This window comes from Euprymna scolopes, chromosome 5 (genome assembly GCF_053919585.1).
Source record: "Euprymna scolopes isolate OS-2025 chromosome 5, ASM5391958v1, whole genome shotgun sequence".
In the NCBI taxonomy this organism is placed as follows: Eukaryota; Metazoa; Mollusca; class Cephalopoda; order Sepiida; family Sepiolidae; genus Euprymna; species Euprymna scolopes.
Window position 1 is genome coordinate 146,709,888 of NC_136486.1, and position 121,132 is coordinate 146,831,019.

A 121,132-nucleotide genomic window follows, 5' to 3' on the forward strand; every position below is an offset into this window, starting at 1 on the left:
TATACGCCCCCATTAAGATATTTGAGGATAATCAAAGTGCTATAGCACTTTCCAAGGACCCTGTACACTGACAAAGGTGTAAGCACATAGATATAAAATACCATTTTATCAAGGACGCCCTAAATAACAACAGTATAGAGATAATTTATTGTCCCACAACAGATATGCTAGCTGATATTATGACAAAACCTCCAACTTAAGCAAAACGAGAAAAATTTAAAGGACTTTTATTCAAACTTTAAATTTGTGTATCGATATGATGCTCTTACACATTTTCTTTTTAAATACATAGAAGCAACACAATAATATTCTAAGAGCAAGAGGGGGTGTTCACAATCTGATAACTTGTGTTGGAAGTTCGATAACTCTTGTCTTTTTAATATCTCTGTTTGTAAATATCCCATAATCCTTTGCTTGTATTCAATAAAATATTCTTCTCTCGATTGTTCACACGTATTGTAAATTTTCCTCCCTAGAATTTCTGCTTATTTTAAATCTCTTCCACTCACAACACTTAGCGCTACCCATATCTCTAATCTGATCCTCTTCTTAAATGTGCTCTCTCCTTTTTATAGTCTTCTTATTTCTTATCGTGACGTCATTTAGCTCATGACTTGGTATTTGCATATAGCCTTCCATGCTATGTTACATACTTTCATGACATAAACTGTGAATATTTCCTATTTTAATAAGAAATTTTTCTTTCCCTTTTTAACTCACATTCATTCCAAACAAGGCATATCGCCACTTGGATGTAAGGGGCTACTATTTGGGACCATGCCTACGAAAGATTAACAAGCTGTTGGTTTACATTACATTTAAACTTCTACATATCAGTACAGCCAGGAAAGCAGATAGCAGGAAGGGAGTTCCAAAGTCTAGCTGCTTGAGGAAAGATATTATTAGAATAGAAAGCTTTCTGGCATTTAGGAACTTCAGCAGTGAAGGGATGTGATGTTATTGCTAAGAGGGAGAGGCTAGTGGTAGATGCGCTAGCCCAGATGTGGCAACAATACTCCATGCATGGGCGATTGGTGGCTTTGTAGAGGTACAGGATACTCTCAGGTGTGAGTAGTCTTAAGAAATGTAACTTTTTTTTTTTAATTCACCCCTTAAAATAAAAATTACATTAGGACCAGGGCTCTCATTGAGGATTAGAGAAATAATAGACATCATTGAAAAAGATATTATTGAACAATAGCTTATGAATGTCCACGTACAAATACATGTTTTTATTCAGAGTTAAAGATCAAAAATAGGTCAATGTCAAAAGATGTTAGCACTTATTTTTATGCATCAAAGAATGTTTGTATTCTTATGTCAGCACTGAAAAAAAAAAACATCATTAAAAACAATATTGTTGAACAATAGCTTATGAATCTTTCAAACATTCGATATCAATGTGTATAAAAATAATTTATCTTTGAAAAAAAGTAATGGATGTGTGGCGTGATCCCTGGACTTGGTAGTGGCCATCTTGGATGGCGATTGCATCTTTTGGTATAGCCAAAAACCACACCGATATTTAGCATGAAATAAAAGTTATGTTTTAGTGAAAGAAAAAGGATCGCGTTGACACACCGGTTCTTGTCAGATGACCAAAGTTAAGCAACGCTGAGCCTGGTTAGTATCAGATGGGTGACCATTTAGGAATTCTAGGCGCTGTATGTGCTCTCCGCTTATCTCGGCATTTCACTTGCCGCTGGTATTTAACAATGTCGTCTCAGGAGAGGTATGGTTGGAGATTGAGCACCTCCTGCCACAGAAATTTCATGTGCAAGGAATCCTTCGTGGATACCCATAGTTTGTCCAAGACTGAAGGAGGAGCCTGCTTTTATGTATATATATATATATATATATATATATATATATATATATATATATATATATATATATATATATATATATATATATATATATATATATATTGTAACACATGCGACAAAAGGCGGGGATTTAAGCAACAACTAAACATAGGGGTATGACAGAATTTTCGGGAAAGCAAGATCCCAGTATTTTATCGCACATACAGACAAAAATAAATGCATGAGACACGGGAACCGAACACGACAACACGCGAGAAGGAATGAAGCAAAAACACCAGCGATAATATTTTCGAATTTAAATGTTATTATACAACAATGAACTAACTATGGTAGGGGAGGAATAATGCAATTACGTGAAAAAAAAAAAAAAAACAACAAATTATGAAGACGGGGATGGGTATTTTGTCTACTATTTGAAAATGCCAACGAGGAATATATCAAAACAAAAAGTGTATCCTTAGTGCAAACAAATGATGGCAAAATTAATTCAATGTCTTAATATACGAGAGAGGGAAATTTACTGAGTTTATTCCCCCTTTTTTTTTTTAAAAATCTTTTCTTTCTTTTCGTTCCAAGCGATTGGTCAAATGTCTTTAATATCCGTCCCTCCGGAATAAAACGCAGGTGTGTAAAATTCGCCGTTTATCGCCATCAAGGTCGCATCCTTTCGCCGTTGGTATGGAGTTTCTCCCAGGCGTTATCTCCTTTTGTTGTTGGTATGGAATTTCTCCCAGGCATTACTTCATTTCTTTTGCTGTTGGTGGAGTTTCTCCCAGGCGCTATCTCCTTTCGCTGTTGACGGGGGAGGGGTGTATACCTCCTGTCTCGACGGCATCGGGCATATCGCTGCCACGCTGCCTCTATCGCTGGGGTGGGACTTTCGCACATCCGTCTGGCAATAGCGGAGACAGCTTTTTGTTTTTTTTTTTGCCAAAAAGGCCTTTTCTCTTTTTTTTCTTTTCCTTTCTTTCTTTCTTTCTTTCTTTCTCTCTCTCTCTCTCTCTCTCTCTCTCTCTCTCTCTCTCTCTCTCTCTCTCCCTCTTCTCAGTATCTTTCTCACCCCCTTTCTTTCCTTCATTCTTCGTTGCCTAGCAACCTGCACGGGTCGATGGGCTTCTGGTCAATTGACCCGGTCATCTCGCTTGCTTGCGTATCAAAAGGTTTTTCTCACCTCTCTCTCCTTCTTTCCTATACTTACTCTCTCTCTCTCTCTCTCTCTCTCTCTCTCTCTCTCTCTCTCTCTCTCTCTTTAGGTTAAGCCTCTCCCTCTTTTTTCCTATACTCTCTTGAAACTATGTTCATTTCTCGTTGGCCCGAAATTAAATATTTCGATTTTTAATTAAATACGTAATCCAAGTCATGGATTACGTCACAATATATATATATATATATATATATATATATATATATATATATATATATATATATATATATATATATATATATATATATATATATATATATATATTAATGTCTTTAACCCATGCAATAAAGACAATAAGCAATAAATTTTGAATTTTATTTGAAACTTGATCCTTTTAAATGAAATCTAAACATATAAACTAGAATTTTTATTTGCTCTATCTAGTATATTGAGCAATTTTATTTGACTGGGATTGTCTTATATGAATATTTTCTTCTAGTATTCTATAAGACTAGGAACCATTAGATTCACCAAACTGTTAATCTAATTCATTTCAATAGTTCAAAGTGTATATATATATATATATATATATATATATATATATATATATATATATATATATATATATATATATATATATATATATATACACACACACACGAAACTTGCTTTAAACATCTCAAAACCGGTAAGCATGGCAATATCCAAGTACAACCCAGCTCCAACATGCAAGCTACAACGTCGCAATGTGCGAGTTAAACAAGTTGATAAATTCAAATATGGGGGATACTGAATCACATCTGATGGAAGGTGCACCCCTGAAATACAAAGTCGCATAGCTGCAACCTAAGTCACCTTCAAGATATTATCATCAATCATGACCAACAGAAACATTAAAATAGACACTAAATTCAGAATTCTCCATCTATTATACGGTTGTAAGTGCTGGACAATCACCAACATCACAAGGAAAAGACTAGAGGCAACTGAAACTTGGTTCCTGAGGAGAATTTTGAAGGTATCATGGACAGAAAAGAAAACAAATCAAGAGGTATTAGAAATAGCAAACATGGAAATGTCTCCAATAAGAACAGCACGAAAAAGACAAATGAGATTCATGGGCCATGTCTACAGAAAAGCGGAATAGAAGAGATTAGCTTGACAGGAAAGATCATGGGTAGAAGAAGCAGAGGACGACAACAAGAAACAGAAGTTGACAGTCTGAATACCTGGGAAACATAAAAAATGATGAGTAACAATGAATTCATGAAAACCGGGATGCATATTTTGAATATCATCATCAAATGGTGTTCTGCCTGGTACAAGCGTTGACGGCTCTCTCTCTCTCTCTCTCTCTCTCTCTCTCTCTCTCTCTCTCTGTATATATATATATATATATATATATATATATATATATATATATAGAGAGAGAGAGAGAGAGAGAGAGAGAGAGAGAGAGAGAGCCGTCAACGCTTGTACCAGGCAGAACACCATTTGATGATGATATTCAAAATATGCATTCATAATAAAAATGTGAATGAAATGAAACTTTAAGAGAAAAGAAGAGTCGCCAGATATCAAGTGTTTTGTAAAAATACATTTGAGAAAAACGAAAATTTATCGCAAAAAATACATTTTTATGAAAGATAAGAAAATGAAAGGTGCTTTCAGTCATTTATACAAGCACGTGTTTAGTGAAGAACATTGAGTTAGTAGTCACAAATACAAATGCTCATAGTATGAATATATTTGTATGTAAACAATGTGAGTATTTGGCAGCATGACACTGTGTGTGTGCGTTGGTTTACCTCATTTTTGTTAGTACGCATATAGCTATGAGTAGCAATTCATTTCCATTGTATAGGAAAGTGTGTACAATATGAAAAAAGCTTATATGTGAATGTAACAAAGTAAGGGTGTGGGTGGGTTGATGCCCCCTCCCGTTAGGAAGAAAGGCAAAACCACTTGGTATCAAGTTGTTTATTTAAGAAACCTGAGAACTCTGTGTGTTAAAGGTTAACAAAAACTGTATTTACTAACTGTTTATTTGAGTTTGATAAGATCTTTGAAGCGAGCCATTGTGTTATTTTTGTAAATGATAATTTAGATTATGGACTGAGAATTGAATTTCTAAACAAAAAAAGAAATAATATCAGTGTGATGTTCAGAGGGCGATATAATTGTTTATATATATATCAACAAGTCAGATGGACAAAAGAGAGAATGCGCAGGCATTTCTTGGAGAAGAGATGCTCAGAGAGGAACACAGTCAAAGCAGAGTTGGTTCTTGACATGACACATTTCTTCAGATACCCAGAGACCGACACTCCACAAGGTTACAAGCTGATGCCTTCGACCATATTCTTAGCATAATAACACATCGCTTCCTTCAGGACTCTGAAAGAATTATAAGAACTGTACTGTTTTTTTTTGTTAATATATATTTGGTGCAGAATCGTTTTATCCTGTTTTTTTTTTCTTTTACTACATAAAAAAATCCATGGCTCTCTTTCGACGACGTTCGTCGTTAAGAGGGCACACAACAAATTGGTCCAGGATATATAACTAGACAATCGACCGATAATTCGGTCACTTCCCCATACCAGTAACTTTAGACGGCCAAGAATTATCACCGACAGTGGAAGGGTTCCGAGGTCGACGATCATCCTCAACCGACTGGTGAAAGAGTGGGGGGTGACATGAATAATTCAGTCCCTTTTGTCTCCTTGGACCGAATGCAAGAGGGGATGTTGAGTAGACGTTCTAGAGTCTTGTTCAAGATGCGTTCAGCTTGAGAATTCTGGAAAAAATGATTTTGTTGACCAAGTCTTCAGATTTTTTAAACTGGCACTGGCTTATTACTTTCACATGTACGTGTTACTTTTTGGGGTTTGGAACAATTTTCATTGGTTGAAAATATTTTGAGTTCACATGAAAACTTCCTAGCTTTGGAGAGTGCTGAAGAAAGTGAATTCCAATGAAACGGAAAAGAAAGAGGGTAATCAATCATAGCCATTTGCTTTTTAGCATTCATAGGAATCACTTCACGATTCAGTATCCACAGATATATCGGAAGCAGCAGGCCTCAACATGGTAGGTTTGTGGCAACGTGTAGTGTTAGAGCGATGCTATTGAGAACTTCGATTCCTGACAGGACCACTCAACGCAAATTGGTCTGACATCCTGCAGTATTAGGGTTACAACTCAAATAAGGAGGCTAGGGTTAAATCTAAAGGCATCCTCATTAGGATGTGGCGGTATCTGTTCGTTTTTACCAATGTGTCTGTAGACAATTTACAGCAAGCAAGGACTTTCAGTTGTCTATTGCAATGCTGACTGAGGATAAGAATCTGCTTTAATACATATGAAACATTCATTTAATGCCTCAGATGACGATCTTCCTCAACAACTAGGATCAACTGCTTGTACTTATTGACCTTGGTGTTGGGATAACCAGAAATTCTTCAAGAACGTGAAGTTCTCCAAATCTACAAGGAAAGATACCAATCAAAAGCAGATTATATCAATATCTTCAGTTCAACTCAGCATTCGCGTCCAACTTGTTCAACAACAACAAAAACAGCAGCAGCGAATTCTGTTTTTAACTCTCGATTAGATAAAAAGTTAAATCAGCAGTTTCTTTCAAGCAATCATAAGCACATACAGTGATGATCATATTTATTGGCACGGTAAAATGAAAGTTAAATTTTGTCTAATAAATTCTAAAAAAGGGATTAAATTAAAGAAAATAACAAAGTATATTATGTATTTTTAACTGGCCTTTCCGATGCAGCAATCGGATTTTAGAAAAAATAAATAACAAAGGAACAACAAACATAATTGCAAAAAACCCTTGTTCAAAATTATTGGCACGGCTTTGTTTTTCTTTTAGTATCAGTATAATATCAATCAATTTCCGGTTTACGTGCTTTCTGAACTTTTTTATAGCCATATTATGCTTGTTTAACGCTAATTCAGTGAATAATTTTTTTCAGATAATTTTTAGATAGCGATTTATTTAAACTATTATAAGTGACTAAATTATAATTTTCAATCGCCATGGTTAAAACTAAGGAACACAGCGAAGACGTCAGGAAGCTTGTTGTAGCATGCCATACCAATGGGGAGGGCTATGATAAGATTTCAAAGAAGCTAAACCTTCCCAAATCCACTGTTAGAGCCATAATAAACAAGTTCAAATCGCAAGGCCACGTTATGAGTTTAGAGGGTAGAGGGAGAAAAAGGATTCTTTCCCCAAGAGATGAACGGAAAATTGTTCGACAAGTAAAACAAAACCCAAGGATCTCTGTTGGGGAGATTGTTGATGAACAGAGCACCTCTGGAGTGAATGTATCTCGACATACAGTTGGTAGAGTTTTGAAGAGAGCTGGTTTAAAAGCATGTCGTCCGAGAAAGACTCCCTTATTGAAGCCTATGCACCTGAAAGCAAGGCTAGTCTTTGCAAAACGTCATATTGATAAAGATGTTGCATTCTGGAAACGTGTTCTATGGACTGACGAAACGAAAATAGAGTTATTTGGCCATAATAAAGTGTCTTATATTTACAGAAAATCTGGCGAAGCTTTCCTGCCTAAGAACACCATACCCACAGTGAAGCACGGTGGAGGCAGTTTGATGTTTTGGGGATCCTTTGCTGCCTCTGGACCAGGGCGACTTGTTAAGGTCACAGGTAGCATAAAAAAAGGAAGATTATGTTAAAATATTGGACGAAAACCTGAAAGACTCTGCTAAAGAGCTCTCACTTGGTCGTCGTTGGTGGTTCATGCAAGATAATGACCCAAAGCATTCGGCTAAACTGACTAAGAAATGGCTTGAGGACAATCATATTAATGTTTTGGAGTGGCCATCACAAAGCCCAGACCTTAATCCAATTGAAAATTTATGGAGAACATTAAAATTGAGGGTAATGCAAAGGAAGCCTAAGAATCTTATTCAATTGGAGGATTATTGTCAGGAAGAGTGGGCTAAAATTACTACTGAAGAGTGCAACAACTTGGTTGTAAACTATGAAAAGCGACTGAGGAAGGTAATCAAGGCCAAAGGCTATACAATTGATTATTAAATAAATCGTGCCAATAATTTTGAACAAGGGTTTTTTGCAATTATGTTTGTTGTTCCTTTGTTATTTATTTTTTCTAAAATCCGATTGCTGCATCGGAAAGGCCAGTTAAAAATACATAATATACTTTGTTATTTTCTTTAATTTAATCCCTTTTTTAGAATTTATTAGACAAAATTTAACTTTTATTTTACCGTGCCAATAAATATGATCATCACTGTATATTACCGCTGAAAATGTGCACATAATATAAAAACCCAAACACAGCATTTTTGTTTTCTCTTTCCTGTTTTTTCTTCCAAACCTGATTTATGTAAGCAATGTCAGAGACTACATTGGCTAAAACGTTGTGAGAATAACACTGAAGATGAGAACAGTAGTTCAAATCATACAAATAATAGAGACTGGATATACGTCTTCCATTTTAGATCTGGAGTGAAAATCAGTCCTAAGAACTTATTCAAACAAGAGAAGAAGAGAACCTTGATTTTGACTGAGGCAAAACAGGGATCTGAGCATTGATTGTGAAAGGAAATCAGCTTTGTTTTAGAGGTGTTAAAAATAACAAGTTTTTTTTTTTGTTTTCTACTGCACCACATGTTCCAGGTCTAAAGAGAAGGAATCAATGAGATATTGATCACCAGTGATTTTCGAGATATTGATCACCAGTGATTTTTAAGATACAGTCATAGACCATTGTATTGTCTGGGTAGATATTAACGAATGATTTCAGTATATAATTTGAAAATGAAATTGAAATTACAACACTAACCCTAATGTGGGTTTAACGAGCTTCATCTGGAGGAGGAAGTATAAAATTCACAAACGGTCACCAGTCACATAAGGGAAGATGACAACATTAGGTTTTTGCTAGGATTGTACTGATTAATCGGTAATCAGCTGATTTGCTAATTAATCGGATGATTAATTACTTTTCTCTTTCCTATTAATTTAAACCATTTCATCACTGCCAAGCGGCTCATCAGATAGCTTTGACACATAAACATAGTAACTGCTAATTTAACTTAACATTTGTTAAGTGTCTAGCTACTATTATGGCTTTTTGCCTTTATTAACTAAAATTACAAAATACAAAGTACAATTTCCAATTTTTAAATGAATATAATTAAACAATTAGATAAGAAAAAAGAAATTACAAACCAACTACAAAGTAGAAATTGTAGTTCATTAAGTAAATAATTATAAGCTGAAGTTCTGCACCTACTGCTGCTCTACTTCCTCTTCTATTCTTGCTGCCTCTGCTCTCAGTGTTTCCTCAGCATTTAAAGTTGAATACTTTTAGGTTGTGATATAGAAACATTAGAGTTTTTCCATTCTCAGGACACAGCCTGTTCCTCGTAGATTCATGCACATTACCACCTGTACTAAAGAGCCTTTCACTCTCCACAGGTAAAGGTGTTGTGCTTAAGTATTTTGAAGCCAATTTACTCAGCAGTAATAAGGCCTCCTGTGTCTTCTTCCGCCACTGAACTGGATCATCACCTCTTGCAAATAGTGGTAAAGCTACATAATGATCAAGTTCTTTTGTGCATAAGGGATTTATTTCTTTTGAGTTTAGATTGTGATTCTGTTGTAATTGCAGTCTCCAGGTCTTACTCAGCTTCTACCTACTCTAAATTTTGATTTGTTACTGTAGACTTTAATTCATCAAACAGGCTTGAATGAAATACTGTTTCACTTTCACTTTGATCTTCTTGACCCGCAACAGAGCTTATAGAAGCGTATCCTGCTTATTCTGCTTCATTATCACCAATAGAAAAATGTAGAATCCAATTCTTAATAATGTTTCCCATGTCATTCTTTTGAAATTTAAATTTGAATCTTGGATCTAGAAAAGTAGACACAAGTTTTTATCATTTAGATAGAATGAAAATCTTGTTTCCTTTGATTCATTGAATTGTTCAACAGTGGTAAGGATTTCACTAAAGTCAGAAATATCATAATTAGATTCGACAACTTTTGAAAGAAATAACCTCAAAATTAAAATTGTAGATATTATCATCAATATGATTGAAGTTCTGTGAATTCTTTGATGATTTCTTCAAATGTTCTCAATATTTGAACAAATCCCCATTATTAAATTGTTAAGGTAGGAATCTTATTATCATCAGTATACATCGCAAGAGCTTTTCATTGTTCTAAATTTCTTTTTAACATATAATATGTTGAATTCCACTGTGTGGTCACATCTTGAATGAGTTTATGTTTTTTCCAAATCAAGCTGATCCTGTATTTCAGTTAATTTGCTAATCACTAATGGAGAATGATTAAAGTGAGAGACTATATTTCTGTTAGTTATAATGATTGTTTTAACAGCCTGTTGGGAAAATAATGTCATTTATTGAGAGTTGCAATGTATGTATGAAGCATGATAGTGATTCTAAACCACATTCCTTGACACCAGCAACCACATATTTGTTCCTGAATCCCGTAATACTAAGAAAACTTTGTTGAAGATTTTATACTCACTAAGAACATTGTGAAATTCTTCACTTATTCTTGCATCTGTGTATGCACCAGAGAATGGAACAACTCCAAGCACACCTCCGCTATTTTCAAAGTCATTTGAAAGCCAATGATCTGTCAAACTCAGAAAGGGAGCATTATCTGTTGTAGCTGTTCAGATGTCTGTAGTCAAAGGAATGCTGTTAATTTCATCAAGAGATGATTTAATTTTTGTTTTTACTTTTGTAAATATATGAAAAATTGTTTTGCAGTGAAGTAGTTTTTTGATGGAATGCTGTAATTTGAACAAAGTTTTGCAATAAGCTTATTTATAATAAATCCAATGACGGATGTTACAAAATATAGTTGAAGATCAACAGCAATCATTTCTCTTATCAGATAATGGATCTCTTGTGACCTGTGGTCATTAATATTCCAAACTTTTTTTGGGCCAATATTGATCTTATAGCAGTTTGGTATTTCGCTGGAGACTCATAGTTGCTACCGCTTGTTCCTGGAATGTCTGTCCCTGAACATTCATTGTGCTTCTTTTTTGTATCTGCAACTTTAGCTTCTCTTGGATGAACCTTTCTAAGATGGTTTAACATAATAGTCGTTGTAAAAGTTTTTGCTGATTTACCACTTTTGGATGTGATAGTTTGACAGGCAGCTGTATTCTTATTCTTCGGATTGGCATCAAAATACTTCCAGTAGAAACTGGTTGTCATAATGATTGAAAGTTGTTGTCAATATTTAGTTAAGTTTTTACGTATTTAAATTATTTACATCTGATATCTAATTAGTAATTTATCTCCATAAAACATGCATAAAAATAAAAATATATAAGTAATGGTAACACGAGTCCAAAATGAGGAACAAGAGTATGACTGGTAAAGAATATATTACTTTTGGTTCACACGTGGTCGCAATTTACTGTACAATTCCTCAACGTAGAAATTGAAAGATGGAGTAATAATAATAGGTACCTATAGTAGTCTTATAATTTAAAACTCTTGCGTATTTCTGGCATTCAAAACTAATAAAAAACTGAAAATAGGATCAAATTAAGCAAACAATGATCTTTATTTTCGTATAAAAATTGCAGTAAATATATGAAATAAAATATGTAATTCATTTTCAAAATTTATGTATCATTTAATTTAATGATTTAACCATTGATAATAATCACAGCAAACATGATATTAAATTAAAGTTAATTCAATATCCTATCAAGTGTTGCTAAGAAATTATGGTAAATTTTTACAAGCTGCCCCAGCGTCGTTTAACCCTAAAAAATGAAGAACTACTTTTTTTTTGTCTACTACGTTTAAAAGGTTTATGAATAATATGAAAAGAGAAATTAAAAAAAAATAAATAAATAGCATTTTAGAGTCGGGGATAAAAATTTACCTTTTAATTAAATATATCGTTATTTTATGTTTCAAATGTAATCCTTCCCCTCCCCCAAAATTGTCATGTTTGCCGTACTTTCACACCCTCCCCACGCTCGCCAAACTTGAAATAATGCTACGGTGACATCTCTCGTTGAACGCTAAGTGACCAAGAAGTGGGTGATCACTTTATGTTAAGTTTATATGGGAAAATGATCCCCCCACTCTAAAATGTTATTTATTCTTTTTTTTTTTTCCAAATTTCTCAAAACGTATTAGGTAAAAAAAAAAAGTAGATCTTTTTTTTTTGGGGGGGGGGGGTTAAACGACGCTGAAGCAGCTCGTAAAAATTGACCGAAAGTATACTTAGCTTTATTCGTCTAAATGCGCAAAGCAAAAGAAACTGTCCATATCTATAGGGTTGAACAGCCACAGAAATAAAACAGGATCAATTTATCATACAAAATACAAAATGACGTTTTCGTACCCAAACCAAAAACTCCTAGCTTTCTTTCTTTTTTTTTTTTTTTTGTCTCTCTCTCTTTTTCAACAAGATGTGAACAGACGCAGGTGTATTCTTCTTACTTCCTTGAAGTAGGAGCACTAAATGTAACAATGGTGACCCCGACCAACGAGAAACAAAATCTTCTGATTTTTTTTCTCAACCCAGACAAGAAAACAAGGAAACGAATTTTGGTGCCACAATAGCGAAAACATAATGAACTGAAATATCCCGCCAAAATTATACATGTGTGTGATAAATTTCGACGTGGTTTACCTGTTTTCAACTAAATTCCATGGTAAGTCTTCTAAAAAAATTTTTTTCCTATATCAAAATATATTTCTACAAGAAGTAACTTATCAAGCACAAAAATATAAAAAAAAAAACAGAATATAAACAAAAAAGAAAAAAAAAGAACATTGAATTTACCTAACTAAAAACACAAAAATTTCTGTTTCTACATGAGGTTGTTTGCTCTGCTACTGAGAAGGCTAACATGCTTGCTAGACGGTTTGCCTCCAACTCCACACTGGACTCTGCTAACCACCCTCTCCCTGACTTTCCTTTGCAGACAGACGCCACACTAGACGATCTGAAAATCACCCCTGCTCGGGTGCATGCTATCATAAGAAAGCTTGACATAGCAAAAGCATGTGGACATGATCTTATCCCGGCTGTGCTATTAAAAAAGTGCGCCGTCGAAATAGCTCCAGTTCTCTCCAAACTTTATAACAAATGCCTTAATGAATCCTGCTGTCCTGCCTGCTGGAAAACTGCTTCTGTAGTGCCAGTTCTCAAGAATTCTGGTGAAAGAACTGACCCAGTAAATTATCGCCCATTAGCCTCCTCCCACTTTTCGACAAAATATTTGAGACCATAATTAACCAAGGTCTAGTCCATCACCTTACAGATGTTAAACTTCTGACTGACCAACAATATGGATTTAGGCAAGCCCGTTCCACAGCAGACATCCTAACTGTAATCTCTGAATGTATATACCAGTCACTGGACAAAGCGGTGGAGGGTAGAGCGGTAACTTTAGATATATCTAAGGCTTTTTACAGTGTATGGCATGAGGGTCTTCTCAAGAAAATCAGACCATACGGTATCACTGGAAGAATACACAACATAATTAGATCCTTCTTAGATAAGAGAAAAATCCAGGTTGTCCTTTACGGTCGTATATCTAAACAATATGATATAAATGCGGGAGTGCCTCAGGGGCCTATCCTTGGACCTCTGTTATTCCTAATATTCATAAATGATCTCCCTGACAAAATTGTCTGTGAGATGGGTATGTATGCTTAAAATACACCACACTCTATAACAGACACGACAGGAAAACAAATGAACACATATCTAAAGAAATGGCAGAAACACTAGAGGAAGACCTCCGATCCGTAGTGGAATGGGGACAAAAATGAATGGTCACATTCAATGCTGCCAAGACTAAACTTGTTTCCTTCAATAACCACAAGAAACCTTCCCTACCGCCAATAGCAAAGGCCAATGACTCTTTATCTGAAAGTACTTCTTTTAAACTCCTCGACCTAACATTCACAGGAAACATGAGTTGGAACAATTACATTAAGAACATTGTCAGGACCGCTGTGAAAAAGGTAGGTTCTCTCTACCGTGCTAGAAAGCTATTAATGCCTGAAAGTATCCTATACCTCTATAAGGCCACCATTCGCCCATGTATGGAGTATTGTTGTCATATTTGGGCTGGTGCATGTCACTAGTCTCTTGCTCCTAGATAAGGTTCAAAAGAGAGTCGCCAATCTGATAGGTTCTGAGCTGTCAGTTAAACTTCAGCCTCTGTCACATCGACGAAATGTTGCATCCCTCTGCCTGTTCTACAAGTATTTTAACGGTGAATGCTCTGACAAACTGCAAGCACTTGTGCCCCCCTCGACGTAAATATCCCCGACAAACCCGACAAGCAGCTAAATTCCACCCCTTCACAGTAGAGATCTCTAGATGTAAGAGAGCCTTCTACTCCAGTAGTTTCTTCCCCAGAACAGCTAGACTTTGGAATTCCCTTCCGGGTCCCTGCTCCCCAACTGTACTGATATGCAGAAGTTCAAGTATAATGTGAATCGATATCTTGCTGCCCAACTTCCTACACAGTATCCCTGATGCTTATGTCCCTGATAGTAGCCCCCTACAACAAAGTGGCAATGTTCCTTGTTTGGGGTGAAAATGTAAAAAAAATAAAAAAAAGCAGCTATCATGGCCCAAAAGGAAACCATGGATTTCAGCCCTATCAATAATTCTCTTGGGAATTCAAAGTATGCCCAACTGTTCCAATTTTTGCCCTTTTTATGCCGTTATAGGTGCACAAATATTGTTACCACAATTAATGATTAATACAGAACAGATTACACAAAATTTAACAAGAGAGCTCCATAAAGCTTTGCCAAAATTTGATCAGACAGACTTTTTCAAACAGAGCAAGATCAGAAAAAAAAAAAAAAAAAACATGTGATAGATCAACTTTAAACTTGTTAAAAGTTTGGATTAGAATTGATCGTGTGTGAAAACCGCTAGAAGCACCCCATTCAGGTCCTTATACAGTGCTCGGACGAACACCAAAATATTTCTTAGTAGAAACTAATGAAAACACGCATACACAATTTTCAATAGATCGTTTAAAACCTTACACTAAAAACAAACAAAAACATACACAAAATACAACTACCAATGCAAATAACAAGCCTGATTATTTAACTCCTGAAAAAGTACATGAACACAAACTGAAAAAGAAGTGTTTTCGACATTTAAGAAAAAAAAAATAAAAAAAAGTCGATTGTCTGCCCTTGTTGATCCTATATTTCCGACAGGTGTCGTTAGTAGCGTATCATAGTTATCCATCTTGTGTTGTAATTAGAGGTAACATTTACCAAAATTTTATTTGCTCAAAGTTGGATTTTATTTAATAATAAAAGGAGTCGAAAAAAACAATAGCCTCCAAAATTTTCGTATGAAAAAAAATGAACAAATCTCTTATTAAAAAAATTCTGGTTTGTGCGAATCATTTTGCCTCACATATATGCCATGAAAAAGTTCTTTCTGATTAATGCTTAAAAATTCTATTATTTTGAAAAAAAAACAAAACAAAAACAAGTTCGTTTGTTTATTTTAAACATTAATCAGAAAGAACTTTTTCTGGGCATTCAACGTAAAGCTGAACGATCCGTAAACTAGGAAATAAATCATTTGTAAACAATCACAGCGTTTACTTGAACAAAGCCAATACAAAAATAAAACAACAATGTTAAAACAATAATAAAAAAAAAAGCAATAGTACTTATGCAGCGAACGTTTTGGAAACCATTTCTTAAGATATGGAGGAGAGAGTTTTTTTTTTTTAAATTTTTTTTTTTTAACTAGTCTGTACTGTCACCTAACAATTAAATAAACAAAACAAGTGATTTGTGCCATAAACAGTGAAGAAGGACAACTGAAATTTTTTTTCTTGACTGGGGAAGGGGTTGAGGGGACTACTTCAAATGGACGAATGTGATTAGTGCCAAGTGAAGAATTCAACAGAAACTCTAACGTTGATAACATGCAGCTCTCTCTTTTATTAAAATTAAATTGATGTTGAACATGCACGTTTACTTAATTACATCGCTATCATAAACAAAGTGAAAAACACTACATAAAATTATTACATTTTCTTGAGGATACTATTTAAGAAGTACATGGTGTAAATAGTTGATATTTTAATAAAGCATATGTATTGATTAGGCATGCAATATTCCAGATCTGTATCTTTTAATAGTTTTTGTAATACGTGATTTCAAAATTAGTATATGTTTATGAGATTTGGTATTTTATTTCTGTCACCAAAATTGAACATATCAGCATTTTTATTGACCTATAAGGAAGTAAGTGGCAGCTGTTTTAAAAAATAGGCATAATGATCATTATATATTGAATGTCATATATTTACTGTCATTTAATTCAGTTGTATTTAATGATACTTTTAAAATTGCCCATCAGTGCAATGTTGCTATTATAAATGATGCAATGTTCACTTTTCGCACTTCAAAAAATGAAGGCCGAAATTGAATTAAAAATAATTGTACTTTTACTTCCTATTGTCTTCTTATACTAAGAGCGACGAATCATATTTTGTGGCATTTTTACTGGTTACTTTTTTTTTTTTTCAGTTGATTTCAAAGTTGTACTTTACACATGTTCGTGTTTCTTGACCCTCAACAGAATGATGTATCCTGCTGATTCTGCTTCATTATCATCAGTGGAAAATAGATGTAGACTCCAATTCTAAATATGTTTTCTATGCCAATCTTTTAAAATTAATATTTGAATCATGGATATTTTTCAAACAAGCCCTCATTGGTAAATTGTTATGGTAGGAATCTTATCAACAGCACATATTGCAAGAGCTTTTTGTCGTTCTTAATTTATTTTCAGCATATATGTTGAATTCCATCATGTGGTCACATCTTGTATGATTTACTGTACAATTCCTCAAAATAATAATGTTAATTCAATAGGAAGAGAAAGGAGGGAGATTTTCCATATGCTTACATCTATTTGCTTCAAATTCAGTGCAGTTGTGAAAGTCCACATGTTAACAGTGCATCATGCCTGTTGTTTAATAATATGATGTAGACGATGCATGTATCTTCAATAAATTTTCACTGGCAAGCCAAAAACTTTTCTTCGTTTACAATTTAATTAATACTAGTATCATTTATGGCAACAAAATTTGATGGTAAATTGGCATTAGAAAACCCATTAATCGGTTGATTAATAGGTAATTAGCTGATTACCAAAGGCCAATAAATCGGTAATCTGCCAATTTTCTAATTGGTAAATCCCTAGCTTTTGTAACTCTTGCAGGAAAGTGTCGACGTCCCCCCTACATACAGCACTTGCCATTCCCAAATTGGTCGCTCATCTGGTATTCCCAAATTGGTCACTCATCTGATACTGATCAAGCTCAACACTGCTTAACTTTGGTGATCTAGCAAGAACTTGTATGTCAACCTAATTATGCCATATATGTATATATTTTGACAGATCATTAATTAAAATTAGGAAGAGTATTGGCCCCAGAATAAATTCTTGAGGCACGCCAGTATTGATTCTATGTGCTTCAGCAACTACTTTTATAAACCTATTTTAGAGAGAGGATTCAATTATTGTGAAGACATTGCTAGATATTCTATAGCTTAAATACTTTTGAAGCCACTCCTTATATCAGACAACTATGAAATATTGTTTTTCATGCAGTTTACCAAAGTTATCAAGAAAACAAATTAGACATACACACAGTTGCTGCATTTCATTCATGGAGAATGAATCTTCCTGCTGATCTGGTTGCTTGGAGACTGGATAAAAGTCTCAGTCAAGAATCTGTTCTTGACAATCAGCTCAACAGGTGCACGGCCAGGAACTGGCCTAGTATCTATCGGTTTTCAGGTTAAGTACCACTTATTGCCTAATGCATCCCTACCAGGGAATGCTGACGGGGCTATCCAGGCATTTTTGTTAGGCCAGAGTGCCCTTTCTTTGGAGGTGCTGGCTTGGACACTCCACCTTCTGACCTTGTATCACATCATGCTGCAGTGGGAAGCAGTTACTGCTACTACTGTTACTGCTCCTCCTACTCCTCATCATCATTATCATCCGTTTAACGTCTGTTTTACATGCTGTTATGCATTGGATTGTTTTTAGAAATCGACTTCCAAACCAACCTATCTCTAACCAGGTCTTTCTCTCAAATTCATCATTTTTCCTTCCTCATATAACTTCCTCATCCTTCCCTTGTTCACTAAACCTGCTGATTCCACTGTTCTGCACCTGCTAATACAAAAACTCTCATCAATTCTTTCAATATAACCATATTTCTGTTCTGCACATATCTCCCCATACTGTCCAGATTTAATCTTCGTTTGAGGTCACCAGATCTAAGCCTGTCTTTAAAATGCATTATGCAGCCATCCTATCATTCTCATGCCATTTCTCTCCAGAATTCACAAATGCTCAAAGGTGAAACCTGATAGATTCGACGAAAAAATCAACGTGCTCAAAACACATCAACATTTACAAATGTCAACATGTCTACAGCCTGCCGTCCAAACTGCTTTGCATAGACCACTAGAATAGATAAAAGTCGTCTAAATACCGTGGGTTGAGATGATCTAGTATTGTTCATAAACTAGGAGGTGTAGGAGGTTAGCTTGTGTGACACACGAAGAAACACATGTAAAAACAGATTTCGTCAAAATATATGAGCCTGTGTATGTGATTAATTTATATCTCATATAGGGATCAAGTGTTAGATCAAAACTAATCAATTCTAACCCTGTTTCATTTTACTTCAGTTGAAGTTTTCAAAAATCAAGGCAGCTCCCTTCCTAAAGGCTAAGACTTGATCTCTATTTGAGATGCATAGATATTTGAATATTCCATTAAATCTCCTTTTTGTCTCAGATGTTGAGTTAAAAAAGAAATTAAGAATATTAGTTTTCCTCTCCACAGTTAACCAGTTAAATATGTTATAGTATATCTTTCTGGTGGTTTCTTGGTCTTGCTGGATTCCAGGACAAGAATTCATCTAGTCTGGTGGAGTATCCAGCTTAGTACTATAGGCAACATCACTTTAAGAAAGTGCATCATTCCTCATATAAGTCACTGTGGGTTAATCATACAGAGATCTTTTTTGCGCCTCGAATACTATGTGATTTTGAATATTTAGTCAAGGTTTACTTGTAGGGAAAACTATCCTTATGCCAGGTTGTCCTGACAAATCTCCATACAGAGAGACCTTAGACACTTGAGGACAGTGTCTAGTAGGCATTCAAGTTCTCTCCTGTAGGTATTCAAGTTAAGAATGGTTGTTTATAGTACACAGATGTTGAAGTCAAGGCCATGTTCATGTGTGTGTGTGTGTGTGTGTGTGTGTGTGTGTGTGTGTGTGTGTGTGTGTGTGTGTATTATATTATATTAAGTACACATGTGTGTACAGTTGTCATATTGAATTCTTGGGTCTTCTTGTTAAAGTTGAACCCAGGGCCAGAGGCCTGGGAAGGTTTTGGTTACATCTCAAGAGAGAAGGTTTTAGTGTTGATCCTAGTAATGTAATGATTTGTTGTCACTTCTGTGTTTTGCATAATACAACCTCTTGTCAGGTACTCAGTTCGCCTGAGAGATGACCTCTGAAATAGACAAACTAGAAAAGAAATTACACCAATCAATGCTGAGTTGAGAAATTAATTACAGATACAAAATTGTAATATTAGCTGTTACTGCTGCTGCTTATAGTACTGCTACTACATTCGATTCAACCAATTTTATTGGCAAAAAATAAAAATAAATAAAAATAAAATAATATTGTGCAAGAAGTCATATATAAAACAATGATAAGATATTGCATCTATCTAATGCCTGAATGTTTATTTAAGGCAACTTTAAACCTAGATACTCTATGGCTGACTGGGATAGCTTCCGTACATTCATATCTGATTTACCTCTGCACTCCATGTTTAAAAAGGAAGTGTCCTCTATAGTATCAGATCTGACCGAATGGTTAATTGTAGGCATAGACCAATTCATACCATCTAAAAAATTCCAACAAAAACCTAACAGCCAGCCATGGTTCTCCCCAGAATGTGCTGCTGCTATCGCGCACAGAAATCACTTTTTCCATAACTACCAACGTAATAGATGCACTGAGACTAAAGCTGCTTTCAGGACTGCCAGCAACCACTGTAAAAGAGTAATAAAAAATGCAAGAGAGCTATATGCCCAGTCTGTTAAATCCAAGGTAGCTGATCAGCGGCTTGGTTCCCACCAGTTTTGGCAAATAACAAATAGGATCTTGAACAGAAGTGTGCGTTCTATCCCAACCATTATCAATGGACCAGAGGTTATCTCGTCAGCATCAGACAAGGCCAAACTATTTGCAAAGAACTTTGCAGCTAATTCTACCCTATGCGACGAAGGCCATCAACTCCCCATATTTCCTCCTATAACACAGAACAAGCTAGGTAACATACAAATATCCGTGCATGAGGTCGCCAAGCTAATAAAAAACCTAGATTCCAGTAAAGCAACTGGCCCTGATGGCATCCCAATTATAGTGTTAAAAAAGCTTCAACCAGAACTTGCTCCCATACTTACGAAACTATTTAAGCGCTGCCTTAAGGAGAAGTGCTTTCCGACCCCCTGGAAGACCTCCTCAGTTTGCCCTGTATTTAAGAATTCAGGTGATAAGTCATCTCCCTCTCAATACAGACCAATAAGTCTTCTCTGTGTTATGAGTAAGTTACTTGAATCAATATTAAATAGAGAAATAGTAAACCACCTCAGCAGGAATAACCTTCTTAGTGACACACAATATGGTTTCCGCTCTGCAAGATCTACCGCAGATGTGCTGACGGTTATATCCCACAGGATTAGTGAATCTCTTGACAAAGGCTTCCTTTCTAGGGCAATTGCTCTCGACATATCAAAGGCCTTTGACAAAGTATGGCATAAGGGTCTACTTCACAAGATTTCCAGCTACGGTATAACTGGAAATGTTTTCTCAATCATTAAATCATTTCTCTCTGATAGGCTCATAAGAGTAGTGGTAGATGGACAAAAATCGGAGGCCTGCAATATAAATGCTGGAGTCCCTCAGGGGTCAATCCTGGGCCCAACTCTCTTCCTGATCTACATCAATGACCTCCCTAAACACATACTTAAATCATTCGTTGACATCTATGCTGATGACACGACCATCTACGGCAACACATCAAAGGCTGTAAATGACGAAGTTCTCTCGGATTCTCTCTCCTCTGATCTCGAGCGCGTGGTTCAGTGGGGGAAGATGTGGCTGGTTACCTTTAATGCATCCAAAACCAAACTCCTATCCTTACATCATCAACGCTCTGATCCCCATCTGGCATCAATTGTGATGGATGGCTCTCGTCTGGGTGAGGCCCCGTGTTTTGACAAGCTTCTGGGTTTGACCTTTACTCCTGATCTGAAATGGAACACGTACATCAAGTCTGTGGCCAAGGTCGCAGGAAAGATGGTGGGATCCTTCTACCGCTCCAGAAGATATCTCACTACTGATGCAATTCTCTATCTATATAAAAGCCAAGTACGGCCAAGGATGGAATACTGTTGCCATATCTGGGCAGGAGCTGCCAAAAACAGCCTATCATGCCTTGACAGAGTACAAAATAGACTTCGTGGTTTAGTGGGGGATGCCCTTTTCTCTACCCTGCAACCCCTCTCCCACAGAAGAGACGTTGCGAGCCTATCCTTGTTTTATCGTTATTTTCATGGCAGGTGCTCGTCTGAACTCCAATCCCTGGTCCCCCCTCGCCAATCTTTCACGAAAAACACCCGTCTAGCTGAATCCACTGTGAAAAATTTCCCCCACTCTATATCTGTGCCTAAATCAAAACGCGGATTTCATGAGCAAAGCTTCTTTCTTAGAACTGCACGCCTGTGGAACTCTGTTCCGTCTGCCTGCTTCCCTCCGGACTACAACTTGGATGTCTTCAAGTCTAATGTTAACAAATTCCTAATGAACCGCCCCCCTAATTAAACACTTCATAAAATCTCCTCACTAACGTGATGTACTTACAATAACCCTTATCCCTGAGTGGCTTCCGGGCCTTGATAAGTGGTGATCACTGTGTAAAAAAAAAAAAAAAAAAAAACCTAGATATGATAGGCATTATCAAGGTCTCCTCTAGCAGACTGTTTCAGGGAGCAGAAAATCGAACAGAGATGCTCATAAGAATACTTCTTACTAAATTATGAATCTATATACTATCAAATATTTATATTTAAATATTATTCTATTTCATTCTTAGACGCCGTTCAAAAAAAGAGTCTCGAATCTAATGGGCTGCTTCTACTGTGATAGAAAATTACTCACACCAGAGAACATCCTATATCCTTACAAAGACACAATTCACTCATGTATGGAGTACTGTTGCACCTACCACTAGTCTCTCACACTTAGAGTCATGAAAAAAGCTCAAATCTAACATGTCCCACATTGTCGGCCAAACTCCAACCCATCGCCACAATGTTGCATCCCTGTGCCTGTTTTACAAGTACTTTAATGGAATCTGCACTGATGAACTCATAACACTTGTGCCCCCTTGATGTATACATCCTCGACTAACTCAGCAAACTGCAAAATCCCACTTCTTCACTGTTGAAGTCCCTCTCTGCCAGAAAGCCTTCTACTCTGATAGTTTCTTGTTTTCTGCTTCCCTGACTGTATTAGGCTGCAGAAGTTTAAATGTAATGTGAGCAGACATCTCGTTGCTCAAATGCTCATAGTCTCCCGTTAGACGTGATCCCAAATAGTAGCTCCTTACATTCTAAGTAACAATATGCCGTGTTTGGGGTGTAAAAAACAAAACAAAAAAAAAAACTACTAAGTCAACAGGCAATAAAATTGGTAAGGCAGTAAAAAAAAAAACAAAAAAAAAAAAACTACTAAAATGCTGACGAGATATTAAAACATGCCGAGTCCCTCCACTCTCTCTCTCTCTCTCTCTCTCTCTCTCTCTCTCTCTAACATTTTATTCTTTCTCTTACTTTATCTGTTCTTTCTTAATTACTTCAACATCAGTTCAGCTTACTCTCAATTACCAACAAATTAATAGTCTTTATATATTTAGCTATATGTTTGTTATCTATGTACGTGATTGTTTCTTGCTAAGTTATAGAAGACATGATAGCCCACGCATGCAATTTCCCAAATTGTAAATGGCTGACAAAGCATGCAAAAGCATTGTGTCCATTTTTTTTTCTTCTTCTGGCAAATATTAATCATAAATAATGCAAAGATGGTCTTAAAGAAAACTTATAAGTGTTTACCGTGGGCAGGTGCACTTGACTGGGTCGTCAAGAGAACAAGGAACTCTCTGCCGTCACAACGGCAAATAAGAGTCAATCTTTATATGGCCATATTTCAGAATGAGAGTGTGAGAGGGAATAAATTAACCGTAGCAATCCATATTTGTCTCCCACCATTTATCCTCTCTTCAGGTTTGCCTCTTCAAAAACAAAAGATGTCACACCTCGTTGCAAAAATAAGTTGGCACAAATAACTCAATTCTACAGATAACAAATTGGATTTTTTTTTTGTCTCTGAATTTTGAAATAAGGAATATTATTTTGTATTATTTAGATTGTCTGGATGACTGTTCTCATCTAGAGTTTTAAATAGCATTTTTATTAATCTGTCACGCTTAAGGTTGAAATAGCATTTTTGTAAATTTGTCATGCTTAAGGTTGAAATAGTATTTTTCTTAATCTGTCATGCTTAAGGTTGAAAAAGCGTTTTTGTAAATCTGCCATGCTTAAGGTTAAAATAGCATTTTTGTAAAGCAGTCATGCTTAAGGTTCAAATAGCATTTTTGTAAAGCAGTCTTGCTTAAGCTTTAAACAGCATTTTTATTAATCTGTCATGCTTAAGTTTGAAATAACATTTTTGCCAATCTGTCATGCTTAAGTTTAAAATAAAATTATTGCTACTCTGTCATGCTTAAGGTCGAAATAACCTTTTTATTAATCTGTCATGCTTAAGGTTGAAATAGCATATTTATTAATCTGCCATGCTTAAGTTTGAAATAGCATTTTGTTAATTAGTCACGCTTAATAGCATTTTTATTAATTTGTCATACTTAAGGTTGAAATAGCATTTTTGTTGATTTGTCATGCTTAAGGTTGAAATAGCATTTTTATTAATCTGTCATTCTTAAGGTCGAAATAGCATTTTTGTTAATCTGTTATGCTTAAGGTTGAAATAGCATTCTTATTAATCTGTCATGCTTAAGGTTGAAATAGCATTTTTGTTAATTAGTCATGCTTAATAGCATTTTTATTAATCTGTCATGTTTAAGATTGAAATAACATTTTTATTAATCTGTCATGATTAAGGTCTCAAATAGTATTTTTGTTAGTCTGTCATGCTTAAGGTTGAAATAGCATTTTAAAAAATCTTTCATGCTTAAGGCTGAACTACCACTTTTGTTTATTTCTCATACTTAATTTAGTAATAATCATTTTATCTGCAAAATGCGCAGATTGAATAAATGCATTAAAAAATAATTCTTCCTCTTTTTTTGCACATAAAATCTTTTGTTCTCTTTGGATTATTCGGATTATTTTTCCCATCTTGTGTGTTATTCTTACAACGTTTTATTTTTCCCATCTTGTGTGTTGTTCTTACAACGTTTTGGCTGATGCAACTAATTGAGATGTATCTTATCGAAATCTAGAACCTTTTCACCAAATTTAGGAATCTCTAAAGACTTTTGTAATGGAAAATTTCTTTTAATCTACAGGGGTAGCATGCTCTCATTCTGAAAGCCATAACCGGGTAGAAGTCTTAAGTAATTTGCTATTGCATTTGAGTCCTCAAGGACCCGTGGCTTAATGGATAAAGTATGAAGTAAAATCCAGTTTTAAGTTCCACTCTTCTGGAGGTTGAAGTTTCCATCTTCAGTGCGAGTGATACTAAAATGCATTTGAAAATTACTTATGATTTCTACCTTGTCATGGCTGACAGAATGAGAGCATGCTACTCCTGTAGATTAATTAAAAGTTTTGTTCAAAATTCTGTAGAGATTCCCAAGTTCAACAGAAAGATTTCTGAATTTTACAAGATACACCTGAAAATGGTTGGAATTTACATCAGCCGACATCTCTTTCTGCGTGCATTGTGACACCTGTGCAGCTACTGCCGTGTACTTTGTAACTCCAACGCAGTTCTTCACCATAGCACAAGCTTTTGAGAGGACACCTGTAAGAGCTCTTCTGCATGCTTGGGTAATCCAGCAATAAATGCACACTGCAGGCACTGATCTGAAATGGCACTAAACAAAACTGCAAGTGTGTGCAGTTCTGCCAAGAAGACATCGATTGTTTTTCCTGGCTGAAGACGGTACGCTGCAAATTGCTTCCATGTGGCGAAGGGGTCTAAAGCAAAAACTGTGTACAATGTTGTCTTCACACAAATTAATGCATTTCTTCTCACTCAATTGCTAATGCACAGAATGTGTGCCACCAGACAAATGCATCGAGATGATGTACTCGACTCAACTTACATATCAGTTCCGCCTACTCAAACCATTCCACTATCAATTGCCCAAAGTCAAACAGGGGTATAATCTTCGAATCAATATCTTATTGTCGCTGTGAGCAGGCAAGTAATCAAGAAAAGAAAAGAACTGGAAGAGAACTCTTAACTTGGAACACGCACCCAACAGCAACGTTGATATGGAATCGAGCAATAATGCTGACACAGACTCAACTGATCTCATCACAAACGATAACACCAATATGATCACAAATGACAATGTTGATACGAACTCAATCAGTAATGCCAATACAAATACAAACGATAATGTTGACACAGACTATGAGTGACCTACACCACCACTAATGAATAACTTGAGAGTCATTCTTATATCGCTTCTGGGTGAGTGAATTCTCATACCCCAAGGGGTGTCCAGCAAGAGCAGGAACCACACTGTTCTTGGGTGCTTCTGCACATATCCGTCACAGCTATCTTAAACTTAAACAAAAATTATCGAAAATGTCATTTCAAAGTTATGTGTGACAGATCAATAAACGTGCACTGCCCAACATACTAATCAATAGAACAGTAATTTAAAAAGACAAACAAAAATATCATTTAAAACTTTAATATGAAAAATTATTGAAAATGCTATTTTAAACATAAGCGTGTCAGATTAACGAAAATTTTATTTCAAACTTGAGCTTGACAGATAACCAAAAATACTGTTTCAAACTTAAATGTGACAGATTATTGAAAATTTTAAAACTAAAGGATGACAGATCATCGAAAATGGTATGTCAACCTCGAGTGAGAAATACCAAGGAAACTCTTATTTCAATATTGAATATACAATATTATTATTACGGGGATCATCAGTTGTTTACCATGAAAAAGTGTTATGGGGATTTTTATTATAGTAGAGATGTTGGTATTCCATTTTAGAACTTTGTGATTTCCTTTGCTTATTCAGTTCAAGTCAGATACATACTTACGAAAGCAAAACAGCCATCTCCCATCTTGATACTCATCTCTCTCTCTCTCTCTCTCTCTCTCTCTCTATATATATATATATATGTATGTACATATATATATATGTATGTACATATATATATATATATGTATGTACATATATATACATGTATATATATATATGTATGTACATATATATACATGTATATATATATATATATATGTATGTACATATATATACATGTATATATATATATATATATTAGAAACATAAATTTCAATACTTCTTCCATGCATGGCTCCACATCATATTGCAGGGTCTGCAAATATCATATTGTCCCTGCATTGCTTTCAGTTGTGTGCCTCTGATCAGAGTGCTCACTGGTAGTATAGCATTGAATTTTTGTCAGTTTCAATACTATTAAGAAAAAAAAATGACTCTTTCTTCTTCCTTAAAAATAACGACCATTATAAGTTAAATATTCTTGAAATAAAAATAGAGTGAATATGTCCCTTCTTTATTTATTTTAAAATTGCAGCAATTTAATTACTTTTAAAACAATACATATTCTCTATCTTCCTACTGTAAAACTATTTGTCAGCTAAATATTCTTCAAATCAATAAAATCTATTAATTTTAAAATTGTGATGTTTTAATCAACATAATTTGATTTGGGAAAAATTCATTTAAAAATAAGTAAAGTCAATATCTTTTTTTTTTCCATTCGCAACATTAGATTAATCACTAATCTTTGCCAATCAGATGATCACATTTTTTAAATGTGTATGAAAGGTGCAAACATGAGATGCATTAGCATATTATCATATAGATTATTTAAAGACACAAATCAGTCTTGTTTTTAAAATGTCAGTAAATTAGATAAAAAAGAAAACGAAAACAATCAGTATCTATGAAATATACATGACAGATCTATTTCTTCTACCTGTACATGCAATCTCTGATTAGTAGTAGTTTGGTTGACTAAAACAGGCATGTCCAAACTCGCATAGAGATACACAAACAATTAAGACATAACTACACATGCACACTTGCAACTCTTCCTTTTAGACCCACTTCAGTGGCATAAAAATATAATCAATTCTCGAAGAATATGTTGTGAAAATAAGATGCTAAAAATATTCTTTGGTTCTTTGCCAAAAAATGGCAGGACAAGAAGGATCCCCAGAAGTCGATATTCTGTTTTTCGATGAAGCCTATCTACCTGATGGGCAAAATTACCTTATATTTCCATGTGTTATATTATGAGCCAGTTGTAGAAAAACGTATGTATTATTTTTCCAAATACGTACAGACGTATACTTTTTAAGAACTTAATAACTCACTCACTTTATATAAACACTGTTTTTATTTTGACATTTCAACTCATACTGTGAAAAGTTACATGCAACTAGAGAAAGAGAGAGAGAGAATGGGGTTGGCAGATTTGTGATGAAATGTGGTCACACACGTGTATGCTTGACTCGTCTCTCACTGTCTTCTTTGTTGTGTGTGTTTATATTGAATGAATTCCATTGTTTCTTTGTCTAGCCATTTACATCATCTCTAAGTCAACATCTAGGATGTCCAGGCTGGTTTTGTGTTTACATTTGCTATTCACAAAATCCACCATTACCTGACGAATAATCTAACATTTATTCTTGTTAAATAAAGTTGATTTTATTATAGTGGAGATGTTGCATTGACTAGCAATTGGTCCACCCATAGACCTTGGAGAATTGTTTTTTTTATGGCATGGTTTCCTAGACAGCTCTTTATCAGGTGCAGGAGCTGGGATCGGGTCCTATAACTCAGAGCTACATTGATGAATGCATTGCTGAAGTCTTCATCTTGTTCACGAGGGTGATTTCCCTGAGACGTGTGTAGGGTAGGAGATCTGGGATGAATCAGATCAGTGCAATGAAATTTAAGGAGATGGGAATAACACACAAAAAAGTTATTCATTGCTTTTCTCCTATAACTGCTGCTAGTAGTCGGTTCTGTTCTATTGCATAGCTGGCTATTGCTGCTGTTTCTTTGTTAAACAAACCAGGAGGTTCTGACTGAACGAAACAAATGTCTTTCAATCGCAGTGTGATGGGATCATTTCTCATTGATCCATTGAACTGTCCTTCAATCCTACTTAGAACAGCAACAGGAGCCAGTGAATGATGTTTGGAAATATCAACTCTCAATTGGCCAAGACCTCAATCAACTGCTTCTTTTAACCAATCAGAAGCATCAAAATATTCACAATGTTACAATTTTGCATGTAATATAAAAACTTTTCTCTCTTCCTTTTTTTTTTTTTTTTTTCCAGAACTCACACATGGAGTGCATCCTTAAAACCAGCCTCGGTCACTGAGCCAAAGAAGACAGTAGGCACACACCACAAGAAACATTAACAAACTCACACATTTGTGCATATACTCTCATACTAATTCAAGAAAGGCAAGTATACATACACTGTCTACTAGTTTACTGAACTTGCACACTGTAACATGCATGTTTACACTGACAAAAAATGAATATGTCTACTCCATTTCTCCTTATAATTTCTTCTTGAATTGTTTAAAAATAGTAGTGAATTAAAGCTCAGATTTATTTTTTCTTTAGTTTTACGTTTCTAAATTTTTGAGATGATGATTGATTATTTGTATTATTTGGATTCTTCGGACTACTGTTCTCATCTTAAGTGTTATTTTCATAACGTTTTGGTCAGTGTAAACTCCAACCTTCTGTCCAATGTAACATTAAACAAAATGACCTGCTTTAGGTGTATCTTATTGAACTCAGAAATCTTTCTATCAAACTCGGGAATATTTCTGTCGAACTTGGGAATCTTTCTATCACACTCAGGAATCTTTCTCTTGAATTCAGGAATCTATATGCAACTTCAAACGGAAATTCATAACTGGGTGGATACGATAAGTAATTCGCAAGTGTATTTTGAATATCACCCATATTGAGGATTGAACCCTGAATTTTACAACTGAATTTTACCAAGTACTTCACCCACTAGACATCCTTGTGCACAATTCTAGTATGAATTTTAGGAGCCTTAACCCTATTTTGTTTCTAGATGGCCAATCTAATTACATATCACTATTTATTACTACATATTACAATCATATATTCATTAAGCTTTTGTTATGAATTTTAGACCACATTTTGTTTCATATTATTTTGGACAGAAGGTTGGAGGTTATTCGATTGAAACGTTGTAAAAATAACAGTCAAGATAAGAACAGTACTCCAAAAAATCTAAACACTACTAATTTATCTTTGGTTGTTCTAACAAATTGTCAGTAAACATTGATATATTTTTGTTAGCTTTTGTCTGGATCTGGTCTGTTGTGATGATTACTGCCATGCCCATCGGTTGTCTTCCGTAGGCAAAAGTGCTGGATGCTGAGGTGTCTGTGTTACCTATATGGGGGAAAAGGTGGGGTGAAGGATAGTGTCTGCTTATTTTAAGTCAATGTTATATACGGCATAATCGTGTTGACACACCGGTTCTCGTTAGATCACCAAAGTTAAGCAACGTTGAGCCTGGTTAGTACCAGATAGATGACCATTACAGAATTCTAGGCATTGTATATGTATCCGCTTATCTCGGTATTTGTTTCCAGTCATCCTGTACAGACACTTCACTTGCCACTGATATTTAACAATGTCCACGCAGGAGAGGTGTGGTTGGAGATTGTACACATCCTTTCACAAACATTTCACGTGCAGGCACCCCTTCATGGGTATCCATAAAGACTGAAGGAGCCTATCGTTATGCCACCTCAGCCCTTTTGAGGGATTTATAAAATAAAAGCAGAAACATACCTTTTTATATTTTTGTCACATCTCTTGACCATATTGGCTCATCTAGAACAAAAGACTCATGACAACAACGCAAGGCTCATTTTCTGGACAATAAGAACATTATTTGTTTCACGGTCAAGTGGTGCTTCCCTGTTCTCTACCTTTCCTTAGAAGGAGGGTGGAAATTTCTCTATTGATTCATCTTCTATACATAGCTGCCCCTCGTTGCTCCACAAATCGATGACTCAAAACTCAAACTCAGCTCTCAACTGACTAAAAAATCACTGTGTGCATTTCTTTTATTTATTGGTGTGTGTGTGGGGACTGTAATTCCTGTTGACCAGCTCACAACCAAAATACACTCACTGACCTGTCTCACAACACAGGTGCATACTCTGTCAACGAAAATCCTGGGTTTGATCTATGTAATCAGTAACCTTTGTTGACTCCTTGGCACAAACAAGTTGTGTTCAACTCAGTACTGCATTAACTGTGCTATTCATGTCATGGACTCCATAACATCCATCCTCCTATCATTTTATCAAAAATGTATCATACATTTTTTCCTTACTTCCTATCCTATGACATCTATGGGAAAGAACCCTAAGTCTTCAAACACTGCTGAGCAAAGAAAAAAGTAGAAAATAACCCATATCATATATATATTTCTTCATTTTATTTCTCCATGTTAAACATTTTCCACTGACCACTCCTGTATAATACATACATCGCATTTTTCATAACATTTCTCTTTATGATGTAGATTACTCCTTCTATGACCGACATCAATTGCTTCCATTTCCAACAACTTTTCAAATAATTAACTTAAGCTCACTTTGTCTCTCAACATTTCTATGATTCCTTTGTCCACCAATTTGTTCTAACTCTTATTCTCTCTCAACACCTCGACAATTTCTTTATCCATTAGTTTTTTACCCTTATTATTCCCCGGGTGTTCTAGACTAGGCTCACCATATTTCATTCATCATCTTCAAATAATATCCCCATCTGTACATCTACATCTAGGGAACAAAACAGAAAAAAACCCTACTTACAGTATCTACGATGGTCAGCTCTGCACTTAGACAAGATATGTTTACTGTACTTATTCGCTTGGATTTCCAAAGCTTCGAAACTTCAGGTCCCAGCATAGATCTGGAAAAATGTCACATGCCCAACTAACCTTACCCCCCTTGTGCCAACCCATCGGTATACCTTGTCAAACACCACTCACAATCAAACACATTTTAATTGAATGTACTGATTTTGTAACAGTAAGAAATCGATTCTACAAAGAAAACAATATTAAAGAGTTATTTGATAAAAACAATCCCCACACCATACTCTCATATCTTAAAAAAATTGGCCTTTATAAAAAAATTTAAAAAGAACCCTTTATCCAACGGTCCTGGATATGACCTAAAACTATATCCGATGGTAAGACCCCAGTTTGCGGGCCTTGGGGAGTGTGGAGCCACCCTTTAATTGCCATTGCTCGCAGGTCCACTCTGACCCGGAGTGGTAGTACCTGTTAGGGTCCCAACTATGGGTTAAATAGAATCTGACTTAAAAAAAAATATACTCCATTAAAAAATCGTTCCTCAAAATCACTAGATTCGGCATTAAATAACCTGAAAAGGGTTGATATGCTGTAAAACAAAAACAACCAACCTTGTGCCAGTGGAACGTGCTTACTAATTTACTAAGTATTGTTTCGAATGACCATGTGTGATTTTTCCTACATCTCAACCAAAGTGTAGAGTACAAAACTAGGGCCAACCCACATGTACACTTATTAAGACTTATAAGGTATCTTGTTATACTATCATGCCCGTTTGGGATCAAATCTTCTAATTAATGAGTTACATGTGCCAGCCCTTTTTCTTCTATTTTATACGCCACTTCACTTCTCATCATCCAAGAGATTCACAACCTAATAGCAATCCTTTTGCCCTTATAACCATCCACTCCATGTCAGAGGAATAATCTTTATTCTCCAAGTTTAAGCATTTGTAATCTGACGACTTTTAATGACTATCGAGAATTTTTTTGCATTCTGCCCTGACTACGATCTTTAATGATTATCACACTAAGATATACAGTGTAACAAATGGGGCACAAGGCCATCAAATTGTGGGTCAGAAAAGGAGATATTGGTCCTTTGCTATCGATCTTACTGCTATCTAATGCTCAAGTATTGTTCCTTTCATTCTTTCACCATTGCATTTGTCCATCACCCCTACACTTCTAGTCCAGCAGCCACCATAATACCACATTTACTCTATAGAATACCCTAATTAAAATATCCCCAATGGTTTTAAACAATTTTATTTACAAAAATATACAATATCATAAAACATGATGGGGAATTGGACAAAAATACACGCACACAAGAAAAATACAGAAGCCAAATAAAATGAAGTGTAGGTTAATAAGAATTCCAACTTTATAAGAATAGACCGCTCTCTGTTTTCCGGTTTGGTCAGAATGAAAAGCAAACAGGTCAGTCTCTAAGTAGGAGTGGAACTTAAGTGGGATAAAAAGAAAACCGGGTGTAGTTTTTGAGTGAGTAGTGTCTTCTTAATTTGAATAAAAGGGCAAAATAAATGTGGGGAATGGGCTTATTGGAGGATACCGGAAAATCAAACAGATTCAGATACTCCTTCAAGGCTAAAGAAAATCAGATTCAGATACTCCTTGAAGGCTAAAGAATGAATAAACAAAAACATCCACACTAGTTTGGCTATAGTAAATAGCAAAACACTGTAATTTACATAAAAACTGACCTTGTGTCACACATGAAATCGTGAGAGAGCTGAAAATATTTATTAAAGTGATTTGTTCTCGCCTTTGTTCCAAAAGAAGAAATAATTCACTTTAATAAATAAATTAACTTGTGGTCAGTACGTTCCCATTTTCTATTTTATATTAATTATAAATTTTTATCTCAATCGTGAATTTAGGGTTACAGTTAATTTATCCTCCTCTGACTGAAGACAGAGAAGATGCTCATAAATGACTTCCCTGATAATATTGTGTCCGAGATGGGTATATTTGCTGATGATACAACACTCTATAACATACACGAGGGAAGAACAGATGTACACAAATCTAAGATAATGGCAGAATCGTTAGAAAATGACCCCCAGACTGTAGTGGAACGGGGCTGCAAATAGATGGTAACATTTAATGCAAGTAAGACTAAGTTGCTCTCTTTTAACAATTAGAAGATGTCTCTCCAACTGCCTATATCCATGACAAATAACACCCTACCTGAGAATTCTGCCTTCAAACTCCTCGGCCTAACATTTGCGGGCAATATGAATTGGGACAAATACATTGAGGACATTGCAAAAGCTGCTGCAAAGAAGGTGGGTTCCCTCTATCAAGCTAGAAAATGACTCACGCCTGAGAGTATCCTGTACCTCTACAAGACTACCATTCATCCATGCCTGGAGTATTATTGCCACATCTGGGCTGGTGCATCTACCACTAGCCTTTCCCTCTTGGATAGGGCCCAAAAAAGAGTTTTCAATCTAATAGGTCCAACTTTGCCAACTAAGCTCCAACCCCTGTCCCATCACTGCATGTTGCATTTTTGTGCCCGTCTTACAAATATTTTAATGGAATGTGCTCTGACGAACTCGTTGCACTTGTACCCCCTTGACATTAGCAATAAAATCACATCCCTTCACTGTTGAGGTCCCTAAATGCCAGAAAGCTTTCTGCTCTAATAGTTTCTTCCCTAGAACAGTTAGACTCTGGAATTCTTTTTCTGCTACCTGCTTCCCTGATATGCAGAAGTTTAAATGTAACGTAAACTAACATCTTACTAATCTTTTCTAGACATGGTCCCAAATAGTAACCCCTTACGTTCAAGTGGCCATGTGCATTGTTAGGGGTGAAATGTGCGTATATATATATATATATATATATATATATATATAATATAAATACCCGTTCACATACACTTTTCACAATAAAGCTAGAACCCAGAATTAGATAGAATCGAGCAATTGCATCGACAACGGACAACACCAGACCCAAAGTGGGTTTCGATGTACTGCATCTCATCAGTGACGTGCTCCGACATAAGCATGAACCCAGGTCGTCGCACTCATGAACTGTGCAATACTGACGACTTAACCATATGGGCCATGGCACAATCTCTTGGCTATGCCTCGATTTTTAAATTCTTATATTTTTATCCAGTTCTACATTCTACGATGTGACAAGCATTGTCCGTTGTCGATGCAATTGCTCGATTCTATCTAATTCTGGGTTCTAGCTTTATCGTGAAAAGTGTATGTGAACGGGTATTTATATATCTATCTATTATCTCCTCTTAATGTATAATATGTGTAGAAAAAGCGGTTCATCCTTCGTAGGAACGCGATGTCCCTCACCAAATAGGTTGTTCCGAAATCATGTCTGGGGAGTCGGCTAATTTCAGTTAATGTTTGTAGATGTAATATCTACCGCCTGCATATCAGCAGTAACTTAGTTGTATAGGACGCGTTGCTTGTCACATCGTAGAATGTAGAACTGGCTAAAAATATAAGAATTTAAAAATCGAAGCATAGCCAATAGATTGCGCCGTAGCCCATATGGTTAGGTCATCAGTATTGCACACTTCATGAATGCGACGACCTGGTTTCGCGCCTATGTCGGAGCACGTCACTGATGAGATGCAGTACATCGAAACCCACTTTGGGTCTGGCGTTGTCCGTTGTCGATGCAATTGCTCGATTCTATCTAATTCTGGATTCTAGCTTTATCGTGAAAAGTGTATGTGAACGGGTATTTATATATCTATCTATAATCTCCTCTTAATGTCTATATATATATATATATATATATATATATATATATATATATATATATATATATATATATATATATATAAAAATCCTTCTTTAATTGAGCCATTCATTCAAAATTGTTGATATTATTTGTTTTAGATAATTGTTTTCATGGTCAATGTCAAAAGTAAAACTTAAGGAGTTATAAGAAAAAAAAAAGTGACCCCCCCCCCAAAAAAAAAAAAAAAAAAACTGTATCAACTAATAGTTGCTAGCTCAGTACAATGTTAATGAAATTAACTAAAAAAAAAAAAAAACCCAAGAAAATGTCAAACACCACAAAAGAAGACATTGAGAAACACTAATTATGAAAACAATTTGCAATTATTTAGTATCTGACCTTGAAACTGAATTACACGTTTTTTGCAACGTGACTTCCTATAAAGTTTTCCTACACATAAACTACGGCTACAATATATAAATATTATGATGATTTTCATAATTTATTTATTCTTATTTAGTTGGAGAGAAAGTTTTATTTAAATTGGATAAAACTAATTTGACATAAAAAAATGCATATATAATTTTTATAGTGGAGAAAATTTTATAATCGAGTAACGTGTTGCTATTTTTTTTGTCATTACCAAGTTTATTTAAATAAATAAGTGATAAACATCTTAAAAACAAAATAAATGTTTTAATTTACTATTAGTGTACGCTTTAATTAATATTAGTATGCATTTTGATTTTTTTTTTGTCCCCTGTTAAATATTAAACACAAAATGGTTGAAGAAAGATTTAGTTATTATTATTATTTTTTTTAATTTGAATGAAAACGAAGATTTTTTTCCAGCGTGTATTTCTTAATTAGAAAAAGCACGATTTCCACAACGTGACTAGAGAAGAGCACGTGACTGCGATTGACTAATCGCTGACGTCAATTTTTGTTTCTTTCAAAGACGGAGGAGGGGAGAGATTGGGTCAGAGGTCGTTTGCATATTATTATTACGCACACGATTTCACAACGCAGAAAAAATATGCGACCCAGTCGAGTCCCAAAAGTAAAAAATACTGTAAACATTAACATTACCGACTGTAGGATTCGCAGAAAGAATGTTTCAAGGAATCATCTAGTCAGCGTTTCTGGATTTATTAAACCAGGATTATTAATTTAATTACAAACTTGATTGATTTATTTCTTTTCTAAGCTGTTGCCGCTATATTTCTTGGGCGGCCTTCTGTGTTACTGTTGTTATTATAAAGTACTATAAAAAACGGAGAACGCAAACACAAACACAAACAAAAATTAAAGAGAAAATGAATACATTGAATGATTTAATTGTTTGATAAGAATTTTAAAACATTAAAAAAAAAAAAAAGTATACAAATGTAGAAAAAATCGCTTTGACACCTGCTTTCATTTCAAACACAACTTGCGTAAAATATAGACAAAACGCCACTATAAACAGTTGTATTATTATTTATTTTTAATATGTCTGGAGAACGAGAAAAAAACGTTATACATTGGTTTCGTAAAGGTTTGCGCCTTCATGACAACCCCGCCCTAAAAGAAGCACTCGAAGGGGCCACTACAATTCGATGTGTCTATACCTTGGATCCGTGGTTTGCGGGTTCTTCCCAAGTTGGAATCAATAAATGGAGGTAAGAGAAACGCCAAATTATTCACCTGTATGGAATTTCGAACTGTACCATTTTATTTAATCCATGGAGGTACATTGTTCTCATTCCGTCAACCATAACTGTGGAAATGCTATTATTTTGTTATTTTTCTTATTCGTCGTTATTATCACCCGTAGTAAAAAGATTGAACCTTCAACCCCAAAATCAGCAAGGAGCATTCGGTCAAATGTCAACGTGGATTAAATAAATAATTCATTTCGTACAGGTTTCTGAATTCGAGTTCAAATGCACCCGAAAAAAGGTCAGAGGTCATGTGGTCCAAAATGTTGTGAACGTAACAATCAAGGTGAGAATAGCAGACCGAATAAAATAATCAATACAAATCCTGATTTAAATAATAATAATAATAATAATAATAATAAAAAACAGTAACAAAACAAATCAAAATAAATTCGAAACGCCGTATGAGTGATGGTGGTGTATATTTCTTCGTTTACTTACGTCAGCATTTCGAAAAAAAAAATAATGTTGCGGAAATGTGTTTTGATAAGTTTAACTTAATTGTGGACTCGGTAATAAACTATATTTTTGTGATTCCGAAATTTATTTTTGCTAATTATATCTATTTCATTTTAATTATAAACTATGTATATGTATAAAAAAAGGTGTTAATGCAGAGAGTGATTTTTTAAAATCGTATTTCCACGTTTAATTAAAGTTTTATGATGTTTTTTTTTTTTTTTTATTCAATTGTAAGGTTAAAGTATAGAATAGGCACAAAGCACCCTCCCCTCTCCATGTTAAGAATGGCTTTTTAAATAACGTTATTATTTCCGCACGGACGGATCACTCACAAAAAAAAAAAGAAGAAAAAAAGATACTCATGCAGTCACATGCACCATTTCTTGTTCCGTGCTGAAATAATTACGTTATTATTTAAAAAGCCATTCTTAACATGGGGGGGGGTGTTTTGTACATATTCTGTATTTTAACCTTACAATTGAATAAAAAACATATCATAAAACTTTAATTAAACGTGGAAATACGATTTAAAAAAAATAGCGCGGATCAGTCACTCTCTGCATAAGCACCAAAATAATTTATAAAAAAAAATCCCCCAAAACAAAAAGACAACAAAAATTAAATATCTATTCATTCTCATAAATTGAATGGGTGCATTCGAGTGGGACGCTAAAACCTAACAATAAAAACCTCTTTTTTCATGTACATTATTTTCGATTTAACAATTTTTTTCACCTAAATTCCAGTCTTGTCCGAAAGCCCTTCTTGGGAGGGTATGGGTGTGTGATTTTCATTCAGGTCCGCCATTCTATCAACTCGTTAATTTGAAACTTTTCGAAACTATTTAAAGTTTTTTTTTTTTTTTTTCAAAATTTGCGTCATTAACTTAACAGCTGACTACAATTCGGTCGTCTTCAAGTTGAGCCGTCCCCTTAAGTAATCCAATTTACCAAATTTCCACTAACGATTACTACGATATTGTCCCATTGACTATTGTACACTCATTAACCCTTATCCTCTAGTGGCCTCCGGGCCCTTGATAAATGGTAACTTCTATGTAAAACAACAAAACAAAAACAAACTTTCACTTGACCGATTGCGTCATAGAAAATGGCGGTCGAATCTTTTTTAGGTGGTTCCTTTTTTTCAGACGTAAAATATATTTAAAAAGAATATAAATTATGTTTATGATAGCAGTTACCTTAAGTCGAAGAGTGATTTCCAATTGGGTTAGGGTAAATTTAAAAAGTTGAAATAAATGACCATTTAAAAAAAAAAAAAAGCGACGGCTATTTATTTATTTTTTTCCTAAATCAGTTAAAGTTAAGACACATTTTGAAATAAAAAAACTTAGTTTTCTAAAAATTTAAAACCAACAGATTAATATATATTATATTTTCTATCGTTTCATAATTTTTTTTTAACTGTACACTTTAACTGTACAGTATGTGCACTACCGTATGTGCTTTTCATGGTTCCTATTTACAATGCTTCCCCACGGGACAGAGTTAGACACGAGGGTCGTTTTTTAACGTGGAGATGGTTGTGAGAGAACAAAAGACGAGTTGAAACAGTTTCTAAAATTAAATAAAACCAACTTAAACTTGCCAACATCCTAAGGAAAGGTTAGCTCGTCTTTTGTTGCAATTGCCTGTTTAAACTAGAATTTTGGATATATACCTTCAATAACAATTAGAAAATATAGGGAGCAACATTTTCGTGGAGGTTTCGCTTGACATCCATAAATAGTAAAACGTCGTTTTCCCTTTTTATTACTTTTGAAAGTTATAGAAATAATAATAATGATGATGATGATAAAAATAAACTCGCTTCAATGATAAGTACATCTTACCCTGTAAATTGAATTTTATAAAATGCAAAATCTTGAATTTTTTTTAGCTTTTAGATAGTTGCCATTGAACAAAATAATCTTAATCAAATTAGTTCTAGTTTTAATAATAATTTGGTTCAATAATTTAATGATCAAGCAGCAGTAATAATTTGGTTACGGTATTGCTTGGTCAAAAATTATTTATTGAACCAGAAACCAGATTGCTATAAAATTAGAACTAATTTGACCAAGATAATGCCGTTTCAATGGCAATCATCTTAATGCCGAAACGTTCGAGGTTAAAATTTATATAAAAAAAAAAAAATAAAAAAAATAGGACACACTCGGGCAACGTTGTATCTTCGTGCTAGTATAAAATAACGTGCACATTTTTTTTTTAATTGTGCGTTTTCTTCTGCTGTGTGAATAATTATGAAACCGCAATGGATATCAATTTAAATTGTGGTTGGATCAATTTCTTCTCTATGTTGAAGGTCAGTTCAATTGTCATTACGTCATTTGATCAGCTCTTTTTAAAAGCTCAACTTGAAACTGTTCTCGAAATGACTAATGCAAGGGGAGAGAATTCATCATTTCTTCTAATTCATGACTTAGTTGTAATAGCGTGCGTACGCGTGCATTCTGTTTGTGAAGTATTATCATCAAATTGAATTCTAAAAGAAACAAACAAAAAAAACATAACATCTGATTATTAAAAAAAGTTTCTGAGCAATTGTTTTTTGATTCCTACACGTGTTCTTCATGTAGAAGTAGGTAATTGGAAAAAAAAAATGATTTCACTCTAGGTCTTTGCCCCACATTATTTTGAACTTGTTAGCTTTAAGATGGCTACGATTGAAACAATCAAATTAATTTTAGTTTTATAAAAAAACTAGCAGGCCGCCCGGCATTTCCCGGTCGTAAAATATGCTTAAATATGATATTTTGATTAATGCAGATTTTGTATTTATTATATCGAACCCAATATAGAGTAATGATTTAAAAAGTAAAAAAAAAAAAAAGACTTGTGCGCCGCAACCGAGAATTTAAACCAAAGCATTTAGCTTACGATTTACTTTTTACTTTGACGTTAATGCCTGAGACATGTTTGCTGCAAGGCTAAAAATTAAAATATGAACCAATAGCTATTACGTTACGCATGCATATTCGTAATGCCGTCATTTGATCTTCACCTGGCAAATTCTATTTCTTTAATTTTCGCACTTTTGCACCGACTTTACCTGGCTAAACTCCAATTATAAAGTTTTGCATAGGTTTGAATACTCTATATATTACGTTTCATATCTGTAGACCAAAAACTGACAGGAGTTTGGTAGGTAAAGTTTTTTTAAACAAATTTATATACGCATAGATAAATATATATAGAAAAAGGTTTGTGTTTACTATAATAGTATTGTAGTAATCATTAGTATTGGAGATTTGAAAGAGTGTCTTACTTAATTTGAAGACATCCAAGTTGCAGTCAGGTGGAAAACAGGCGAACGGAAGAGAGTTCCACAATCGTGCACTTCTGAGAAAGAAGCTTTGCTCATGGAATCTATGTTTGGATTTAGGCACAGATAAAGAGTGGGGAAAATTATTGACAGTAGTTTCAGCCAGACGGGTGTTTCTCGTGAAAGATTGGCGAGGGGGAACGAGAGATTGGAGCTCAGATGAGCACTTGCCATGGAAATGACAATAAAACAAAGACAGGCTCGCAACGTCTCTTCTGTAGGAGAGAGGCTTCATGGAAGAGAAAAGGGCATCCCCCACCAAACCACGAAGTCTATTTTGTACACTGTCATGGCAGGATGGGTTGTTTTTAACAGTTCCTGCGCAGATGTGGCAGCAGTACTCCATCCTTGGACGTACTTGGCTTTTATACAGATAGAGAATTGCATCAGTAGTGAGATATCTTCTGGAGCGGTAGAAGGATCCCACCATTTTCCCGGCGTCCCTGGCAACAGATTTGATGTACGTGTTCCATTTCAGATCAGGAGTAAAGGTCAAACCATATGTAATATATATGATATTATTATATGTAATATATATTATATATAATATATATGATATTATTATATGTAATATATATTATATATATTATGTAATATATATTATATGTAATATATATTACATATATTATGTAATATATATTATATATATTATGTAATATATATTATATATATTATGTAATATATATTATATGTAATATATATTATATGTAATATATATTATATGTAATATATATTATATGTAATATATATTATATATATTATGTAATATATATTATATGTAATATATATTATATATATTATGTAATATATATTATATATATTATGTAATATATATTATGTAATATATATTATATATATTATGTAATATATATTATATGTAATATATATTATATATATTATATGTAATATATATTATATATATTATATGTAATATATATTATATATATTATATGTAATATATATTATATATATTATATGTAATATATATTATATATATTATATGTAATATATATTATATATATTATATGTAATATATATTATATATATTATATGTAATATATATTATATATATTATATGTAATATATATTATATATATTATATGTAATATATATTATATATATTATATGTAATATATATTATATATATTATATGTAATATATATTATATATATTATATGTAATATATATTATATATATTATATGTAATATATATTATATATATTATATGTAATATATATTATATATATTATATGTAATATATATTATATATATTATATGTAATATATATTATATATATTATATGTAATATATATTATATATATTATATGTAATATATATTATATATATTATATGTAATATATATTATATATATTATATGTAATATATATTATATATATTATATGTAATATATATTATATATATTATATGTAATATATATTATATATATTATATGTAATATATATTATATATATTATATGTAATATATATTATATATATTATATGTAATATATGTAATATATATTATATGTAATATATGTAATATATATTATATGTAATATATATTATATGTAATATATATTATATGTAATATATATTATATGTAATATATATGTAATATATGTAATATATATGTAATATATATTATATGTAATATATATGTAATATATATTATATATATGTAATATATATGTAATATATATTATATGTAATATATATGTAATATATATTATATATATGTAATATATATTATATATATGTAATATATATTATATATATGTAATATATATTATATATATGTAATATATATTATATATATGTAATATATATTATATATATGTAATATATATTATATATATGTAATATATATTATATATATGTAATATATATTATATATATGTAATATATATTATATATATGTAATATATATTATATATATGTAATATATATTATATATATGTAATATATATTATATATATGTAATATATATTATATATATGTAATATATATTATATATATGTAATATATGTTATATATATGTAATATATGTTATATATATGTAATATATGTTATATATATGTAATATATGTTATATATATGTAATATATGTTATATATATGTAATATATGTTATATATATATGTTATATATATGTAATATATTTTATACATATGTAATATATGTTATATATATGTAATATATTTTATACATATGTAATATGTTATACATATGTAATATGTTATACATATGTAATATATGTTATACATATGTAATATATGTTATACATATGTAATATATGTTATACATATGTAATATATGTTATACATGTGTAATATGTTATACATATGTAATATATGTTATACATATGTAATATATGTTATACATATGTAATATATGTTATACATATGTAATATATGTTATACATATGTAATATATGTTATACATATGTAATATATGTTATACATATGTAATATATGTTATACATATGTAATATATGTTATACATATGTAATATGTTATACATATGTAATATATATTATACATATGTAATATATATTATACATATGTAATATATATTATACATATATGTAATATATATTATACATATATGTAATATATATTATACATATATGTAATATATATTATGCATATATGTAATATATATTGTGTGTATTATATGTAATGTACGTATTATATGAACTATATGTAATGTACGTATTATATGAACTATATGTAATGTACGTATTATATGCACTATATGTAATATATCTATATATTTATTATATGCACTATAGGTAAATATGTGTTATATGCATTATATGTATTATATATTCACTATAGGTAATATTTATGTATATCATATGCATAATATATATAGTGTTATATTCATAATGTAATATAGTATTATATGAACTCTAGGTAATATATATATGTACTACATGTAAATTAATATTATGTATTATATGCATATGTAATATAATATATACATGATATGTAATATACATGTATTGTATTCACGATATGTAAAATATGTGTACTAAATATACTTTATATAATATAATTATATGCACTATATAAAATATGTATTATGTATATATATAATAAACGCACTATATGTAAAATATATCTATTATATGTATTATATGCAATATGTATTATATGCATTACGTGTAATATATGTATATATATAATGCATTTTACGTAATATATATATATATATTAATTTTATGATATATATATTATTCATTTTATGTAATATATATATTTTATGCATCTTATGTAATAAATATTTCATGGATTTAATGTAATGTATATATATATATATATTTTATGCATTATATGTAATATATATTGTATTATATGTGATATATATATATTGTATTATATGTAATATATATTTTATGTATTATATGTAATATATATATAGTAATATATATATATATAGTAATATATATATATATAGTAATATATATATATATAGTAATATATATATATATAGTAATATATATATATATATATATATAGTAATATATATATATATAGTAATATATATATATATAGTAATATATATATATATAGTAATATATATATATATAGTAATATATATATATATAGTAATATATATATATATAGTAATATATATATATATAGTAATATATATATATATAGTAATATATATATATATAGTAATATATATATATAGTAATATATATATATATAGTAATATATATATATATATATAGTAATATATATATATATAGTAATATATATATATATATAGTAATATATATATATATATAGTAATATATATATATATAGTAATATATATATATATATAGTAATATATATATATATATAGTAATATATATATATATATATATAGTAATATATATATATATATATATATAGTAATATATATATATATATAGTAATATATATATATATATAGTAATATACATATATATATATAGTAATATATATATATATAGTAATATATATATATATATATATATATAGTAATATATATATATATAGTAATATATATATATATATATAGTAATATATATATATATATATATATATAGTAATATATATATATATAGTAATATATATATATATATAGTAATATATATATATATATATAGTAATATATATATATATATATAGTAATATATATATATATATAGTAATATATATATATATATAGTAATATATATATATATATATATATAGTAATATATATATATATATATATAGTAATATATATATATATATAGTAATATATATATATATATATAGTAATATATATATATATAGTAATATATATATATATATATAGTAATATATATATATATATATATATATATAGTAATATATATATATATATAGTAATATATATATATATATAGTAATATATATATATATATATAGTAATATATATATATATATATAGTAATATATATATATATATAGTAATATATATATATATATATATAGTAATATATATATATAGTAATATATATATATAGTAATATATATATATATAGTAATATATATATATAGTAATATATATATATATAGTAATATATATATATAGTAATATATATATATATAGTAATATATATATATAGTAATATATATATATATATATATATATATAGTAATATATATATATATAGTAATATATATATATATAGTAATATATATATATATAGTAATATATATATATATAGTAATATATATATATATATAGTAATATATATATATATATAGTATTATATGTAATATATATATATATATAGTATTATATGTAATATATATATATATATAGTATTATATGTAATATATATATATATATATAGTATTATATGTAATATATATATATATAGTATTATATGTAATATATATATATATATATAGTATTATATGTAATATATATATATATAGTATTATATGTAATATATATATATATATATAGTATTATATGTAATATATATATATATATAGTATTATATGTAATATATATATATATAGTATTATATGTAATATATATATATATAGTATTATATGTAATATATATATATATATATAGTATTATATGTAATATATATATATATATATAGTATTATATGTAATATATATATATATATAGTATTATATGTAATATATATATATATATATATAGTATTATATGTAATATATATATATATATATAGTATTATATGTAATATATATATATATATATAGTATTATATGTAATATATATATATATATATATAGTATTATATGTAATATATATATATATAGTATTATATGTAATATATATATATATAGTATTATATGTAATATATATATATATATATAGTATTATATGTAATATATATATATATATAGTATTATATGTAATATATATATATATATATAGTATTATATGTAATATATATATATATATAGTATTATATGTAATATATATATATATATAGTATTATATGTAATATATATATATATATAGTATTATATGTAATATATATATATAGTATTATATGTAATATATATATATAGTATTATATGTAATATATATATATATAGTATTATATGTAATATATATATATAGTATTATATGTAATATATATATATATATAGTATTATATGTAATATATATATATATATAGTATTATATGTAATATATATATATATATAGTATTATATGTAATATATATATATATATAGTATTATATGTAATATATATATATAGTATTATATGTAATATATATATATAGTATTATATGTAATATATATATATAGTATTATATGTAATATATATATATAGTATTATATGTAATATATATATATAGTATTATATGTAATATATATATATATATAGTATTATATGTAATATATATATATATATAGTATTATATGTAATATATATATATATAGTATTATATGTAATATATATATATATAGTATTATATGTAATATATATATATATAGTATTATATGTAATATATATATATATAGTATTATATGTAATATATATATATATAGTATTATATGTAATATATATATATATAGTATTATATGTAATATATATATATATAGTATTATATGTAATATATATATATATAGTATTATATGTAATATATATATATATAGTATTATATGTAATATATATATATAGTATTATATGTAATATATATATAGTATTATATGTAATATATATATATAGTATTATATGTAATATATATATAGTATTATATGTAATATATATATAGTATTATATGTAATATATATATAGTATTATATGTAATATATATATAGTATTATATGTAATATATATATATAGTATTATATGTAATATATATATAGTATTATATGTAATATATATATAGTATTATATGTAATATATATATATAGTATTATATGTAATATATATATATAGTATTATATGTAATATATATATAGTATTATATGTAATATATATATATATAGTATTATATGTAATATATATATATATAGTATTATATGTAATATATATATATATAGTATTATATGTAATATATATATATAGTATTATATGTAATATATATATATAGTATTATATGTAATATATATATAGTATTATATGTAATATATATATATAGTATTATATGTAATATATATAGTATTATATGTAATATATATATATAGTATTATATGTAATATATATAGTATTATATGTAATATATATAGTATTATATGTAATATATATATAGTATTATATGTAATATATATATATAGTATTATATGTAATATATATATATAGTATTATATGTAATATATATATATAGTATTATATGTAATATATATATAGTATTATATGTAATATATATATATAGTATTATATGTAATATATATATAGTATTATATGTAATATATATATAGTATTATATGTAATATATATATATATATAGTATTATATGTAATATATATATATAGTATTATATGTAATATATATATATAGTATTATATGTAATATATATATATAGTATTATATGTAATATATATATATAGTATTATATGTAATATATATATAGTATTATATGTAATATATATATATATATAGTATTATATGTAATATATATATATAGTATTATATGTAATATATATATATATAGTATTATATGTAATATATATATATAGTATTATATGTAATATATATATATAGTATTATATGTAATATATATATATATAGTATTATATGTAATATATATATATATAGTATTATATGTAATATATATATATATAGTATTATATGTAATATATATATATATAGTATTATATGTAATATATATATATAGTATTATATGTAATATATATATATATAGTATTATATGTAATATATATATATAGTATTATATGTAATATATATATATATAGTATTATATGTAATATATATATATAGTATTATATGTAATATATATATATAGTATTATATGTAATATATATATAGTATTATATGTAATATATATATATAGTATTATATGTAATATATATAGTATTATATGTAATATATATATAGTATTATATGTAATATATATATAGTATTATATGTAATATATATATATAGTATTATATGTAATATATATATATAGTATTATATGTAATATATATATATAGTATTATATGTAATATATATATATAGTATTATATGTAATATATATATAGTATTATATGTAATATATATATAGTATTATATGTAATATATATATAGTATTATATGTAATATATATATATAGTATTATATGTAATATATATATAGTATTATATGTAATATATATATAGTATTATATGTAATATATATATATATATATATATATATATATATTGTATTATATGTAATATATATTTTATGCATTATATGTAATATATATTTTATGCATTATATGTAATATATATTTTATGCATTATATGTAATATATATATATTATGCATTATATGTAATATATATATATTATGTATTATATGTAATATATATCTTATGTATTATATGTAATATATATATTATGTATTATATGTAATATATATATTATGTATTATATGTAATATATATATTATGTATTATATGTAATATATATATGTATTATATGTAATATATATATGTATTATATGTAATATATGTATTATCTATTATATGTAATATATTATCTATTATATGTAATATGTTATCTATTATATGTAATATATATGTATTTTATGCATTATATGTAATGTATATATTTTATGCATTATATGTAATATGTATGTATTATGCATTATATGTAATAGTATATATTATGCATTATATGTAATAGTATGTATTATGCATTGTATGTAATATGTATATATTATGCATTGTATGTAATATGTATATATTATGCATTGTATGTAATATGTATATATTATGCATTGTATGTAATATGTATATATTATGCATTGTATGTAATATGTATATATTATGCATTGTATGTAATATGTATATATTATGCATTGTATGTAATATGTATATATTATGCATCGTATGTAATATGTATATATTATGCATTGTATGTAATATGTATATATTATGCATCGTCTGTAATATGTATATATTATGCATCGTATGTAATATGTATATATTATGCATCGTATGTAATATGTATATATTATGCATTGTATGTAATATGTATATATTATGCATTGTATGTAATATGTATATATTATGCATTGTATGTAATATGTATATATTATGCATTGTATGTAATATGTATATATTATGCATTGTATGTAATATGTATATATTATGCATTGTCTGTAATATGTATATATTATGCATTGTCTGTAATATGTATATATTATGCATTGTCTGTAATATGTATATATTATGCATTGTCTGTAATATGTATATATTATGCATTGTCTGTAATATGTATATATTATGCATTGTCTGTAATATGTATATATTATGCATTGTCTGTAATATGTATATATTATGCATTGTCTGTAATATGTATATATTATGCATTGTCTGTAATATGTATATATTATGCATTGTCTGTAATATGTATATATTATGCATTGTCTGTAATATGTATATATTATGCATTGTCTGTAATATGTATATATTATGCATTGTCTGTAATATGTATATATTATGCATTGTATGTAATATGTATATATTATGCATTGTATGTAATATGTATATATTATGCATTGTATGTAATATGTATATATTATGCATTGTCTGTAATATGTATATATTATGCATTGTCTGTAATATGTATATATTATGCATTGTCTGTAATATGTATATATTATGCATTGTCTGTAATATGTATATATTATGCATTGTCTGTAATATGTATATATTATGCATTGTCTGTAATATGTATGTATATATATATATATATATATATATATATATATATAAATTTGGTTATTCAGAATTTATTCAAATTTGAATAATTTAATAATTTTTTTTAGTGAATGTATTTAAAAATTTGTATTTATATAAAGTGCCTTTTTTCTGATCTTCAGATTGGGATCAAATCTAATTTTAGAAGGGGCGGTAAAAGTTTATATCTCATTTTATTTGGTTTTATTATCTATTTTATTTTATTTCTTTACCAATCCTGCATTATTTTTTATAAAATTGTAAACCTATCATTAATATTATGAATCTGAAACCATTATAGATATTTTAAGTTAAATATTCTATCAGGTAAATATGGTATTATGGTTATTGCTGGAGTCAACATGATAGATAAAATAATAGAATTGACAATGCTTGCACGAATGGGTCAAAATATCTCTAGTTCAGAGTACCTATTTACTTTGCCTCTCCACGGAACAGAGTTAGACACCAGGGTCGTTTTTTAACATAGATAAAGGAACAAAAAAATAAAAAATTGTTTCAGACGTGGAGGATTTCTCCTCCACTGACAGCGAACAAGAAATTAAAGTGTAGTAGCTGATGAACAGATACTGCACTTTAATCTTGGCCCGAAGTTCAGAGTAGCATTAGGTGTATCAGAATTTTGTGGGAATTTTTGACACCCCTAACACAAAACTGCGAATAAAATATAAAAAACTTGTAATTTCTCTTTTTAAAGTGGGTTGTTTATTTTCTTTATGGAATATACTTCCAAAATAAACTATTAAAGTTGTTTAAAAAATAATAGAAATATTATTTTTTATTTTTAAAAAAAGTGTTTACAAAATGCTGGCGCACCTTCATGCAGCCATTTCTTTTACGTAATGAAATCAATTGAATTTTACGAGTTAAATATTTTTCAATTTTTAAACTTTAAAAATCTATCAAAATTTTTCTATTGGTTCAATTTTTACGATATTTTCAGGGTCAATGTGAACTTTTATGCTCTTTCCAATAAACCGAATATAATATTTTAGACAAATGTTTTTTTTAAAATTCACCCCACTATTTTGAAACGTTTATTCAAATTTAAATAATTAATTTATGCACCAAAGTTTTATATATCACAAATTGAAGATAAAAGATCAATAAATAAAATATTCTAATTTAAAACAAAAAAAAAAGTGATTTTTGGAAATTTACCTGCAAAGTCCAAAGTGTAAAACCTTTTTTTTTTTTTTAACCACGTTGATTTTTTTTTTTTTTTTTTAAGTGGAAGCTTATGTTCTGCTTACATTGTCAATATTTCTATTTCATTCAATGTTTTATTTTTTTAGATATTAAAAAAAAATTCACTTGATAAAGTAGAATTAAAATATATTAAATCAAATATTCATGTATTTCTTTGAGAAAAGAAAAAATTCATTGACTGTTTTTTTTTTAAAGGCAAAAACATAAGTAAAATGTGACTATTTTCATCTATGGGGACACATATTTCTTCATGCACAAGGCTAGACGGCTAACGCGAACGTGTGGTTTTTACGTCATTCTCTCCATCCGTATTTCAAAACAAGAACAAACACTACTTCCGGCGTTTCGCTAACATGTAACAATGCTTCTGTAATGGTGGCTTTTTCAAATAGTTGTTTAAAAAAATTCTTTTATTTAAAAAATACATGAATTTAAAATATAAATATGGATAAATTCTTAACAATGAAGAATGGGAGTACCCATTGAATAGTATTTTTTTATAGGTAAGTGATTTTTTGGAATTTATATATACATATATCTATCGAAGCAAGTTAAAATTTGATTTTCTTTAAATCTTTTTCAAAGAAAACCGAATTAAAAAAACAAATATTGCATAATTTGCTATTAAACCTATTATTTTCTTAAAATTTGGTCTTTGCTCCTTTAATTGAAAAAAAAATTAGGGTTTGAATTACATTTTTCAAGTAGTTATAAGCTTGGAAAGATAGGAGGTCGAATTATTCAATTTTTTATCACGCATTTTTAATGTCATTTTCTGATACACCTAGAGTAGCATTGACAGAATGACTGACGAACCTTGCAATGTTCACAATTTGAATGACCTTCTATTTAATTTATAATTTTCTTTTACTTTTGCGATATTGAAGCATGTATTTGCAAAAGTAAAATAAAATTACAAATTAGGCAGAAGTTTATCAAAATTGTGGGGATTGTGAGGGTCGGTGGTCATTCCATATATCTGTTCTATCTTTGTGATGATCAAGTAAAATTTTCTTTTTGTTTTAATTTAAAGTCCCTTTTTTGTGGGTAGGTAGATTGTTCCTCACGTTTAAAACGGACCCTGTGTCTAACTTTTCCATCGTGTGGGAGGCAAGTAAATAGAAACTATTATTGCAGTCATATAAGCATTGCCACTGTGTAAGACAGGGTGTTGGCAAGTTATTTTTTAGGTACGCTTGTACTGAAGAGTTTCATTAACACAAACCTGACCTCAAACTGATATTTTTATGTGACCTGTTTTTTTTTTCTTCCTTTGACTTTTTTGTGTTTATTTTTAGTTTTATTTCCTTCTAAAGGCTGAGCATACTAAAGAACTATGTTGTCCGCATTTTTTCAATTACATTTTAATGCAACTAGTAAGAATTGATCCAATATTTAAATTTTTTACATAGTTTCAAGTTTAGTAAATTGGAATTTTCAAATGCACTTTGTGTGTTTGTGTGTGTGTGAGGGATCCTCCCCCTCCACCTCATGTGCACGTGCATTCAGACCTGACATTAATGGCTAACAGTAAGTTTTGTGTAAGTTTTTTTTTCTTTTCAAGTAAAAATCTGGATACAAATCATTAAAGCGCACCATAGAATTTATTTACTCCTCCCCCAACTATAACACAATGTGACTTTAATTTAGGCTAATTATCATAACTTTCATACTATTCAAAAGTTGAAACATAAATTTTAGGAAATCTGAACAAAATATATTATTATTATTGAAATTTTATATTATATAAAGCTGAAGATTCTAAATGAATATGTTTATTTTTTATGTTTAATCAAACGATACTTTTGTAACATTACTGTGAATTCGTAAATAAAAAATGAAAATAAATTCAATACTATGTTTTGAAAAAAAAAAACCCCAACAAAATACTGATTTTTATAATACTACTAGTAGTTCAGCCTGGCTTTGCTCGGGCCCTATGTACTGTTCATAACTGTGTGTGTGTGTGTGTGTGTGTGTGTGTGTGTGTGTGTGTATATATATATATATTAAACGGTTTGATTCCTGTTCAGTTAACCTTCATCTAAAATTTCAACTATTTAGACCCAAAATTGGCAGAGGAGTTATCTTGTCGAACTCTGGAATGTTTCTGTCGAACTTGAGAATTTGGACGGAATTTCGAGTGGAACCCTTTATTTACTTCACAGGGATAGCATGCTCTTGTTCTGTCAGCCATGACTGGATAGAGATCCTAAGTAATTCGCAATTTTATTTTTCGGTCACCTACACTGATGATTGAGACTTCAACCTTCAGGAGAATATCACTTTTTACAATTGATTTTTCCAAGTACTCTAACTACTGCAAGGACCATTTCTACATTTATTTAGCATTTATGATGAAACTTAAACAATTAAATCAACATTAAGTCATTAAGCCCATTCACATTTTTGTGTTTTGGAAAGTTTGTAGATTAACACCCTCAGCAACCCTTTCTCCCCCTCTTTAATTGTGTCGTTACATTTCAACCATTCAGACCCACATGTTGTCTGGTACTTCGCTACAAACAAACAAACAAAAAAGGAAAGAAATAAAAATCTGACTGTACATTTTTTAAAAGTGCAAATGAAATGCATTTACTTGTGGTTCTTCCAACAATAACGCATTTCATTATCTTTCAAAAGTTTTTACATGCATACGTTTTTTTAAAACTCCCTCCCTGCCACCTCATGCCTGCACTAGCCAGCGCTTTCTCGCCCTCAACTTCATATGCGCGTCTTCCCCGACACACACTTTGCTTCTGTACTTGACTATGTGTTGTCTTTTTTCTACTTTTTTTCTCCTCCTACTTGTGACGTCAGCGCGTGCACACTTGCTTAATTTGCATACGTGCTAAGATGGCTGCTGCTGCTAATATTTTTGCTATCCTACAGCTATCCTATGGCTGCTGCTGATTTTTCTCCTATATGCACTATGTTACACCTCCACACATACTAAAATTAGAAGGAGGGATAATTTTTGCATGATTTCCCAGTTTCAGACCCTCTGGATATTTAGGACAGGTAACCAAATTTTCTCTCTTTAAAAAAAATATAAATAATAATTAATCTAGTCGTGATTTTCCCCTTCACTCTCAAAAAATAAACATGCCCCACTTCCATAAAACCCTAAAAAGTAGAAGCTCTCTCAAGAGCCTTAGAAAAAATGCCTTTATACCCTAAAATATAGCTAGACTGATCTGAAACTAAGGAAATCATTAAACATTAAATTTACATATGAAACTGATCCCTCACTCTAAATTTTAAAATCTTTTTTTTTTTCTGACCGGTTTTGGAGGTTGCTCACAAGTAATTGCCCCACAAAAGTAGAATCTCACTTTTAGGGGAAGGAGATAATCTACAATATCATTTTTTTGTTAATAAACAAGATTTGGGTTCTTTTAAGCGCATTTTGTGGAAAAATAAACCATAGATTTCATTGTTATATCAGCAGGAAGCCATTTTTTTTTATAGATAATGTCGATATTTATCTATGATATGTAAAAATCAAAAATTACATAATTATCATCAAGTGCATTTTAAATTCAATTTTTTAATGAAATCGTTAGAAAGTATGTTGCCAGAAAACACCAATAAAACAAGTAACATCTTAATTTAAATTATTACTAGTTATGATTGATTAGATTTTAATGTTTTATATAAATTTGTAACATCTACACTTCTTGTGTACCTAATGTTTGCAAGTACCACAAAATTGAATTGTATCAGACTCCCTTTCCACAAACCGAATGTTACTAAAACAAAAGTAATGATCAGTGGTTGTAGTGTTGGAAAGCTGCCAAAGAAGGGGAAGATCTACTGCTCAGTTAAAGGAGTCAAGTACAGTTCAATTTTTTATAATACCAGTAAACATTGGATACATAAGAAATGCTGGTAGTTTGAGACGATTACCAATTTGTGTGCAGGAAGTGTAAAAAACAATGGAGAGAATCTGGATGTATAAAATCTGGATTGTGAAACTGAGGAGATGTTTTGTTACTTTAGTCATACAATTGAAGCACTGGATGCTGCAGATGTTAGTGTGATTGCAAGAATTAGGAGTGAATGGAGTAAGTTCAGGCCAACAAAGTGTTACAACTGTTAACCAAAGAAAGAGTCTATCAGAAATATGTACACAATGTGATGATCTATGAAAGTGCAACCTAGTCATTGAAGGTTGAGAATATTCATTGCCTGGAGAGAAAGGACATGAGAATGATTCGGTGGATGTTTAATATGAGTGTTAAAGACAAACTTAATTCTGATGAGCTCAGAAAAAGATTAAACCTGGACAGTATAAAGAAGCATATAGAAATGTAGATTTCGATAGTATAGCTACATTGAAAGAATGGATAAGAGTTCTTGGGTTAATAGATGTAAAACAGTTGAGGTAGCAAGTTCAGCTCACATGTGAAGGCTAAGAAAAACATTGGATAAAATGATAAAACTGAACTTGACAGATAAAAACCTGGTTAAAGATAGATTATTCTGAAAGTCTATTTTTAAAAGCCGTCCAACACATGCCAGCATGTAAAACAGACATTAAAATAAATATGATGATCAATTTTCATGTGTCTATGCATGGGTTTCTCACCTGTACATGATTTTTTTTTACTTCCTATTTATTGATTATTTATTGAAATAAAAAATACAATAGCATAAAGTACTAAAACGAATTAAAAAATCTTTTAAAAATAATTTCATTATGAAATTAAATTTTCCATAAGGCATTTCTTTTTTTTTTTTGTAAAGTCAACTATTTTAATTTGTTAATATTTAGACAAAAAAAGAATAAATTATTTCATGGCATTTTGAAATTTGAAAGGAATATGGAAGCATTAAACTATCTAAAAATTTTAGAATCTATTTCATCTAATAAAAATGTGGTTCAATTAATGATAATTTAATGGCAAAAAGATACCGTAATAATTCAGTTTAATTTTAATATCTCTATTAAAAGAATTTACAAATTAATTTTAAAAAAATGTAAAAGAAACAAAAATGGAAGTAAACATATTCCCAAGCAACACCATGTATATAAAAAAAATCCTCATAAAAAGTAAAAAACAAAATAAAGATATGTTTGATTATTTGAAATGGCAATTTGGTACTTGTCTTTAACTGATATCATGTCACATTCTCAAATATATCAAATATATTACATATTGTCAAAGATTTAAAAACAAACTTTTATTCTGAAACCTTGAGTATTTGGCTCATTATCATATTTAGTTTGACGTCCATTTTACATGCTGGCATGTGTTAGACAGCTTTTAAAAATTGACTTCCAAATTAACTGATCTCTAACTAGTTCTTTGTTTATTCCTCTTTCTCTTGTCCATTTTTATGACTTCCCTCCATGCTTTCCTTGGCCTTCTCCTGTGAATTAAATCTGCTACCTTAATTATTCTATATCTACTAATCCAAGAACTTTCATCTGTTCTTTTAGTGTGACTAGACCAACAATCTATTTAGCTATTTCATCCAATAATTTTATAGATTAAACCTTATCATAAAATTAGTTATAGTTATAAAAATTTTGTTCAGTTAATACTTTAATGATAAAAAGATAATGTAATAACTTAATTTAACTTTCATAATTGTATTTAAAAATAGAAATTAGTAAAAAAAAAAATATAAATGAGAGATAAAAATTGAAGTCAGAATATTCCTGAGCAATGTCGGGGAGGTACAGCTAATTATGAATGAAAAAAAAAAAATCTCCACAAAAAGTAAAAAGAAAATAAAGATATGTTTGATTACTTGAAATGATGATTTGGTATCTGTCTGTAACTGATCCTATTTCACATTCTCAAATGTAGTATATCATATTGTAAACATTTAAAAACAAATTTTATTCTGAAACATTGAAAATTTGGCTCATCATATTCGCTTTAATGTCTATTTTTACATGGAACATATGTTGGATGGCTTTATGAAATTGGCTTCTGAACTAATCTATCTCTGACCAGGGGTTTATTTATCCTTCTTTCTTTCTTTCTAGTCTATTTTGTTTTTCTAAGACTTTCCTTCTGAACTGATCCCATTTTGTGCAAAAAAAAAAAAAAAAAAAAAATCATAAACAAGTTTTATATCACTTCTTTGTCCCATTACAAAGATTACAATAAAAATAAAATGATACTGAATTTTATATCTAATTTGGAAGATGCAAGAAGAAAAATATCAAAATAATTTAGAGTTTTCTTTAATTTCACCTGGAACAAAGATGAAATAATCTCTATATTTTGTTGCTTGCAGATTTCTCCTGAATTGTCTTGAAGATTTGGATGCAAGTCTTCGGAAATTAAACTCAAGGCTTTTTGTTGTACGTGGTCAACCAGCTGATGTATTTCCACAGTTATCTAAGGTCAGTAACTATTTCAACAAAAAATGTATTCTATGTATTTTTATGTATTTGATTTATTTATCAAGTAAATTATTTTACATAATTGTTAAAATTTTTAAGATTGATTTTTTTATATATATGAGGAAAAAGTAGAAATGAATGGAAAACATTGATCTACCAAAAAGATGCAGGCTAGTCAACTCATATTATATTTTATCTTTATCAAATTTAGAGAAATATTCTTTTTCAAAAATTATTGGCATGAAAAATAAAGGGTGGGCTGGAGATCGGAGAAAAAAAATAGGACAAAGAGTAAGAGGACTTTCATGGCTTCAAATTTTTTTTACTTTCTCTTCATCCTTCTCTGCTTCTGTTTCTCCCTCTTTTCCCTTCCTCGTCTTCTCTTTCCCCTTCCTCGTCTTCTCTTTCCCCTTCCTCGTCTTCTCTTTCCCCTTCCTCGTCTTCTCTTTCCCCTTCCTCGTCTTCTCTTTCCCCTTCCTCGTCTTCTCTTTCCCCTCCTTCCTCTTCTCTTTCCCCTCCTTCCTCTTCTCTTTCCCCTCCTTCCTCTTCTCTTTCCCCTCCTTCCTCTTCTCTTTCCCCTCCTTCCTCTTCTCTTTCCCCTCCTTCCTCTTCTCTTTCCCCTCCTTCCTCTTCTCTTTCCCCTCCTTCCTCTTCTCTTTCCCCTCCCTCCTCTTCTCTTTCCCCTCCCTCCTCTTCTCTTTTCCCTCCCTCCTCTTCTCTTTCCCCTCCCTCCTCTTCTCTTTCCCCTCCCTCCTCTTCTCTTCCCCCTCCCTCCTCTTCTCTTTCCCCTCCCTCCTCTTCTCTTTCCCCTCCCTCCTCTTCTCCTTCCCCTCCCTCCTCTTCTCTTTCCCCTCCCTCCTCTTCTCTTTCCCCTCCCTCCTCTTCTCTTTCCCCTCCCTCCTCTTCTCTTTCCCCTCCCTCCTCTTCTCTTTATCTCTTCCTTCTGTCTCTCCTTCCTTCTTCTTCCCTTTCTTTTTATCTATTCCTCTTTTTCATCCCTCCCTCCCCTTTCCTACCTCTCTTTCTCCCCTCCTTCCCTCTCTCTCCCCTCCTTCTATCCCTCCTTTCTTCTCTATCTTCATTTGTATGAAAAATACTGTCTATATCAATATCTATATTTACCTGTATAACAATAAATTATATTCTGTTTTGTTTTAAACTCCAGCTTGAGAATAACATATTAAAAATAAATATCTGCCTTATTCTAGAACATTCCACTGGTAATGGGAATATTTCACATTTTATATTTGTGCCAAGGGGCTGCATATGTTTATCAGTCTTCGATGTTTTAGTTCTTAGTGTACTGCCCCCCCCCTAAAACAAAAAAACTTAAAAATACTAATTTTGATAGGTGGGAACTAACTGACGAATTTATATTTTACTTATTTTTTTCCTTCAGTTTTAACTCAAATTCATTTTTAAATTTCCTGGCACTTTCATAGAATTTGTTTTTCATTTGTTCAGTTTTTTTGTATTAATTTATTTTATTAATAAATAAGCAGAAAAAGGAGGTGATGAAAAAAATTGGCAGTTTTTCAGAAAATGACTTCACATTTTTTTATGGAGAATGAATCAATATTTCTACTTGTTTAGTTGACTTTCATTCTCTTTCGAGAGGGAAGACTCTGCTCTTAAAGTGAAATTGACTCTAAAACTTCTTGATCTTTCTCATCAAATTTTTCTTGGAGTTTATGTATTAGGTTTATTGCTCTTTCTGCTTCTTGTAAGTTCTCTATTCCCTATCTCTACAAATATACTATCAGATACTGTATTAAGTACTGTTGTCATATTTGGAATGGTGAATCTCCGTCCTATTTGAAGGTTCTTGATAAGGTGCAAAAACATATCTGTAATTTAATTGACTCCAACCTCTCTCTCACTGACATTATGTTGCTAGTCCCAGTCTTTTCTATAAATACTATTATGGCATGTGTTTTTCAGAATTGTTTGATCTATTCACTGCTTCCTTTGTTCTAGCTCATTTAACTCATTGGTCTAGTGGTCTCCATCAATTCACTGTTTTGGTACCTCATTGTAAAAGCTTACTATTTGAGTAGCTTCTTTCTATGAACTGTAGGCTAAAAAGTTGTATGAAGGAGGTTACAGGGACTTTAATCCACTTGTCAAATATATGTATCAAGGCAAACTTAGATTGTGCTGAAAAAAATAAGTTTTTTTTCTTGGTCAGAAATCGATCAGATTTCAGACAACTTTATGGCAAAGACTGGTATGGAATGATTTCTATTTTGAATGAGATTTCAAAGCTAAATGTTGCGAGAGAAGAGCAAACACTCACATGACAGATCACTTGTTAGCTTTCCGAAGTGAAACCTATCACTAGGTGTAATCTGTAATTAGAGCATTGGCAGACATGTATAGTGTAGCAGTCTAGAGGAAAAAATCTCTTAAAACCTTTAAGCATAATAAAAAAAAAATGATTTCCAAGAACCACCTTGATCAATCTTGCTTCCCATCCCAACTAGACAAGAACATTAAAGAAAGAATTAAGGCTTCTAACAGTAAACCCTAGTTTACAAGATATTATTAATTACCTGGCAACCTCCTTGTCTCCCTTTCTCTAAGGATTCCATAGTTATTATACGAGCTTAAGAGTTCCTTGTATAAAAAGTGGAGTGCACCCCTTACTGTTCTGGGGTAAGAAAAATAATTAAAAAAATAAATTGTCATTCTCGGGCAGTTTAGAACAAAACTGAGTATAATTGTTTTGATATATAGGTAGTATAGATATCTTTATAACATGTTTTACTCTAAAAACTTATTTTATGATATTGCATTACTAGAATTTGAAAATTTCATGAAATATTTTCACCTTTTATATATTACTTTGGGTATTATGAATGGTTGCAATATTTAGAATTATTCAATAAGTACCATATTTCTTAAGTTAAAGAAATATCTATATATCTATAAAAGTGAACGTATCTGTGTGTCTGTGTACATTTCCCTACGCAATAACTCTCTCAATTTTAAGTCTACAAACTCGAAGTTTGATATACAGGGCACTGAGATTTGGGAAAATCTTTGTGATCCATTTTCGGCCAGAAATTTGTCTGTAATGGGTCAAAGTTCAACGATTTGACTTTTGAGAACTCTACCAAACTCCTCCGACAATTTTGTGTCCAAACACTTGAAATTGTAGATATAGGTTCTTTGGACATGGATCTAACTTAATAACTTGATTTGAGCCTAAAACAATAAATTTTAAAGGGTCATAATAGGGGTCAAATTTTAAAAACATTTGACCTCTGCGGTCTCTACCAAATTACTCAGACAATTTCTGGTCTAAACATTTGAAATTTTACATAAAGGGTATTCAGAGATAGGGCAAGCTTTTTCATCAGTTTGGGTCGAAAATTTTTAGTTACCAATATATAAGTGTATGTATGTATGTTTGCATGTCTGCCTAAAACTTTTGACAGAGGTGACGGATTTTACCAAGATCAGTATCGTTTAAAAGTTCGAACTTTCATATGACAAATATTGATAAATTGGCTAAAAACATTAATATCTTTACCTTCAACTAGGCACTTTTCTACAGGGGGGGGGGGTCACTTTTTTCGCCGATATTTTTGAAAGTCATCCTCTCCTTTCGATTGTCTAGCCTAAATGTTAACATAAGTCACTTCAGGTTTAGCGGTGGTCGTAACCGCAAAGACATCAGGTTTTGTTTCCTGTTCTTTCCCTCCTTCGTGGTACGGGTTCGAGCCTGTCTGCTTACTACCACCTTTTTTTTTTTTTTTTTTTTTTTTTTTTTTTACATTTTCACATCCAAACACCTGGGCAACGCCAGGTTGAAATGCTAATCTAATAAAAATATTGATCAAAATTTAAATTGATTTTTTTGGCAACAATAGATTTTTTTACTAAAATTAATAAAATTGTGTGAACATTTTTTGTGTATCTATGTGTGTATTTCTTGCCTCCACATGACTCATATGCTATTAATAGCTTATTGAAATAAAAAAAATAACTTGAAAAAAATTTAATTAAAAAAAAATTCAATTATAAAATTACATTCAAAATACATTTTGGCTTCTTTGTAAACTAACCATTTTCATGTTTTGTGTGAATTGAAAAAAATAAAAAAAACAAACAAGAAGAACAAACAAACAAACACAAAAAAATGAATTATTTCAGAAGCCATCAAAATTTGAAAGCAATTTGGAAGTATTTAAATTGTCAAATGGAAAATCACTTAAACTGGTATTAAAATTCTTAGCAAATCCTCATGGATTAAAAGATTCAACAATATTTAGAGATTAAAACAATATTGATTTAATAACAGTTTTATAAAACATTTATTTATTTGAGGACTTTCTCCTCCTTTTCTAGTTATTGCTTCACAATGTTTTGGCCAATTATTCCTCTGACCTTTGTCAGGAGGAGAATAGTCCACAAATAAATAAATGCATAAACTACTCATCTCAAAAGAGATTCCAATAATAAAAGTAATTTTATAATAATTTAGTTTAATAATTTAAAGATTAAACCATACCATAAATAAATTTAACTTCCAAAATCTTATTTTTAAAAATGGTACAAAATAAAACAGCCTAAAAAACAAAAGTTCATGGAATTAAAATTTTAACATTTCATATGTTCGATTGAATTTTTTGCAAAATTGAATTCTTTTAAAGCAACATATTCAATCATTGAATTATCTGTCTATAGATGTAAATATTTTCTTATAAGAAACTGGCAGGTCTACTCAGCATTGACCAAGGCATCTTGTTGTATCCTACCCCCTCCTTTTTTCTTCTTCCTTCAGCCTATTTATATCTGGGACGCACGAGCGCACGCACACACAAAGCCCGTGTCAGTATAAGGGAAATAACTGAAACATAAATCAGTTGCTTCCCTTTACATGATAGCATTAAAAGATGGATACACCTTAAATTAAATGACATAAATGGCCATTTGACCATCAATTTATGTTGATTAATAAAAAAACAAACGACTTTTTGTGTGTTTGGTGTGTATTTTTTACGATTTTAGTGGATATACAAACAAACATTTACCCTTTACATAATAATCCAGCGAGGGGAGGGGGGCATTGCCCGGTCGTATCCAGAAAAAAAAATAGTGATGGGGAGGGGGAATATGTGGCGTTGCCCAGTCATAAAATCCGCTTAAATATGATATTTTGGCGTATGTTTAGGAAATTACCCCCCACCCCCTCTAAATTCTACAATTTACACATTTTTTTTTTTGCATTAATCTCATCAATTACAGACTTGACTTTTAGATTGAAAAAAAATTTTGAAAAAAAAAAAATTTTTTTATGACTATGATGATCATCAGGGATCAGTTTTCATTTACTACTAAATTGAACACCAACTTTGTGGCCATTTCTCTCCCATGACTGGTGAATATTCCCATTTAAAAAAGGGGTTAGGGTAAATTTTTACTTTCTTTCCAACTCAATGACGACTTTTACAGGTTTTTGAGTATGCTGAAAACGAATATCATAGTAATGGCCAATTTTAGTGCTGGAAAATTTTTTTCAAAAATATTCAATTCAAACAAAAAAATTGAATACAAAATTTAATTGTACAAAAAACATGTTTTTTTGTGTTATGACAATTCAATGGGTCAAACTTTTAGCATTTGATATAAATAATATTTCTGTTTAATTTAAATTATATTGGGAGCAGGTAAGTAGTTTTTTAAATTGTAATACAAAGATAATTAAAGATAGAAACTGTGTTCAAACGTTATTTAATAGTGAATATATTAATTTCTTTTCTAAAATGTGAAAAGAATTGGATAAAACCTTTTTATGCATGAATCAATAGAAGTAGTGACAAACGCATATAAACATGATAATTTTTATGCGTCGTGATGTGCAAAAAAAATCTGTAAACAAAACGTTCGTCAACTAACTTACGGACATAAAGTATTCATTTTATCTTTGTTATTATTTAGAAAACATAAGTTTTTAATTATGGACATGAAAAGAATATTTTTTTGAAAAAGAATAACCGACAATGAACATTGTTTTTTCTTTTTTTTTTTTGTTCTTGGCTTTCAAGTCATAAATACAGCATCTCAGAGTTAACACTTTGTAATACAAAGAACAGTAAAGATAGAAACTGTGTTCAAACGCTATTTAATAGCGAATATATTAATTTCTTTTGTCCTAAAATTTGAAAAGAATTGGATAAAAACTTTTTATGCACGAATCGATAGAAGTAATGACAGCCGCATATAAATATGAGAATTTTTGTGCGTCGTGACACGCACAAACAAATCTGTAAACAAGTGTTTGTCAATTAACTTTCGAACATAAAGTATTCATTTTATTTTTGTTATTTAGAAATTATAAGTTTTAATTATGGAAAGGAAAAGAATATTTTTAAAAAATAAATTTTTTGAAAAAGAATAACCAACAATGACCACACTTTTAAATGAGTTAAAACACACAAACCACTTATCCAGTTAAGTAAGAGAATAATTTTTATTGGGGTTGTTTTACAATCCACAGAGGCATGAAAATGTGGTCAAAAAACAAATATATAACAAATATGTTACCAAAGGCAAGTTACTCTTCTACCTACTTCGATAAATTTTTGGTGTTTTACATCTTACTTCTATTCAAAAAAACAAGTAGTGTTGAGAATTACATGAGAACAAGAAAAAATGGATGCGATGTCGCTTGACATCTCGACAATGACTTAAAAATAAAAAATTATACAAAATACTAGTAGAAACTCACCCGATAATTGTCACAGTAACTTGAAGTTGTTAAAATGAAATTTAATCATCCCAATTAGTTTAATGTACTTGAAAACATAATTGTAATCTGTACAAAATTTCCTTTAATTTGATATACTACAAGCCATATTTTGTTAATAATTTCTTTGAATTGTGTCTTGGTGGCCATCTTGGATTTCCTGGTTGCCATCTTGGATTTTTCACGGTGTAATGATGACAAATGATAATGTCCATCAAAATAATATTTCGCATGATGGTAAAGTGTTACCTCCCATTTTTAAAAACTTTTATGATGCTTCTAATTAAAGCCTTAAAATGAAACTTAATTATGATAATTAATTTAATGTACTTGAAAACATAATTCTGATCTGTACAAAATTTCCTTTAATTTATATGCTACAAGCCATATTTTGTTAATTTCTTTGAAGCGTATCATGGTGGCCATTTTGGATTTCTTGGTCGTCATCTTGGGTTTTCTGGTCGCCATCTTAGATTTTTTTATGATATCATAATAGCAAATGATAATGTCCATCAGAATAATACTTCCTATGATGATACAGCCTTACCATTTTTCTTAGTTGCTTTTATGATGTTATACTTAAAGAAAGCTGTTTAAATGAAATTGGAATGTGCTAATTAGTATGCTAATTAGTCCATAGGTTACCAAGTAAGATAGTATTATGATAAAATGTTCAAAATTTCATCATAATATCTTAAAAAGATCTGAAGATACAGCTTTTTAAAGATGGGTTTGTCTGTAAATTGTACAAATTCCCTACCATTTTCAGTCACAAGCTTATATGCATTTGAATAGGACTGACTTAAGGCAAAATGTCCAGTGAACCACACATTTTTTGATACTTTGAATGGTCATAACTCCAGTTCTAATGGATTGATTTTAAAAAACTAAAGATATTATTTCTTTATTTTTTATGCTTTTTTTCAATAGTACTTGATTTGAGTTTATTCGATCTAAAGAAAAAAATGGTGTGGTATTGCTAATATTTGTATGTCGCATAGCATGTTTTCAGACAGGAGGAAATATGAGGGGGGGGGCCTGATCACATAAGAAAGAATTAGCTGCAAAGTTCTTGGCAAAGAGTTTGGTTTTATCCGATGCTGATGAGATTCTCTAAGGTCTATTGATTATGGTTGGGATAGAGCACACATTTCTATTCAGGACCTTGTTTGTTATTTTCCAAAACTGGTGGGAACCAAGCCACTGCTCAGCAACTTTGAACTTGACGGACTGAGCATACAACTCTCTTGCGTTCTTTATCACTCTTTTACAGTGGTTGCTGGCAGTCCTGAAAGCAGCTTTAGTCTCGGGTATCTATTACATTGAATGGAAATAGTGATTTCTATGCGCAATGGCAGCAGCACATTCTAGAGAGAACCATGGCTGCTATCGTGTTAGGATAGAAAAAAACTTATGTTATTAAAAAGAAAAATAAATAGATGTGTGTCGGACAAAAGATAAGAACATAAGCAAGCACGTTATCAGCCCAAGACTCCATTGATATCATCATGTCGCAAATCTAATTAAAACTGAAAGTTAAAAACTTGCGTTCGCTCATATGCAATTAAAAAATTTTGTCGAAACCAAGATTTTTATATGATCCACCTTCAAACAAAACGAAATTTTTACACTAAATAATCAAGGATTTTTTAATTTTTCGATATTATTTCTCTGAGAGATTACTCTTTCTAACGATACCATTAAGTACCATTTTTTGAGTCTTTGGTATGCCTCAACTGAGGATTGAACCCTGTTCTCCTAGCCTATTAGTACAGTTAAAATAAATATTAACGCACATAAAAATTTGTAATTTTTGTTTCAATGATTCAACTTTTATATCATCATAAGTTGTTAAAGGTTGTACTTATTTATTGTAGGAATGGAATATCACGACATTGTCATTTGAGGAAGATCCTGAACCTTTTGGCAAAGACCGAGATGCTGCCATTTGTACTTTGGTCAGAGATGCTGGAATTGAAGTCATCATCAAAACTTGTCACACAGTATATGACTCCAAAGCGTAAGTTTCTCTTTAAAGATGTATTATCATATTTTCTAATATCTCTATGTATAAAGCAAAGTGGTCTGTATGTGTGTCACAGCATAACAGTTAAATGGTTGATCTAAGAGCCATCTTAACTGCAGATTTAAAATTAGTACGTTCGATCTGATATTATTGATTTTAGATATGACACTTTCTAAAACCCATTATTCAAAATGAAAACTATGTAATAATGACATTAAAAACAAATGTTCTGACATTCTTAGTGTTTCCTTTTAGCCAACCAAATGACATAATTATAATAATCCTTTATACTTTTCATGGCAACTCATTGTACATATTTCATGTATTGTTTACTTTGAAGAGAAGAACCTTAATTCATTGTTTCTTTTTTTTGTTTTAAATGGATAAAAAAATCTGAGAAATGTTCACTAATATATTTTTACTTAAATTTTTTCTTGTTTGTTTATTCATTTTAGACAAACTATTAGATCTATGCAGAGAGGTAAAAAAATCCCTTTGTAAAACTTATTTAAGTATGTTAAAAAGACAAAATATTTTTGTTTAATCAATGACCTTGTGCATAAAACATTCATCTTCATTTCTAATATTTTATGCCATTGTGGATTCGAATCTCACACTAGGCAATTATTTTTTGTGGATCATATGGATTTCAAGCATCCTGAAATCAGCATCAGTGAAAATAACAATGTTTCAGTAACATCAGATTTTTAAACTTCTACTACCGGTTGAATCATAAATAAATAATCAAGTTACACTTTCCTAGCTTTTCCATGACAAATTTTTACTTAGAAAAGTTTTACTGCTAAAAAAAAAAAAAAAGGTTTTATTTACAAAAATATTTTAAAAATATAAGTATAACAAAAAGTGCTTGTAAATAAAACTATTATTTTAGTACGCACATTTGTAGTCTTGTTAGAAAAGACATGATATTAAAACAATTTTTAAAAATTAAAACTATTTAGTTTATAAAATACAATTTTATTTACAAATTTTATATAATTTATGTCTTTTATAATAAAAAAAACTATTATTTACTTGCCTCCCCACTAGGGCAAAGTTGGATACAAGGTTTGTTTTTAATGCAGGGAAAGATTTATATTAAGAAAGTGTATATATGTGTTGGGAGTCATAATAGATATTTATTTAAAAGATCTTTCCTCTTTTTAGTCAATCAAGAAATCCTTCCAGACTGAGACAACTTAAATTTTCATCCCTATTTAGGATTCTCCTTTGTAGGGTTTAAATTTTCTGTTAAAAACTGACTTTGTGTCGAATATGCCCTAATGTAGAGGCAAATATTTGTAACTTTTTAAAATTAAAAATGTACATTTTTTATAAATTTCGAATGTCGGATTTTAATATAGCTAATATAGTGAAAAAAGGGGCACTTTGGATTGGGGCAAAAAGAAAAATGACTTCAGTCAAGAAAAATTTCTTTATTCCTTAGTTTAATTAAAAAAACACATTTTGCATATTATCCGTCTCCATCTGCTAACAAAGTTACAGATATGTGTATTTAAAAACAGTTTTATTTACAAACATGCTTTATTACATTGTTAGACATACATTTTAATGGAAAACCTTTTTGTAAATAAAATTGCAAATAAAACCTTTTTTTTTTTTTTAAATAGTAAAACGTTTTTCTTTAATAAAAATCTGTAATCTAACAGTTATAAAATTGTACATTGTGTTTTTGATTTTTCTTGTTGACAGTTCAACTGATTTGAAAGTTAAAAAATGCAGTGTTACTGAAAAGTGTCCATTTGGTTGGTGCTAATTTGGGGGTGCTTAAAATCCGTATGGTCCTTTTTGTTTTCTATAGCATTCTAGTTATTTCCTAGCTGATATCAATCATAATAAGCCTGTATATTTTTTTTATAAACTATGGATGAAAAATATTTAATAGATTTCCTTAACGTCTAAACTTGGCTATAAAATTCAAGAAAACCTGGCATAGATGAGTACTTCAGTTAGTGTAAGATAAGTATAGAATTAGAATGTTTGCTATTCAATTTGATCATGTTTTAGAAAAATGGAGACTTATTTCCTGTACATGTGAGAAAACATATTGGTTGTTATCACTGATAATACATGTATGGATCTTTATTGTTATGTCAACGTATGGCAAATGCACCAGAAAGAAAAGGATAATTACGCAACAGTTGACTAACAATAACATTTAGTTTATTTACAGATCGTCATGGATGAACATAAAAGGATGTTAGAAAGAATCGTAGGAATAACTAAAAATGAGTTTTAAATAAAGAATACAATTATTTGGAAATAAGAAAATGTAAAAGTTGCAAAGGCAAAAATTACAACATATGAATGCATTTTTTTTTTTATGGTGTTTAGGGTTCTGTGAATGTTCTAAATTTTGTGATGGGCGGCGCAAGGTCTGCTCTCCATGTGGTCTGATCCAAAGAGTTGATATCAGTCAGGTTTCATGTAGTCATATCACTTCTTATGCATTCAAGCCAGCTCTTCCTCAGTCTACCATGCCTGGGATATTCAGGTATGTTATGGTGTTTATAGAAGAGGTGTCACATGGTTATTGGTTAAATCACTGAAGGCATCAAGTGCGTAAGACATCTGTAATTCCACCAATACCAAATTTCTGATCAAACATGGTTGATATGTAAATTTTACTTCCTTTTAATTTTTTTTTGCATTGATACAACTACTTTAAGAATCATGTACAATATGACCATAGTCTGAGAGTCGTTTGACTACATCAGTTCAGTTATCAGAGTTGGGTCGGATGATGTATATTTTTTGCTGTAGCCCTTGATATATCCAAAACCTTTGACCAAATTTGGCATTAAGATTTTCTGATAAAAATAACAGTATTACTCGACAAATGCTAAATACTAGATCTTTTTTAGAGGAAAATCCAGGTTGTGTTCTTGATATACGCACACCTAACAGCGTAATTATAATATGGGAGTGCCCCAGGGGTTGATACTTAAACCCTTATTATTCCTGATATTCATACATGCCTTCCCTGATAATATTGTGCCAAAGTTGGATATATTTGTTGATGATACGATAATAAGCCTGAGGAAAAAACAAATATTTACATTTCTAAGGCAATGGCAGAATCCTTAGAAAATGACCTCCAGTTCATAGTGGAATGAAACCATAAATGGATGGTAACATTTAATGCTATTAAGACTATGCTTCTTTCCTTTAACAATTACAAGAAGTCTTCTCAATCACCGATAACCATGACAAATAACACCCTTCCTTCAAACTTTTTGGATATATACTTTAGATGTCTGCCTGGTCAATGATTCTGCTATTTGAGATATGATTCTGCCAGGTGATTCCCAGGATTAATCTCAGGTGGGCAAGTGGAAGATGTTGAGCCTATTCTCTTGAGGAGAGTAGAGTGTTCATGATTCACTGCTACCTTTATAACCACCACTGCCAATCCAGAATGAGCTTGCACAATCAAAGCAGACACTGCAATTTGGTAACAGACTAATCTAAGATGCAGAACTTAATTATCTCCCAAGACAGACAAATGCTAACAAAACACACACACACACACACACACACACACGTACTTCCATCCCACCCTTTTTCTAGTCTCTGGTCGAAATCATTTCGGATGATGCAAGGAAGCTGTTGACACTATGCTCTATAATAGACATAAGGGAAAAATGAATGTACATATATTCACGGCAATGATCAAAAGCTTAGAAAACGTTCTTCAGTCTGTAGTAGAATGGATGGTAACATTTAATGCTAAAACTAAGTTTCTTTCTTTTAACAATTACAAGAAACCTTCTCAACCACCGGTAGCCATGACTAATAACACTATACCTGAGAGCTCACTGTTCAAACTCCTTGTGTTAACATTAACAGGTAACATGAATTGGAACAAATACATTGAAGACATTGCCAAGACAACTGCAAAGGTGGACTCTCTCTACTGTGCTAGAAAACTACTCACACTTGACAGTATCCTGTATCTCTACAAAGCCACCATTCATCTATGCATAGAGTATTGTTGCCATATCTGGGCTGATGCATCCACGACTAGTCCTTCTCTTTTGGACAGGGTTCTAAAAGAAATTTCCAATCTAATAGGTCCAGCACTATCAGCTAAGCTTCAACCCTTGTCCTGTTGCAATGTTGCATTCTTGTGCTTGGTTTGCAAGTATTTTCATGGACTGTGCTCTGATGACTTTGTAGCACTTTCCCTCCTTACGTAAATACTACTGATTAACTTGATGAGCAGCAAAATCCCACCCCATCACTATAGATGTCCCTAGATGCTAGAAAGCCTTCTACTCTAATAGCTTCTTCTGATGAATTGTTAGACTTTGGAATTCTCTCCCTGTCTCCTTTTTTCCTGACTGTACTAGCATGCCTAAATTAAAATGTAATGTGAACAGACACCTTGCAATTCAACTCCCTAGATAGTACCCTGCTGACATAATTGTAAATAGTGTATCCAAAAGAAAGCAAATATCAAGTCAGACAACAACCTCAAACTTATGATCTAGAATAAATTTTTGCACTCTATAATAAAAAGTCAATAGTGGTTGTTATTTTTTGTTATTCAGATCATCACAAACAACAATAATAATAATAATTTATATATGAAAAATTAAATTATTGCTGTAATTCTATGATTTTATATGAATATTTTAGTAATAAATAGTGAGTGTGAACACTGGCAAAGCATTATTATTTAATTAGTTGTTGATTATTTTTGTACATTACCAAAGTCCATTTTTGAGGGAAGTTGAATTTTCTTCCACATTAAACAGACTTCGTATCTAACTTTGTTGCACATTATTTTTGGTGCTGTCATTATTTTTACACTTACACTTACTAAGGCCAAAAGCTATTAGAAGATGAGGGGTTAGTGGGATTGTCAGTTGAATGATGAACAATACTATGAGAGGATTAGATCTACAAAATGAAAAAGATTTCCATTTAAAATTTCACTCACAGATTTCATACTATGGCTTTTGTCATATTAAATTATGGCAGTACAAAATATTTTAATGTTTACATACTAGAGACATCGAACATACAGTTCAGCAAAGCACCAAGATATTAAAATAGTGTACGTTTTGTGATGCCATACATTAATATGGAGACAAACAATATGGTAATCTCGATAACAATATCATGTAATTTGTAAAATAAGATTCTAATAAAACTAAAGAAAACAACTGTGGCCAAATATGCTTCAAAGATTGTGTGAATTAGTTTTATCTTTATTTTGTTGATTTTCTGTAATTCAAAAGTTTTGATATTGCAATGATTGTTCTGGTTCAATAATTTCATATTGTTCACATTTTAGGATTCTTGAAAAAAATGGTGGCAGACCCCCCTTGACCTACAACAAATTCCAGAAAATTCTCGAAGAAATGGATTTGCCTCCACGACCTTTGGAAACGGTAACAGTTGGTGATTTTGGAGACTGTCGTACTCCCTTGTCTGTTGATCACGATGAAAAATATGGTGTACCAACATTGGAAGAACTTGGTAAATCTTCATTACTTTTAATTACACTTCATTGATGTTGACATTTTCATGTTTTTTTTTTAATTGTTTTTTTTACTAATAATTATTAATGATTAAGACCAAAAGCCACTCAAGGATAAAAATTAATGATATGAAACAATTGTCAGTTACAAGATGAAGAATATTATGAGTGGATTGAGAATGGATTCACTTTGTAAACTTGGAGACATTTTATAACAGGAATTTGTTGAAATAGGTGTTGAAGACGACCATGTTATAATCTGCAGGGAAGCAATCCTGTGGTAATGTTTTCAATGAAGCAGAAGCCGTTGTAAAGAAGTTTATTTTTGGTTTGTTATAGAAAATTTAATTTAGAATCAACAGCAATATGTTTTTGATTGATTTCACATATGTTTGTCTCTGTTTACACAGTTTTCAATATCACAAAGACCCTCATTAAGTGGGAAGAATCCTGCTGTGATCAGATTTTTAAGAAAAATGATGTTCAGGGTCATCTACGTATGAGCTCAAAAATAGAGACCATGTAGATGGATATCTTTAGTGAATGTGTCAAGCAAGCAACCTCTGAACAAAGACCATTAACAAAAGACCAGAACTAGTCAAGGGTGAAAAGATTTCAGGAGATGGAAAGAGGAGGCGGTCAGAGCTAGAAGAGGCGGTCCCTCAGTGGAAGAAGAGAGATTTGAATATTAAAGAGAGGGCAATTGATTTTCCTGAGAGCTACTGGGCAATTGGTTTTGGTTAAAGCTACCAGGCAATTTAGTGAGTGTGTCTCTGAGCCAGTTGGGTCCTTTGGGGGCTCTTGGCTGAAGTACTGTGTCAAGGAGACTTGTCTCTTTCAGTTTAGTCAGGCAAAACATTGCATTCTACAAGTCTGCCATTCAACCATGGGAGAGCAAGCACCATCTGTAACCTCCAAGAAATAAACATTAATGACTGTTTATAGGTTAGGCTTGTAGTTTTTGTTTTGCTGGATGTGAATACTTTGTTGCAACATTGACAGCGCCTATAGTAACTTTGGACTGGCACATGTAAGATAGTCATGGCCAGTGCAATGAATGCACACATGGCATATTCATGTTGAGATAACATGTCCATCTAGCACTAAAAGTTAGTGTTTAACAATTGCAAATATGTGTGAAAAACATTTTATTTGTTACATGTTTGTTATGCCAATATGTTGTAGACAGTGCATCCCATTTTGGTCTATGATACATCAAGATTCTTAGATCAAGCAACATTTAATGTCCAAAACTATAAATAATAATCATGGAGATATAAGTCCAAATATGAATAACGTGAATCATAATTCCTTATTTCAGTAAATTGAAAGCAGGAAAACGTTTTGAATATAAATAAAAATGTTTTAAATATAAATAAAAACTTGTCTTGTTTTCATCTGACTACTGTTCTCATCTTGAGTGTGGTTTTCACAATGTTTCAGTCGATATAACCTCCGACCTATGTCAGGCGTATCTTGTCGAACTTGAGAATTTGGACGGAATTTCGAGCGGAACCCTTTATTTACTTCACGGGGGTAGTGTGCTCTTGTTCCGTCAGCCATGACTGGATAGAGGTCCTAAGTAATTCGCAAATGTATATTTCGGTCGCCCACACTGAGGATTGAACCTTCAACCTTCAGGAGAATATCACTTTTACAATTGATTTTTCCCAGTACTCTAACCACTGTGCCATGGGTCCTTGTGGTCCAAATTCCGGTGTTCGACAAGATACAGCTGAAGAAGGTCAGAGGTTATATCGATCGAAACGTTATGAAAATCACACTCAAGATGAGAACAGTAGTCCGATGAATAATGATACAAATAACCAATCCTCATCTCAAAAATTCAGAAACGTCATAAATAAAAACGTTTTGAATATAAACAGAAATGTTTTAAATATAAATAAGAATATTTTAAATATAATAAAATGTTTTAAATAGATCTTAACGTTTTTAATGAATTTCAATGTTTTCTCTTTTTTGCTTGTTTAGGCTTTGATACTGAAGGATTAGGTCAAAGTAACTTTCATGGTGGAGAAACTGAAGCACTAGCGAGGTTGGACAGGCATTTGGAGAGGAAAGTAAGTATCTCAATATGATAGAATAATTATAGGGTATGCAAGTTTTCATGTAAGATGTTTGTTATCGTAACTTTAAATTTAAAAACAAATTAAATCATCTATTGAAATTGGCTTTATTCCCTAATCTAAGTTTTTAGTTGCGTGCAAGCGACTCTATAAGTCACTCCGTCGGTCCGTTGGTCGGTCGGTCTGTCGGTCTGTCCGTAACGCTTTCGTGCTTGGCCTTTTGGCCAAGATCAAAGTGTAGTATCTGTTCCTACTACATGCTGTACTTATGTTTGTAACTTTGTGATATAAAGTGGGGGATCACTTTTCTGTATTAATTTAATGTAAAATGATCACCCACTTTACAACCAGTCAGTCTCAAAGCCATTCAAGTCATTCTCCAGATCATTCAAGTTGTTTTTGAAGGATTCCAGTTATTTTTTAAGCATTCAAGTCATTCTTAAGGTCATTCAATTCATCCTTAAGTTCATTAAAGTCATTCTAAGTCATTTACTTTTTATTTATTTAAGTCATTTCAGCCCATTTTTTGGTCATTTTAGTTTATCTTTAAGAATTTCATGTCAATCCTACATTCACGCATTCATTCATTACACAAGAGCACACGACTAATGGCTATCGGCCTTGTTTCTTATAGGATTCTATAGAATTGATAATGTATTTGGAATAGCCTCTACCACCAAAATCCCAAAATAATTTCAACAAAAATATCTTGTATGAAATGCAATAATTGCAATCATTTATTATGACTTGTACTCAACCTAACCATGATCTTTATATGTAAATTAATTACAGTGGAAATGGTGAAAATGAGGTTTAGTGTTTTCTGATTATAGCGTTCATTATCAAAATGAGTTTTATAATAAAAATAAGGAATAGTTCTTCTTTTATAAGGAACTTTGGATCTGAAAATTTTTCAAAATTTAATATTTTACTATCAGACTGTCTGGCATTGCCTGATTGTAAGATAGACTTAAATATATCTTAATTCATGCAGATTACATATTTATTATAGAGAAAATTCTCTATTGATTATTATATTGAACCTAGTATATAGTAGTGAAATCAAAACTAAAAAAAATATATATTCGACTTGGGTGCCATCAGCGAGAATCGAAATCAAAATCTACAACTCTCTACCCTCATTCCTTAGCTTCTGAGCCATGCTCATACACATATATATATATATATCTATATATATATCTATATATATCTATATATATATATATATATATATATATATATAAAATTCACCTGTCATCCCTTTTTTAAAAGATGGAATTTCCCGATCGTAGAAGACAAGATTCAAGCAAGCACAATGGATTAGCATTACAAGTGTATATTGTATTTTCGTGGACATTGCCAATATTACATACCTAATGTGCTTCAACAAGTCATATATTTTTTATTTGTTGGTCAATTTTTAAAAGAATTATATTGATGAAAAGAGAATAGAATAAGCATTCCAATGATGTTAATTTATTTTTCTTTTATGCGTTCAGTGTTTTTATGCTCCAAGTTAAAAATGAAAAAAACTGTAAAAAATGACGACAACAAAATGGGAAACAGTTTTTTCAATGTTTACATTTTATACATTACGTTTGGATACATATGCGCAGGGTTGAATTTGATTGGATATGGCTGAAATTTTACAGGCTATATAAACATAGAAGTGCATCTCTACTGGTGTTTGATTTTTTTTTTTTTTTTTTTTTTTTTTTTTTTTTTTTTTACGACCACATGAAGCAAAGTTATGACTGAGCAAAGTTGATGAAGAATATTTCAAAATTGATAAAATAAATCGGCATATATCATCCATTTTCATATAGATAAGTTTCAGAATTATTTTCATGTATATGTAAATATTTGATAATTATTAATTGCGTGGAATTTTCTTTAAAATGTTATCTTTTATAGAAATCAAATCCGCTTACAGAAAAACTGTCGCTAAGAAAAAAACAAATTGAAAACTGTCTTACTGGACTAGTCATTTTTTATTCTGAGTTCGTCAATTTAAAAAAATTATTTTCAAGTTTTTCAAATTTGATTTCCAAACAATGCTATTTTGTTGTTTTTAACGCTTTTAGTACACATGCACTAAAAGCATTAAAAACCAACAAAATGTACTAAGTACATGCGTTTAACTTCTTATTTGTACTTAAGGTAGAATTGTGTTTTTTAGTAGTCAAAAAAAGCAAACAAACAAATATATAACAAAGAAAATGTATTTGTGCACTTATGCTACCATGCTGAAATAATAACATTATTATTTAGAAACCCATTCTTAACATGGGGAAGGAAGGGTGTTTTTTGTTAACTATTCTGTACTTTTACCTAACAATTAAATAAAAAAGATATTGTGAAACTTTAATTTATTTTTAACTCCTTGTCAAGACCATTTTTTTGAATCTGTAAAACAAACACGTTTTTTTTTTTAACTGACAATATCTAAATAATAATAATAATAATTAGGCGGTTCGATAAAGAATTTCATTATGATGCATTTTGTAAAGTTTTGCCTTGTTTCCACCTTAACATTTTCCTTTAAAATGACTACCTTTAAAGGTTTTTGGGTATGCTGAAAACGAATATCGCATTTAAATTTTCCGCAAATAAGTAGCTTTCAGGATATTAAGCAATGTCATTTCTTACGTTATATCTGGTGACCATCTTGGTATGCGAGTTTCTGCATAGTTTCTCGAGGTTGCACTTGCGTGCTTGCGCATACCAAGATGGCCACCAGCAATAACATAAGAAATGACATTGCTTAATATCCAGAAAACTACTTATTTGCAGAAAATTTAAATGCGATATCTGTTTTCAGCATACCCTAAAACCTATAGAAGTAATTATTTTAAATGTTAAGGTGGAAACAAGGTAAAAAATTACTGTTTTATTTCTTTGTTTACATAATTGAATTTTCAGTAAAACAACAGAATAGAAACGACAAAAATTACCATCAACTGGTGAATATATAGTTGTTGCTTATCAGGATTCCTGGTACTGTTAAAGTTGCATCGAGGATTCATGTAGAGTACGATTTATGGTTGCATCTCAGAAAATAGGGGTATATTTTGGGCCAGATAGAGAGGATTTACAAAATTGAAAATTGGACTGGTCCCAAAATGTATAAGTTCTGGTCGACTATGGGAATTTCCATCTTTTACAGAAATCCAAAATCTATATGAAAAATTTTTGTTGATTTATTTCTGAGATTAATTCATATCTACTCAATTTTTTTTTTTCTTTGAGGGGAGTAGTAAATACCAGCCATAAATGCTCTTTAGGCATTCAATGGCTACACCCAAGATTAAGCTCTCCTTTGGTGAAGAGGCAGGAAAATGCCTATTCTCAATAAAGCTATATTTGAATACTCCTATAATACTTAGTTTTGTTCATAAATAGACACCCACTGTATGATACCATGCGCCAGTTTAAAAAAATTGAAATTTGTACATCTGAATTTATAATTCATGGCTTATGGTAAAGAGATACATCAGATTTGACTGCATAATCAGAAAGAGCACACAATTTTACATAAAACTGCCAAATTTTATGAGAATAGCTTGAAAAATAAATAAATGGTAGTGAAATTACAGAATTTCTTGAAATGTTGAGGTCCATAATTTAGCCCACTTTTTCTAAAAAAAAAATGTCCATGGAAAAGCCTAAAGTTTGGCAGTTAAAGTTCCCATAACTTTTGAACTACTGATGATATTTGCATAATTCAAACGGTTTTAAACATCTTTTTCATAGCTCTGTTCATGCAAGTTGATAAAATGACAATTATCTAAAAAAAAAAAAAAAAATCAACTTGTAATGCTAAATGGATGATCTACAGAGTTTTACAATTATATAGATTAATCTCCCTCTTTATACAGAGAGAAAGAGAGAGGGAGGAAATGAATCATGTAGCATTGTAAATTTAATTAACTTTTATTTTATTTATCTAAATAGTGTCAGCAAGAAAGTGGGATACATAACATAATGTAAGAAATAAATTCCAATGTGTGTGTGTGTGCAAAGTTAAAAAAGAAAACTCTGCATATCAGTCTCTTCACACACATCTTTTTGTTGATTTTCTCTTATTCCATATAAATGTTTTTGCTTAATTTTCCTTTTCCTTTATAGTTTTTCCTATACATTTGTAAAGATTTTTATCTTTACAGTCTAATACAATTATGTGCTGATTAGCCATTTGTACTAGTGTTTTCTGGAGCCATGGCCTTTTGTAAACTTCTCAGTGAAAATTAGCAATTTCCGACGTGTAGTTTACCAAAGCTTACTACTCTAAAAAACTATTGTATGAGATTATTAACATTGATATATTATGTCTCTACTAACATAAGTGTTTCAGTTGGTTAAAAAAACATTATCCCATGGAGACATGATGAAATAATATTAAAAAATTTATATTATTTATATGGCTTGAGATTTACTATAAGAATTTAATCATTTGCGCATAAAAAAAATGTTAAAATTGTTATTTTACGAAAGCATAAAGATGTCCTGTAGAGGATAAGTTCTGTGTATCCGTGTTCTAGATTTTTTTGTTTGTTTATTTTTGCAGGCTTGGGTTGCTAGCTTTGAGAAACCCAAAATGACACCACAATCATTGTTTCCCAGTCATACAGCACTTAGCCCTTATCTGAGGTTTAGCTGTCTTTCACCTCGTTTGTTTTACTGGAAGTTAACAGAACTATATACAAAGGTAAGTTAATTTCTATGTTCTACAACTTTTATTAATCCTATCTTAAAAAATTTTTTTTTTAATTTTTAAATGTTTTTATTTACCAAAAACTTTCTTTTAAATGGTCATGGATGATGTGAAGACTTTCTTCTGATCTGGTTAATCTAGTGGTTGAGCAACTCAACTAAGGGATACTTTCTTGATGATAGATCTATTATATTCATAACAGGATTCTCCTTGATAAACCCAGGAAGATATTTTATTTTTATTTTTTATTAATTCTAATTTATAATGAAAATCAGTCTCTATCATTTCTTTATCAAATGTTTGATTGAGGTAGCTAGTCTCTTCATTCCTTCAATTTAATTTATCATATGTACTAGCAAAAAATATAATTTTTTATTTTAGGGGTTAAATGGGCCAGGTTTTTTTCAGGGGGTGTTTTTTTTTAGCCATTTCCATTGTTATCTTTTTTGGGAAGAGAGATGTGGAAAAATGAGGAAGAGAGAAAGATCAAGATATGGATTAGGAGAGGTAGAAGTTTTAATAAAAAGATGTTATACATGCACACACATTTAACCTCTTCTATTTTATTGTTTATGGCTCTGGACAATACTGAGTAGCAATGCTAATCATACTTTATATAAACATATGAATTGATTTATGTAGATCATTTTAAATGTTTATATAAAGTATATTTATAAAGCTCTAATTTGTATTGAACACTTTAAAAATTTATTGGTTTACGTTCATTTTATCAATGCATTTTTATTTGTTTAATACGTAAAAATAAAAACCTTTTTCTTCCAGATCAAAAAGAAGAACAATCCCCCACTCTCACTGCATGGACAATTACTTTGGAGAGAATTTTTCTACACTGCTGCATCCAACAATCCAAGATTTGACCAGATGGTCGGAAATCCTGTCTGCGTTCAAATTCCATGGGACATAAACCAAGAAGCATTGGCCAAGTGGGCTGAGGTAATTTCATCTGATAAGTCTTTAAACAAAATCACATTTACTTAATGGAACAGGAGAGACATTGTATTATTTGAATTATTTGGACTACTGTTCTCATCTTTTTTTAGTGTTATTATCAAAAACATGAGAATAATACAAATTCTCAATCCTTATCTAAAATATTCAGAAACCTCATAGGAAACACTTTTGTTTTGAGGATTTGTGAACTTTTCAAAAGTGATGTTAGATTTATTTTACTTGTGGTACATTGTATTTGATTAAGAAAGCTGAAATATTTTGATATTAAATGAATAAAACAAAAATCTAAATGAATAACCTTATAACAGTGTAAACTCTTATTTTAATCAATTATTATTAATAGGCATCATTATACTATTAAGTAATTCATAAAGAGGCTGACATGCTATCACATTTAAAAATGATCATATTCTACTCACTGTGTATTGTGTTTCACAGATGCAGTACTTAAAAAGAAACTGTTTATGATAGAAAAAAGAGGAAAGGAAAATTCTTTACAGTAGTCAACACTAAACAAGTTTTGTTGAAAATGTTTCACAGGAGAAAACCAGAGATTAGAGTTCAGTCGACCACCTATGATGGAAATAGTGATAGAATAGAGGAAGGCTAGCAGCATTTTTTTTTCTGTGAGAAAGAGTCTATAGGAAGGATTGGATCTATTTTATGTTCACTTATGCACTGATGGGTTTTTACAGAAGATAGATGACTTCTGACTGGTTAAGGGAATAATAAAATATTGCATTTTACTATTGAAATATCAGATATGCTCATAAGTCATTACAGTGATCTTTAATTATATTGTTTTACATTTTGTAGTTTAACTACATCATGGTTTTCAAGTCATACATATTTAATTTTATTAGGCTTTTAAAAGGAAAAAAAAAATGGATTGCATACTACATTGTAAGAAAAAAATAGTTTTATGAATAATAGTAGAAAGACCAGTGTCTTGGAGACGCTAGTTGTAACCATGCGAGGGCCTTCTATCTGCAGACAAAGAATGTTTTCACAAAAGAATTCCATTTCATTAATATATTTTCTATTTTATTATGCTCTGCATTGCAGAAGTTGCTTTCCTCTTGTCTGTGGAAATTGGGCAATATTTAAAAAAAAATTTAAGTAATAAATTTGATATTTGTCAACATATAACTTGAACGGTGAATGCTCTGACAAACTGCAAGCACTTGTACCCCCTCGACATAAATACTCCCGACAAACCCGACAAGCAGCTAAATCCAACCTCTTCACAGTAGAGGTCCCTAGATGTAAGAGAGCCTTCTACTCCAGTAGTTTCTTCCCCAGAACCGGTAGACTTTGGAATTCTCTTCTGGGTTCCTGCTTCCCCAACTGTACTGACATGCAGAAGTTCAAGTATAACGTAAACCAACATCTTGCTGCCCAACTCCACACATAGTACCTCTGTAGCTTATGTCCCTGATAGTAGCCCCCTACATCAAAGTGGCAATGTGCCTTGTTTGGGGTGAAAATGTAATAAAAAAAAAAAAACCCCAAAAACATACTTTTGAAAATGTGTCGACTGAAAGGCACCTCGGGTTTTAGCTTGTTGGTCTTTCTACTTTTATTATAACTTTTTTTATTACTATATAGCGTCCCATTTACCATTATTCTCAACCTGCAATCCACTCCGGAGTTGGTAATATACAATAACTCCATTCTTTTTTTTTTTTTTAGCCTTTATACAACTAAAAATATTTTTAAAAATCTAATTTTATATTGTGGATATTTCTTTTCTGTGTATTGAATGCAAAACCATAAGACATGGATCACAACGGTTTTCACTGTTGATTTCTTCTATCTGTGAGTTAACTCAGGTTAATCTTGTCTATCTGAAAAAGGCTTTGATTTCAGCATGTTTCTTATTATAGTCAGCGTAATAAATCATGACATTGACTTGTCATATGAAGAAGTGAAAATAGTGTATGTATCACTGAACACTACATTATTCATACAACTTATGAACAAAGGTGTTACTTGCATATTTAACACACTTAATACAAACCATGTTGTTAAACACCTGGTTGTGGTCAATGACTTTTTACTGAAGGTGTATTGGCAAAACTATGTGATAGTATTTAAAAAAAATCATTTATTGATCCTTAGCTTTGTAGCTTAATAAAGTTGCAATTTTGATGAAAATCAAACAAACATTTTTCTTTGAATGACTAAATGTGTGTGGAAAGGTTAATAAAACTGTGTGGACACTATAGAATTTAAATGTGTTTAAACATTAAATTAATGAAATAATTTGTGGATTTTCATCAATTGTGGATGACTCTGGTTCACCTTAATCGCAATAGGTGCAGCAGCACTGTACAGTGAAGCACACTTCTTTAGATCTGCTATTACTTCAACATTTTCAAGAAGGTATTTCTTGCTTGGCAACCCTGTACGTTGGGTATTCTACTAAAAGATTTTTGCGCAATTAGGAGTTTACTGTATTGCACTTCATTTTTTGCAACTTCACTATGTTGTGGTTTTCAAATCATTTAAATTTTAATTCTAAATCACAATTTTTCATTATATTGCAGTATATTTTTTTTAATATAAAATTAAAAAAATGTGTTTCAGTTATTTACAAGTAGAATATAATAAAATTAACATAATAGAATGCTATTTAATTTAAAATACATATTTTTAATTAGTCTTACATTATATTAGGACGCAATACAAGCGCTAGCTATACACAACACAGACGCAACATGTTTTATAATCACCTATTTTGTTATATAGGTAAATATTGTTTTAAATGTTATTTTTTATAATAAAATTATTTTATTTATTTTAAAGAATTTATGCAGTAAGATGTATACTTTAATTTGTAGGGCATGACTGGCTTCCCTTGGATAGATGCTATCATGAAACAGTTACGGAAAGAAGGCTGGATCCATCACCTTGCTCGACACTCTGTGGCTTGTTTCTTAACCAGAGGTGATCTTTGGATATCTTGGGAGGATGGAATGAAGGTATATATTGATGGAATGTTTTCTATTTTTATGTATATCTTTTTAATATCTTTCTCTCTATAGTGCAATATTTTTTCACAATAGAAATGATCAGAGTGCTTAGTTACATATGTAAGAGCATATATTTTTATCTTGAAGGACACTATACCTTTGTTTAATTATCCATTAATACTTGCAGTTTCATGAAAACATTGGAAACTCAGCCCACATGACTAAAGTTACCATGAGTAACCATTTTTCAGTCAATGTTATGATGAATTAACAAAAAAGAATGTGTTAGTTTGTCATTGGATCAACTGAAGAATCATTACACATTAGCCCTGTGAGCTGAGTTTCCAGTGTTACTATGAAACTGCAAGTATCAATGGATGATCAAAGAAATGTATACTGTCCTTTGAAATATATGTAAGAAAACATTTTTTTCCCTTTTTAATAAATGAAAACAATATAAAAGATGTTTTGGATGACTCCGGCCTTCAGTAAGTTATAGACATTGTACTTTTTTTATTTCTTATTTATTACTTCCTTGACAAGCTTTAATGACAAATATCAGTGATAGGAGATCTATCATGGTGTTTAATGATAATTATGTCTAGCTTTAGTCTAAATAATACACTGGTGACATGTACATAGTTAGACCATATATATATATATATATATATATAGTCATTTATAAAATATATATGGCGATTAAGCTACACTGAATATTACGCGTTTCATCCACTCTAGGACTCTTCAGGCTCTTATTAAGAGTCATAGAGTGGATGAAACGCGGAATATTCAGTGTAGCTTAATTGCCATATATATTTTATAAATTACTAACTAGCTCTACCTACGTATTGAGTACTTTTGAAGTAAATACTTAAAGTTTATGCATAAATCTCTACTTTCGTATATTAATTTTATGTGAGTAAATTAAGTAGTTATATATATATATATATATACACACACTTTTTGTTTTTACATAAGCAGTAATATGTTGTGTGTCCTCCTATTTACCATTATTTCCAATATGCAATCCACTCTGGAATTTGTAATATACAATAATTCCATTTTTGGACTGTATGCAATCATGAGCATGTTTCGGTCAGATAGTTACTAGTAACTAAAGACCTCTTCAAGTGATATAGCTTATATGGAAGCAAAGTTTGCAATGAAAATATCAGGCCTTCCTTGTCACAGGGAATTAATATCAGGAGGTTCTGTCAAATGTTGTAAATAAGACCCAATAAGGGTGCAGATTTAAGCCTGTGTTTAGATATGAGCTGCTCTTTGTTTTTCAAATTGTTTCAGAAACCAGAAACTAAGAGGACAGTTTCTAAGTAGAGGATAAAAAAGAGAAAACCTGGTTGCAATTTAGGGGCATAGATTGTATATGATATTTTACTTTATTCTTTTCTTTTTTTTTATTTCTAATTTGAAATTTATAGAAATTAAAATAAGAATTGAAATGTTAATAAAGAGTTAATAACTTTGAGCACAAAATCTTTATTGATTGCCAAGAGATGTTGAATGAGTTTCAAGCGGGGATGGGTTAAAGACTAAAACCGAATTTTATTTTAATTTATATCATGGGTTGAAACAAGTTTGCATTAATAGTAAGCAACATTGTTTATGAAGCAATTGCAAAATAGAGCTTCTGAAGGCTGAAAAGAAAAGCAATGCAGAAAACCAGAATGGTGAAAGATGAACAAAAATGAATAATTTGTGGTATTAATTTTCAAAATTAGCTATTTTTCAATAAATCTTCTACATACAATATCATTGAATATAAAACTTTAATATACAATAAAATTGGAGATGACAGAAATCTTTTTTTTAAGCCTTAATTAAGAAATATCCATATACTAGTGTGTGTGTGTGTGTGTTTATATATATATATATACACACACACACACACACACACACTAGTATACACACACATATAAAGGGCGAATGAACTCTTTTTCTGGGTCAACAGCCAACTACCACCGTGTATATTTGTGTGTGTGTGTGTATATGTGTATTGGGGTGGAGAGGGCTCCCGTAAGCCGTGGTGAAGGCAACCTTTCTAGGAGAAGCAAATCTCTGATTTAAAAAACCATAAAGCGGAAGACCATTACCCGCATTAAGCTGGTCTGCAGTTTAATTTGTTGCTGGCTATCTTGCTCTTGCTTGTTGCTGGATCTCAACATTTTGAACCGAGAGAGAGACTAAGCTGTCGTACAAAGCTAAGACTCTGTAACATCATATTTGTATAGATACTCCCTCGGGCATTTGGGCTCATGGATTTTAAATGTCTGAGGGAGTGGCACTCGTCTGACAAGACGTTGCAATCATCATATATATATATATATATATACTTACAGTAGAACCCCGGCCTTAAGATACGTTTTTTTTTTTTTTTTTCAGGTTACGATGTGGAATACAATATTTTTCCGGTTACAATATTTGCCTCACCTTATGGTGTTATTTATAACATTATTTGATTATATACATGTGTATTATATTCTGTACTGTATTTTGTTACTAATTGTTAATGCTGTATCCCGGGGTTCTACTGTATATCACGATGGAAAATATTAGGTGCTTGTCTATAAATGGGCCGAATTGGCTGCAATCAAAAGATTTGACCTTTGCAGTCTTTAGCAAACTATTCAGCTAATTTTGGATCTAAACATTTGAAATTTTACATAAAGGGTATTCAGACATGCAGCAAGCTTTTTAATCAGTTTTGGGGTGAAAATTTGGCTGCCAAGAGGTCAAAGTTGAAAGAGCTGACCTTTGCAGACTCTACCAAACTCCTCTGCCAATTTTGGGTCTAAACACTTGAAATTTTAGATATATGATACCTGGACATGAATCAAACTTTTTAATATATATATATATATATATGTGCACATAAAGTTATGGACAGTACATAGGGCCCGAGCAAAGCTGTGCTGAACTGCTAGTGTATATATATATATATATATATATATATATATATATATAAATTTGTAATTATTGTTATTCTTTTAAATAAACTACTAGACTTGTTTTTTTTTTTTTTTTTTTTTTTGCTCATAGGTGTTTGAAGAGTTGCTGTTGGATGCTGACTGGAGTGTGAACGCAGGAATGTGGATGTGGCTCTCTTGCAGTTCCTTCTTCCAGCAGTTTTTCCATTGCTACTGCCCTGTTGGCTTTGGCAAAAGGATTGATCCGAATGGCGACTTCATCAGGTAATTTTCTTTGTTTCCATGTCACTTCTGCTTTCAAAATTCTTATCGTTAAAATCGAGGTAGATATATTTAATCTTTTTAAAAGAAAGAAAGTTGCTCTTAAACTTTATCTCTCTTCTAAATGGGATGAATCCAAAGTATCTTCTGTAGGAAACTATTGGCAATGGTTGTAGCTAGACAAGTTTTTGCCTTGAATGTTTTACATAGATTGAAGCTCAGTTGAGCACCTTAATGCATTAAGTATCAATTCATGATCTCTCTTGAAAAGTAAACCTCTGGACCTTTCTGTCTGTCCTCCTCCGAGGCCATCTTACATGGTCCAGCTTGGAACGAGCTTGTCCACAAAGTCTCCCTTTCTATCTGGTTGATATAAACATGCTGGTTGGAAGTTGAAATGTTGAGTATTAACAATTAAAAGCGACCTTGGATTGACAAGTAGTTGGTCTTTGACGATGGAATTAGGATTGTCTAGTCATATCGTTTGATTTAGTTCACGATTTGTGAAAGTAGGCTATAATGGCTAAAGATGCTGTACTCACTTGACCAAGTTGATAGCTGTTACAAGTACAAACAAGATGCATTAAGCATACTAAGCACATTTTCATTATAGATACATGCAGCAAGAGACATGTATAATGTTAATATTATTTATGACTGTCAGAACACCTCATCTAATTTTCCAGAGTTGTAGATGTCCTAGGCCGTCAACATTTTGATGCAGCAACCTTTCAACCAGTTATTTCAAATGTATTGCTTATATGACAATGACGGACAAGTTTTTGCAACCGCTCAGAGCATTTTCACATTTTTTCAGTATTACTTTTCTCAAAATAGCCCTTTTTTATTTGTAAACTCAAATATCTATATAAGCAAATAAATTCTAAACTAAACAACAGTCAAGACAAACACAGAATTACAGTTTGTCATGCTCCTGGTCCTCTGAAGTGTACCAATCAGCTAGTGGCCTTAAAGATCACGTAAAAGTGCACAAAGGGAACAACGAGGATACTAAAAAGAGCTCTCGGTTGGTTTCAATAAAAAGCAGGGCAATGTTGGCAGCTGGTTTGGCTGCCCTATACTCAGCATTACAATCTTCAAAGGAAGAAAATTAAAAAAGTAAAAATGTTCAAACAGAAAAGTGACAGTATTCTATGACAAAGATATACAGGTAGGCAGATACATAAAAGACAAAGCCATCAAGCCAGACATTATAATATAGAACAAACCTGAAAGAACTGTGCTCATAATTGATATTACAATCCCAAATAACTTTGACCTTGTTAGAGCTGAATGAGAAAAGATAACAAAATATCAAGACCTAAAAAATGATCTAAAAACGATATGGTCTCTGAAAGAAATAAACATTATACCACTTGTGATAGGAGCAATTGTCTTAACAAAAACGAATCTTCAGAAATGCTTAGAAGCAATCCATTGAAGACCGACCTGTAACTAAATACAGATAGCAGCCATAAAGGGAACAATGTCTATCCTTAAAAGAGCCTTCGGATCTAAATTTAAATCGTAATGGAATCAAGTGTTAGCTCGAGGAGGGAACCATTGATCTCTGTAGACTAACTGAAGTAAAATAATTAAAAAAAAATATTCAGTGTGTATATTCGACAAGTATTTTTTAAAACATTTTTTTTCACAAGACCGGTTGTTCCTATAATCATTCCAGTAATTATAGGAGCAATCGGTCTCGTGAAAAAGAATAAAAAAAAACTACCTGTCAAATATACCTGGTGAACCAAATACAAACAATTGCACTCAAAGAAATGATTAGAATCTTAAAAAGATTGTTCGGTTGGAGTGACTGAAATAAATGTTTGGCATCCGGTAGAATACCCCATTCCCATCAAAAACAAAATAATAAGAAACTATAGTTTTCTATAATAATCAAATAATAGAAAGTATAGTTTTCTATAATATTCAAATTAACTGATTTCATTTTGTAACATAATTTTAATTTGATTAATGTTTTTCTTTTATTTAATGTTTAAAAAAAATTATTTTTCAGACATTATCTTCCAATTCTGAAGCGTTTTCCAGCCAAATACATCTATGAACCTTGGAATGCTCCTGAAAGTGTACAAAAAACTGCCAAGTGTATTATTGGCAAAGATTACCCCGTACCTATGGTCAATCATTCAGAAGTCAGTCGGATTAACATGGAACGAATGCGACAAGTTTATCACAGACTTACCATGCGAAGTACAGGTGGATATTTTATATAGTTTTGTTCCTCTTTTATTAACATACTAGCAGTACCCTTGTCCCAGTGTTGTCTAAGGGAAAATATAAATGCTGATTTTAATGAAAAAAGTAAATAGTATAGTATCAAAAGAAATGTAAGAAATCATTTCATTGTCAGTAATTTAAAGGATTTAACATGGATTTGATAGGTTCCTCCTTTACAGGGATAAAGGTATTCATACAGATTTCTTGGCTACACAATTTTTGATAATTTACCTTCTGGTACCAATATGTATAGACATTGTGGGTCGCCTGCTATGAACATTCCGTATGACACTACCTATGGCTAAAGCAAGGAAAAGTCAAGACTAACCACTACCAAGGATTGTCCTTGGAACTTGTCATGCTAAAACATAATTTAATTGGAGACTGAAATCTTTTAAATTCAATTAAATTGATGGAATGATCGCTATTCTGGGAAGAAATGTCAGTTCACCCTTTGCCACACCAGTTAGTATGATAGCTTCTATCACATAAGATTGCATACATTGAACACATGTTGCATAGTTGTGGAAAAATCTAGATTCTGGAGTAACAGAATTGGGCATCAAGCTATCAGCTTTAATTTGTTTTTGGCATACCAGGTAATTCTAATGAATTAAAAAATTTCTGTAGGGTATTGTACAGCATGATTATCATTGAAAGTAGAATCTAGATAACTGAAAGTTTATTTCTCACCTGGAATTTCATAAAGCAGTTGTTGATATGTACCATGTCATTTTTAGGAGTTAGAATTGCTCTCTCTATTAGCCATTCAAAATGAACATAGTTTTCAGCTATATCTGGGTAGACTTCTACTGCTAAATTCTATGAGTGATGAAACAATTGATCCAATACTTGGTGTAATAACAATCTTGATATATTCAGTTGTTGCAATTTTATCAACACCTATTTTTAGAAGTATAGAGACAAACTCATCAGCCATTGGGCCACTATAAAGATGCACATGCACGTTTGTAGATAATGTACTTCCACAAATATGACAATTTAATGCAAGCATTGAGCTTGTCAACAAGACTTCCATGTGGAACAATAGGAAGCGTGTGTCAAAATTCATCTGATAATTAAAAGTATGATGCGACCCATGACAATACTACATCTTTTAAGATCACACAATGTTTTATCTAGTGATTTTAAATATGTTTTTATGTGTCACTGTACATTCATCCCATACGATCAAGGAACAATTTTATAAAATTTTAGATTAATCTGATCCTTGTTCAATTTGGTAAATTTGATCAGAATCTTTTATTAAGGATAATGTCAATTTAAATGTTCAGTGAACTGTTCCACCATCAGGAAGACGATACCCAATGACGTCAACTACTTTTTTCCTTCTGACTTAACTTTTGCAAAAATTAATTTAGTAACAAATGTATTTTCTGTACCTCTGAGTGCATCAAGGAATATAAGACCACCTTGCTGATTTTCTACAGTGTTAACTACAGTACAGAAAACATGAATCTGCTCATTATTAAATTGTGTAATACCATGCGGAACAATTGATGCTTGCTCATGCTGTTGATAGCTCCGGATGTGTATTAGATCGATCAAGGGAGGTAAGGCCAAAATTTGTCAGTGTTTTATCATTCATTTTATAAGTCATATCTTTGATATGAACTAGTCATATTGAAGATGTTGTCTGAAAATGTAATATCAGCCTCAGGATGTTGATTGCAGTCCCTAACAAGGAAATCTTCATTAGATGCTTCTTTGTGTGCATTTCGAAGTTGTGTTGGATAAAACATTGCACAAGTAGGCAACATGATGGCAAACAATTGTCTCAAATTAGGTGTCGATTCAGATGTAGATGCTTCCTGTAATGTAGCATCCCACTGGTTATCATCATCAAGTAGTCCATATGCTCTACATGCATCCCTGCAAGTATGCATAATTTGATCATTGATAGTTTGAAAAAAATAAGCATTTGGTTGTTTTCCAATTGTAACTTTAGATCGAAAGGAAAAATCCAGATCATTTTATTTTAAAGATTAGTAGGAGCATTTATCACATTTTGTCATTTTGCTTCCAACCCATAACACTATATTACCTTTTTTATGTTTATTTTTTTACATTTTTTATTCAATTTTTGGGTTGGATCTCAAGATTATACTTTATTAAACAATATACAATTCATTGTCTTTTTTTCTTTATCCACTGTTTTACACAAACGGAGGGGGGGGCAATACATTTTTAGCTTATGCACATCCTCTTGGCATCAAACCCCATCTCCTCCCAGTTAAACTATTTCCATAATATATAGATATTCTTAAAGAACTCTTAATGTCCACTTGATGGGAATGCTCCATATATGTCTTGTGTACCTGACAAGGACACTATCTGAAAATCTTTTCCATATTTCTACTATTTTAAAAATTTCTCAGCTACTCAAATCTATTCTGAGAACCAACAGGAACATTCCCAATTTTAATTTTAACATTTTAAAATTTCTCAAACCAAGATTCCTAAAACAATATCAATGTGATAGCCAGACTTTCAATAATATATATAGAAACACACACATGCACACAACAAATTTAAATACTGTACGTATTTCTGATTATAACATTTTTTTTTCTGGCTTAAATAATGCATACTAACTTTTTTTTATTATATTAGTTCATTTTAGTAACTTAAAGTAAAATTAAAACAAAAAATTCAAACATGTGATTAAAAACATTAAAAATCACATGTTTATCACTGAGCCCAAACAAAGTACTCTTTTTCGACTGGTAACGAGACTATATTTTTCATATGGCAATTATTTCATTTTATTGATTTAAAACACAAAACTAAAAGGAACATCCTCGGGTTAAGATCACAGTATAGTATCTATTCTGATGCTACACTTCACCTTTTCTGTCGTCTTTCAGTGGAGGAGAAATCCTTCATGACTAAGACAATTTAAATTTTTGTTCCTATCCCAGAGTGCCTTTTCCCTACATTAAAAACCAACCTTGTGTCTAACTCTGCCCTTGTGGGGGAGGCAGGGGGGGGGGAGGGGTAAGTAAATAGGAAGTAGGAGCATCTTCACATATACTTGCTGTAAACTTGCCCACAACAGTTTTCTAACCCTTCTTTAGCAATATTTTTTTTTTCATTCATACAAAATCAAGACATTCAAAATAAGTTGACCTCTCCAAAACTAATGTCAGTTTATTACAAAACAAAACATTCATTATTATTTTTTTTCTTTCCCTTAGTTTTATAAAAATTGATAAAACTAATTTGAATATTGAGAATATATCCTCTCAGGAGATTACATATCTATACGTATGCCATTTGCTAACCAAGCCTTAATTCTGTCCACTACCTGTTCTCATTTTTTAAAATGTATTTGAAAAGAGATATTTATAAATATGAAATCTATTTACCAGTATAAATCCAAGATAAATTGGCATTTTAATTTCTTTTTTTACAGCAACAATACCAAAACAGATCCATTCTCGAGAAGGTCAGCAGTACACAAAACATTCAAAACGTGAGTAATATTTTCATTCTTAATTTTAAGTTGCCACTAATTGCCACTTAAAAACAAAAAGGTCAATTACAGCATCATTACTTGCATAAATTGTTTCAAGGAAATAGTAAAATATTAGTATGACAATTTTGGTTTATTTCCTCATTTGTCACTTTTTTTCATTAAAAGAAAGAAGTTTGCATATATATATATATATATATATATATATATATATATATATATATATATATACCAATCCCAAGTAAACTAACCATTTTTGATTAGTCAGCAATAAAAACAAAAATGATTACTTAAAAAAAATTTTTTTTACATAGGCATCACCACTTATCAAGGCCCATGGGCCACTCGAGGATAAGGGTTAAAGAGTGTACAGTAGTCAGTTGGGCAATATAGTAATCGTTAGTAATGGAAATTCAGTAAATTTGTTAACTAAAGGGGAACGGCTTATCAAGAACTTGTTTACATTGGACTTGAAGACAACCATATTGTAGTCAGCTGGAAAGCAGAAAAACAGAAGGCAGTTCCACAGGTGTGCAGTTCTAAGAAAGAAGCTTTGTTCATGGAATCTACTTTTAGGTTTATCTACGTTTAGGTTTAGACACAGATAAAGAGTGGGGGGAATTATTGATAGTGTTTTCAGCTAGACGAGTGTTTCTTGTGGAAGTTTGGCGGGGGGGGGGGGGATCATATGTTTATACATAATTTTTATATTACATTCTGTTTTGGCATATGATCTCATCATTTACCCTTATTTTATTTTGTACGTGAGCAATTTAAAATACTTGGTTTAGTCAAGAGTTATTTCCCTTTATCAAATTTTTCATTCTCTTTGACATTTTGAACAAAACTGACTATAATCTGAATGAAGCTTATGATTTCAGACATACATTTCTCTGATGTACACATGTGCATATTTAAAGAACTGCGTATCGGTGCCCCCCCCCCCCCCTTCATTGTAATTGCTTGTTAAGCATATAATAGACTTTAGAGAATATAAGAAAATATGCAATAAATCCTAGCATTGTGTAAAATCTCCTTGAGGTGTTTGAAAATGTATCCGCCTCACATATGATTGATATTTTCTTTAAAGTTACAGCGTTTTTATTGTTGAGTAAATTTTGTTACATATTTTATGTAACTGAACACAATCTTCTCTTAATATATTTTTACCAATATAACTGAAAATTGCTTATTCTTATTGTAAGTGGGACTAACTTCGATTTATTTATTTTTTATTTTATTTCTTTTTTACATAGGCATCACCACTTATCAAGGCTAAGATGCCACTCGAGGATAAGGGTTAAAGAGTGTACAGTAGAAATTGGACAATATAGTAATCATTAGTAATGGAAATTCAGTAAATTTGTTAACTTATATGGAACGGCTCATCAAAAACTTGTTTACGTTAGATTTGAAGACAACCATATTGTAGTCAGTTGGAAAGCAGGAAAACAGAAGACAATTCCATAGGTGTGCAGTTCTATGAAAAAAGCTTTGTTCATGGAATCTACGTTTAGGTTTAGGCACAGATAAAGAGTGGGGGAAATTAGTAATGTTTTCTGCTAGACGAGTGTTTCTTGTGAAAGTTTGGCGAGGGGGGGGGGTACCATAGACTGGAGCTCAGCCGAGCACATGCCATGAAAATAACGATAAAGCAAAGACAAACTCGCAACATCTCTTCTGTGAGAAAGAGGTTGCAGGGAAGAGAAAAGGACATCCCCTACGAGGCTATGAAGTCTATTTTGAACTCTATCAAGGCAGGATAAGTCTTTTCTAGCAGCTCCTGGCCAGATGTGGCAACAGTACTCCATCCTTGGACGTACCTGGCTCTTAAATAGATAGAGAATTGCATCAGCAGTGAGATATCTATTGGATCGATAGAAGGCTCCCACCATTTTTCCAGCATATTATACTATGAACTAGGTATACTCTGTAATTGCTTAGTAGTCATTTTATTTTTAGTTTGGGAAGTTTAATTTTATTATTATGGTATTGTTTGGTCATTAAATTATTAATTGAATCAAATTGTTATAAAGCTATAATTAATTTTGTTTTAATCTTTAAAAAAACATTGCATGTAAATAACTTCTAAAACTTTCAAATACATAAGAATTTGCTAAAAATTAGAAAATCATAGATGACTTTGTATTAAAATGCTTCCAAATTAAAATTTCAAAGTGTTACAAAGTCATAATCAACAAAAGATTAAAATTACCTGTTTACAAAGAAACTCAGATGCATTCTGGCAGATTTAGTTTCATAATTAAATAATTTTTTAAAAATGTTTTTTTTTAAATGTTAGTCATATTTTACATTATTGAATTTTTAATTTCAATAAATATTCAATTAATATTAAAAAAACTAATGTTTTAAGCTATCTGTTTTTACAGAACAATTATTTGTTTTCTTTGGCAAATGCTATCATTGTTTTTATTATTTATCATTTAAATTCAACCTCTCCTTCCACACTTCCTAATTATGAACTATTTCTGTCTGTTTAATAGCCTTGAGATGTTTCTCTTTTGTAGCAATGGACGTCTGCTTTTATGGGACTTCTAAACATGATAAGCGTTATGAGCAACACTTTATGTTGAAGAGCTATTAGTTCTTTCATCCTTCCTTTCTGATCACAGAACTATAGTTTACCTCAAAGCAGAAAGTATGAAAAAAAAAAGAAGATATATATATATATATAATAAACTTTTGAAAATAAAAGAAAAAACAAACTTTAATGATCCCTAATGTTATGGGTATCAATATATATATATTTGACTTTTAACGGATTCTATCCTTACAAAGAAGAACCACAAAAGGATTTATTTATTCTTGCAGAATGATATATGAAAAACTAAAAACACCTATATGTGATTCAACATTACAAGGTATATATTCCATCATTTTTGGTTGTAATGTTTTTTTTTTTTTTTTTCATGCAGTTAGAACCCCCCCCCCCCAAAAAAAAAAAAACACATTTGCAAGAAAAAAAATCATCAAACCAGAATACTCTCACATAAAAAAAAATCTTTTTATGCACTAAAGATTTTTTTACCATCTGTCATCCAAGCTTGATAACATACTTCAGCAATTGATTTATAAAAAATGTTTAATACATGCCAGCAATAATAAAAGTGTAATTGGATCTTAAATTCACTGCAGAAAAAGTATTGTTGAATCAGTTATAAATCCACTTCAACCAATCTGTGATTGATATGTTGGAATAATAATAAGGCTGTGTGTTTGTATCACATCAGAGTAACCAGTGTTGGAATAATGGCTATCTATCTTGCAGCCTATGTATTAAACAACTATTCCAAACATGCCCATTATCTGAATAAATACGATGAAGCTAAAATCAAGTACGATTAACACATTTATTTACACTGGATGTTTATGAAGAACAATAAAAGACGTCGGTTTTTTACTCTATCTTTTAAGATAAGGACATGGATAACCCAGATATTCTTCAAACTGTGGGTCCTTTATGAGATATGTTCAACAGCGGTGTATTCCCAATACTCTCGTTTTTTAGTACAACTCACATATGCCAAGAACTGGTTCACTACCAGAATTTGTTCCCTAGAAATGTAAATAAAAATGGATCCTCGGATGTGCTTTTACTTAAAGAAAAAAAAGTTGACTTTTTTGTTAAAGTTTGAGTGACCATAATTTGATCAGTTTGTTCAGTCCATGATAATTGACAAAAAATATAAAGAAATTTGCTGTATTTGTTGAAAACAATGCAGCCTAAATTAAGTTCTGGATTTAATCATTGTTTTTGACAACAAATTTATAAATACATATGGGATATATTAGAACATATTTGATTATTTTAATAAAGCAAATATTTCTGATCAAAAACCAATGATAATTTGTACATGTAACATGAAGACAAAGGATAAAGTTAGGAGTTAAAGCCATCATTAAAAAGAACCGTTGATGTCACTGTTCTCTATTAAAGGGAGATCACTTATAACTGACTAGTAGAAGGGAGACAACAATACAGTACACACAATTTTGTTCTTTCAAAATATGTTTGCATATGAGAGGAGTGGGTGTGATAAGAAGGCCAAATTGTAAAGGAGAACGAGTCAAGTGTTTTGATAGTGAAAAGAACATGACGAATTTAGGAAGTCGTGATAATAAAGTGAATGTTGTCAATTTTCTTTCTTTTCGTTTTAGACAAGCTATTTTTGGTTGATGTTACTATGTTGAGAGTGAGACTATTTGAAAGTTAGAATTATGTTATGAAAAAGTTTTAATTATAAGATGATAGTTGGATATTTTACAGTTGGTATCAGAATGTTATTGAGAATTCTCTATACAATTCGAGAGTCAGACTTTTTGAAAATTGTTTTCATTGTATTATGGAGAATTTTAAATAAGGATTCAAGTCAAACTTTTTAAGAAATTCTGTCGTTATTTTATGTAGAAGACAATTACGATTCTAGTCGGATTTTTTTGTGTTTGAAAGAATATGAAAGATTGGTTGTGATAAGCCATTATGGAGAGCTAGTTGTGTCTTACCACATCGAGGACTAGTTGTGTCTGGCCGTGTGTCGAGGACTAGCTGTGTCTGGCCATGTGTCGAGGACTAGCTAGCTGTGTCTGGCCGTGTGTCGAGGGCTAGCTAGCTGTGTCTAGCCGTGTGTCGAGGGCTACCTAGCTGTGTCTGGCCGTGCGTCGAGGACTAGTTGTGTCTGGCCATGCGTCGCGGACTAGTTGTGTCTGGCCATGCGTCGCGGACTAGTTGTGTCTGGCCATGCGTCTGTGTATAAAGCATTAAAAATGTGAGTTCTATATGATGTGAAATAATTTGTATATGAGAGGAGTAACTGCGATAAGAGGAGAATGAGTCGTGTGTTTTGGCAGTAAGGAGAACATGGCGAATTTAAGAAGTTGTACAAATAACATGAATGTCATGGGAGTGCTGTCAATTTTCTTTTTTTTTCTCTTTAGTAGACTACACATTTGTAAGTAGCTTTTATTACAGGACAGTTCCCAATAGCCATATGAGAAAAAAATATATGGAGTAGTAATCTAATGGCATAAAAAGTACTAATATTTTGCATAAAAAGGAGAAAAACAAAATATTTTGTCCAAATAAAAAGCAATCCTCAATGTTAGGTTTTAACAAAACTTGAAATAAAAATATATTTAAGAGCAATTATTATGATCAAATTGCAAAAACATTATTAAATAAAAAAAAAATGACCTTTTTTCTATTGAAAACTTATGCTGATAATTGTGAATACATTTGAACTCTTTGAGAAACAGACATTACAGAGCAATCCATTGAACCTGACTTATTTCAATTTTTATAAAGTAATATTATGCAGGCAAAAGAAATATGTGAAATATCCTTTTGATAAAATGAAGATTTACAAATGCCATTTGTGGAGTTTTAAAACAGATGACTGTTGGATTGCTAATAAAACGTTGACAGACCATTTTGGATGATATTTGGAAAAAAAATGAATTTTATCTTTGCTGAATTGATAGGAAGACTAAATCTGCTATTTTTTACTATTCACAAATATCGTCAATAAATTATGTAAAGCAGTTTTCTCCAGTTTTTGGATATTGGTTGAAACTTGAACCTAACATTCTATTCTCTGTAGCAGCCTTTTAATCAGGAATCATTTGTTTTTATCCTGTGCTTTGTTACAAGAAAAAAAAGTGGATACAGCACACCAGCAGGAAGCCAAAGAATTATTTATTAGTAAATGAGGAACCAGTGATCACACAGAACTCAAGTTTTTAAAAATCGTTGCTTTGTATTTGGAATATAAACAATCTTGGACATCATGAGTTTCTGGTACCGGAAGGACTGTTATTGTATATATATTTATTGCTGTCAACTCGGTTGAACAAAAGAAACCTTACATGAAAACAATCGGTTTTGCTGACTATACAAGATATTATTAATTCCACATGACAATGCAGAAGGTTTCTCTCTGCAAAAACAAAAAAGTTAATGAATTTTTAACAATGGAAGTCCTTCTGCATTCTTCTAATATTAACTGGATTTAATGCCTACAAATATTTTCTTCACATCATTAATGCATTTCATAAGACAAAAAGAAAAAGTGGAAGAAACTCTTTCACACTTTTAGCAAAGAAATGTTTTATTTTTATTTTGGATTTTTTAAATTAAAATCTCAGTTTCAAAACTGATCTTTTTTTTAAAAACATTAAATATCAAATGAATGTTCTGAACAGTTTTATTTGTATTTTAATTATTCAGACTTTGTTCTCATATCAAATGTTATTCTCACAATATTTTGGCAGATGTAACCTCCAACCTTCAAGTGTGTCTTGTTGAACTCTGGAATGTGTACAAAATTTCAGACAAACTTTTTATTTAATCCATAGGTGTAACTTCTTCTTGCTTTGTCAGCTATGAATTAGTAGAAATTTTAAGTAATTTGGAATTGTAATCTTAGTATTGTCTGCAAGGATCTGCAACATAATAGATAAAAGTGCTAAGTAATAATCAGTTCTAAGTGACTGTCTTCTGAAGGTTGAAGGTTCAACAACAATTACAAATTACTTAAGATTTCTACTCAAACATGGCTGGTGGAATGAAAACAAGTTACCCTATGAATTAAATAAAGGCTTCCATTTGAAATTCTGTACAGATTCCAGAGTTTAACCAAAAGATTCCTGAGTCTAACAAGACACATTTGATCAATATTGGCAGTTACCTTGACCAAAACATTGTGAAAATAATACCTAAGGTGAGAACAATAGTCTAAATGATCAAAGTAATGTAAGAGGTACCTTCAATAACTTTCCAGACATTTTTCTTATGGCTACTTTTATTCATAGTACACACATGAAATTCTAGTCCCCTTTAAAGTAATCTCCTTCAACTTCAATTAACTTGTTGTACCATCCTAACAACTTCTGGAAGGCACCATGGAAAATCTCATATGAGCGTATCAATGACCCTTGTCACAGCCTCTTTCATCTCCTCAATTATCTCATAATGGCAGCCTCTAAATTTTTCCTTAAGCTTAGAGAATAATCAAAAGTTACAGGGAGCAAGGTCTGGACTATAGGGAGGGTGAGAAACTGTATTGATGCATATCTTGGTCAAATAGTTTGTGACAAAGATGGAGCACCTTTGGGACCAACTTAGCACAAATCTTCCGCATCTTCAGTTCCTTGCAAATAATTATGTGTACACTTCCCACACTGACATCAAGCTGCACTTATAATCTCTATAGACACACGATGGTCCTTATCCATGAAATTCTTTATTTGGTCAATCAACTCTGGTGTTCTGATTTCCTTACTCCACCTCACCTCATCATCTCTCTTAGACTTTCTGCCTTCCTTGAATCTCTTATGTCACTCAAAAACCAATGCTCTATTCATGCAAGATGGTCCAAAAGCAGTCTGAAGCATTCCATAAATTTTTGTAGTATTTTTTCTAAGTTTAAAACAGAATTTTTATTGCATATCATTCTTCTAAAGTGTCCTCACGTCCAGACTGCATTTTTGAAATTCACCAGCTGTGACAGTCAAGCTTTAGTAGGGTGTATTCCAATTCCTTCTGTTGCTGTTCATTTGAACCTGAAATCATATTTATCAGTTATCTCATAAGCTGTATTACAATAATGTATTGAATTTTCAAGAGTATACAACAATTTTAAATGCCTATACAAAAAATTCTGGAAACTTATTGAAGGCACCTTGTAAATCCTCATCTTAAAAATTGCAAAATGTAATTTTGTTTATACCGTTTCAGAAAAAGTTGTTTATTAATTTAATTTTTGCAAAGTTTTTAATATCCTTTTCTTTTTTTCTTTTTTTCAGTTTATCTTCGAAAACAAGTAAAAGAATTGTCTTCAGCTGGATAAACATTTTTATTCACATTGGATTCAGATGAAAAACATTTTCACTTGAGGTTTCATTTCATTACTTTTCTGAATCCAATGACTTGCATGATAATTACTGGGAATGAAAAAAAGAAAAAAAAAATAATCCACGTAAAAACAGAAATCATTGTTATTTGTAAACATGATCATCATTCACGAGATATGAAATTCATTCACAACATGCTGGCACGCTTCTTGGTTGCTAATATCACTGTAGAAAAATGACAGAAAACTAACAGTGAATATTTCAACTAAACAGTGTTTGCATGCTCAGTAGACATCTTACATCTTCTTCTTTCTATTTCTTTTCTCTGGTGATGCAGTGCCTTTTTTCCTTTTCTTTCTTTTCCTTTTTCTTTTCTCTTACTTTTTCCTTTTTTTCTTTTGTTTTTTTTCTTTTCTCTTTTCTTCATTTTTGTTTTCTTTTTTTGCTTTTGTTTTTGCTTTTCTTTTTTCCTGCTTTTCTTTTTTTTTCTTTTCATTTTCTTTCCTTTGTTTTTTTTAAATTTAATTATTAGCCCCTATTACAACTCATATGCTGTTTGAAATTCTCGAACATGTCATTTGCTTGTACATATAATCAGAGTTATCCTCTCCCGCTCTCATCTTGAAACAGAATTCATATATATGCAAAGGAACATTATATTATGTATATAATTTAAGAGGAATAAGACCATTATTTATTATTATAGGTGATTCTATACAGCAGTCAATTGATACAAGAGATTTCAAAGTAGGTCGTAATAATTAATAACAGACTGTTTACTACATACTTCAAAACCTCTGGTATCTGATGACTAATTGATTAATTTCTGTATAATGTATATGTTTGACTGAAATTATTTATTATTGTTATAAAATGATGTTTTAAAGGTTACCTAGCTTATGTATGAAAAGTCTGTTGTCTTGATTCAGTCTTATTTTAATTTTGAGAAGTTGATCTTCATGTTATATATATATATATATATATATATATATATAATTATTCATTCAGAAAAAAAAGCATTCAAACCGAGAACAAATTAAAAAAAAATTATTTTAATACATTTAAATATATGCATTTCAAAGATCGTGTAAAAGGTTGATTTGCAAACCCATACATTATCACTTGGAGAAATATAAAAAATGATTAAACTGATATATGTATATATAAAACTGAATGTTGTAATTTGTTTCTGAAATAATTATATACCTCTCTGCTTTCTTGATACACATGTTTATGTGGGTAATATCCTTAAATAAATGGTTATTTTAACCTGCTGGACTGGAACAAATGTAGGAAAAGGATAGAGAGAAAAATAAAACTTGCACAGGATTCAAATAATGTCTTGGAAGGTTCAACAATAATTAGATTCATATGAGAAAATCTCACTTGGAACTATCTTTCTTTTTTGAGGGTATTTATTATCTCCAACTCAACGAACACTACTTTTGTATAGAATCTATCAACGGAAACCAACATATAGATAGCCAATAATAAAGTTGCATAAAGGTACAATTAGGATGATCAAAACAGAATTATGGGTTCTACAAATTTGAGTTTTTCTTAGTAATTGCGTTTTAATTTTTCATTTATTTTTCCTTATAACAGTAAGCATCAAAATAAAATGAAATTTGTAAATATAAAAATTACAATTATTAAATTTGTTGAAATATTAAAAATAACTTGATTTTTAGCAAATTATCTTTATTTTTTATTTATTTGCTCCTCAAACAAGGCATATTGTCACTGGTGTAAGGGGCTACTACTGTGGTAGGAGGCTAGATTTATAGGGAGCAACATGGGTGGGGAGTTGAGCAGCAAGATGTTTATTGTTAATCTCTTAAGATCATCTTTCATCTAACATTGATCAGAGGAGTATGGTTAGAAACAGAAAAATGAGACATTTAATGAAATCTTTACAATTTCATTCTGTTTACATGACAATGGGAAATGTTAATTTCATCCTAAACTTTTAAATTAAAATAAGATCGGACAAAATATAGGATTTAAAAATAATTTCTAATGTAGTAATTAATATAAATGGAAAAAAAATATGAAAAATTAAAGTTTACACATTTTTTTTGAACGAGTGTATCTCTTTTGGCAAAAAAATGACAGAAAAAAAACATACTTTACTAATGTTTGCACTAATATTCATATGAAATAAATGTCTTTATCAGTGAAGCTAAAAAAAAAATATAAAAAAATGTATCAGTTGATATAGAAAGGTACAACACAAAAGAAAATGTCTCATTATGGAAATAGTGAAATATTTCTTTCTGAATTTATTTTAGACAGTGGGGAGGGTGGGCAGTTGTTGGACTTATTATTTGCTTTCTCCTTCCCCTAAACACTTGAAACGGTTTCATTCAACAGTTTGTTTTATTTGCTAATTTTTGTGTGATGGGGTGAATATATATTTATTGATATATATATATATATATATATATATATATATATATATATATATATATATATATATATATATATAAATGTCAATGTGTGTGTGTTTCATATAGAAGGAAAGATTAGAGAAATTAATTAAAAACTAAGTGTATTTATATGTAAAATATCCTGGGGAAGACACTGGAAGTGGTCCTGAATTTCTAAGGGACCTCTGAAAACATAACCCCCCTTAAAATGTAAAATATATTCTATTTTGATGAAATTTAAACCATATATATAAAATTTTGGGGGGGAAGATAATGGAAGTGGTATCAAGTGGTATTTATGCGCCCCATTAATGTGCTGGCTCTCTATGTTCACCCTCTTTGGGCAACAAACCCCGCTCTTAAAACTTTAAATATGCAACACACATAGGGAAGTTGTATGTGTGTGTATGCCCAGTTAAAAGTTCAAAACTACAAATCAAACACCCACAAGGTTGGTATATTTTTGATTGACATTATCCTGGATGAATAATATCTAAAATTTAGAAAAAAAAAAAAAAAAAATTCTCTGGGAGGTCAAAGGGATGGGTATCAGTTTTTCAGTGTCATTATGTACAAAATTTGGAAAGAAAATGCAGACATTACTTGAGGAATCTGTTATATAAAGGAGAGTTGTATATGTGTCCAGTTAGAGAGGAATGGGCTGGGTGGAGAAGAAAGAGGGGGTTTGGGAAAGAAAGATAGAAAGATGGATAGAGAAAAGTAGAGGGATAGAAGTTTTAACAGAAATAGCTTACTTTTGCCCCAGACAACGCCATGTAATTATGCTAGTTTAAAATAAATGTATAAGACACTAATTCAGAATGTTTTTAAAAATTCCAGTTTCAGGAACAAAATGGTCGGCTGTAAAAAAGAAAGTTATATTGTGTTATGAGCATAATGAAAAAAGATGTAATGATTCTCATCGACGTCAGGTTTTACTACTAGTAAAGAAATACATATTGCTCTTTATTATAGAGTGAAAAATTTGCAAGTCTAAAATCAATGAGTATTTTGCAGAATAGAAAAAAAATGGAAAAGTGGTCACAAAACAAATATATCATAAATAAATCTTACCAAATACTCTTTTACCTACCTGAGTAAGTTTTTTTGTGTTTTAACTTATTCTAAAGCATTTATTTAATTTGAAATACAAATAGTGCTCAGTCTTAAGTTAGAACAAAAAAAAAAAAATGCCTGACATTAGACGGTCAGGGAGTCTTGATAATTGCTTAAAATTGCAGAAAATTAAACAAAATACTACTAAACATCCATGCAATCAACTTTATGGATTAAATATCTTCTGGGTCAAAATGATATGCAGTAAAAACAAAACAAAACAAAATAATATTGTTTTATAAGCATAATGAAAAAGGACGTAGTGTTCCTCATTAAACCCGGAACAATGTCAGGTCTTATTGGTAGTAAACAAATACATATTAATCTTTATTACAAAGTGGACGATTTGCAAATCTAAATCAAAGTTAATGGATTAAAAATCTAGGTAGAACTATTAGATTTTCCTGAATCTTTAAGTGAATTTGATTTGTTGAATTTCTGTTTTTCTTTTTGTTTATTATTGTTTCATTGTATAAAATCTTTAAAGGCATTGTCCATTCTTTTCAGATGAAACCATTGGTTTCGTCTTCTGTTGTAAAATATTAAAAAAAAACAACAAAAACACTGCAGTTCTAATGCAGACAACTATTTATCATTTTCTTCATTTTCTCACATTTAAAAATTAAAATGCCAAAGAAAAAATAAGAAATAAAACTTCCTTGTAAATACTTCATTTTTATTTTAGATATTTTTTTTCCCTTTATTTTTTCCCCCTCTCACTTCCATTATATTTTCTGCAATAAAAAAATTGCATGTGAAATTTGTGTTATTTATCTCCTTCCTATGCTAGACAGATGACTCAGGATTAGGAAAGCAGGATTGAAGAGTAGTATTCTGGTCTGCAAAAAATGCTTTGGCAGCCTCGTCAACAGTTCCCGGTCAGAGTGCCTTAGGTGATTAACACTAAACTAACACCGTCTAAAAGAAAAAAGGCAGAGTCTAGGAGGATGGACAGTACAGGACTAGCAACATAGTACAATCAACAGGAAAAAGACTATTTTAAAAATGGTCTTAACTCTGTTCACTTTGGTGTAAGGAAAAAATGTATTTCAGAATTTTTGAGATGAGAATTAATAATTTATATTGGAATTACTTAAACTATTGTTTTCATCTTGAGTGCTACATTCGAAATTAGAACACTAATCTAATACAAAATGGTGTACGTCTCAAATGGTTGCAATAGTATCATTACTATTACCGACATTTTAAAGCAAATGCCATTGGGAAATTTATCAAAACCACTTTTCTTATTCATTTATGACTTATTTGTATTTAAAAAAAAACGTATATTTAATATAAGGGTATGTATGGAGAATATGGACTGTACAATTTTTTTAGATAGGATTTTTAAGTTAAATTGAATTTTTATGGTATCTTTTACTTATTAAAGTGTTAGGTGAAAGTACAGAAAAATTACATCTCCTCTCCCCATGTTTAGAATGGCTTTCTAAATAACATTATCATTTCAGCTCGGCCTGTATTCTGTATTAGTACCAGTAGAAGTTAAATTCTTTAAATATTGAATCTTAGAAAAGTAACCATTTTTATTTACGTTGCTTACTAAAAACAAGAATGACTACTTTCCTCAGATCTGATATTTATGGAAATTTAAAGGCTCATAACTTATATTAAATATTTATATATTTTTAATGCAAATAGGTCACAAATAAGTAAAAACAAAATATAATTGCTTTGACTAACTTTATAATGATATTTCCTTTAAAATAATTAATGTCAGTAATAGCAATGATTACTGTCACAGTTTGTCTTTCTTAAAATGGTATCGTCTTGATAACAGTTAAACACTATTTTCTATTATTGTTTCTCTTTTTAAAATCCAAATTTTATCATTTCAGAGTTCTAATGCTTATGTACAATAAATGGCTCATGCTGGTTGTCTTATTTGTGTGATATTTAGGCTCATCATTGAACAAGCTGAGATTTTTATGTTAAGAACAACAAGAAGTAATTGATTTCAATCAGTTTAAACGGACTGGCATGCAGTCTTTTTTTTTTTTTTTTAAAGATCAGTGTGAAAATAAACAAGCTTTTTTTTCCAAACTTAGGAAGAGTCAAACAAACAAATATTCCTTTCAGTTCAAAAAGGTTTGGTAAATATTTACAATTAAAAAAGCAATAACAAAAAAACACTATAAAAAAATTTATGATTTAAAAAAAAAAGTTAAATTATTTTTTTAAACTTACATCAAGAATTTTTTTTTCTTATGTTTGACCTGTATTTTTGTTCATATTATATCACTTAATGTAAGAAGCTAACGAGAACAAAAGATGATTATGGCAAAAAACAGGAGATAATTATTGGCCTTAGTCTTGAAAAGACCAAGATTATAGGTAGGAGGAAGAGATTCCCACAAGCTTGCAATTCTTGTAAAGAAGCTACAGGAAAAGAAAGCTATATTATAATGAGGTATCAAAACAGTGAATTGATGGAGACCACTAGACCAATGAGTCAAACGAGCTGGGACAAAAGAAGCAGGGAAGAGATGGCAACTCTGAATAAACACAAGTCATAATAATATTTATAGAAAAGATTCAGACTAGCAACATCAAGTCTGTGAAAAAAAAGGCTGCAGAGAAAATTTTCTCAATTGTCCATTTTATATTTGACTAGTCTCGGTGCCCAGCGTTGCCCGGGTGTTTAAAGGTGTGTGTTGATCAAAAAAAAAAAGTGGTAGTAGACAGGCAGGCTCGAACCCATAATGTGAAGGAAGAAAAGAATGCGAAACCCCCCCCCCCCCGGAAGTGGCGAAGGTTTAAATTAAGGCTAGTCAATCAAAAAGAGGGGATGACTTTAAAAAATATCAGCAAAAAAAGCGACCCCCCTCTCCTTGTAGAAAAGTGCCCAGTTGAGGGTGAAGGAATTAATGCTTTAGCCAATTTTTAGATATTTGTCATCCGAAGGATTGAGCTTCAAAACGATATCAATCTCGTGGAAATCCATTGTATCTGTTGAAAGTTTTAGGCAAACATACATACATACATTTAAACAGACAGGTGAGATTTGTATTATAGATTAAATGAATTTCAGATTTTTCCTGAAATTGATATTTCGACATTTAGCTTACTATTATCCCAAGTATTCTCAGAACAGGTATTACACATACACGTGTATACAAAATTTAAGGAAAAAATACAAAAAATCTAAGTTTATTTTATGCCATTATTCTTAAAATCGTTACATTTTTCACAGCAATAGTTTTGTAAAGTGAAATTCTACTTTCATCCTAACATTTATTAGAAAAAATGTACTTTTTCTCAATACCGCTTACAATTTGTAATTTTAAATACAATTCAAAAATAAATTTGCTAAAAAGTATTTTTATATGATGAAAATAGTAACTAAAACATGCTGCAGTTGTTAAAAAAGATGAGTGATTTGTATTTAGAAAAAAACATAAAAAACAAAACAAACTGACACTTATCACACTATACATGGTTCTGAAGACTAATACAAAATGGAAAATTGTTTTTTTTTTTTTACAAAGGAGTCGCCACTTATCAAGGCCCAAAGATCACTCGAGGATAAGGGTTAATGAGTGTACAGTAGTCAATGGGACAATATCTTGGTAATCGTTAGTAGTGGAAATTTGGTAAATTGGATTACTTAAGAGGATGGCTCATCAAGAACTTGTTTATATTGGAATTGAAGACAACCATATCTGTTAGAAAGCAGGGAAATGGAAGACAGTTTCAGAGACGTGCAGTTCTAAGAAAGAAGCTTTGTTCATGGCATCCATGTTTAGGTTGAGGTACAGGTAAAGAGTAGAGGAAATTAATGAGTGTTTTCAACTAATGTTTTTGTGAAAGTTTAGCGAGGGGGGGGACCATAGCTTTGAGCTCAGATGAGCACTTGCCATGAAAATAACAATAAAACAGAGACAGGCTCGCAAGAGGTTGCAGAGAAAGAAAAGGGAAATTGCCAGCACTCTCACATTTGTATTATTAGTTCGACTTCTTAACTTCAACGTGTTGTCTTTGCTGCCAAACTCGTCTCTTCTCCCAAATTCGTTCTTCTAAATGCATTTACTTCATTCAGATGCAAATTAATGCATTTATGTTTTGAAATCATAGAATTATAAAAATAAGTTCACAATGCCTATCCTGTGAATAAAATGAACAGAAGTGGTTAAAAAACTCATAAAAAGCAACAAAATTGCTTAGAGAGACATGATTGTCAATCTATGATTGTGGAGAAACCAATAAAAGATATTAAAGTAAAATCCTTTTACTTACTGTTTTAAGATCAATTATCTCCCCTTTGCTAATTTGATTTATTGATGTATATTTAAGGGATGTGTTGCAAGTAACTGATTGAGTTAGCAGTTGTGATCATTATTTTGACCAATCAAAATAAATTTAAAGAATGTGAAGCAGCCATTTTGTTTTATTTTGTTGAATGAAAAATATTAAGAATTCCAATAAAAATGAAACTGTTTAGCCTATTTTACAGGATATCCCATTAGTCAGTATTGTGGGGAAATTTAAAGTAGCCCATATTCTGAAACGGATCGCAGAAATTGATTTTGCTTTTTCCTCTATGTCCAGACTCTTGTAATAAAATACTTATTATTTAATCCCCCCCCCCCACGAGGGTAGGCACAATGTTTTTCTTTAATGTGGGAAAAATCTAACTCCCCCAAAAGGGGGCACTGTGGATTGGGACAAAAGTAAAAAAAAGTTTCTTCAAGCTAAAAGTATTTCTCCTTTATTGAGCAAGAACAGAACAGATACTAGTTTGATTAGAGTCTGAAGGTCAAGAAGTAATCATGTTCTAATTTGTCAGTCTCTTGCGGCATTCAGGCAAATGCAAGAGCAGTTGTAAATATGAATTGAAACGCAAATTAATTCTTAAAATTAATAAATGTTGATTATTAAATTTTGCTACAATAATTACATTCTTTTGGTTATTGTGATCAATCATTTTTTTAATTTATTTTTTTTTATTAACAGTATTTTTATTTATGGAATTTTATTCTGAATTTAATCTCTTGTGTTATGATGACCTGGATTATATCCGCTCAATTTCTTTTAGGATCATTTTATCTGGTTATTTAACATTCCTGTTTACTGATCCTCAAAATGAAAAGCTGCAGCAGAAATGAAGAATTCAAAAACAAAAAAGGATTTTTTACATAACTAACAATTAATTTCAAATAGAATGCCATCATCTTTTTAGCACACTCCCATTTATAGTTACTGGAAAATCCCCAACCCTAAGCTGATGGAATAAAAGATGAAACATCTGCTCACTTCGATCTTCAAATTTTTAATATTTTTTGTGAGCCTTTCTTGATCCATAACGTAACTTTTTTTTTTTTTTTTTTTTTACAAGGTGGTCACCACTTATCAAGGCCCGGAAGCCACTCAGGGATAAGGGTTGTAAATACAGTACGTTAGAGTAAATATATAATAAAGTGTCTACTTAAGGGTGCGGTTCATCAGGAATTTGCTTACGTTAGACTTGAAGACATCCAAGTTGTAATCAGGAGGAAAGCAGGCAGACGCAACAGAGTTCCACAGGCGTACACTTCTAAGAAAGAAGCTTTGTTCATGGAATCTACATTTTGATTTAGGCATAGATAAAGAGTGGGGAAAGTTTTTGAACATGGATTCACCTAGACTGGTATTTTTCGTAAAAGATTGGCGAGGGGGGACTAGAGATTGGAGTTCAGACGAGCACCTGCCATGGAAATAATGATAAAACAAAGATAGGCTTACAACGTCTCTTCTGTGGGAGAGAGGTTGCAGGGAAGAGAAAAGAGCATCCCCCACTAAGCCACAAAGTCTATTTTGTACTCTGTCAAGGCAGGATAGGCTGTTTTTGCAGCTCCTGCCCAGATATGGCAACAGTATTCCATCCTTGGACATACTTGGCTTTTATATAGATAGAGAATTGCATCAGTAGTGAGATATCTTCTGGAGCGGTAGAAGGATCCCACCATCTTTCCAGCGACCTTGGCAACAGACTTGATGTACGTGTTCCATTTCAGATCAGGAGTGAAGGTCAAGCCCAGAAGCTTGTCAAAACATGGGGCTTCTCTTAGACGAGAGCCATCCATTTCAACTGATGCCAGATGGGGATCAGAGCGTTGATGATGTAAAGATAGGAGTTTGGTTTTAGATGCATTAAAGGTAACCAGCTACGTCTTCCCCCACTGAACCACTCGTTCGAGATCAGAGGAGAGAGAATCAGAGAGAGCTTTGTCATTTGCAGCCTTTGATATGTTGCCATAGATGGTCGTGTCATCAGCATAGATGTCAACGAATGATTTAAGTATGTGTTCAGGGAGATCATTGATGTAGATCAGGAAGAGAGTTGGGCCCAGGATGGACCCTTGAGGGACTCCAGCATTAATACTGTGGCCTCTGATTTTTGTCCATCAACCACTACTCTTACGAGCCTATCAGAGAGAAATGATTTAATGATAGAGAGAATATTTCCAGTTATACTGTAGCTGGAGATCTTGTGAAGTAGGCCTTTATGCCATACCTTGTCGAAGGACTTTGATATGTCAAGAGCAATTGCCCTAGAAAGGAAGCCTTTGTCAAGAGATTCACTAATCCTATGAGATATAACCGTTAGCACATCTGCGGTAGATCTTGCAGAACGGAAACCATATTGCGTGTCGCTAAGAAGGTTATTTCTGTTGAGGTGGTTTACTATTTCTCTATTTAATATAGATTCCAGCAACTTACTCATGACACATAGGAGACTTATTGGTCTGTACTGAGAGGGAGATGACCTGAGTGCTTAAATACAGGGCATACTGATGAGGTTTTTCAAGGTGTTGGAAAGCACTTCTCCTTAAGGCAACATTTAAACAGTTTCATAAGTATGGGAGCAAGTTCTGGTTGAAGCTTTTTTAACACTATAATTGGGATGCCATCAGGGCCAGTAGCTTTACTGGAATCAAGGTTCTTGATTAGCTTGGCGACCTCATGCACAGATATTTGTATGTTACCTAGCGTGTTCTGTGTTATAGGAGGAAATATGGGGAGTTAATGGCCTTTGTTGCATAGGGGAGAATTAGCTGCAAAGTTCTTTGCAAATAGTTTGGCCTTGTCTGAAGCTGACGAGATGATCTCTGGTCCGTTGATAATGGTTGGGATAGAACACACACTTCTGTTCAGGATCCTATTTGTTATTTGCCAAAACTGGTGTGAACCAAGCCGCTGATCACCTACTTTGGATTTAACAGACTGGGCATATAGCTCTCTTGCATTTTTTATTACTCTTTTACAGTGGTTGCTGGCGTTCCTGAAAGCAGCTTTAGTCTCAGTGCATCTATTACGTTGGTAGTTATGGAAAAAGTGATTTCTGTGCGCAATGGCAGCAGCACATTCTGAGGAGAACCATGGTTGGCTGGTAGGTTTTTGTTGGACTTTTTTAGATGGTATAAATCGGTCTATGCCTATAATTAACCATTCGGTCAGGTCTGATACAATAGAGGACACATCCTTTTTAAACATGGAATGCAGAGGTAGATCAAATATGAATGTACGGAAGCTATCCCAGTCAGCCATGGAGTATCGGTATATAGTATGGTGGAGGGGTACGTCTGGGGACTTATTACATTTCATTTTTATTTTAACTGATACGACGGAGTGGTCAGAGGATCCTAGAGGAAAAAGAACGGAACATGAACGTAGCTCAGGGGAAGTTGAGAGAAAAAGGTCTAGGAGGCTTGCATATTGACCTGTAGTATCGGGCACACGGGTGGGCTCGTGAACAATCTGAGTGAGGTCATAAGCAATAGCAAAATCATGACAGAACCTCTCCTCATTGTCCGTCTTATTTGAGTGGGTCAGCCATTTCACGTTATGCACATTGAAGTCACCACAGATGTGGATGTTAGCCAAGGGATGTGCAGACAGGATGTGGTCTATTTTCTCAGATATGCTCTTAAAGATAGTAACTCCGCTGTTGTGGGACTGATAAAGGGCAAATATAAATGCAGTGGTGTAAGCAAGTGCAAACTGGAAACACATATAAGGTAAATTAGGATCTTCTCTAGAGATATACCTGCCACATGGGAAGCCATCTTTAATGTAGGCACATATTCCATGCCCATGGCGATCTTGGGGGTCAGATTTAGATGTTAAGTTAGAGTATCCTTTAATTATGAACTCATCTAGGGAAGTGGTCGGCCCTATTCCAGTCTCGCTTAGAAAGAATATGTCCAGTGTCATCTCCTATAATTGGGTTTCAACCTCTGGAAGGTTGGAACGTAGACCCCTGATGTTGGAGAAGGAGACATGGTAATAGGGGTCTACATTGGAAGATGGGGGTTCTAGGTTTATTCGAGTTTTTTTTCTGGAGATGTTTCATGTTGAGGTTTTGAGATTTGTGGAACAGGTTCGCATACTTTGTTAGAGCAGTACAGAGAGGGAAAGTAAGAGAGAAAAAGACAGGAAATTTTTTTTTTTTGTAGCACATAAAAAGGTAAAGCCGTAACAATTACCCACTAGTATGGCATCGAGAGTCCATTCACCAAATGGCTATACAGCAGTCCCAGTACTTTGCGCCTGCTGATAAGACAGCCTCCTTAGTGGTTAATCCAAGGTTCGGGTCCCTGACTATCAGGCGGTTAATGTCAGCCCAGATGAAACGTTTACCTCTAGCACCCTTACTAGTGACATGGCCACAAGGATAAACATAGAGACAGAAAAATTTCCGACATCTCAGACTACTGTTCACCAAGTACTACCGACCTTTAAAGCAGCTTTTTCTTCACACTTTGCCAGAAAAATCTCTCATTTGCATGAGGACTGAGGGACAAAAAAGGAGAAGCGAGAGTTACTGGAGCTGCCAATAACACATCCACTGTATATTTAAAAAAAACATACTTTCACCTTTAAAGTTTTATCATACATTAAACACATTTTGAAATTTAATGAATTTAAAAGCAAAGATGATGGCTTAAACATAACTAATTGAAAATTTAATAACTAAGAATAAATTAAAAAAAAGGTCAATAAAGTAAAAACTTGGAATAAAAGTTCAAATTTTTAGTTAAAAAAAAAAAACAAAAAACAGTATAATTCTAAAAAATACATTGCTCAGTTCGCATACTTCAAAATAAAAACAATATATTGGAGTATGTTCAAAAGGAATGTTTCTGTTTAGAGCACAACTGAACCTTGATACTTGACTTTTACATTTGAAACTTTAATTCAAGCCATTATATAAAATAATTTTGTATAATTAACACTAGATTCTCTATAGCGCAATGTAAACTAGAGTAGGCAATTAATCGATTTGATTGAAAAGTCGGCAATTTCACAGATTTTGATGACAATAAACTATGGGAAAGTGAAACATTCGTTAATCCTCATTCAATCCTGGGCAACGTCGGGTCACATTGCTAGTAATTAGTTAAAATAAATATCGAAAGAGTGATGGTAGGATCGGATAGAGAAATACTGTGTAAAAGAATCATAAAATAAATACATGAAATCATTGCGATGTGGGCGAGTCTATTTCGTGATATGGGTGGAAAAAGAGCAAAGGGATATACCTGTTAATGGACTCGTTCTGAAAACAGAGATTGTCTTGAGATTAAAAATTTCTTCTATTCTTTTAAAGTCCCTTGTTCAAGGATCAAATGTTTTCTGATATTATGCAAGTTCATTTTACAATTCTCACAATTCAGTAGATTAGCTATCTCCAAATTCCATTCTGTACGGTCCAAGTTTTCTTTGGCTGACCAATGTAACTGCGATTCAAGACGTCTAGTGTTCTGTAACAGTTTATCAAGCAGGATAAATGCTTCACATAACCATGTTATCATAGTTGCTTCATCCTAAGAGTAACCTATATGCTGGGCAGATGTAATGTTTTTCAACAAATCCTCTGACTTGATTTATATATTTTCTTTTGCAAAACAAAAAAGTTTAACAAAACAAAAAGTTAAAAAAAACAAATCAAAATTAAGCATAAGGCCAATCAAAAAAGTGGGGGATCTATGGTCATCCTTTTCATTGTACCTTTGATTTATCTATGCTAATCCTAATTAGAGTTCTCAGTCACCATAATACCACATACACACCAGAGGTCGTCCTATTTAACATTCCCAAATCAAATAGTTTTTTTTTCTTTTTTTGTGTCGGGTTTGGTTAGATTTCATATTGCAGATATATTTAATCATAGATCTGTTATTGTGCTGAAGTGAAGACTAGATGAAAGCCCAGCATCCACTGTCATATATCATGATGCTCTTGACACAGCTGTTATACAACTTATTGTGGATGTAGAAATGGACAGTTTGCAATATTATCAACTTACGAAATTCCATCCCAGCTGCTTTCATTCTTGTGGCCGCATGAAGTTCACATTCAGCATATGTGTAACACTGTGAAGCGTCTGATGTTGAATATTAGGGAAGTGCGGCAGGAGAAATTGAACCTGGCCAGTGGGTTTTAGAATTACTGATACTTAATTCATAAAAGTTTTAAATTACATTTTTTTGAAAGAGATAAACATAAAAAAAGGTTCAAGTTTTAAACAGAAACTCATCGCTACAAATAGGATGGAGAAAAACAATAAAGTAAAGTTGAACGGGTCAACATTTGATATGTAGGAATATGGTATCGAATGTTGGGCGACACCAATAATTGACCGATTCAAACACTTGATATATATGAATTGAAAATCGATCTCTAACCGGCGCTGGCAAATTGGTATATAAACATGGCAAGTTGCAAAGTCGTGTGATATTCTCTTTTCTATTTGCTCAGGTCGTGTGATCTTCCCTTTTCTATTTGCTCAGGTCGAAACATTGAGCTGACAGACCACTGGTCGTCAGATGACTGGCATCATGTAAAGCAGTAGAGATGTTTCTGGATGAGAGGCCGAATGTGTCTAATCTCACATCGCCAGATGAAGTGAGCCGCGCTCAACTCCTACCACGATCACAATAACGAACTTAGAAAATCAGACTTTGCAGACACTCAACTGTTATACATTTATGTAACAAGTAATTAATGTTTTATTTTGCTTTTATAATACACTTAGACATTTTACTTATAACAAGTCGTCTATTTTTTTTCTTCATATGACGTCACCAGTCTGATTGGAGTGATTTGCTTGGAGAATACCCGACTTCCTTTTCAGTGCATGCTCACTTGGATTGAAGACGCAACGTGGGTAAGTAGGCATCCGCTGGCGTCACCCATATGACAAGAAGGAGCTGTGATCCAGAAGGGCCAACCCCCTTCCCAGCAGGGACAGCCGGCCAGACAGGAAGAAACTTCATACATGCACTCAGCATATCTCGTAGGCAGCAGAAACAAGGGAAGTTTATTTTTCTCAAAAGCCATAACTTATATAGACATAAATTTTAAGTAATATTTTTTTTTACAAGGAAGTCACCACTTATGAAGCCCTGAAGATGAGTCTAAGATTATCAGCGAGACAACAGCATAGTGATTGGCAACAGTGGAAATTGGGTAGAATTTGATTATGTAACTCGACAAGAACTTGTTTACGTTGGACTTGAAGACATGTTGTAGTCAGCTGGAAAGCAGGCTTGTGGTGCAGAGTTCCACAGGTGGGCAGTTCTAGGAAAGAAGCTTTGTTTATATTTTAGTTTTTTTTATACTTTTTTTATCTTTATGTTTGGAATATCTCGAATTGGAATGTCCTATTAATAGATTGAAAGATATAACTGATATAATCTATTATTGCAACAAATTATAAGTATGAAAAAAAATTTCTATAATTTGTTTTAAAAAATTCTTTGAAGGAATCTCCTCCGTGATAATTCAAGAATTATTTTAGTTTATCAACTCGACTCGAATAGTTCCTCTCTCTCTCACACACACACACACACACACACACACACACACACACACACACACACACACACACACACACACACACACACACACACACACACATACACACACTCATCTTTTTAACCTTTTTTTCCATAAATCATTTTATGGTATTATTACCATACATTAACAGGGGTACTAATACGAGGTCACCATTTCGGTAGGCTCCCACTTCGGGGCGCCTCCGATAACAGGGAGAACTGGAACGCTGAAATAGAAAGAAATACTGGTAAAAGAAGACATTGTCTTCTTATAAAATGAGGACGTGTAACGCGACTTTGTTATGAATTCATGAGGTTTTATATATCCAATATATATGTGTGTTTTCCCGAAACTCGGGTTACAAAGAAAGACAGTGCATTTTGTAAAGTCTGTATTAATGTTCAATGCTCCTCTTGGCTACCTAACGGGAGCTGAGGAGTGAGGCGTGTGTTCTGTCTCTAGTCGCCGTGGAAGTAAGGACGTTTCCTTCACTCGAATGTCCCACATAAACCGTTCTCGCTTTTCATTGGCTGGAACCTCTGATGACGTATAAGAAGAAAGGAAGGAAAAGAGAAAAGAGTAGGGAGAAAGAGAGAACTAAGGTGAGAATACAACCTAGTTTCGTAGTAGTAGCAGCTCGCTACAATTTTACCAATTGCTATATATATATATATATATATATATATATATATATATATCGATCTATATATATTGCTATATATATATATATATATATATATATATATATATCGATCTATATATATATATATTCTAAGTTCTAAATGTCAAGTTTTCTCAATTGATTATTTATAGGCACCGCCAAAACTGGGGGGGCAGGTCAGTACTTTTTGACGGACCGTCTTTTTAAAAATCTACCAAAAATCAGGTAATTATCCGATCAATACGAAATTTTCAGCGATTATTAGGAGAAGAATGAACTTTATAACAGTGTACTTATTTTTCATAAACGATATTTATATATATATATTTTTTTGCTTACAAAACCCCCCCTTGTTTTGAAGTGGGAACAAATATGCTTAAAATAATCATCTGAAACTGAATAAAACATTGTGTTGATGTAAGGGACAGAATTATAAATTAAAAAAAAAAAAAAAAAAAAAATTCGTTTGCATACCTTATTTTGACGTCTGAATATCAGAACTTCGATTGTGTTTAATTATCCCGCTTTTGAGTTTTGAAGTGTGAAATTCGGTGAATATGTTAAGTAAAATAATTAATTTAAGTTAAGCAAAACAAAAAAATTTTTTTTTAATATTTATACGAAAAAAGCCATTTCAAAATTTTTGATAAATAAATTAACAATTTTTTTTTAGCGAGCCGAATAATGCATGACCATTATTAAACAGGGCATGCTTTGAATAATCGATACCAAAAAAAAAAATTCGATAAATATTGTGCCCTTTGTGTTAAAAATAGCATCATTTTTATCGATCTTGTTTGAAAACGTTTGCCGCCTTTCGACTACGGTGGACCAAACGCGCTGAAATAATTTTTTTTTATTCTGCTTTAAATTGCCCCCCCCCCCCATTTTGGGGAGCCTGGCCCCCACACACATACACATTAAAAACCAAACTCATACAAATGGTCACCCATCTGGTACTGGCCAGCCTCAGCTTAATAATACATTGAAATTTTCGTCACTGAAAAATAAGTTTTTTTGGCCTGTTTGGTCTTCCATAGTTTTCTTCCCATCAAAAGAAAACGTAAACAGAGTCGATCTGAACTCTACGACGATGCGAAATATCTGGTTACCTATATGAATAAGTGGAATTATTTGAAATTCAGGTACTTATATTATAATATTTTTGCATATTCTCTTAGAAAATCATCCTAAATCTTAGTTAGACAATAAATAAATTAATTAATTATTTCAAAAACCCTTTTTTTTTAATATTTAAGTACGTTTTTTGTGCAAGACAAAAAATGTCAATTGTTAACTTTTTGGGAAAATTTAACATTTAAAATTGAATTAAAAATAGTAGAAAAAGTTTTACATTATTCTGTTTTCTATATGATAAAATTCAGGGTTTTATCTTTCTGGAAAAAAAAAAGTTACTCAGAAATAATGGATTTTAATAAATGTAATTTCGTTTTAAAAAACAATAACAACTTGATTTTGCGGCCATTTTTGGCGGTGCCTAATTATTTATTACTTTTCAAAAGGTAGCCATTACAATTGTACAAAATTATGCTCTCTCTCTCTCTCTCTCTCTCTCTCTCTCTCTATATATATATATATATATATATATATATATATATATATATAATCCAACACATTTAAATTTTCACACACTTTGCTTTTCTTCAAACATCCATTACTACTGTTGTTTCCCCGTCTACTTTCTCTTCTTATCTATTTATCCTTTCCCCTCCCACACACTACATTACCCTGCCTTCTCCTATCCCACTTCAAAATATATCTTTGTTACAAGTGGTGAAACTTTGAAAAAGATTCTTTGTTAAAAAATGGATAGAATATCAGTGCAAACGCACAAATAAAAAATATGATTTATTTTTTTATTTGTGACTATCCGCATTTTCCATTTATTTTCTTAACATTTTGTCGAATTTAATCCAAACATTTTTTACTCTGAACTATTGGAATTTATTTATGTTACACTCATTGATTGGTTACTCCCTTGTCCCTTTAGATTAGTTAGAACCTCATGGATTGGCCAACATTTTATCCAATCGCTATTCCCTTTAGTGAGCTTGCTTACAAAATCTACTGCACACTGAGTTTCGACCTCTATTTCCTTTTCCTCTTTAAATTCCAGTATGACCTCTTAATGATCTCTCGGTGGCAGTTGATGAAAGCACACCCTCTCCTTCTCTGTTACCTATCATCTTCAACTAGGGTTGACTACATTTTAACAAAGCTCTCAGCCGAATTTACGCATTCCTGGATTCTCTCAACCCTGGTTGTTATTAATACACGTATTCATAAACATAACTCCCTCCTTCTGTACACTTACCGCTTATCTGTTGTCGATATAGGTTTTGCTTTCATGTTGATACAACCCTAACTGCAATGAGGATCTCTGTTATTTTTGCTGGAAATATTTGCAAATTTTCACCATTATATAATAATTTGTGTTTCTTTCGCTCGACTCTTTTTAAGAAGAATTACTTAATAATTTCACTTTCATTTTGATACAATCATAACTATAATAAGGATCTTCATTATTTTCGTCAAAATTGGAAATATCGAAAAATTTTCACTGTTATGGAATTCGCATTTCTTTCGTCCGACCATTTTTTTTCTTTTAGAAACATCACTTGAGGATTTTGCTTTAATTTTGATACAACCATAAATACAATAAGATCTCCGTTATTTTCGTCAAAATTGGAAATATTTTTTCATTTCATCAGCTTTGCGCAAATAGCTCCACTGCCTTGTGCATGCCTTGAGAAACGCAAACCCTGACAAAAAATCCGGTTTGAAGTTCCGATAGGCGGATGATGAAACACCTTTCTGGCAACTTCTGCAACTGCACTGGCTCCGACCATGTTGACCTGCCTTTCTGTTGGACTTTTTCTCCACCGCCGAAAAAGGGACCCTGGTAACTGGGAAAACTTAGGTCTCCTTATCACCCGTTTAGGCCTGCATCTTGAGAAGCATAAAGCTTCGACTTTATAGCCACAGCAAATGTTGCAATCCACGAGACTAAATGCACAAAAACTGTCGCCACGTTTTAGTGCTTATCTTCAGAATTGTTACTACATTCTGACGTTCTGACATTTGTTTCATGGGTAAAATTGACGCAACAGTACATTCACATTTTTTAAAAGTGCATCTTTATTTGCACCAAACAAATACTTACTGTGCTACAGATAAACTATATATATATATATATATATATATATATATATATATATATATATATATATATATATATATATATATATATATATAGTCATCCACATACAGTACTGTTTCGCTGTTTCACAGCTCATCAGTGCGGCTTGACAGGCAACTATCTCAGTCAAGGCTCCTAACCACTACGCTATCGGCGGCTGCTGGGTGAGTCGTGAGTTTAACGATGTTTTGACACCATCCGATATACATAAGCTTTATTTGTTTACACAAAGAGCATCGCTTATACGCTAATAGTAATTCGTGTATCACTTATATATATATATATATATATGTATATATGCATATATATATATATATACACACATACATACATACATACATACATATATATACATACATATATATATATACATTTATATACATACATATATATGCATACATATATATACGTACATATACATACATACATATATATACATACATATATATATACATACATATGTATACACACATATATATATATATACATATATACATATAGATATATATACATATATATACATATACATATATATACATATATATACATATACATATATATACATATATATACATATACATATATATACATATACATATACATATATATATACATATATATATATACATATATATACATATATATACGCATACCTATATATACATATATATACATATATATACATATATATGTATATATATCTATACACATATATATATACATCTATATATATGCATATATATACATATATGTATACATATATGTATACATATATATATATACATACATATATACATATATACACATATATATACATGTATATATACATATATGCATATATATACATATATATATATGCATACATATATATATATATGTATATATATATATATATATATTGATAACTAATGAATTTAACAAGTTTGATAAAAGTGCTCAATAAAATAAGAGCAAGATATATTTTTAATAATATAAATAAATTTATAAGGTTGCGACACTGGACATTCCAATAGTCATTTAAAACCATAAGTCCTCATCAGGCGACTTAAAAGATGGTTACTTTCCACAGAATAAACCAGTCCTCAAATTATTATTATTATTATTATTATTATTATTATTATTATTATTATTATTTTAGTTTACTATTCTTTTATTATGATTTCTGTTATATCAATTTTATACATATTCCCGATGTATATTGAAGGAGACAGAGAAATGAAGTAATTAGATTCGAAGATTATTATTAAAGGAGAATGCTGGAATCGAATTCAGTATTAAAAGTTAAGATGAATACGTATTGTCATTAGATGCGATTCCAGGAATGTAGTGAATTGTGCATTATAGTAGAAATAACTATACAACGAAGTTAGGTCAGAGTAGGTAGAATGGGACAATGGAAATTAAGGAATGTTCTTTGTGTTGCTAGAACACGTGTTGGAAGCATATGCAGTGTCCATGTGCAAACCAAGTATGTTTGGTCGCATTCTGACGTCACAAAGAAATATAAAATCAATATATACAGCTTAGTTAGGGTTCTAAATCAGTTAGAGTTGAGAGCAGTCAGAGTTCAGTTCCAGTTGGAGAGATAATTAGCCTGACCTCCTTCAGGAAGCGAATGAAGGAGGAGCAGACAAAATGTAGAAATCTAACACGGTATCGGATCCTGATCATTCTCATCACCAGCTGGAGATAAATGTCTTCGTATTTGTTATGTAAGCATTTGTCTTCGTTTGTCATCAACCCCAAGGTAATGTGTTTTTGTTTTCATCCTGTATAATGAACTTTATATGAAACCTTTTCCATAATGTTGACTGTACCCCCCCCCATCAATAATGTATCTCCCCTCTGTGTTTAAAGAATTATTCATGCACACATCGTCTCTTCACCTCTATAATGTATCTTCTATTATAAATGACATCTCGTCCCGGGTATGCTACACACATGTTGATTTGGTGCCGTGAGTAAGGGAAAAGGAAATATGCCCCACCGTGATTAAAAAGAACTGTCCATTACACATCTCGTCATCTATATCAACCATAAATGTGAACTCACCAAGTAATTGGGTCGTTGACGTCGCCGCTGTGTACTCCATTAAGGTCGTCACGTCTCCGTCATGTACACCCCTATACAACACTGAGTTTAACGAAAGATTCCCAAATTCGATAAGAGTGAACTGAAGAAATTGAAAGTTACGCCGGGTGAAACATTGTGAGAATAACTATGGGTACATTTTTATATTTTATTCCTTATTTCAATATTTGAGTGAAAAATAGATAATTTTAAATGAACAAAAAATACATACTATTTTCTCTATCACCCTATATACCGGCAATCGTTGATGGTGATTGTCGATTGCGTTACCCTACCGAATAAGGTCAAAGCACCCAGCTAACTTGGTTCTAAATATGTCTGACATTTTTCACCAACATCGGTTATACGTCTACACGAACCCACCT

At 31.2% G+C, this 121,132-nt stretch overlaps 1 protein-coding gene across 3 annotated transcripts; it reads left to right on the forward strand.

The window, feature by feature from the left end:
* The first annotated feature begins 36,005 nt into the window (after positions 1-36,005).
* LOC145277010 (cryptochrome-1-like) lies at positions 36,006-99,533 on the forward strand. Of its 3 annotated transcripts, none has more exons than XR_013868078.1 (13): positions 36,006-36,734; positions 57,452-57,560; positions 66,192-66,334; positions 71,664-71,848; positions 73,842-73,930; positions 78,504-78,644; positions 79,434-79,604; positions 82,466-82,606; positions 85,655-85,806; positions 87,827-88,026; positions 91,484-91,543; positions 94,072-94,425; positions 99,365-99,533. XR_013868078.1 is itself a non-coding variant. In XM_080128608.1 (13 exons), the coding sequence occupies exons 1-12, from the start codon at positions 36,565-36,567 to the stop codon at positions 94,378-94,380; spliced, it is 1,566 nt and encodes a 521-aa protein (XP_079984734.1). In that variant the 5' UTR covers positions 36,049-36,564; the 3' UTR covers positions 94,381-94,425; positions 99,365-99,533. The 3 variants fall into 3 exon arrangements, 2 of the variants coding, with proteins under 2 accessions (XP_079984732.1, XP_079984734.1); XM_080128608.1 differs by having other exon boundaries at positions 36,049-36,734; positions 94,376-94,425; XM_080128606.1 differs by lacking the exon at positions 94,072-94,425.
* The last annotated feature ends 21,599 nt before the right edge of the window (positions 99,534-121,132 follow it).

Excerpts from the sequence above, each read along its gene's own strand:
- LOC145277010 (XM_080128606.1), top strand. The coding sequence starts at position 36,565 with ATGTCTGGAGAACGAGAAAAAAACGTTATACATTGGTTTCGTAAAGGT. Across the intron at positions 57,561-66,191 it reads TATTTCCACAGTTATCTAAG|GAATGGAATATCACGACATT; the intron begins GTCAGTAACTAT and ends TATTTATTGTAG. Across the intron at positions 78,645-79,433 it reads TAACAGAACTATATACAAAG|ATCAAAAAGAAGAACAATCC; the intron begins GTAAGTTAATTT and ends TTTTTCTTCCAG.